The following is a 144,179-nucleotide window of genomic DNA, read 5'->3' on the forward strand; positions in this document are numbered from 1 at the left end:
TTAGATCAAGGAACTAGTTTACAGTAACCAGTTTACATTAGCTGGTTAGCTCATGGAACTAGTTACAGTAACTAGTTTACATTAACTGGTTAGCTCATGGAACTAGTTACAGTAACTAGTTTACATTAACTGGTTAGCTCATGGAACTAGTTACAGTGACTGGTTAGATCAAGGAACTAGTTTACAGTAACCAGTTTACATTAACTGGTTAGCTCATGGAACTAGTTACAGTAACTAGTTTACATTAACTGGTTAGCTCATGGAACTAGTTACAGTGACTGGTTAGATCAAGGAACTAGTTTACAGTAACCAGTTTACATTAACTGGTTAGCTCATGGAACTAGTTACAGTAACTAGTTTACATTAACTGGTTAGCTCATGGAACTAGTTACAGTAACTAGTTTACATTAACTGGTTAGCTCATGGAACTAGTTACAGTGACTGGTTAGATCAAGGAACTAGTTACAGTAACCAGTTTACATTAGCTGGTTAGCTCATGGAACTGCTCCAGAGGTTGTTTGGAGCAGACCAGAAGTTCTCTGAACGCAAATCGAGACAAACCAAGAAGATCAATTTATCAGCTGTTCCCCACCCATTCAGACCCAGTCCACCACTAAACCGATGTGAACACAGCCTTAATGTGAGCAGCGCTGCCTGTGGCTCATAAACATAACGGTTTTGCTGACACGGTGTGAATACATTAATTCATCCAAACTGTGAGCGTTTTTAGTAACACAATCTCAAGTTCTCTCAAATGTTGTTTGGCTTCCTCATTACATCAGGTTGATTGATCCTGTTTTCTTTGCTCATCCTCTCGTCTCCGAAAGAACAAAACAAATGAGGCTTTCTGCAGTTGTTGAACCAGCACAAACAATTTGTTAGAAAGGAATAAAAAAAAAAGAGGAAGCGCTGCTCACGTTGCACAGAGGAAGAGGGATCTGATTACAGAGTGTGTGTGTGTGTGTGTGGGGGGGGGGGGGGGGGTGTCCCCAGTGAAGCAAAGCTGAGCTGTAACAATCCATAAAGAGGCCTGGGCTTTTCCTCTGCTACTAAAGTCACACTTTGCTTCAAAATATGGGAAAAACAAAAGGTGCGAAAGCAGGATGAGTCATGGTGGGTGTTTCCATTCACCTCCATCTCATCAACACTCAGAGTGAGAACATGTCACAGCACTAATCCTGATAGGAGGCGATGGCTTACTGTCGCACTGGAAAACTAAAGGATTGTTTGGACTTTGGAAAAAAGTACTTTCCCAGATTGCAGCTTTCCAGAATCCCTCTCTCTGTGTGTGTGTGTGTGTGTGTGTGTGTGTGTGTGTGTGTGTGTGTGTGTGTGTGTGTGTGTGTGTGTGTGTGTGTGTGTGTGTGTGTGTGTGTGTGTGTGTGTGTGTGTGTGTGTGTGTGTGTGTGTGTGTACTGCAGACACAGTAAGACGGAGGCTGATTCTTTTTTTCCTCAGAGCAGGACGATGAGGGTTTGAATCCCGCTCACAGAGCAGCTCAGTGTGGCCTTAAGGACCAACATTTTCACTCCCTCCATTTTCATTCCTCAGTAACATGAAGTGGCTTCTTAAATGTTGTGTTTGGGTGCAGACATGTCGTGAACCAAGTCAATGTTTTTACCTCTTTGTAAATGCAAAGATAGACTGATAAAAAAAATATAAAAAATATTGCTTTTTGTCCAGAGAAGTAGCTTTGAAGATATAAAAAAATCAAATAAAGAAGACATATTTTTTATCCAAATGATGTTGATGAGCTTTTGACAGTTGGAATAAGTGTTTTGTATTTGCTTTGATCATTTGTTTTCCTCAATAAATTCATCTATTTGCAGCAGTGGCTTTGCTGAGTCGTGATTGTGTGAAATGAGTCTTATATAACAGCAAACGAGCATGTTCATGGCAGATCCAGTGAAATACTGGCAGAATATGTATTTCATGTTTGGAGAACAAGCACGGCTATGGTAACGTCTGGAGAGGTCAGTTTAATGAAATGATAGAAAGATTATTACAATCCAGTACCAGGATACAGAAGATACAGGAGAAAAGATCCCAGGGGTGCCAGGTGGAAGCTAACTATGGCATTTGTACAATAATTTGACCCTCTGTATGATGTGCGATCAATAATCCCAAAAAAAGGCTAAATATACAATAAACTGATAGTTTCGCAGTGTTGCCCAAGTCTGCCAGACAGTTTTTCCCAGTGAAACCTGAAGGCAACTTTCACCACGTTTCCAGCCAATCAGAGGCTGAGATACGAGGGCATTAGTTCAGAAAAACTAGCATGCGGAATCTGTGTATCATTTGTTTATTCTTTTTCATTATGTAACAAAAACTTTACAAATTAAAAAAAACGCTCATTATTTGATATTTGTTTCCAAAACCAAAATGAAAAAACAGAAAACGCCTTGTTTTTCAAATTCAAGCTCTTTTGCTTCCGTACAGAAAACGAAAAATGGAAAAATAACACCTTTATTCGTTTTCTCCATTACCGATTTGCCAAAGTACGTGAGCCAGAAGTGAAGCGTTACACATTCTGAGATACTGTATGTTTATCTCTGCAACACTTAAGAGTCTCTGATTCCTCCTAAATGTCCATGAGAAGGTTCTGTGTTCAACACCAGATAAAGAGAAAAGGACACGTTTCTGATGCACAGTTGGAAGCAGCGATCTTGTCATGCCGAACTGCCGTTAGCATAGCCGTTAGCGTCAGATTCACATTTCCGGGTCACAAAATACAAACAAATATCAAATAATGACTTTTCATATTTTTGTTACATAATGAAAAACAAATGAAGGAATGATGCACGGATTATGCAGGTCTAAAAATGGATGAATGGAAGTCAGATTCATCTTTATTTCAGTTGTTATTATGAATACTGTTTAAAAAAAAAAAATAGGTGACCCCATGGTTTGATGATTTGGCTCAACAAACTAATACTCTAGCTGAGTTTGTAGTGCGTTCACATTAGATAGTATGAAAAGATTGAGTACGTGAGAAATACCTGAACGTATACTATATTGGGACATTTTTTAAGTATACATGGTTGGCACACTCGTCATCATCAACTGTCCCATGATGCATTGCAAGCAAAATATGAAATGGTCCTGGGACCGACCTTAAGCTAAAAATCAGACATCCCCTTTTCAAAATAAAAGCATCTCTTCTCATCTTCCATTAGTTTTTTTTTAACTCTTGGTAACAGGAAGTTTTGCCAGTAGCACAATAAAGAGTCCGAAATGTGTGAACAGGAATGTTAGAAAAGGGTGGCATCGAAAAAAGTGTCGTCCAGGACCAGAGATGACAATAATACCCAACTATCTGATTAAGATCGGTTGGTCACACATGTAATGTACAGTATGTGGAAAATAATATTCCCATGAGGGATTTGTAGCAGTTCCTTTTTTGACCCCCCCCCCATTGGTCAAAAGTTATGATAGTTTTCCCAAAGTTAATTTGAAATATTTAAATCTTAATATAATGTACATAATATATGAATATTTTAAGTGCCATAAAACACAGTGACTGTAAAATATGTATGAGTTAATTTGTTGTTCTTTTAAAAATATTAGTATAGACCCTGATTGTTTGTAAACATTGTGACGTATTTTGTTGGGCGTTTCTGTATCAATAGACACTTCCTTTCTTTAGTCACTATCATGTGCAAGTTTTACGTAATATTGATTTTTTTTTTTGTTTTTTTTTTTTTTTTTTTTTTTTTTTTTTTTTTTTTTTTTTTTTTTGTTTTGGTTTCATTAATGTATTAATAATGTTTCAGTTCATCAGTAATGTGACATAATGCTCCTGTGTGGTGAGATTAAAACGTGAAGCTGTTGTCATAGTTTCCCGTAAATATCCAAATATCTCACAAACAGAACAAAGTGTAATTTTAAAACAGAAAAACGCTTCTTGTCTGTTTATTTTGTTTGTTTTGTTTTTTAGGTTTTAAGACAGTAAAAATAAATAACCACACTGTTTATTTGTTTTTTTGATTTGGTTTTAAAACGGAAAAACCAAAGAACAAAGGGGACACGGATTGAATTGCATTGTTTTGTCTTTTTTTTTTTTTTTTTTTTTTTTTTAAATAAAGTGTTTATTTGCGAAGAGGGCATATATACTCTATAGGGACAGTATATATTTAATTCTATTTTTTCTTTTGCCCCCCCCCCGACAAGAATCTCAAACTCCGCCTGTGCTGCTGTCCATCAAAATTACATAACAACCGTCACCCATTCCACAAAAGCTGTAGTTATTAGATGTGTTGAATTGATCTCAGCATCAATCTAAAGGCCTCGTCGTCACTTCATTACAGCCTCAGAATAAACCACTGAGGCCAATATGTATGGAAATTACCAGAGCGGGAAAATATGACATTAGTTGGCGTCTTATTAGGGAAATACAATGGATTCACTTTGCTTTCAAATAAAGCAATCAGACATCTCCTAAATTACATATCACAACATGAAGGAAGAGGAGGCTGACCTCACGTCTGCTTTACTCTGAGGCATTATGGGTAACGGACAACACGTCGGCCACTTTATCAAAGACAGGTCCCCAATAACCAGCTGTAAAAAACCAGACTAAATGAGATGAGAGGAGTTGTGTGTGTGTGTGTCTCCACATTAGTCAGAATGAGACAAAGCAGCCAATAATTAGCACACGACTTTTAATTAGTCAAAGGAAAAAATGATGAGGGCGCTGTGAGTTACTGTATTGATGTTTTCTAATGCGTCTTCAGCTGTTCTTTCAGTCACAGCCTGAATTTGAAATGCATGTGTTGGCCTCTCGTCTTCCTTCCTTTCTCACATTGTTTCAGATAGCGACAGCGAATCAACGCCGTTGTCAGACCGCCGCAATTTCCTCACCACTTTACATTATTCATGTGTGAGTGTGTGTGAGTGTGTGTGAGAGCAATGGGTGTGCAAAGGTTGGGACTCACTGCTGATGAGAACCATAAAACCGACAAAGAAAAACATGACAGCAATTACAACAACAACACTGTCACAGATATGAGTCTAACACTGACTAAACTCTAATTCTGCTTCACAATGAAAGAAAAACGTGTTCTCAATTCCTCCATCAAGAAGAGACAAGGACAGAAACATCCAGGTTCTTCTTTTTAATGGTAATAAACACAGTTTTCAGAGTGAAAAGAAAAAAAATCCACAATTGTTCCATTTTTATGGCAAACTATAGCGTTATATGAAAAGAAAATCTAATGCGTTCCTATTTTCAATTTAGTATCTCAGAAAACAAAAATAGCCTTATCTCCATTTCAAGGGGTTTGAAAATATTTGATGCCAGTTTTTATGTCTTACTTTTGCCTTAAATACGTTTCGAGGATTTTGAAATTTTCACGGACGTTTTTATGCGTAACTAAAGCCATACCTCCGTTTCGAGACGTTTGAACATTTTTGCCCGTTTTTATGCCTTAGTATAGCCTTACCTCTGTTTAGAGGCGTTTGATATTTTCTCGGCCATTTTTATGCCTTAATTACGTTTCGAGGCTTTTTGAAATTTTCTGTCATGTGCAGGTGTAGGTGCAGACCCAACGGACGGAGGCGGAGCTCAGGTGCATAATTCCAATACTTATTGTTTTCTGAGGCATGGTCAGTCCAGGTAATGAAAAACACAAAAGGCAAAGCAAGAACACAGAGCGAGGGTCAGAACGTCCAAATGCAGGGGAAACACTCGTTGTCGATCCAGGAGTTACTGGCATGAAAACTGAGCCTCGTTCACAAGTGGAATGAAACAAAAGTAAACGTCCCAGCACTGACATTTATACCCAGCAGTTCATCAGTTACAGCTGGAGACCAGTCAGCAGGAGAAGGCTGCTGGGAGAGAGGCCAAGATCTCCTGCCTGCCTGTCTTACTTTATGCTTAAATACATTTCGAGGCTTTTGAAATTTTCACGCATGTTTTTATACGTAACAATAGCCATACCTCCGTTTAGAGGCGTTTGAAATTTTCTCACCATTTTTATGCTTTACTTTAGCCTTAAATATGTTTTTATGCATCTCCTTAGCCCTACCTTATTTTGACACCCGTTTTTATACCTTACTTTAACTGTACCTCCATTTCGAGGCATTTGGAAATATTTGACGCCCATTTTCATGCCTAACTATAGCCATACCTCCGTTTCGAGGCGTTAGAAATTTTTTTGCTGTTATCTCTTATCTCTTATCTTATCTCTTATCTCTGTTTTGAGGCGTTTGAAAATATTTGATGGTCATTTTTATGCCTTACTTTACCCTTATTTCCCTTTCGAGGCATTTTAAATTTTTACACCTGTTTTTATGTCTTACTTTAGCATTAAATACTTTTCAAAGCCTTTGAAATTTTCACGCAAGTTTTTATGCGTAACTAAATCCTTTCTCCTCTGTTTTGAGGCGTTTGAAAATTTGATGCCCGTTTTTAAGCCTTACTGTAGCCTTAAATATGTTTCGAGGCCTTTGAAATTTTCACGCAAGTTTTTATGCGTAACTATTGCCTTACATTCTTTTCGAGGTGTTTGAAAATTTTACGGCCGTTTTTATGCCTTACTATAGCCTTACCTCTGGTTCAAGGTGTATGAAAATATTTGTAGCCAGTTTTTATGTCTTACAATAGCCTTACATCTGTTTCTAGGGCTTTGAAAATTGTGATGCCCGTTTTTTAGCCTTACCATAGCCTAACTTCCCTTTATGAGGCGTTTATGAGGCGTTTTAAATTTTTACACCTGTTACTTGTCTTAGCCTTATCTTTGTTTAGAGGCATTTGAAATTTTCTTGCTCATTTTTATGCCTTAATTTAGGCTTAAATACATTTCGAGGCGTTTAAAAATAATTGATGCTCATTTTTTTGTATTACTTTAGCCTTAATTACATTTCAAGGCCTTTGAAATTTTGTCGCCCGTTTTTATGCCTTCAGATAGCCTTACCTTCATTTTGAGGCGTTTGAAATTTTCGCCGGTTTTCTCGTCTTACTTTAGCCTTAAATACGTTTCAAGGCTTTTGAAATTTTCACGCACATTTTTATGCGTAACTATTGCCTTACTTTCTTTTCGAGGAGTTTGAAATTTTACGGCCATTTTTGTGCCTTACTATAGCCTTACTTCAGTTTTGAGAAGTTTGAAATTTTGGTGCCCGTTTTTATGCCTTATTATAGCCTTACCTCTGGTTCAAGGCGTATGAAAATTTTTGTAACCAGTTTTTATGTCTTACAATAGCCTTACATCCGTTTCGAGGGGTTTGAAAATATTTGACGCCCATTTTTATGTCTTACTTTAGCATTAAATCCATTTCAAAGCCTTTGAAATTTTGTCGCCCATTTTTTATGCCTTCCGATAGTCTTAAATACGTTTGAAAATTTGATGCCCGTTTTTATGCCTTACTATAGCCTTAAATACATTTCGAGTCATTTGAAATTTTCACGCAAGGTTTTATGCGTAACTATATCCTTACCTTCGTTTTGAGGTGTTTGAAAATTTGATGCCCCTTTTTATCCCTTATTATAGCCTTACCTCTCGTTCAAGGCGTATGAAAATTTTTTGTAGCCAGTTTTTATGTCTTACAATAGCCTTACATCTGTTTCTAGGGGTTTGAAAATATTTGACGCCCATTTTTATGATTTTATGCCTTTAGCCACACTTTAGTTTTGAGAAGTTTGAAATTTTTATGCCTTACTATAGCCTTACCTCCGTTTTGAGTTGTTTGAAATTTTTTCGGCAGTTTTTATGTCTTACAATAGCCGTACCTCTGTTTCGAGGGGCTTGAAAATATTTGACGCCCATTTTTTTGTCTTACTTTAGCCTTAAATACGTTTCAAGGCCTTTGAAATTTTCACGCACATTTTTATGCGTAATGATAGCCTTACCTTTGGTTCAAGGCGTTTGAAAATTTGACGCCCGTTTTTTATGCCTTATTATAGCCATACCTCTGTTTTTTCACCAGTTTTTATGTCTTACAATAGCCTTACCTCTGTTTTGAAGCGTTTGAAAATATTTGATGGCCATTTTTATGCCTTACTTTTAGCCTTAAATGTGTTTGGAGGTTTTTGAAATTTTCACGCATATTTTTATGCCTAACTATAGCCATACCTCCGTTTCGAGGCATTTTCAATTTTCCCGTCCATTTTCATCACCTCACTTTAGCCATACTTCAGTTTTGAGAAGTTTGAAATTTTGATGCCCAATTTTATGTTTTACTTTCGCCTTAAATACTTTGAGGCCTTTACCTCTGGTTCAAGGCGTTTGAAAATTTGACGCATATTTTTATGCCTTATTATAGCCATACCTCCGTTTCGAGTCGTTTGGAAATTTTTTCACCGGTTTTTATGTCTTACAATAACCTTAACTCTGTTTCAAGGCCTTTGAAAATTTTTGCAACCCATTTTCATGTCTTACTATAGCTTTACTTCCCTTTTGAGGCGTTTGAAATTTCTACCTGTTTTTATGCCTTACTATAGCCTTAAATACGTTTGGAGGCGTTTGAAATTTTCTCGCCCATTTTTACGCCTTACCATAGCCATACTTCCCTTTTGAGGCGTTTGAAGTTTTCTCGCCCGTTTTCTCGTCTTACTTTAGCCTTAAATACGTTTCAAGGCTTTTAAAATTTTCCATCACGTTTTTATGCCTTACTATAGCCTTACCTCTGGTTCAAGGCGTATGAAAATATTTGTAGCCAGTTTTTATGTCTTACAATAGCCTTATCTCTGTTTCAAGTGCTTTGAAAATTGTGATGCCCGTTTTTTAGCCTTACCATAGCCTAACTTCCCTTTATGAGGCATTTATGAGGCGTTTTAAATTTTTACACCTGTTTTTTGTCTTAGCCTTATCTTTGTTTAGAGGCATTTGAAATTTTCTTGCCCATTTTTATGCCTTACTTTTGCCTTAAATACATTTCGAGGCATTTGAAATTTCTTCTCCCGTTTTTATGCCTTCAGATAGCCTTACCTTCGTTTCAAGGCATTTGAAATTTTCTCGCCCGTTTTCTCGTCTTACTTTAGCCTTAAATACGTTTCAAGGCTTTTAAAATTTTCCATCACGTTTTTATGCCTTACTATTGCCTTACTTTCTTTTCGAGGTGTTTGAATATTTTACGGCCATTTTTGTGCCTTACTATAGCCTTACTTCAGTTTTGAGAAGTTTGAAATTTTGGTGCCCGTTTTTATGCCTTATTATAGCCTTACCTCTGGTTCAAGGCGTATGAAAATTTTTGTAGCCAGTTTTTATGTCTTACAATAGCCTTACATCTGTTTCGAGGCGTTTGAAATTTTTACCTGTTTTCATGCCTTACTGTAGCCTTAAATACGTTTCGAGGCTTTTGAAATTTTTACGCATGTTTTTATGCGTAACTATAACCTTACTTCCGTTTCGAGGCATTTGGAAATATTTGACACCTATTTTTATGCCTTACTATAGCCATACCTCCGTTTCGAGGCTTTTCAAATTTTCTCGTCCATATTTATGCTATACTTTAGCCTTAAATATGTTTTTATGCATCTTTATAGCCTTCCCTTCATTTCGTGGTGTTTGAAAATTTGACGCCCGTTTTTATGCCTTATTTTAGCCTGATTTGGGATTTGGCCCCCGAGCCACGAGTTTGACACATGCACTGTAACTTACAATATTCAGATACGACACAATGATTGACGTGTTTATTTATTTTTTACCTTTAGAACCTCGTATACAAAAACAATCACACATTCAACATGTTTTCAGACCATGGGATCACACACACACACACATGAAAACGTGCACACTGTGTTGTTGGTTCCCACAGAAAAAAACAAATGATGTGAAACACTTTACGATGGTTCTCCATGAACATTTGCAGGGAATTCATTTGTTAGCATTAAACACTGAGCAGCCGTTAGCTGTTAATGGGTTTAAAGCCTGTTTGTTCATAAACATACATTATAAACAGTTTTTACATGGATGTGAGTGTGCACGTACTCGTGCACGTACTCACCAACCAGCAGAGGCAGAACACTAAAGTGCTGATAGCACGCTAAGTCGCTAACATTGAAAAAATAACAAAACCACTGACAAAATGGAGAATTTGTTCAAACTTTAAAAAATAATGTAAGGTAGAAATTTCCCTCTTAATTAAATCTACATCAATTTGCTTTTTTAAAAAAAATCCATGGTTTCTGCTCTGGAAATGTATTTATTTATGGCACTTATTAAATTTCAGATATTCCTAATGTCACAAATATAATAAACTGATATCAAATGGACTAAGTACGGGATTAGGGCCAATTTTGATGGAGAAAATAATTTTGGACAAATCAAGAATAAAGTCGAAATGAAAGAGAATAAAGTCAACATTTTTAAAATAAAGTTGCAATTTCAAGAATAAAGTCGAGATGTTAGGAATAAAGTTTAAATTTTTAAAATAAAGTTGCGATTTCAAGAATAAAGTCGAAATGTTGAAACTAAAGTCGAAATATTGAGAATAAAGTTGAAATATTGAGAATAAAGTTGTTGAAATGTGGAGAATAAAGTCAAATTGTTCAGAATAAAATTTTAATTTCAAAAATAAAGTTGTGATTTCGAGATGAAAGTTGAAATGTCAAGAATAAAGTTGTATATAAATGTATTTTCTAAATTTCTAGTTTAATCTCGACATTATTCTTGATTTGCCCAAAATTATTTTCATCTTCTGCAGTTCACTGATAATAAAAAAAAAACCCCAAAAACATTTTACAGAACATTACAAAGAACTTTCTCAAACATAAAAGTTTACAACTTAGCGAAGAAGAACAATAGAAAAGTTCAGGGAAAAAGTTTTCTCATCACGTTTCCAAACATGGTTCAGTTTGTGATATAAAATGTTTATTTTGACAGAATACGCTAAGCCCGTTCAACCTTTGGGAAAAACCTGAAACTTTAGTGTAAGAATGAAATGTGAGAATTATTTACATTTACGTGTGAGTTTTAGTTTAATTTGCAACGATTTGAGCAAAAAACTCCAACTTCAAAAATCAATAAATTAAAACAACCTTAAACTTCTGCTCAGTTTTATCTACAAAGTTTATATCCAGTTGTATTTCAGGAACGTAAATTATGCTCTTCAGTCTTTTTAAGAAATAATGGAAATGTCGACGTTGAAACAACTTATTTTTTGGACGTTTTCTGGTCAGATTTATTCAACAAACGCACACGCAACAACAAAAATGTCAAAATTACATATAAATATTACAATGCTGACAAAAATAATGGTATTGTTTGCTCTCACACAGTGCAAAACAGTTATTAAAATGTATTTTTAATGCTATATTTTGCCATCGTTCAATTAATTTGGTAAACGTAAAGTCAAAATGTGGAGAATAAAGTTAAAATTTTGACAATTAATTTGGTTAATGTTTCAAATAATCTACAATGTAGCTTTGAAAAAATGCACGAGTAAAAAGATTCACACGTCATCAAACTTAGATCATACCAGGGTTGGGGTGAATTACATTCTTCAATTACCATTACATTTTTAATTATCCATGTTAAATTACAATTACCAACATTTTTTTTTCAACTACAAATATTATTGTTTCCCTGAACGTCAATTAAAACTTACATTCTCAATTACTAAAGTTCAATTCAAATTTTACTAACTTTTATTCATATAGCGTTGATGATTGTGTGTGTGTGTGTGTGTGTGTGTGTGTGTGTGTGTGTGTGTGTGTGTGTGTGTGTGTGTGTGTGTGTGTGTGTGTGTACAATGCCATTCTAGCATCTTTACATTTTAGTGCATTTATTATAATATTTTATGTAAAATCCCGACTCGGGACAAGAGTTGGAATTTATTAATAACTATAAAATCTTTGTATAAAACATCAGTTACATTCACAGTATTGTTAATCTGTAAAATTGTATGGTCCCTATCAAAATAAAATGCTACTACATCTACTACTCTAACTTACTATTCACTAACCCTTCACATTCAGTGGCAGGTTGTGGGAAAACTCAAGTTTAATTCAATTGTAATTGACAATCTTTAAATCATTTCCATGGCTAATTACAATTACAAAGTAAATTATCTGAACTCAATTACAGTTTAATTATGATTTTTAAAAATACAATGACACTACGCTATAATTGTAATAAGTAACTGTGTTAAGGAAACACGCTTCAAAGCACAGGGTCAGGGGTTCAAATCCCACCTGGGTCACATTTAATGTGACAGGTTTTTGGGACGTCCAGAAGTCAGTGTCTGATCCTTTCAACGCATGCGCAAAACACGTCCGGTCGGCTTATTTTACAGCTGATTGTGTACTATTTAAAAAGTTTTTATTAAAAAATAATTACTTTGTGCTTTTTAAATCTACTGCCAAAATTTCCCAAATTATTTTGAGTGAATTATGATTATTTTGGTTTTTATTTTATTTTCTATTTGGTTTTTGATTGTAAATGTTGTGTTTTGATGTGTTTTTGTATATATTGACGAGTGTTTTTTCCTATTGGTCTTTTATCATATTTAACAAACGTCATATGGTCGGTTTACATTCAAATATCACGTCCCAGAAGCTCTGACGTAAAGATTACGTTGAAAGAATCTGAAAGGATCAGGCACTAACAGTTCAGGTGACGTCTGAAATAGTCGTCTCACTATGCGCCCCCCAGAGACGTCTTCTCAACGTCGTAAAAACATTGTTTCAACGTCGGTTTGCTCAGCGTGAAATCTGCTGAGATGTTTAATCTGTTAAAAATAAAAATCAGACATAAAACAGTTTGGATCATACTGTTAAAACACACACACACACACACAAAGTTTTAGTCGTAAATATTGAACAAATATAATATTTACGATTGTCGGCCCCGCCCCTTTTTCAGAGCAGATTATCAGGAGGAATTAATTCTGAACAAACCTCAGACGAGAGGATCATCTTAGAGATAATCTGATAAGACGAAAGATAATCTTTTGCCGTACTTTATCGGAAAGGAGGAAAATCAGGGAAGAACCCGCCAAAATAAAAGTCTGAGTTTACACAAAGTATGACAGGATACTGAGTGAAGCTTCAGATTTCTCCTTCCTGTCTCTGTCTCTGTGGTTCCTGTGGGTCGACCTGTTACGGGGGTACGCTGGCCTCCGGGCGGCTCTTTGTGCTTTTCTTGCGTTTCTTCCTGAGGCGATACACGTGGAAGGTTTTATTGTGAAATGTTCTGGTGAAAAAGGCGGCGTACATGTCCAGGTCGCTCTTGATGGCGTCGCAGAAACGAGGATGTGAGGACGGGACGAGGTCGGGGTCGTTCTCCCCGGGTCCGTCCATAATCTGATCAGAGAACGTCACAGACAAACACATAATCTGATATCAGCGCCAAATTACAGCAGAACAGTGAAAACTAGGAGTGGTGAAAACAATTGATTATCGATTATTCAGTTTTTTTTTTTTTAATTATTGACAATTATGAATCAATTCTTACATTTTTCCCGAGATCGATTATTTACAATCTTAAATTTGTAATAAAAAACTATCAAGTCCTTATATTGAAGTTTCAATGACACTTTACAAAAGTGAGTGTCAATAATTCATCTGCTGACTGTTGTCAAATGAATGATCAATAATCAGCAATAATCACAAATCATTTGATTTTAATCAAGACTTTAAAAAAATAATTAAATTAAAAAACGTATGTCAAAAATAAAGTAAGATACAATTAAAAAGTATATATAAGTTGTAGTGTTTATTCTGACCGCTCCTTTTTAATTATTTATGTCATATAAAAATGTATGAGAACATTAATCAATAATTTACTGAATCTGATCAGGTTTATTGATTAAGTTTTGATCAACTTAGTTTAAATTAATCTAATATAAATGATCTTATCTTCTGTAGCTCTGATGAGATGTTCTAATGTAACATTCTAATAACGTTGCTCCTACGGACTTTTATTTTGTAAACCAGAAGTTCCCACTAGAACGGTTGTACTTGAGGTAGCTAGCTGACTGTGAATGTGTAGCTACGAGGTACGAACAAAAGGCTGGAATAAAAAGAACTGAAGGACAACATGTACTGAGTTATTCTTAGTTAACCAGACATAACAGATCAAACACTGAGCAGGTGAAGATGATTAAAGCTGATCACGTTCTCACAGAGCATCGCTGTGCTACACGAAAATAGGGCGGAGCTTCACAGGCACAGCAAAGTTAAACAGGCACTGTAGGCTCTGTATTTAGGAGTCAGTGATGATTTGTGTTGTTTTAGATGTTTGTGGAGGTTTAAGATGAGTTTAATGCAGCCATTACAGGAGGGTGGGGGGGGGGGGTGGTACGTCTAATGAACGGTCCCTGGAAACATTTACCCATAAAAACAATGTTCCTTGCCCCACAGTGACGGCGTTTCATGCTGATTCTGTTCATTTCCAAGTTTAACCTTTTTTCACTGGTCGATTCTGTGATTCCGTCCGTGATTCCATTAACACAGATTCTATAGAGCCCTATCATTCCCATAAAAAGTTTCTATTTCAGAATATTCACAAGAGAAAGTGGCGCAGAGAGGGCGAACACACACACACACACACACACACACACACACACACACACACACACACACACACACACACACACACACACGTGCCACCCACATGTCCGTTGGCCAGGTCCAGCAGGTCCCTCAGTCTACATCCCCTCCTGTGTCTCCTCTCATAACAGATGCTGTTCTCTAGAACCACGTAATCGGCCCCCGCCGCCAACAGGATGTCATGGACGTCCTCCGGGGCCTGGCGTGCGTACACCTGGTACACCTGCACACACACACACACACACACACAGAGAAACATAAACACACACACACCAAACACCACATGGGTCAGATAGAAAAATGCAGATTTACTGTAAGCCATTCAAAAATCCCATTAGTGATACAATTAAAAGTTTTAGAACAAAGAATAAAGACGATAATTGAGTTTTTTCTTTTATTAAATTAGTCAACCTAACGACATCTGTTAAGTTACATCATTTTTTCTTTTCCAATCACGACTGCTTTGAAGCTGAGGAAATGAAGCTTAGAAATATGAAATGGATCTGATAATTGCTTTCTTGTGCTTTAATGTTTTTTGTGGTAAACGTTGTGTGACAAATCTGGAGGAGGATGACCACCGCCTCGTGGGACGTCCATAAACCACATCAGGGATGAAGCTTCTCCGTCTTTACTCTCGCACATGTTCCTGTTTCTGATACTACATCCCTATGGCTACAGAAACCAACCTGAGAGATATTTTATCTCTCGTTTTTGTGTTCACTGTTTATGCTTTTTTCTGTCATTTTGTGTGTTTATTGAGCCATTTTGTATATATTTGATGTTGTTTTGAATTTTGGATTCATTCTGTGTATTTCTGTTATTTTGGTTTTAAGAGCCATTAATGTTGTCATTTAAAGCCTTTTCCTGTCATTAAGTCTGTTCTTGTTTATTTTATGAGTTCATATTTTGGTTGTCCATAGGGAGCACAGTTCTCTCTCCTCTTACCTCGTGTTTTTCCACGTCTCATCTAAGATACGGGGCGCTGCCTTAGCAGAAACCCACAATTCTCTCTGTTCCTGTCTCCCCATGTTATATGATTGTCTTTTTCATTTTTCTTGGACGGGGATGTAAGTGAAATGCAAATTTCCCCTTGTGTTACAAATGAAGGATATCTCATCTCATTTTGTGTGTTTTTTTAGTTATTTTGTGTAGATCTGTTGTTGTTTTTGGTATTTGAAGTCATTTTCTGTATTTTTGTTTTCCTTCTCTGTGTATTTATTGTCTATGAGTTTCTTGGGTTATGTTGTGTAGTTTTTTTTTTATCATTTTGGATTTTGGAGTTATTTGTGTGTATTTTTGTTGTCATTGTGTGTCTTTTTCTGTGATTTTGTTTTTTGGGTCAGTCTGTGTATTTCTGTTGTTATTTAATGTATTTTTCTGTCATTTAGACTGTTTGTTGTCATTCAATACATTTTTTGAGGTTTTTTTGTGTAGTTTTTCTTGTTTTTGATATTTTGTGTATTTTTGTTGTCCTTTTATGTTTTTTACTGTCATTTTCTGTGTTTTTGTTGTCATTCTATGGTTTTTTTTGTTAGGGTATTTGGGGCCTATGCTACAAATCTAGATTAGATTAATCTCCGTGAGCTGGAGTGAACTAACCAAACCTTCTTTTCCAGATATGAGCTGGACTATCAATCAAAACACGCTAAGTTCAGCCAAGTGGTTTCACCCTCGTACGTGCGCGCTCACGTGAAAGGGGTGGAGCTTGCAGCGCCTGACCAATCACTGGAGAGAACTGGCAGAGCGTCTTCACAGGAGGAACAGTTTATGATCTTAAATATAATAAATATAAATCTATGATGACAGGGAAGAGCAACAGTCTATGGTCAGCGTCACATCAGATCTACGCAGTGACGTGATCACATCACCTTTCATTGGACAGCTCGTTTTCTAAGAGATCTGATTGGTCAGGAGGCGGGACTTTATCACGAGCTAACATTTAAGCTGGAGAAAAACTTGGTCAGGACCAGGATTGCTGTGTATGACTAGTTGCCATAGTGATTCAGCGTCAGCGAGCTTTTGGTGTGCATGTTTTTGTTGTCAATTTGTGACTTTTTCTGTCATTTTGGTTTGTTTTTAAAGTGACTGCATATTTCCATTTTAACTTTTGTTTTTTTAAGTTATTTAATGTCTTTTCATTTCGTCTATTTTTGTTGTCATTTCATTTGTTTTTTTTGTTATTTTGTGTAGATTTGACGCTGTTTTCAGTCAGCCCTTTTGTGCATTTTGGTTGCCATTTCGTGACTATTCTGTCATGTTGTGTCTTTTTGGAGTCATTGTGTGTATTTCCGTTGTTAATTTTGGTTTTTAGAGTCATTTTGCATATTTGTGTGGTTGTTGGGTTTTTGGAGTAATGTTTGTTGTCTTTTCATGTCATTTTGTGTGTTTTTAGACGGAGGGCTTTATGTGTCTAACTTAAAGAATGATCTTAAACAAATGATAGTGTTTAGACATTAAAGGTCACATTTATTTATCTCTAATCAACTAAGTGTTAAATCTAATGACGTTAAATTGGAGATGATGGTGCAATGCAGCAGCAGGTTCATTTTGTTCCCCAACAAAATACATATGAATATATGTGCTGTTACTTATAAGGACATAAAGATGTTTGTATTTCTCTGTTATAACATCAAAGTCGTAGTCGGAGAAAAGTGACCTTTTCCACTGATTAAAACAATATTTTTAAGCTGAATAAAAGCATCATTCTTACTGATTAATATCATCTTATGATTAGTTGTGTTTGATTAAAGTACAAAATAATAAAAAGCAGAAGGAACTCAACATTTCTAAGATACTATTAGCTCTCTTTGTGATTCCACTTTCCTTCGTGGCTACGCTAAAGGCTAAGCTCTTTCATGGCTCTTTGAGTCCACTAATGCCTTTTTGAGGTTCTATAACCTATGATTAAAAAAAAAAGGTGCTTTCTGCCCTCCATAATTCCATCTCTCCTCCTGCTGCTGCTACTGGGCTTCTCATCTGTGATTCATGACATCACCGTTTCTAGATGCTCTTCTTTTATTACCTCAACTCTCTGATCCAATGGCCACTCTGGGTCAGCTTTTATCCATCTTTTCCTGCTTTAAAAGGCAGTTTTTGGTCTCCTACTTTGGCCTCTATGTGAACAAAAAAGGCTCAACAAAAAGGAAGGACAAACTGTGGCAGCCATGCTTGAAAAGTCACGGTCCATGTTAGCAACGACAAGCTAAAGTCAAGAGCAAAGATCTAGCTACGTGTAGATACAGTAGGAGGAGAAATAGAGTTGTTATTGCTGTGAAGGAACAGTTTGTGAACAGTGTTTTTAAAAGTGTGAGAAAAGGAGATTCTGTGTCTCTAAAGCAGAGGTGCTGACACCACTTACAGTGTATGTTTAATCTGATTGGTCGGCTATGATGTGATGCATTTGACTGTTGTCTGGTCATTTAATTTTTCGTAGTTTCACAATGTCTGCATATATATACACATAATTTATAAAAGCACTATGTCACTATTATCAGACAAATATGTTCTCTGTTCAAGTAATTCATTGTTTATATCAGTAGAATAAACTTGCTGTGGTATATTATTGATTTATGACTTTGAAATTAAAGTGGAAGACTTTAGTGACATAACTTCAGACTTATTTGAGACTTGAGAAGCAGTCACTGGTTCCCACCTCTGCCATAAAGCTGTATGTAGGTATAGAGTGTCTAACACGCACAGCAAGAGTATATCTAGTATAGAAAATGTAACATGGAGGAAAAAGAAAAGGAAAAATAGGTTCCCTCTAATCTTCAGAAACAGCATTAAAAAACCTCCTAAATATGATCACTTAAGTTTTTTTACTCTGAATTATCAAAGGTTAATGCTGATACGTCATTGGTCCTCTTCTGTGGAAAATGCGACGCAGAAAGTCTCACTGTGTTTGAAATCTAACTGTAAATGAAGTGCATTAATTGAGAGAGATGATTATATCTGGAGTAGCACTTTACAAAGCTGTATTAGTTTTAATCAGATGGGAATAACATTTGCTGATTGTACAAATATGAGTCATACTTTAACTTCCTGAGGACGTTACAAATGATGTTTTTAAACCATTGTTGATCAGAAAAAAAACAGGAACTCACTGAGGTTTTTCAGAATTGTTAGATTTTGAAATGTTCTTTTAAGTGCGTCTATTTGCAACAGAAATAATATGAGTTTATGTTATGTTTGATATTGTTGTCATCAGAATGAACTGATAATGGTTGAAACATCTTTGTTTAGTAGCATGCTTTCCTGGGGGGTTTTGCTGGAGGCCACGGTACCTGTCTGGTTCTCTCCCGCAGGTCCTTGTCTTCATAATGGGGGTGGTTGGTGAGGACTCGGCCTGTGCACAGCTTGATACCAGCCAGAAGCTGCATACTTCCTGCAAACACCGCCTGCTTGGGGGTCTTTGTGCTGAGGATCAAAGAGGAAGAGACATGAATAATCATCTGATTCAAATGTTTTCTACATGAAGAAAGTCCAAAAGCAGTGTTAGTTTAAATGGCGAATTTTGATTGAGTTTCAGTTGAGAAAAAAGTTGAAATTTCAAGATTAAAATTGAAATTTTGAGAATTAAGTTGAAATATAATGTCAAGAATAAAGTCGAAAAGATCAGATTATGTCGAAATTTCTAAAATGGACTCAAAATACAATATTGTGATAAAAGTCAAAGGTTTGCTAATAAAGTCAAATCTAAGGAAACTGACGAGGGCCAATTGATACATAATATTATCAAACCTCCGACTTTAACCTCAACATTAAATTTTCAATTTCTGTTTTCAAAATTTCAACTATAATCTCATAATTTCAACTTTAAGCTTGATTTGTCCAAAATTGGCCCTAATGCTCTTCCATAGTGGAGAAGTTTGAGACAAAAAAGAAAAAAAAAGTACAGTAATAACGAGTCGACTAAATCTGATACAGTATAGTCGACTAAAATTAACCTGATATTAGATGGTATTATTGTTTGTAAATACACACGAACAGATTTTATGCGATCAATGTGTGAGATCACATGATCACATGAGTTCTGATTGGATTTCGTCCCATGTGATGAAATTTGTTTCTTTTTTATTAATCAATGAAAATATAAATATATTTAGACAATATTTTTAAGTTGTTTTTTGTCAAAGTCTAGATGTCAATTAAAAAATGTAGTCGACAAAATGAACACTGATGAAAATAGGCAGATGAAGAGGTTTCTATGTGAAAGGTAATTATGTAAAATAAAGTTAAGTCCTATTATGAGCCAAACTTACCATGACTAATCAAACATATCAATGAGTCGGATGTTTGCAAATGTAAAGCAGAAGCTAAAACTAAACAGAACAGACATACATACATATCTGAAGAGAAGCAAAGTTGTATCAATAACTATTATACAACAGTTCGTTCCAACCACGTGATTTGATTGGACGACAGACATTCTAAGAGTGCTGATATAGAACAACAACAGCACTCATATCACTCCACTGTACAGCTGATCTAAATACCGTTAATTATCGTTACATCTTGGGCTACACACCTCAGTACACTGTCACCTCAGTACACTGTCACCACAGTACACTGTCACCACAGTACACTGTCACTACAGTACACTGTCACTACAGTACACTGTCACCACAGTACACTGTCACCTCAGTACACTGTCACCACAGTACACTGTTACCACAGTACACTGTTACTACAGTACACTGTCACTCCAGTACACTGTCACTACAGTACACTGTTACTACAGTACACTGGCACCACAGTACACTGTCACCACAGTACACTGTTACTACAGTACACTGTCACTACAGTACACTGTCACTACAGTACACTGTTACTACAGTACACTGGCACCACAGTACACTGTCACCACAGTACACTGTTACTACAGTACACTGTCACTACAGTACACTGTTACTACAGTACACTGGCACCACAGTACACTGTCACCACAGTACACTGTTACTACAGTACACTGTCACTCCAGTACACTGTCACTACAGTACACTGTTACTACAGTACACTGTTACTACAGTACACTGTTACTACAGTACAATGTCACCTCAGTACACAGTTACTACAGTACACTGTCACCTCAGTACACTGTCATTTCAGTACACTGTTTTTGGGGGGGTGTGGTCGTTCATAGTACATATTAAATAATAATATTACATATTAAATGCATATTCAATCAGTTTGGATTATGAATGGAATACAACGCTGAAGTGACACACATACGCAGAAGAGGATTTCAGGTGACCCATGACCCCACACAGCACAGTGTTTACGTTAGTAAATATGGAGACGTCTGGTGTAGGAGTGTGTGTTGCACTGAGAATCTTTCTTTCCAACCGAAGTCAGCACTTCAGAACTTTAAGAAGAGTGAAAAAGAAGAGAGCCAGGTTTATCGCTCTATCCGTTTGCTGTGATGCTGCTACATCCCTATTATATATATATATATATATACTGTATATAAAATAGGGATGTCAGCGGCTTCAATGATGCAGAGTAGTATTACAATCTGAATTGTTTTGTTCAGACTGTCTTTAACAGATCGTTATACAGGCAAAAAGATCAGAGTTAGGTCACATTTGTCTGCAGTGTGAACCTAGCGTGCGTGTGTGTGTGTGTGTGTGTGTGTGTGTGTGTGTGTGTGTGTGTGTGTGTGCTCTCCACTTGTGGAACTATTTTTGTTGGTGGAGCTAAATGATTAAACAAACAAACAAACAAATCATAATCTATTGTGACTTATTACTGTTAACTAATAAAATGCGCTTGTAGAACTGTTGTTTAAAAGCAATATCACTGTTGTGTGAAATATCAACACTGGTGTGATTATCTGCGGAATATCACACCAGTGCTAGTATTTCAGCACGACAGCACTACCTCTCATGTGATAGTGCTTAAATAATCTACATTGACCTGAGCAGTAGTTATAAACTCAGTTAAAGCAGCATTTCTTAACCTCAGACTCTAAGTTAAGGTCCACCTTCTTTCCAAAGACTGTGAAAATCATTAGTATTATTATTGTTCATGTGCAAAACGCTCTGACAAAAAGTCAATTGTTTTGTTTTGTCCCAGGAGAAAATATTCTGCTTCACGGCATGGAAAATAGCTTCACTATAAGAGACCTGTTCCAACGCTCCAGCTTTAGCAAACAAACCATATGGATACAGAGTAACATTCCACAATCTATGGAGATCCGTCATGCTCAGAATGTCTCATTCTGACAGCTATGGATGTAGGTTTCTAGAATTAAAAATGCAATTTAGCAACATCTGAGAGAGAAAGAGAAATAATTAGCTCCAGTATGCAGAGTGAGGAAACACATCATAGCCTTTGTTGGTCGTCCGTAGGCACATCTGAAATCTAGCCTTTATTTAGAGTCAAAAATTGTGCGATGGGAGGGTGACTTTTTGTCCTTTTGTGCACAAAAGTCTCGAATTACAAAACAAAACACAGGATTGGCAGCTGCTTTTATGCAGTCAGGATGTTCTAACAGGATGGAAGTATTGAGCTCCGACTCCTCAGTATGGAAGAGACATATCCTGTCGACTTATATGATGGATTTCTAGTGTGGGTCACATCACTATTTGGTCTGCCCTGCCAATAATAAAGGAAATATTGTTTGTTTTATATTCTTAAATGGCAAAAAATACTGAGCAATTGTAGGGCGTTGTTCAATCGAATTCTGGAGCGATTCAGGAAAATTAATTTTAGAGTCTGTTTTGGCCGGACTCTAAGGGTGCTTTCACACCGACGGACCCTAGAGCGTTTTCACCGCTTAACTGTTTGGTTTCTCTGATTGTCCTCCTCGTTTGATCAGTGTGAATTCTATTTTTTTTTTTTTTTTTACCTTGTCTGCACATGCTGTCGAAGGTTAACACTACAAGAAGTGCAATCTTTTGACAGCAATGCATATTTTATTATTGCAATTAAATAAATTTATTTATTTCATTGCATAATTGTGACCGTCACCAGCCCTCCCTAGGGAAGGGTAAGAAATACTTTATTAAAGGGAGGATGTAAAAAAGAGAGGGCAGTGTTACACCAAGGTGAGGGGGTGGAGGGGGGTGGGGAAGTTAACAGGGAAGAGGGATACAAGATAGGATATGGAATGGGTGGGGAATAGTTTTAAGTGATGCGATGTGAAATTGTGGTTGTGTATATTGTGTTTATTGTTGTGTTGTCAAGCCAGTTTGGTGACCAGTGTGTGGTTTAGGAATAATGGTGGTGGCTGTGAACAGAGGAAGAGGTGAGTGGAAATTCCACAAAACAGGTATTTGGGAACAACGTGTCTAAGGTTGAGCCCAGTATGAGTGTTATCCCACAGCCCAAGGCCATTGCATCCATGACAAATGTATTTCCAAGTACCGCCACTGCAAAACCCAAGAGCCGCCCCCGGGCCCGAAGAAGCAGTCAGGCCAGCAGCAAGAGCAGGCAGCCTAAGGGCCCCCGGTGACCACCCCACGGCCAAGCAGTCCCCCGAACGCCCCCAAGATCCCAAGCCGAGAGGCAGCCATCGCCCCCCCATACACACCCGAGAAAGCCCCAAGGAGCCAAGGACCCAGCGCACCACGCCACCGATCCCACCCCCAACCCCCAGACCCCCCACCCCATCGACCCCCCCACCCCCCCACCCCACCCCCGCGCCCAACCCCCCGAGGGGAGGGCCCAGAGAACTCCCTGCCCGAGGCCCCAGCGGAGGAGCCGAAGCCCACGCCCAGCAGGCGACCAGAACCGCGCCGAACAGGCAGCCAGTGGGCACCCGCCGGCGAGCCCAGAGCCAGCAGGGGCCCGACCCCAGGCCAGAAGGACCCGGAACGGATGCAGCACCAGGAGCAGCCCGCCCAGGGCGGACGACCACACCCCAAGATCAGTGTGAATTCTAGAGCAATTGTTTCTGCCATTATCAGAGCGTTTCCAATCAAAGTCTAGAGTGATTAGGTTCACTGTGAACTTGACGATATAGACCAAAACTCATATCTCAACATTTTTTCTCAAAATGACGATATGAGATATAAATCTCAATATTCTTAACTCATCAGAATGACAATTCTGGGTTAAATTTACTGATTCAAAATGCCACACAGGCACATTTAATATCAAACAGCTGCAAAATGTGCCACTTTTGGCATTTTCTCTTCTAAAAGACAGCACGTGTGAGTGAGTTCTGTAGTGTGGAAGGTCTGGGTTAGGATGCACTCAGTAATTCATTTAACTGTGCTTTTCATGCTGTTCTGAGAACTAGTGAACGAGGCAAACTCCTGAAACAAGTAGTTTCATACAAAATAAGCTATAAAATCATCACTTATCATTTTTATACTGATGATATCCAGGTGTACTGCTCCTTTAATTACTCAGAGTTTCTCTTTTTATCTTATTGTATATTCCATATCAAAAACTGGTTGTCATCAAATTATCTCCAGATAAATTCAAATAAAACAGAAACTCTGATCATCTCTCCTGATACAAACATCCTCTGATTAACTTGGTGATCTGTTAAAACCAGCCTCAGAAACCTTGTGTTTGATCAGTTAATGTCTTTGGAGGGTCACTGTCATCTACTAACTAAAAACTGTTTGTACCATCTGAGAAATATCTTTAAAATCAGGCATCTATGAACTGGTCATACACATTTATATCATCATGTATTGACTGTAATTCTGTTTTTACATGTTTTAATAAGTCGACCCTAAACAGACTCCAGATCGTACAGAACACTGCTGCCAGACTTTTAACTGGTGCTTCTAGAACATCCCACATTATTCTTTCTACTCTGCACTGGCTTCCAGTTAAGTTTAGAATAGAGTACACAATATTAGTTCTTAGGTTCCGAGCGTTACATGGTCAGGCCCCTCAATATATCTCAGACTTATTGTGCCCCTACTCATCAGGGCGATGCCTTCGGTCTTCAGACCAGGGTCTCCTAAAGACCCCAAAAACTACATTTAAAACCAGAGGAGACCTGGTGTTCCAGACTCTGGAATAACCTGCACCAGTCTCTCAGGGATCTCAACTGTGTGGTCACTTTTAAAAAACTGTTGAAGACTTCACTTTTCAGAAAAGCTTTTAGTTACTGGAGTTTACATTTTTATTTATCCTTTAATGTTGCTGTTCTTATGATGTTTATGCACTCATGTTTTATTATTCTATTATGATGCTTGACCACAACTCTGTACAGCACTTTGTGATTTTATCTGCAAAAAGCGCTTTATACATAAATTACTTATTTAGTTACTTAAAATAAAAATATATCCTTACAATATGAGTATCATTTGTTGACCACATGCATTATCTACGGAGAGCAGACATGAAGGACATGTTGATGTCTGATATGAATCTATTCTCAGGTAGACGTGGACCCTGGGTTCAATGACTGGGTCCATGGAGTCCATTAGCTGGAACATGAACGTGTGTGTGTGTGTTTATGCCTGAGGCTGCTGACCTGCAGTAGAAACAGGTCATTTTCATTCCAGTCCATCTTCTCTGTGGGTGTTCCAATTAAATTACAGAGCACAGACACAATTGCCTCTACTGGTGATTTATATTTCATTTTAACTTCATATGCTCATATGGAAATGCCAGGAGGTGCTGACGTGAACCCTGTTGACATCATAAAAATGAAATGACGACATTAATTCTCGGACATGTCGTTGGCCTGATGAGGCAGCACTGGCTCAGTGGAGATACTGGTTTCTTCTTCTGTTTGGCCAGGACATGTACTGGCATTTATAGATACATTTTAGTCAATGTTCTTTATCTAAAAACCTCATTTAAATGAATATTGTGTAAACTACAGACCTATGAACAGACAGAACTAACACATGCTAACAATAATTTAAATGTTAATATTTCAAAAGTAAATTTGTAGCGTTTTCTTGGTGAGCTAAATTATGAACAAGAACAACTTTAGAAAGAAAACATCTTTTTAGTCCAGCATTTTATCAGCACACGACCCTAAAAGACCTAAACTTTACTTTAACAATACTCCAGGAGCAGAATTTTTCATTTCAATGTCACATCAAAATACTTACCACGCCTTTAAAGGTTTCTAATTTCAAATTTGTGACTTGAGTCCACGTCAAGTACAAGTCATATGACTTATTTCTCTTATGAACAGCTTGAGTGTGTGCATGCGTCATTATAGACTTATTTGGTCATTTCAAAATGTTTATTTTCATGTTTGACCGTTCGCTGTTTAGACCGGACGGACGGGACCCAGAGGTTATGACGGGACCCGGAAGTTATTGGCGGGCAATGGCCGTGGCTGTGCCGAAAGCGAACAGCGAAAAAAACTATTCAACATAAAAGTGCTATACAACCAAATGCACACCTTGGATTTCATGCTGAACACATAGAGCCGTTTAGAAAGAAAGTTGCGACAACGGAAGTTTCAAATATTTCCTGCGGATCTGTTTATTTTTCTCTACACACGATTTCAACAACCTGTGACGGAGTATGTGCATGCGTGCGGCTGATGCATGCACATTCTCCACACATAAGGTATTTATAATAAAAATATACTAAATGAGTAAAATAAAACAAAAAACTAAACAATATTTATACAAAAAGTACACAAAACAACAACAGAAATGCAAAAAATGATACAAAAAGGCTCCAAAAAACACAAAAAATGACTCCAAAAAATATATATTACAGAAAAATACACCAAATGACAACAGAAATATGAAAATGACTCAAAATACACAAAACTAAATAGTTATACAAAAAATGACAACAAAAATGCACATAACTACACCAACAAAGATACAAAAATACACAAAATGACTCCAGAATCACTACAATGGCCACAAAAAAACTAAATTATACAAAAAATGCACAAAAAGACAACAGAAAGATACAAAAATACACATAATGACTCAAAAAAACATACAGAAAAATACATACATTGTTCATCACAGTAACACATTCTTATTTAGCTAGAAACACAGAACTAATGCTTAATGTGTTCACATTTTAATGACAAAAAACCCCAAAAAAACAACACTCAGCACTGTTTGAACAGGGAATTCAGTTCCCTAAAAAGAATCGACTCATCTCCCAAGTGGATTTTCAATTTTTTTTTGTATTGTACATTACACAATTATTATTAAATTAAAAACAAACATAAATAAAACATTTAAAATGAATAAATGGTTAATAACTGGTTATATATTTACACACGTGTGGTCTCTTGTGTACATTCAGGGCTAGAAATGAAGGAAACTTGTGGAATTATCAAGCTTAACATGTTGCCTAAATTATTAATAAACAGAACAGGGTTTGGTTTTTTGGCACTTTTATATTTTCTTCTTCTCCTGCTCTGTCCTCTTGGAGGATTAGTGGGAACCTTTTCAGTGAAGTTTAGCCTGTTCTATAGGTTTGATGAGATGTTGATGCACCACCTTCTTTTATTCTGTTTTGTGTGTTTTATGCATCGTCTCCATGAGTCAACTACACCTAACACTGACTGATGGCCCACTGAGACGTGAGGACTGATTTTAAAATGCTGACTCCTTCACTAATAAACCTGGATCTCCATGCCAAGTAGTGAGAGAAACCTCCTCAAATTGCTGCAGAACTGCTGTCAGGGAACTCGTTATAAATGGTGACTCCTAAAAACAAGCTGTATATGTTGACCATGAGGGTTAATGGAAATAGGTTCATGAGGGTTGCTTATAATAATATGTATGAGATAAACGAGATGCAGAGTGAGTCCCAGGAGGTCAGTTTTATATTGACCTGTGCTGTTTTTCACTCATTATACTGTACAATGAGTAAAAAATACAGGATACACATATATAACTGATAAATCTCTCTCAGGCCCAAATAAGGCCAAATAAATAAATCAATAATGACTCATCTGCATACGTGTGAATTTTTAGTTGAGTTCTCTATGGTTTCTGTGGTCTTTGTCTTTTTTTTGTTTTACACTGAAAATACTAAAAAACTCACAACATATATTGAAAATAAATAACAGTATTTTTATCATTACAGCTTTAATGGGTGGGGGCAGCAAGTGAACGTTTTGTCTATAATGTTGAAGCAGACATGATTTAAATGATAAAAGCAGAAACATAAAAAAGTATAAAAATGTATGAATGAATAAATAAATAAATAAATAAAAGGAATATATATTATATCATATTCTAATAAAGAGTAACCTTTATACTGTAAATTAAATCTGATTTTTCTTACATTCCCACATACAGTTATGGGTCAATGAATCATTAGTGATGTGAACAGTCTATGTTCATAGCTCTAAGCTGATCACATTACAGGGAGCTGAGACATATGCTAAGTAGTTTACTGAAGACCCAAACATGTTCCAGACCCAAACACACACTGACTATTTAGAGGAGCTGACATGTCCACCAGAGAGGATGTATAGCAGATCTGTTTCTGAGAGAGTAGGTGGAGCTTATTACTATACCATATTTACCTTTCTATGTGATGGAGTTCCTGATATATTAGAAGATGAAAATGGAAGAAAAATAAGGACACAAAAATCCACACACAACCCACTCACTAAATTGGCCATATTTAAAAAAAAAAGTATTCCTCAGATCAAACTAAAAATTTCAGTGTGAATATTGAATAATCACAGAACAATTTTATACTTTTTTGAGACTGAAGTGCATGTTATGTCCTGTAAATTTGTTGAAATGACCCCTCTGTGTTCCTGTGTCCTGGTCAGTTTGACAGAGTGTATCTTATTCTGAAAGCTCAGTCCCCAGGTCTGCTATCTTGTTAGTAGCTCCTGTGTTATCCATTCTTACACCAGGTCTTTATCTCTGTGTACATTCCATATTTATGTTTTGTGGACACTTTGTAAAATCCAATGTGTATAAAGTCCAGAGGAGAGATTACCTCCTCAGGCATTTAATCAGATTGTAACTGACTGTGAGAATACTCCCTTATCTTTCTTTTTTATTCTAAATGTCCTGACAACAGGCAGAGACAGAACTTTTCCTTTACGTTCTTGGACCCCTGGCTCCATCCTGCCGGTCCTAGAAGCACCAGTGGTCCAACACTTAAACACTACACATGGAATGATGGCCATGTGCACACGCTACAATTAGGAACGTCTTCCTAAAAGGTAAAGTTAAAAAGGCCTGGAAACCGACAACCTCAGCGTGCCCAGTGTGTTGTGGCAGAGTCTAGCTTTAGGGTTGCTGATCAGATGTGGAAACGAGGTTTATTATGTCAAAGGGTTTTTGTGTGTGTGCCTCAGTGAGTGTGTTTGCTTCCTCATAGTGGTAGTTAAAACAGAGCAGATCCTGCTCAGGCTGAGGCCTTGGTGAGTGCTACAATGCTATGTGGCCTGCTTAGGGCAGTCTGACCAGAACTGATCAAGAGAGAGTTCTGTAATTACATATCACCGTGAACTCCCACAGACACGTAAATTACATAAGTGAAGTACCTACCTCTTACTGAGCCAAGAATGTGTCCGTAAATCCATTCTGTCCGTTTACCCAAAGACTGAAAGACTCAAATACATTTGACCTTTCAACAATTTTTTAAATAAGTTTAAATTTTCCTATCCTTGAATTTTGATTTTCTCAGCATCTCACAAAATCTTTGAATCTCAAAGTGACGGCCCAGATCAGCGGTACAGTCCTCCTGTCTTCTGATAGGACGTTAAGAGGTGAACCTATTTTTGATTAGTCTCAGAGGGTCATTCACCATCTCTGCTTTCCAGGGCGATAAATCATGAAATTCTATTTCTGACACCAAGTTGTGGCTGAAAAAATGTGCTTAGCACTTGGGTCAAAATGGGTTTGTGTTTACTTCCATTTCTTTGTGAAAGAGAAGGGAACATTCTCAGTTACTGTAGTTACAATCTGATGAAATGCCTGATGGACGCCACATGGACATGTAATCAAGGCCAAAAAAGAAAAAAAGGGTGTGGCCACATTCTGTGAAAGTCGGTCGCACCAGTGCCACCACTGGAATAGTTTGTATAGAGCCCTGGTAATGTAAACAGATAAACGCCTGGTGTATGAATGGATAACACAGGAGAAGATAGCAGACATGGGAACTGAGATATCAGAAAATGACCTGGACACACAGGAACACAGAAGTATTTAAGTCTCTTTTCATCCTTAAGAGCCATAAAAATGTAGATCTTGACAGATTATCATGGGTACTGTGATCTTTATGATTAAATCCTAGTGTGACTAAATACGGATTCAAAATATTGACATTTACTGTATATCAATAGTGTGAGTAAAACACTAGCAGTGAATTAGCTACACCTGACTCAGCTTGTCTTTATTTTGAAGCGTGTAACCGTATAAGCCACAGTTCCAGCTCTCTCCTGCAGCTTTGACATTGTTGCATCGTTCTGACTAAAAAACATGAGTCGTGAATCCAAAAAACATAGAAACCATGTCGCACAATGACAACGTGCGTACTTTGACCAGGATTGAAATAGCAGGGTTGAGCTGAGCAACCATCCATCGTTCCTGGTATTGATTCATTGACTTTCCATTTAGAAAGTGTATCAGCTGATCTACTTAAAATATGCACATTGAAGTGCATTCTTCATTCTTAATAAACATGAAGTCTCTCACACCTGGCAACAAGCCAAATATAATCTGGCAATATAAAAATATAATCTGTTTGGGCCAAGTTGTGAAAGATGGAGAGTTAATACCATTTCGGGATTTACAAGCAAATTTAAATTTAGACCATTTGTGTATATTCCAATATTTGCAATTCAAATAAATTTTATGTAATCATTCTTTCAATGATATGGATGAACCTCTTGATTCTCAATTGAAAAGAATAACTAATAGTAAGAAGATGGTGTTGAAAGTCTACAAAATATTACGTCCATCTATATTTGATTGTAATCCATCAATTCTAGATCAATTTCAAAGAGACAGGAGTGTAACACTAACAATGGATCAATGGGGTGCCATTATCAAAAAATCTAATTATGTTTTAAAATGTGTAAGGTATAAAATAAACATTTTACATTGACTTTATTTTACACCACATAAACTTAAAAAAAATAATTCTGAGTTGTTTTCAGACCTTTGTTGGCATGGATGTGGGGAATCTGGCACCCTAATACATCTATTGTGTAGGGATGTAACGATTAATCGTACGGCAGTTAAAAATCAATTCATAGGTATCACGGTTCATATTGATACCCTGAAAATTTAATCACAGTACATTTTTAAACAGCAGAGAGTGCTATCTATTTGTCCTTCTCTTGTCCACAAGCTTAGGCGGCGGGCGGAATCGCCTTCTACTCTTAAACATGTTCATAAATGATTCCTTACCCCTTTAGCACCGAAAGAATATCTGTAATACGTGAATATCTGTAAAAGTCAGGTTTTTCTATTAGCTCTGTCTGCTAGCATAGCATCTCTTCTTCACTGCTAGAATAGCTGCATGCCAACTGACCACTGGGTTACCAGCGCCCTCTGCTGGTCCAAACAAATATCTGCGGTAAATACAGTACAATTGTTAAGGCACAAAATACATTTTCAGTTGCACTTTTAAAAAGAAAAAGAACTATTATGCAGTTTTGCATTGTTTACTATAGAACCAGATTTTAAATGAATAGGCTTCTTCTTCATTTGTATTTTTCCTTTAAGTTCATTCAGGATTTATTTTTAGTTAAATTGCATTGTTTTGAATAGTTTATCCAGCGATTCTTTTGACAATTATAAACAGGAAAATAGTTCAGTATTTTCATCATTTGTCTAGAGTCCCATTTTGTAAAATAAATCGTGAGAGAATCGTATCGTGAATCGTTACATCCCTACTGTTGTGGTTTTGCTCCAAGGTTAGAGAATTTTGGATGCTTGTTGAGGAATTTATTTGTAAATTATTTAATGTGAAGTTTCATTTATCACCTTTGATATGTCTGCTAGGGTACAAAGCAGAGGAAGTGAAATCTAACGAGTTGCAATATCTGTTTAAAGCTAGGGTAGGTAATTTTTAGGGTAGGTAAAGTTTTTGGTTGAAAATGACTTTATGTCCTGACAGAAATTAAGATCTTATGTGCTCTGAGAGAGAGAGAGAGAGAGAGAGAGAGAGAGAGAGAGAGAGAGAGAGAGAGAGAGAGAGAGAGAGAGAGAGAGAGAGAGAGAGAGATATAAAAACTATGGAAATAAATCTATCAAGGTGCCACTAAATCAGTGTTTTTCAACCGTGGGGAAAAAAATTCTTGATATCAAAATGGGGTCCAATCCTAAAAAGGTTGGGAACCACTGTGCTAAATACTGTTTTTTTCTACTTATTTCTAAAATTAGATCATTTAAATCTATAGTTGTTTTTAAATGGTTTTCTAAGGATAATGTTGTAGTCAGTGCTTGGATTCAGAAACAAGAGAAATGGGGCAGTTGAACCCAATTAAATTAAAGTCCAACTTTGACTCTAAATGTGGAATTAAAAGTGAGTAAAAGTTGAAGAAAGATCTGTGATCTCTTCTCGTCATTAGAGGTAGTTTCGCTCAGTAACAGCAGACATAAAAGCAGGATGTGTGGTGTTGATCTGATTTCATTTAAGAAGCACATTAAAGCCCCCTGCAGCTACAATTACCACAAGGATTCTCTGACAGCTTTACATAAACACACCAGCTGGTCATAGATTCATCATCCTGGTTCTGCCACAGGCTGAAAACCTGCTGTCATGGCTTCACACAGACCTGAGCACCTCGGCCTCGCTCACCAGGAAAACACGGAAGAACATGAACACCCCCCACCCCCTGAGTCTCCATCTTAACACTTTCATCTGAAATGTAATTAGCGCAGAAGCAAGAAGCTTAGCGCTCCACCCCGCTCTCAGCACAACGGTAGGCAGCCCCTAATCCTCACAGCCTAATGGGATTAGCTCTGAAGGGACGCGAGCACACACACAATATGCTCAGAATCCAACTCGTACCATTCATCCGTCTCTTTGCTGCTCCACTATCTGCCTAATAGGATTAGAGCACGACTGTCCATTTCCTAAAAACCATATACGCTCCACTCAGTGTCGTCTCAGCGTGGTCATGATGGATGAAAAGAAGATGCTTGAGTTCTGGAGAGATTCACTCAGCATCCATCACCGGTTCCTACTTGATTGTAGCGCGTTTCTAATCATCTTTAATTAGCAATATGTATGTTTTAAAAGGATGTTTTGGTCTAAAAGCAGCAGCTGGTGTGTCAAAGCTCTCAACACTGATTAAATAAATAAAGTTAGAAACCAAAGCAGATGACTTGACTCATTACAAAGGCATTTTTCAATCTGATTCAGTTTATGATTATGGAAGAATAATAGAGAAAAACAAATGATATAGAAATAATGAACAGAAACCATTAAATTGACTGTGAGAATCCACATAAATGAGTATAGGGCAGGATGTATAAATCAGACTCCATAGTGACATCACAGTAGTTAGTGTAACTGCAGCCATCAACCAAGCCGGGGCAGAAGCATCAGCTGTTTATCACCAGAGCACAGCTGATCAGTTACTGTAACTATAGGACGATAACTGAACAATGAACAATGGGACCGACGGCACCGGACGGGTCAGGTTCAGACACATATTTAGAACTCGTGGTGGTGTTGGGTCACATGGTGTGGTTCTTCCTTTCCTGCTGCAGCTGCTGTAGCTGAATAATGCAGCTTTAACTGTAACAGTGAGAACAGGATCCAGTGGAGGAGGATGGAGCAGAGGACCATAATTAGAAACATTCCTTTTTCTGCACAATAACGTGGATTATCCTAATCTTTGATACGAGGATTATGTAAACAGATCCGATGGGTCTCTTGCGTGCACGGCGTCCCTTTTTTGTTTGTGTTTCACTTTCTCTTGTTACCCGTGTGCTGAACAGTTGTGTGTTAATTAAATTGGTGCTTACCATTAAAACGAACGTACATATGTCATTTCTTTTAAGAAAAAAAAATGAGGTTTTCACTGTTGAGTCAGACTGGGATGAGAAAATACAGCCCAATCCACATTTATTTACTCGCCGTTTATGTGACCGTTTACTGCAGGGCGTGTGCACATGCCTCTGTGTACATCTGTGGAACCAAACAGTAGTTTAGTCCAGCGATTCTCAACTGGTGGGTCGGGACCCAAAAGTGGGTCGCGGACCTTTACAGGGTGGGTCACAGACAGCTGGTCAAAATATAAATAAATACTTATATCTCTCGTATTGGACTTGTCTTTTATTTTGAAAAACACTTTTTTTTTTACAGGCATGCTGTGAACTGTATGTTGCACAGGAAAATATATAGATTTGTGTTAAAAAATATATACATATATGTGTGTGTTTTCAACAGTTATTTATTTTTTTTAAAAATACATTTGGTTGGTTGAATTTTAAAAAAAAAAAGAAAAAAAAAGTGCATCGCGATTTAATGACTATGGCAAAATGTGGGTCCCAGTGTCAGACCAGTTGAGAACCGCTGGTTTAGTCCACTGTGCTTGTCTTCTTTCAGTCTCTAAGCCGTCTTCTTCTCATTCTGTTTTATTTCTGTATTGGGACACCTGTCCAAGCCGTCGAGAACACGCACCAGCATCATTTGACTTCACGTCTGCAGAACTGTGCAGGAAATTTGTGCCCAGAACAGCAGAAGAAAATGTATCACACAATCTGTTCAAGGCAATAGGTAGAAATGTGTGTGGACTCATTCTCATTGGTTTTAAACGCATCGTCACCCTTTAGCATTAAAAGACAAAATTAATGGTTATTTTTTCATAAATACTGCCTTATGCTCCTTTAGGTCTATATTTAAGAAAACTTTGAAGACCCTTGACAAGAAGCTTTTACAGTATCATTATTGTAATATTCAAAGGCACAAAATAATGAAAAACCCTTCCAGAAAACACCAGAAACAATTACCAATTACCCAACCTTCTAAGCATTGACCCATCGATAATATTGTACTTTATACTTGGGCTCTTTCAACTCCTGACTGTTGTTCATTATTGTTAATATTATATGTGGTATGTATCATGTTTTCTGTCATCATTCAGTTTAATGTTTGTCTCATTGTGTTAAATGTTGCTTAACTGTATGTTTACTTATATCACGTTTACCTGCGTTAAGACAACAGGTTAAATGTAGCTATTGTGCTAACTCCAGCATATTTATGTTGACACTGTTTGCTGAAACATTTATTGGTATGTAATGTTCTAATTCAAATAAATAAATACATGAAATGCAATGAATAATACATGTGAAAACATCCATTTTAACCCTGTGGCATTAAAAACACTGTACATGAGTCTTTTCCTATTAGGTCACATTATTAGAATGATTGAGTCATCTTCATTAGACGGACTGTAGATCAGACGAGGTTCCTTAAAATAAATGTTAATATAAATGTTTGTGATGTTTACAGAAATAAACATTTAACAACGTCAGTTTGAATTTCTGATTTACTTTTCATTTCAATTTTGCTGTAGGCATCATACCGGTTCATATGAATGACTTTCACAATAAATATCAAATTATGAGATATCATTAGGTTACATCTACTTAGAGGGGAACGTATGAATAGAATATATTTACAAAGCAAATTATTCTGATGGAAAACAAATTTAGATTTTAAATTATTCTGAAAAAGTTTATTCTGTTGAATAAATCGCTCCATAAAAACCAGTTACTGTAGTAGAGACTTCTCTAGGCAGAGAAACAGAAACCTGAAGAAAAGTTTCTCATCTATGGGTCAAAAAAACAATGGAGCAGAAACAAGTTGCCAACCTGCTTTTAGTGGTTTTAAAGCTCTGGTTCATGCCGTCACTGGTTCCTCTGGCCACCCACAGTGGACTGAATTACTCTAGACTTGGATTACAAACGCTCTGAGACCGACAGAAACAATCGCTTTAGAATTCTCTAGACTTTGCTTGCGTGTTCACACCGACCAAACGAAGACTATCAGAGCAAACTAATCTGTAACTAAAGAGCGTTTTAAACACTCTAGGGTCCGTCGGTGTGATCAGCTGCCAGACCGAGCGCAAGACATAAAGCTGCAGTATGTAGAATGGTTAGACAACCACTCTCCACCCTCCCCTCCCTGTTTCTAAACCTATGGCCCCTTACCGGTATGTTCGTGAATGTGCACAACTGTGGAGCTTTTAGCAATTTTTTTCTCAATAGAGGCTAGTGACAAATGTAGGGACTTTTTCTTGTGTTTTTGGAGTTATTGTAGCACGTATCACTCACTGCTGTGAGGAAAATAACTAGAGGCTCACAGCCGCTCCTCTCACACAAGCAGCAGCTCTGCAGTGATCCCTGCTGATGGTCAGAGCAGACAGACACTCCACATCCACACTGCAAAGTAATTGTACATATTCTCTCAACATTGGATATGCATCTCTTAGGTTTACAAGCAATTTATCCCGTCTGTTATCGCTCTCCCTCTGACTCCGTATGTGGGGCAGACTGATATTCGGACCTATGCGGAGTCCGTTCCGCCCCAGTATGTTTGTGCCCGCATTAAATGTAATAGTGACTTGTATTTCACCGCCTGGTGAAACAGAGGAGGAGAGATGGACACCTTTAAAACACACACAAGGACTACAAAGAAGTGCTAAGGTGAAGTGAAAAATAGCCTTTTAGCTAAATCTAGTACATTTTCTGAATGGATATGAATGTACTGTACACTGTCCTTGTTAAATAAACCAATAAATAAAAACAATATAATAAATGATTGTGTAAAATGTAGGATTTTAATGGAACCTACTATGCGGTGGTGCACCGATATCTAAGCTCTGAGGAGGGCGGACAGTCCACTGTGCGTGGAGTCCACTCGAGTATGTTTGAGCCTTTAGTTTCCATTCGGAACAATTTGGATTGCAATCAGATCAAAGATTATTGTAGATTTTTGAGCAAATAACCCCAAAAAAAAATAAAAAATACAAACTGCAGCTTTAACCAGTGTGAAAGCATCCTTACTTATTTATGCTATCAACTATTCCAGCAGCTGTAACTGAAAAGCATTAAATGAGAAGTAGCAACAACAGAACAACAGTTTTCTACCCATTATTACTCATGCACAGAAAAGCTGGAGACATTTTAGTAATAATAATAATAATAGGCATTGTCTATTGATAGCATTTAGCAGATAAACATATGCTGAGTTAAGAGTTAGATGCACTGATACAATGGTTTTATTAGTGGAAATATTGACTAAATATTTGGTGTTTTGTTGTATTTCATGTGCGTTTACATCACATTGTGTTATCCTTCCTGACGATAACGCAGTGGCTACATTTTCTACAAACTAAACATAGGTTAAAAACAGGGTGAGTTCATTCATCTCCATGAAGGCTACAGCATCGTGCAATAAAACAACCCGAACATCAACTGAGACTGCAGGCTAACTTCATAGCTCTCCTCTAGTCTCTGTGGTGCTGATTCAGCTCAAACACCAGCGCTTCATTCTGACTTCCCGATTAGCAGTGAAAAAAAAACAACCACCAACAACCCACTCCTGCTTCACCGCTCAGATTTTTAAAGAGATGGAAAAGAAAAGTGAGAAAAATGAGTCCTAGGTGAATAAAGCACTCACAGGCACCGATCTCCGACTCGTAATGGAAAAAAAGAAAGGCTGCCTCACATCAGAGTGGAAAAACTGGGCTTCTAGAGTAGATGAACATGATAAATATAGACTTTATATGGCGTAACATGTAGCGTTATCTCTGCAGAAGCCTCATAATAACCATCATGTTAAAAGGAAAAGTATCAGGTTCACCACTGCTCATTTAACCTGAACACGTCCTTTTGTATATTAATATTGGATTAGTTTGACGTATAAAAGGCCAAGCAGGAGAGTCAGGTAAACCTAATATGTATTTTTATTGAAAACTTATTGAAGTATTAAAAATGAGAGCAGAAAAGTTAACATATACATTTACATATACATTTGCCATTAAATATTATTTACTTGTTAGTTCATGTTAATAATTAAATTATAGACGACATGGTTCTCACCAGGAATATTTCACAGCGTAAGAGGATCACAAGGCGTACGAGTAACCCCATTTTTTTTAAATTGTATAATTCTCTGAGAGCCAAATGGACACAATTAACATTATCATTTTGGATAAAAAGTTACTGAATCGATTTCAAATCACTGAATCATTTTGGATCAAATTGTTCTAAATTAACCAATATCATCCATGAATCAAATCATTGTTAAATTGAATTGTTACGCCGCTATAAATAACACATACAGTAACTAGAAAAGCGCTCAGAGAGCACAGACCTCCACCAAGTGATTTATTAAACACTATTTTATTTAAATGGTGCCACAATTATTCTTTTTAACATTTGTCACAAAGACGTAAAAAGTACAGCACGAGTAGTGGGCGGGACAAACACACAATGCACTTCCCTACCACTACTACATTACCCATAAGCCACCGCGCTTAAAGGAGCAGGCTCAGGCACAGCTCACATCCACACATATTGTGATTTCCACAAATGTTATTTTCTCATTTTTAGTCATCCAGAACATCACCAAAAGCTGACTCAGCATAACGCATTGCCTGACGTTTTTATTCTCTTTGTACGATTGGTTTTCAGCATGTTAACATCCACAGTGATGATGTCAGAATTTTACAGCAGTTCTCGTGTGGATGGGAAAATGAATGGGATATAGATGTATATCTATATATTTTCTTTTGGTAGCCAGAACATCACCAAAATGTAATAATCTGTTCCTTGTCCCATTTATTAATTTTCCTGAAAATTTCATCCAAATCCATTAATAACTTTTCACGTTATCTTGTTAACGGAGGGTAAAACATAACCTTCCACAGTGAAGCACAGAGCTAATAATGACTCTGTGTTACAGTTAGAACTCAACACGCCTCCTTTGCTCACTGTGGTTGTGTTTCTGTGTCTGACCAGCACTGCCCTCACTTCACTGTACTGGTGTTAATGGTTCATACTGGGAAAAGTAAAAGGACCTTTAGAAGAAAACAAGGCTGTATTTCATCTGCCATTGGCTTCAAGTCCATTATCTAAAGGAACACATTCAACATAATGCCAAAAAAAAAACACACACACGCACGCACGCATGCACACACTCTACAGCTCCGTCTCTGATCCCATCAGGCTAATGCCCCCCTCCCAACCTCTACAGTGAGGTCCGAGCTCTGCTAACAGCTGGGATCTTTCCAGGAGCGCCATGTCTTATTTAGGACGCTCAACAGGAAGCTCTAACACACACACACACACACTCAGGACATTAGGCATGAAGAGAGAAACTTGATTCATACACACACACACCCACACACAAAGCACAGCATTAGCTCAGATGTGTACTTGTTTGGCGTGGTGTGTGTGTGTGTGTGTGTGTAGATACCTAATCCACGTCATTAGCTCCACCGTGTCCGGGTCGTAGAACTCCCGCAGCTCAGACAATTCCTCGATCATCTTCGGCCAGAACTATAAAAACATGCAGAGGGTTTAACGTGTTAACAGTGACGAGATGAAATGTGGATGTGTGTGTAATGTTCTGTCCATTGCTGCAACACAAACCACTACTGCAAACTGAATTACCCCTCAGAGATAAATTAAGTTTTCTTATTCTGAATCACACAGTCAATTATATAACCTATCCTCCTAATAAAAGTGATGGATTACAAGTAATCACATTATACTGTAATTGAGTTGCTTCAAGGGTACTTGTACTTTTTTGTGTATATTTCTAAATCAGTAATTTTACTTGTACTTAAGTACGTTTTAAAAGAAGTAAAGTAATTCATTACATTTCTACACCAAACTGTGACTGAGTAAATTATTATTTGTTTATTTTAAAATGATCAACATACATTGTGAAACTACAAAAATGAAATAACCAGACAACAATCAAATGTATCACATCATAGCCGACCAATCAGATTAAACGTAATGCATCACATCATAGCAAACCAATCAGATTAAACGTAATGCATCACATCATAGCAAACAATCAGATTAAACGTAATGCATCACATCATAGCAAACAATCAGATTAAACGTAATGCATCACATCATAGCAAACCAATCAGATTAAACGTAATGCATCACATCATAGCCGACCAATCAGATTAAACGTAATGCATCACATCATAGCAAACCAATCAGATTAAACGTAATGCATCAAATCATAGCCGACCAATCAGATTAAACGTAATGCATCACATCATAGCAAACCAATCAGATTAAACGTAATGCATCACATCATAGCAAACCAATCAGATTAAACGTAATGCATCACATCATAGCCGACCAATCAGATTAAACATAATGCATCACATCATAGCAAACAATCAGATTAAACGTAATGCATCACATCATAGCAAACAATCAGATTAAACATAATGCATCACACCATAGCAAACCAATCAGATTAAACGTAATGCATGAAATCATAGCCGACCAATCAGATTAAACGTAATGCATCACATCATAGCAAACAATCAGATTAAACGTAATGCATCACATCATAGCAAACAATCAGATTAAACGTAATGCATCACATCATAGCAAACCAATCGGATTAAACGTAATGCATCAAATCGTAACCGACAAATCAGATTAAACGTAATGCATCACATCATAGCCGACCAATCAGATTAAACATAATGCATCACATCATAGCAAACCAATCAGATTAAACATAGTGCATCACATCATAGCAAACAATCAGATTAAACGTAATGCATCAAATCAAAACCGACCAATCAGATTAAACGTAATTTATCACGTCATAGTCGACCAATCAGATTAAACGTAATTTATCATGTCATAGCCGACCATTCAGATTAAATGTAATTTATCACGTCATAGCCGACCAATTAGATTAAACGTAATTTATCACGTCATAGCTGACCAATCAGATTAAACGTAATGCATCAAATCATAGCCGACCAATCAGATTAAACGTAATGCATCACATCATAGCAAACCAATCAGATTAAACGTAATGCATCAAATCATAGCCGACCAATCAGATTAAACATAATGCATCACATCATAGCAAACCAATCAGATTAAACGTAATGCATCAAATCATAGCCGACCAATCAGATTAAACGTAATGCATCACATCATAGCAAACCAATCAGATTAAACGTAATGCATCAAATCATAGCCGACCAATCAGATTAAACGTAATGCATCAAATCATAGCCGACCAATCAGATTAAACGTAATGCATCACATCATAGCAAACCAATCAGATTAAACGTAATGCATCACATCATAGCCGACCAATCAGATTAAATGTAATGCATCACATCATAGCAAACCAATCAGATTAAACGTAATGCATCAAATCATAGCCGACCAATCAGATTAAACGTAATGCATCACATCATATCAAACCAATCAGATTAAACGTAATGCATCACATCATATCAAACCAATCAGATTAAACGTAATGCATCACATCATATCAAACCAATCAGATTAAAAGTAACGCACAGCACCAAAACAGCATTGAATGGAGATTATTTTCTCAGTTTTTAACTTTATAAATGTATCTACAGTATAGACAGTATAGAATGTTATTTATTTTGCATTGAATTCAATAGTGTTATTTTACATTATATAGATGTCTTTGTGGTGTTGACAAACAACATTTCCTTTGTTTTGCTCTTATTTTTGTTCAGCATTTTCAGACGCAGTTCAGCGCAAAATATAAAAACAAATATTACATAGAATTGTAGACACGTAAAGTAAATTATAGGTTGTACACCTTCATGTACATCTTGCTACTATTTCAACAAGATAATAGGTTTAATTTTAAAACTAAGATTTTAGAAAAAGATTTTGACCAAATGAAAAATAAACATAATCCATATGTTCTTAGTGGTGCCTCTGGTTTCTACCTATTATGTTGTTACTCACATGGAACATTTAGCATGTTTTAGAGTTCATAAATGTATGTAAAATAGAATTTTATACAGACGCCTTTGTGGAAAATAAATTAAGTTCCAATTGGGGTAGATTTATTCTCTTCCTTTTTAAGTTTCTACATGAGATGTTTACTGTATGTAAAGGACCCGTACCAAGATTTATTACCAACAATAAACGTGGGGGGATGAAAGTAACTAGTAACATTTACTGTTAGTACTATTTAATTGAGCTACTTTTCACTTGTACTTGAGTACAATTTAAATAAGTAGGAGAACTTCTACTAGTATAGGATATATCAGTACTCTTTACACATCTAACTATTAGGATTAAAAACAATTTTTAAAATTCCCTATGAAGCGAGGGTCCAGGTTTAAAATGATATTCTCCTTTTCTCAACTCTCAAACAAAAGCAACGTACCTTATAATACAGGCACGCCATTATCAGCAGTGGCACGCCGTATCTGGTAGACCTTAACTGCAAATTAAATTAAAAAAAAAAACATCATTAATTAATACAGTTGTCTAATAGAAGAAAAAAGTATCAGTTATGCAGAGATAAAGCAGGAAAAAATAGATTCTCACTGAGGGAAATAACACGTGAGCATCCCTGCTGATGCATGTTGTGACCACACTGACACCTAGTGGTCACATTAGTAATGTCATCTTAAAACCACATTATGGAGCTCTTCATTTTCAAATAAAAGCTAAACATCTGTCAACTACTGGAATAATAATAAGTAACCATTCTAAACATTGTTTGTACCACATTAAAAGGATCCTCCACTGTTTTTACAAATGTGACCTAAAACCTTTGAAATGTACTTATTAGTAGATCTAATAAAACACATTATTATGTATCATATTCATTTAATTATCTTAAATAGGACTACTTTACAGTTTTAGAGCCTGTTTTCCTCCATGTTTAAATCGTGTGATTGATGATGTCACACCTGTAAACATCTCATTGTTTTCTATTGGAGTGAAGCATTCAGCCTCCTTTTTAGATCATTTAGTAGCTTTTTAGATCATTTAGTAGCTTTTTCAGTCAAAATGACAACTTGTGCTGCTTTTGGTTGCTGTAAAAAAAAACGACGAAAAGTTAAAGATGTTGATGTAGCAGATGTGGAGAACCTGGAGATGAGTAGTTGGTTCTCTGCAGTCCCCACATTACTCAATAATGCTCGACTGATGTAGAACTTTGAGACTCTCCATTCAAATACATCCATTTTTATATTTAATAATTTTTGTATTTATTTTATTGTTTTCATGTATTTTGTATCTGTAATTTGTTTTATCTACATATGTGTATAACATGAGTATGGACACAAGAAGTGTGTGTTATGTCTTATTTTATTTTATTTACAAGCTTGTCTGTCTTTGATATTATTGGTTGTACACAGTGATAAATAATTCTGCGTGTACAATGTGTATGTGTAAGGATTACATCAGCATCTTTAACTTCTCCTGGTTTTTTTTAGAGCAAACAAAAGCAGCACAAGTCGTCTTTTTGACAGAAAAATCTGTTAAATGATCTAAAAATCTGTTAAATGATCTAAAAATCAGGCTGAATGTTTCACTCCAATAGAAAACCATGGGATGTTTACAGACAGTGGGTTTGACATGATTTCAAGATGGAGGAACACAGGCTCTAAAACTGTAAAGTAGTCCCATTTTTAAATTACTATTAAATTAATATGCACCGTGGAAAACAACACGTTTTGTCAGACACAGATCCAGTACATTTTAAAGATTTTAAGCTAAAACAGTGGAGGATGCCTCTAAGCAGGGCACACAAACACTAAAAATGATATTCTAATGAGGAATAAGTCAAGAAATAATGTTTGCAAAGCTAAGATGACCTTTTACCAACAATTACTTTGAAAATAAAACTTCTCATCCATCTTTAGAATTAAATTTGTATTTGTACCGTTTATCTTGTTGTGTTATTACTGAGATTATCATTCAGCTGAAGGCTCTTTATCTCATCACTGTGCACGTCAGTGATCTGAGTGAACTGGACTTTCTGTTCTTACAGCCTTTATTCCAGGGGTCACCAACCTTTCTGCTACTTCAAAAGTTACTGAATAATCTAGAGGGTTACTACCAGTTTGATATACACTGACATTTCACAATTTCACTTTAATTAGAGGGAAAAATAATGAAGGATTAACTTAAAAAAGTAGGAAATACTTAAGTTTTAAAATTCAACACTTTATTCCTCTTTAGTTTCACTTTGAAATGACCACCTCTGAAACATTCCATAGGATATCACCATGTTGCTATTTTACTAGCCACGACTTTTAACTAATCAAAACATTTTTTTTTTTTTTTTTTGCAATAATTATGTATAAGTTATTTTTAAAAATCCTTTTCTTTTCAGAAAAACATCACAATCCAAAAATTTAAACTATAGCAACTTTATCAAAATCTGTGATCAGTAAAAAACTGTTAAAATATGGTTAATTTACGGTAATACATTTTTGTATTACCGGTAAGTCCAGTAGTATTTAACTTTACTAACTCTATCCTTTGTATGTATCGTTAAGTAAATCAGATTTTAGTGCTGCTGTTAGAACAGGCCTGAGGGCCCCTCAAACGGTCCATATGGGCTTCCTGGGGCCCACAAGCACCGTGTTGGTGACCGCTGCTTTTGTGCAAATACGCTATAAAGAGGCTTGATTAATAAGCTTCATGGACTAGATTTAATTCAGCTGATATTCTCATTTACATTGTTAAAAATAATAAAATAATTAATAATAATAACAATAATAAACTGGATATTTGCTGACATATAATGTTCCATCCAACTGCATTTCTTTTAATAAAAAAAAGTTTAAATGCATAAAAATATTCCAAATATGTAGTAACTTATTATATATGTGCTCACTTTGATTATTATACATTTTTTAATTTATATGTGACTAATTTACTTCTGTAATTTAATCTGTTATTCAAAAGGTGTAAATATCGCTGCTATTTGGAAAAAAACATCTTTAAAATTACTCTAAATCTATTCAAATGTATTTTCTGCCCTATTTTATTTAAATCATAGCCCTGTATAAGATTTATGAGTATTTAGATTTTTATTTCTATCATAATGTTGATGCAAATCTTTCCCATTGATGATTATTTTATGAAATGTAACGCATTGAAAATCCTTAAACGTCATTGACCCTATTATACAGCAGGTTATGTTTGAGAGCGTATACACTGTGCATGGTACTCACTAGTAGTTTGGTGTTGCAGCGGACGGCGCTGAGCAACAAAGTCCACAGCTCCATCCCACACACACCGTAGGCTGCCAGCGCACACATGTGGCCTGTCCATATATACTTCATCCTGCAGAGAAAAGAAGAAGAAGAAGACAGACAAGCAACATCAAGGAGGGAAACATTTTTCACCAGAAGCTAAACATTCAAATATCAACCAGACTTTGTTTTGGAAAGAAAAAAACTTCTGCCCTCATGTTTCGGAAGAAAAGACATAAAGCACTGTTTATTTAGAGCAATGAAAACCATCACAAGTTGGTATTTTGACCTAAAAAGCTACTAAATGATCTAATAAGCTACTAGATGATCTAAAAAGGTGCTAAATGATCTAAAAAGGTGCTAAATAATCTAAAAAGCTGCTAAATGACTTAAAAATCGACTAAATTATCTAAAAAGCTGCTAAATGATCTAAAAAGCTGCTAAATGATCTAAAAATCTACTAAATAATCTAAAAAGCTACTAAATGACTTAAAAATCTACTAAATGATCTAAAAAAGCTACTAAATGACCTAAAAATCTACTAAATGATCTAAAAAGCTGTTAAATGATCTAAAAATCAGGCTGAAAGTTTCACTCCAATAGAAAACAATGGGATGTTTACAGGCAGTGGGGCCGTGTGACATCATCAATCACATGGTTCCAAGATGGAGGAACACAGGCTCTAAAACTATAAAGTAGTCCCATCTTTAAAATGAAATTAAATGAATAGGGTGCATAATAATGTGTTTTGTTAAACATAGATCTACTAATTAGCACATTTGAAATATTTTAGACCAAACTTGTAAAAACAGTGGAGGATCTCTTTAACATAAAGGAGTCGTCTGACTGAAACAAATGACTTCCTGCACGTTTGACCTTTTCGTCTTCATTTTAGAGAAACCAAATGTGTGTTACGTTCTTCACTGCCTGACTCGACGTGTGTTAAAAGGTGTTACAAAGTTGTTCCTCAACCAGGGGCCTCATTTTATAAAGGCTGCATACGTACAAAAGAAAGCGTACGTCACATATAAGCAAAGTTTGGGATTTATAATAAATATATTATAAAAATATATATTTATAAAAAAAACCTGGCTAGATAATGTTTTCACCTCCACAGCAGCTCAGACCCTGCCGTACGCACACAATCGTGAGAAACGGGAAACTCCGACGCCAACAGGAAAAAGATGAAATTAAAGACAGCTCTGTGAAATTAATAGAAATTCTGTGAAATAAATCAAACACATTGAACATTTCACAACACATTCTTTGAAGGATGCATTTGCAAAAAGGAGGAGGAAAAAATTATACTGACGCCCACAGGGAGTGAGTGACATGTGTGTGCCTACAAATACAGTTTTATATTAATAATAATAATTGTAATCAAAATCACATGATCATTGTGCAAAACTGCTGATCATCTGGCTGCAACACCTGTAGCTGTTATAAAAGGAACACACTCTAATGCATAAAGATGCACAGTGGCTTATCAGGCACTGCTGGAGGACGAGGTGCACAGGAGTCTCTGGAGGGGGAGAATCTACAGAAACCAGTGAAACCTATAGACAAACCAGGACCCCCCGTGAGGACGAGGTGCTGCTAGAGAGAGGACGTGGGAGGAAGACGAGCTGCTGCGGAGTTTAACCCCATGTTTTTGGCACATATATCGTACATCTGTGTGTGATCCCCACTGATCCTCCAGCTTTTTGTGAGGCTGAGCTCCGCCCCTTTCCTCCACCTGTTGAACAAATGTTCTTCCTATGGAGAGTGATCCACATTTTCTCCTCCACTTTTATGTGTAATTGTTTATTTTTCACCTGTCACAGTCTGATGAGGCAACGTGATCTGCCTTTCTATCATTTCTAATGTTCACCGTGTCACCACATTAAGCTCTCCTGTGTGTGTCCACCTCAACTATTAATACCTCCACCTCACATTCAGAGAAATCTGTTTTATTTGGTCATTTTCCCCTTCGGTCCACCGTGAAATTCTTATTAGTGAATATTCTTTTAGGGCCTTCACTGGACCTTTTATGGACACCAAATGGGCGGAGCAAGGTGTTACTTCACAAGCGCTAATGTTCGAGTTGATTGTGATTTATAAACGGAAGCAGGCCTGAGACGTAAGTGCGCCATCGTTTATAAATGGTAAAAAAAAAAAAAGATTTGTACACACTTCCTGGTTTTTAGCGTACGCCAGCTGAAGTGTGCTTAGCTCGGCACACTTTTATAAATGAGGCCCCAGTGTTTGAAATCTCCCACTGAAACTAAAACTCACTCAGTGTGTTGAATGGACCACAGCACAGACAGAGAGAAATCCTTATTGGCCAGCATGAGAGTCCAATCTGATCAACATTTACTAATACACAAAAGTAAGTCCAGAAATCATGTGAAACAGTGTCATGTATGCTTGTTGATGTGTGTAATTAAAAAGTTTAAAACATTTTTATATCCTAGAACATAACGTTCAACATCCATCCCACTCACATACACACACACACACACACACACACACACACACTAAAAAAAGCTTTAATTGTGCACTCTGTCAACTGTCAACTTCTACAACTGTGCGCCGTAAGCAAACCGGCGACAGAAAAAACCTCCACTCTCACTTTTCCGGCAGAATAATTGCATGTTTCGATGAATGTAGAAGAAAAGGTGAGCGCTGCACTAGTAATCATGATGATTTTTTCTGACACCCCTTCATAACGAGCACAAAGTCAAAAGCAATTATAATATCAAACTGAATCAGAGATGTCAAGCCGTGCAGCGCGTGTTTGAATCCAAGACTGGGGAATTTTCTATTGACACTTTGCAATATGAAAACCAGCAAATAATTATAAATAACTGTTTGGAATAGTCAAATCTCAGAGGGATTATAGATTAGGGATGTGAATCTTTGGGTGTCTCACAATTTGATTCAAAATTAATTCTCATTTTAACCGATTCTCGATTCAAACAATTCTCAATTCAAAAACTGATACAATACATAATGTGCTACGGCAAATTATGGCATCAAAACAATACAAAGGCAAACTTAAGACAAAAGGTAACATTTATTCATGCTAAACACACACATTGTGCTGTCTATGTCAATGATTCTCAATTGGTGGGTCGGGACACAAAAGTGGGTTGCGGACATGTACTGGGTGGGATGCGGAAAGCTAGTCAAAAATAAATAAATACTTAATGTCTTTTATTTTTAAAGAAACTTTTCTTTTGACAGCTATGCTGTGAATCGCATGTTGCACAGGAAAATATGTAGATTTATGTTTTAAAAAATATTATATATTTGTGTTTTCAACAGCTGTTTTTGAAAAACTAAATTTGGTTTGTTGAATTCTAAAAAAATATGGTCACGTTTCACTGACCGTGGCATAATGTGGGTGAGACCAGTTGAGAACCCCTGGTCTATGTAATACATTGTAAGTTGGGGTCGCTGTTGCTTCCTGGTGAGATCGTGTCATAGACTATAAAGGTGTGGGTGAGTTTGTGTTTTGACCTAACACTGTTGCCATAGTAGTCAGAAGTCGCCATCTTGAAAGCCCATGGCCTGTTTATGAGTATGTTTAAGTGTACTGTTTGATAACACTCCTAAGACTGTGTTTGCGAAAGTTAAACATAAACGGTATGTTATATAAATCACCGCACGTTAGCATGAGCATTTACATGGGTTTTCCCTTAGACGTTAGCATGAAGCTAGCTGACTTTTTGTATAGTGGTATTTTCTATTTATGAGAACACTAATATGTAGTTGTATGTTCAGTTTACAGTGTTTTCTGAGTAAAGACTCTAATGGATCTACTGAATCAGAGTTTTTCTTAAAAAAAAAATTAAAAAAAATTAAAAAAATCGATTTTTGAAGTTTATGAATCGATTCAGAATTGTGGATGATTAAAATCACAATTGTTATGTGAATCGATTTTTTTCCCCACCCCTATTATAGATTATAGATTTTAAAATGGGAAACTTATAATAGAAGGAGCTGGAGCAGCAGAACATAATCCAGCAGTAAATCATTTCTAAGATCTACAACCCCAGAATACTATCAACAGGTGATTTCCACCAGCAATAGTGATAATGACCCATTATTACCACCTTGTACTGTATGTACTGACTGTATCTAAGAATAAAGCTCCGGTAAGTAAAAGTTGTCCTGAAATGTCCATGTTATCTTTATTTAGTCCTGTAGTTGTAAATAAATATCAATAAGTGGTGACACAAATATTTTAGTCAGGTGATCATTTTTACCCAATCATTCAACTTTCATGCAGTGGTTTGTGTGTCACTGAAATGATGTCTTCACAAATGCTCCAGAAATGTTTAGACCAAAGACCACGTTTACAGTTTCTTCTTTTTATGTATTATGTGCTCTTACATTCCTAATTTTTAGTACTTTTGGTTAATATTTTTAGCGTCCACCCATCGTTTGTTATACGTGGCATAGTTGAAAATAAAAAAACACTGTCATCTATTGTCATATTTTGATAAGTACATTTTATTGGTTATAATATATTGGGTAAAAATCACCCGGTCATAGTGATGGTATTAATAATTTTAGCGATAGTAGCAAACACAAACAGACATTTTTTAAGTAACTGAGATAACTGAGGTATGACAGTGTGCCATGGTTATGGGGTCCCAAATATAAAGTAATAAAATAAACACATTTTTGCAACATTTAGCAACAACACCACATTTAAAAAAACTTATGTGGAATTTTTACATTACTTTTGACCAGACTTACAGCAATATTTGTTAAATTTGTATGCTTTTTTTCTCGCAAAAATATGTCAATGCTAATTATAAATGTTAAATATTAAATATAAATGTGACAATTAAATCTAAATGTGACAAATAAATCTAAATGTTAAATATAAATGTTAAATATGAATGTTAAATATAAATGCTATACCTAAATGTCACAAGTGAAACTAAATATTTAGCTCATATGCAAATTCACTGTTTAGATTTAAAATTTAACATTTAGCTTTAGATTTAACATTTATATTCAAATGTAACATTTAGATTTAGATTTAAAGGTATAGAGGAGGATTTTCCCGAAGTTCAGAAAAGAAATGCACTCTCCATTTTTTGAAAAAAAGCACATGTGCAACACTCTACCTGCTCCCAAGAGGGAACGTATATTAAACGTGTGCAAGAGAGCGTGCACGAGCCCAGTTTTCCTTGTGCACAGCTCTATTTATAAGTTGGTGTCTGCATCGCGCATACAAGCTTACTTTCCAAAAGAAGATTTGCACTTTTCCCACTATGTCAGACTCGCCACCGGTAAATGAAAAGTGTGCAAGCGCAGCGAGTGAAAACTAGCTAAGGACGAGCACGTAAGCTATTGCTCTTCTTATATTAACGTAAACATATCACCAGAATGATTGACAATTGGGAGGACCAATAGTGATGAACCACCCGGAATTTGAAGCCAAAATAACAACCTCCACAATACCTTTAACATTGACTATATTTTTACGAGAAATCTTTTTTTTTTTTACAAATATTGCTGTAAATATGATCAAAAGTAATTTGTTTCTAAATGTTGCAAAAAGTTTCTGTTTATTTTAGCATGCGCAACTTGGCAATCAGCGCCGCAGACACGGTTAGTAGCAAACAATGCAAGTTGTGTCCATCACTTATCTATCATATACCATTATACAGTGACGCAACAGTCATTGAGGCCCATTTTGCATTATTTTTTAAAACAACAAAGCATCAACTATTGAATGTAAAATTAAACAACTACCTAATTGCTATCATGTTTAAAATACATTTATTAAAAGTGATGTACAACTCAATGTGTTAGGGTTAGGGGACTTGCTTAATGTTCCATAGTAATAGCAAAGATTGGATTTTAAACATTAAAGGAGACATATCATGCCTTTAAATCCGTCCTTTTTACATATAAATCATACAGTTGTGGTCTATATAAAGCAGAACTGCAATGCTTGGGTCTGAATTCCTCATTATTATAGCTCCACCCCTTTTCTACCCCTTTTCTGATGTGCTTCTGAGAGCAACTCGTTTTGGTCTCTTTAAATGCAAATGAGACACTTCATACCCCGCCCCCTCTCCAGGTTGCAGAGGTGACACTCGGTTCAACTCCACCCTGCTCGGCCATTTTTGTAGTTTTAGAAGAGATACGATTATGTAACGGCGCAGAAAATGTTTATTCACACGTTATTTACAAAATGTCAAAAACAGAAGACTTGTCCATCCAGCCTTACATGTTTGAGCCAGAGTCTGACCCGGCGGAGCGATATGAAAATGAAGATGATGAACCTAAAACGAGCACACAGCGCTAACATATGAAGACGGTGCAACTGCTAATGCTAACAAAACAATGACAGGGACGTCTTATCATCACACTTTTTAGCGTTATTTACAGCTTACCGAAGTGCTCTGTTCATCGTCTCCAAAGATAGAAGGAATTGAACCCTCAATCAGACAAAGTCTTTCTGTAAATCCTTCTTTATACTGGTGGAGGTTGATGAAGCAGTCATCATTGAAGTGCTTCACACACACTAAAATGACCTTATCCACAGATGTGGTACATTTCTATAAAAAATAAAACTCAACCAGACACTTTGAAAAGGTTCTGATGCTGGGAGACGGTGTAATGAAGCGTGTGGGTTACTACATCCAACAACCCAACATTTTGACTTATCCTCTCGTAACTTCTGCATCCTGGAGCTTGGACTACAAAATAAAAGCGAGAAATGAAAATGGCGGATTGCTCGAAGTGTTGGGCCTGGAGTTGATGAACTAATTTGGCAGTTCTGCTGCAAATACTGTGATGTAATAGTTCAAAAAACGTAATAGAGAATAGAAAAATTGAAACAGATTGAAAAATATGACCAAAACAGAATATAAAGATATCTACGGAGCATCTGAAGAGACTAATTTGAACTTTTCTGTACTTCTAAACACTCTAAATATACAACAAAATGATGTTTTAAGGGCTAAAACAGTGGATTTAGCATGATATGTCCCCTTTAAAATAAAATAGGCTACAATTCCAAATATTTTCCAAAACAGTTAAATTACTTTTCAAGACTGGAATTTTTTTTTTTTTTCAAATTCCATAACTTTTCCAGGAAATTAATGACATTGGGGACCCTGTCTCTCTCTTCTCTCTGCAGCGTCTGACGATTTTGTCAAAACAAAGCGGCATCTTTAAAGATTATGTCACATGTGAGTAAAAATATCATAATGACATGATACAGGCTCTGTGAAGCCACACCTTAGCTTTTAAAAACTGCTGCAATTTCTCAAACAGAGCAAATATTAACGATCTTTTAAACTAACTGTTCCCCAGAAGCATTCAGAGTCAGTGGGAAACCTAAACATTTTCATGAGTTTTTTAAATGTGCGTGAATGCGTGTATACAATCTCAGTACGATGTGAGCTCAGTACATGACACCGGACAAGACATTAAAGAGGACATGTTTGGGTAAAACTAGACATATGGTCATCCTACAGTGAATGCACAGCCTCACCTCATGGTGCTGAAAGCCAGGAGGCCAAAGAAGAGCGTGTGCAGCAGATTATAGGCCACGTCTGGACGGAGAGCCCCCTCCCTGCACTCAGATGAACCCCCAACAGGCATCCTGGGAAAAAGAAAAGAAGACGAGACAAAAGAGCAGCTGATAAATAAAACATAGCAGAGGAAAGCAAAGATGGTGGGTGGGTGGAACTGATTTTATTCAGTTTATTCAGATTTTCAGTGGCTGGTATTCATCAGCTTTGTACTGAAGTGCACGTGTAACCAACCGCACGCCCACGACCACTTGTGTCTGCAGGAGACAGCGTGTAGACACGATCAGAACGACCCAAGGTCAACCATGTTAACGCCACGCTTTGGACGCATGCTTCCGTCCATTTGAATATAAATCCAATTTAACTCATCTGGCTGTGTAAAGCAGCCTAAACTGGACCAAATGAATGTGGGAATTGGCAAACAGCCCTTTTGTTCTATGAGGTTAGTATTCCGCTCCCCCAGCAGCAGTGGGCGAGTTGATATGCTAATGTGATTAGTTCAATGCAGCCCTCACCTCGCACCGCAGGCAGATGCCGGAATATTCTGTTTCCCTGAGCATGAAACAACGATATGAAGTGTTTGTTGAAGCCGTGAATAAATTACTATCCTGACGGTTTAACCGTCCGATTATCCTTGAGGTCACTTTATTTTTTAGTTTTCCTAATTTGATGGGTACTATCGTGATGATATGTTTCCAATGTGCTGAACACATATTGCATGCAATGGTGTTCTTCTGAGGTCAATTTGACCCCAAGCTGTTTTAGCTGATGCCATTCCCACAAGGACATGCAAACTAAGAGAGGAGCAAACGTACAAATGTCCTCTAGGCAATAGGTTTACGTCAATGAGGTTTTGAAACAGCTCTTTCACAGCAAAATTGAGAATGTGGCTGAGACAGAGGATTGTGTTAAGGAGGAGCCTGATTTTGAGGCATTCTCATCTGAAATAGTGAGTAAATAAGTTTATAATAATAATAATAATAATAATAATAATAATAATAATAATGCATTGGATTTTCTATAGCACTTTATCATAGACACTCAAAGTGCTTTACAGAATTAAGGAATTATTCTTTCACTCCACAATTAGTGGTGTTAAGCTACAATTGTAGCCACAGCTACCCTGGGGCAGACTGCCAGAAGCGAGGCTGCCATAGTGCGCCATCGTCCCCTCTGACCACCACCAACACTCACTCACACACTACATTCATACTAGGCAATATGGGTGAAGTGCCTTGCCCAAAGACACAATGACATACCACTGGAGCGACTGTCCCCCACTGTGGCCCCTGGAATTCTTCCGAGATCTAACCAGATTGGGCAATGACACGCTGATGAGAGTGGGTGGGTGGGGCACCAACATCAAACAATATGGTTAATTCTGTGAAAATCATGGATGTTCACCCCCCATTAGAAAAGATTTGGATCATGAAAACTATTTAAGATGAATTCATTCTAATGTCAAATATCCCTGGGGTCAATCTGTATTATTTGAGGAAAAGAGGAAATGCAAATATATATATATATATATATATATATATTAACCTACTCCTTATTCAATGAGTTGCCACAGAAACTTATTTCCAAAGTACAAAAAAGAGTTAGAGGGCAAACACATCTCACTTTTTGTCAACAACAACAACGACGTAGACATTAATATAAGAAGAGCAATACCTTCCTCACTTATTCTGCAGATTTTATCAAAAGCTGTAAAACTTCCTATTGTAGACACTGAGTGTTACATTTCCACACAGCGTACTGTAAATAAGTTTTCTCAATGATGCACAAAGACATTTGGCCTAAAGGAGGAACACACACCGAGACATCCAGACTGTGGAATAATAATAGGTAGTGAAGCGTGGTTTTTAGAAGACGCACAGCATTTCTAAGGGTTTTTGTTTGAGCTTTTTCCTTTTAAAACAGCTCTGCAGAGATTAGAATATAAGTATATATAAATATAAAAAAGAAAAAGAAAACACCTGAGTAAAAACTAAAAGTTAGCTAAAGTTAGCAGACACATTCATAGAATCATAAATCAAGTTTAAAGTTGATAAACCAGTGGTTCTCAAACTGGGGGCTCAGCGAAAAAAAAAAAACAGATCACATTTTGTTCTTTATTGATAAAGAGATTTATTACTGTTCTAAAATCATTAATTATCAATAGTTTTTTTAATGAGATTTGAAGAATATTCCAAAATAAAAAAAAATTTCAATGGTCACTTTTTTAACCTTTTGTAATCAATTTAATAAAAAAAATAATTGTTTTGTTGCGATGCACTTTATTATAATTAGTTATCATTTACTGTTTTTATGACATTTGAAGAAGAATATTCCAATTTTGTTTGTCTTCAAAGAAGGTCACTATTTCTAATAAAAAAAACAATACATATATATATATATATATATATATTCTGGAGGTTTTTTTCTTTACATTTCTTTAATAAAATGCTTTATTACTGTTCTAAAATTATTCGTTATCAATAGTTATTTTATTAGATTTGAAAAATATTCAAAATTATAGAATACAATAACCGGATTCCATTCAAAATAAAATACTCCATGTTCAAGGCAGATCGTATTTCCATCCATTGGCCGAGGCCTTGGCAGAGGAGAACACCGACGTTCCGGGTCCGAAAACCGAGCACATATTCAGAATCAGGGGAATAAAACCTGTCTGCTAAAATCGTATTCCACAAGTAAATATTGCACTTATCCATGGTTGAATCACATATACTGTATATTTGCGCGATTACACGTGAATTAGCGGGATCTTCTGAGTCCTTGCTGCAACAGATATGCAGCAAAACCGGAGGCGGTGTGTACTGAAGGACAGCAGATAGCGCTGCAGTTATGCAGCGGAGCAGATACGCATCCACTGGAAATCCACGGTAAAGCTTTACACACCTCAGGTGTTGCAGAGCTGAGAAGACGAACACTCCACTGAGCAGCAGCAGCGTGAGGACGTAGGGGTAAACCAGTAAGGTACTGGCCAGACGCTCCAGGGTGTCCAGTGGTAGCACGCCAAACGCCTCCTCACACAGATACAGACTGGCATCAAAGTCCCTATAGGAAAATATACAGAATGAAAATCTCCTCAGGGATTCATTAATTAATAATAACACTCAAGTCCATTATTAGTATTGCATTTTTTTAAGGTTATCTTTCCTCAGGAACAGGTCTGTACTTCATCGTTTTGTTTGAGGGACAATGATCCACGAATGGAGAACAGAAAAAAACAATTGCTTTATTTATAAATAGAAATACACAAAATGACTCAAAACATAAAATGACCCCAAAGAGAAACACAACAACCACCTAAACCAGGGGTGTGCAACCTGCGGCTCTGGAACCTCCTGTGGCTCTTTGACTCTTTTACAATGGCTCCCTATAGCTTGAGATAAAATACTAAAATAATGAATTGTTATTTCTTACAGAGGGTATTAACAGATTAATGACATTAACTTCAAATAAAATTATGATAAAACCATTTGTTAACCTAAAAATAACTATAATAAATATAAATATTATAATTCTGCCACCTCCCTAGAAAAAAATGATAATCACGATTATTTTAGTCATAACTGAAATCACGATTATTCAAACGATTATTTGTCAACCAAAAAGTTATTTATCTTTTGTACAAAAAAAAACATAAATTATATTCTTTAAACATAAATACAATCCTTCAAACACGTACACTTTTGCACAAAACAAAACACCTTTTGTAAGTGATGTTTCTTTGCTCTAGGTCTTCATCATCAAACCCAAAGTGTTTTCATATCAGAGACGTTGACTTGTCTTGTTTGTTTACCAGCGTTTTTGCTGCGTTTCTCCTGCCATTGAGTTGGCCTACAGGCTAGCTTTGGCTCCTTTCTTCTCTATTATGTCATGTTTGTAATCGTTGGGTGTAAAAATCAAAATCGTAATCAAATTTCGATTAATTGATTAGTCCTACTCCCTACTTAACCGTATATAGACTTTTCCTGCTCCTGTGGCTTAAGTTTTAAATCCCAGTGCCTGTATTCACAAAGCGTCTTAAGGCTAAAAGTAGTGCTTAGTAATGTGACTTTTGGGAAAATCTTAGAACTCCTTGAATTTAAAATTTTTCTTAGAATTTTACCGAGTTAGGATAAAAGTAATTTACAAAGCATCTTAGGCCCTAATAGAGCAAAGGTGAAAAACTGTTAGTAGTGAAAAGGACTTTAAGAATCCTAAAAGAGAGGACAAAGAGATATTATCTGTATGTTTGATGACAGTGATTTAATAAGACGTTACCGGCTTATGTTAATCATTATTAATATTATTATTATTATGTTAGTGTTTATGGTTTGTTTTAGTTTTTTTCACACCATCCACCAAGTTCTATTGTTTTAAACTCTAACTGGGAATAAAACTATTGTGATTGTGACTTTTCTCAAACAGTAATAGCAGCCTTGTATTGCTGTGTGATTTGTTCGCTCCTTTCTCTGTGTGCTGTAATCTCCGCCCTCGCTTTAATTGCAGCAGGTAACGGCGCTTCACACTCGTATCTTGTGCCACAGGAGAGGGAGAGATGCATTGATTAGCAGGGCTAGCAATCACAGTAATTACTGACAGCTGTGTCTGCTCCACTATTAATATCAAATACATAAAGTGGTGAAAATACCAACGTGGGCAGTTAACTACAATAAGTAAATCAATATAATAATCGGCATGTGAATGAGGTTCAAACATTTTAAGATGTGTACAAATTAATTTGCTGAATGAAATTAATTTCATGATTACACATTTCTTAATGCAGTCCAACTATTATCAGTTGATTTTATTCTGGGTTTTTTTTCCTTCCAATCACAGCTCTTAGCAGACTGCATTGTACCCAGCAACAGGGTCAACCACACCTCCACACTAAGATACACATTTCTGTCCCTTGTTGCTCAGAGTTCCTTGCTAGGAATTTTTTTGGCTAAGTTAGGAACTCTCTGAGAAGCTTTGTGAACACGGGCACTGGTAAGATAACTAAACTAACAAAAAGACTATTCTGGAAGAAAAAATAGTTTTCATTTGTGTGGGGAAAGTCTTATTTAACTGCCAACATGACGGCTTAATATGCATGCTTGAAATGTTGTAAGAAATTAGCAAATTGCTTTTTGTAGCTTTTCAATTACATTAACTCTAAAAAAAAATGTTGTTTACATAACACTATTTTATCTAATTTCAATTGTATAGAATTTTACACACACTATTGTCTTCACTGAGAAGATTTTTTTGGGTTTTCTTTGGCTCTGGAAGGACTTTAATCCAGGTTAGATCAGACAAAATGGCTCCTTTAAGAGTAAAAGTTGCAGACTGCGGCCTTAAACAAACAAAATGAATACAACAACAAATTACAGAATAGCTTCAAAGACACACACTGTTTACAAAATTAAACAAAACAAATACAGAATAGATAGTCACCCAAAAATGACAGAAAAATACACAAATTACAAGAACACAAATATTTAAAAAACACACAAAATGACTACAGACAAAACATCAAAAACATTTTCCCCTTGTATTAATGCTCTGATTTTTTCATTATTCTAAATGCTGAATATTGATTATGTGGCCCTCTGATCAGATACAATCACGTGTTTGTGGCCCCTGCTGTGGTAGTTGTCCATCCCTGGTCTAAAGGCATATTTACTGAATAATATCACTGCTAAAGTTAGAGCAAGCTCTTTTCTCTTTTATTTTACTAAAGCAGGGTTAATGGTTCCTGATCCTGACTTAATATTAACACTTGTTGTTGTTCTGCAGTTTGGTTCTACTCTGTCACTGAGGTGCAGAGGCTTCACTTTCCCTCAAAGGTAAAAGCTGCCAAAGATCAAGCCTTGAAAAAACACCAGGAGAGAAGATACGAGTCTGTAAGTAAAAAAGAAGAAGAGGAGCAACGTATTATCCACAGCCTACTGAATAATTGAGGGGCTGCTGGTGTAGCAGTAGGTTGTTGTGCTGTGTTATCTGTCACCCTGGAGCAGCTATCCACTAGATGAGCTGTACCACACACACACACACACACACACACACACACACACACACACACACACACACACACACACACACACACACACACACACACACACACACACACACACACACACACACACACACACACACACACACACACACACACACACACACACACACAGTGATGGATGGTGTTCGCCCACCATCTATTATTCACACACATTACCACCCCAGATGCTCCAACACTGCTCAGAGTCTCACTCGCTCACTGTCGGACGATGATGCTTGTTCACAAACATTAAAGGTACATTGTTGACGTGTCGGCCATGCGTTCGTACCTCGTGGGCCCCAGGCCAAACTTAGACTTGATGAATTTAAAGATGTGCTCGTCTGATCGCAGCTGCAGGGCTTTCTGTAAACACAGGAAAGGTCAGCGTGTCAGGAGCAAAGATCAGCTCGTTCTCAGAGAATAAATACAGCAGCTTTAGGTCAAAGAGTGTGTGGTTCATGAGACACGTGTGAGTAAGGGGTTAAAGCAGTGGTTGGTGACCCCATTTCTATATCACAAGTTTCTGTTCAACCCACAGCAGAGCTTAATTTAGGCTGGATCTTGCCGGTGCTTGACTGGCACTTATTTGATTGGATCCAGCACCTCATTAAAAAAAAAAAGAGAGAAAAAAATTCCAACCCCTTTTTAACTTTTAGGTGTTTAATTACATTTTGAAGTATTATATTTGTGTCTTTTTTTGTTGAAATCACTGGAAATTTCAATGTAAATAGAAAATTGAATGTAGACACACAGCACGAATGTGAAGCAGAGAGTGAGTCAAGCCACGCCCCCATGCTACGAAGGTGATTTAGCGCAAAAATTGTTTCTCTGTCAGCGCTGAAGACCATAGAAAATGGCTAAAAAAGAGCTTTTTTAAAGCCAATAAATAAAGCTAAGCCTGAGGTAAAGGTTGTTTGTGTGGAAATCGCAGAGGAGAGAAGCAGCAACGCAGTAGCAGTTAACGTAGCGACTAGCAGCAATAGCAGTTAGCTTAGCGGCTAGCAGCAGTAGCAGTTAGCTTAGCGACTAGCAGCAGTAGCACTTAGCTTAGCGACTAGCAGCAGTAGCAGTTAGCTTAGCGGCGAGCAGCACCTGTCCTGTACCTATCCAGTGGACATGAGGAGGATTATCAAAGACAAGACAGGCCTTGGCTGATAAATATGTTAAAAATTCTCTATGGCGGTTTTTTTGGCTGTTTTGAAAAATAAAAGATAAGCACGCTTTTTATTTTTATTTTCTGCTCTGCTGCTGATTCATTAGATGAGTTATGACCTTATGTTATGGGTGTAAAAGTTTATAAATATTTTGTATTTGTAGGTTTTTGTGTCCTGAAAGTTTAATGACCTTTGTGGCTAAATTAGCAGTGATCTTGTGCTGTCCTTGGTCCTGAAACATGGCAGATTTTGACAGCTGTCACTCAGAGAGAGAGACGAATGCTCTGTAACGGAGATCATCTGTGATTCTTTAACGCTGATTAGTTGCATGTGTTCATGTGATATTATTGGTTCATTTAGTGACATTTTTGTCTCTCTCTTCATCCCAGAACAACACCTGACGTTTGCTCCGGGACCTGATGATTTACATGAGGATTTGCACTGACCCCCAGAGACTTATTTCCTCTAAAGTTAGTTTTTTGATCATATTGTTTATACCAGGGGTGTCAAACTAAATTTAGTTCAAGGGCCAAATACAGAGCAGTTTAATCTTAAGTGGGCCACAGATTTTATGCCCTAGTTTGCACTTCTACGTACACATAAAATACAAAATATGTAAGAAACTGACAATATCCAAGCAATAAGTGACAAATATCAGTTCAACCAGCATCTTCACTTTACATTTCCTATAATGTTTGACACATTTCTATTTAATTAAGGGAAATGTGTAAAAAATCTTACGAAAACCTTCAATTTTCCTCAAATTTTGAGTTTAACATTAAAAATGACTGCAATCGTGTGATATAAGCACCAGGGAAACTGTGAGCACCTGCAATTATTACTGTTTTTGTTACTTTACTTTCGCCTTAAGACCAAATTGGATGGTCTAAAGGGCCTGATTTGGCCCCTGAGCCTTGGGTTTGACCCGTGGTTTATACTGTTACAAATACAGAGAAAACTGTGTCACAGACTGAGTTTACCTTGTACTGAGATCAATTATTAGCATATATGCACATGCGCGCTACCGGAAAATGAATTTTTGCTAAAACAATATATATAATTTAGTTCTGTTTATATTTGTTTTCAAAGTGAACGACTATGTGTTTTATTAGTGTATTGGATTAGGTTAGGGTTAGGGTTGCATGCGCGCACATGTGCATATATGCTCATAATCGATCTCACTACGAGATAAACGCAGTCCGTGACACCGGTATTAGTGACAACATGCACCAGCTCAGATGTGTTTACACTGCATTTTATTTGAACTAAATCTATATTTGAGAAAGTTAAAGTATAGTATTATGCGTGGTGTTTTCATTTTTAAAAAAATCATATATATTTAAGCCCTTTGAGCTTTCTCCCTCTTCTTGCGCTGTATCGCTATTTAATTGTGCAATTAAAAAAAAGAGGAAATGATGAGTTGTAACTCCAAAACATGCATCAGCTCAGATATGTTTATACTGCCTTTTGTTTTTAACTAAATTCATATTTGAAAAAGTGAAAATATAGAAATATAGTTTGAGATTGTGTGTGTGTGTGTGTGTGTGTGTGGGGGGGGAGGGGTTCATTTAAAAATATATATATATATTATTATTCAAATGCTTTCTGCCTCTTCCTGCACCATATTTCTATAATAACATAAATATAATTTTTATTTTTTTTTTGTATTACTAGACATTTCAGTTGACCCCATTTCTTTTCCAGGTGACCCCACATGGGGTCCCAACTCCATTGAGACGGTATGAGCACCTTGGTCAGGTAGTTGATGGTGAAGGTGAGCAGGAGAACGAGGGAGCTGTGAAGAACGACTTTACCCAGACGAAGCAGCAGACCTCCAGTCTTCAGACCAGTCTGCATCAACAAATAAACACCAGTTAAAAGTCATGAATTTAGTGAATCATTCCCATCACTGACATTTAAAATCCAGCTGTTGATAATACAGATGCAGGTCATTTTCTAGGTCACTTTTAAAACCGTGACATTCCAATAATTAATGCAATAAAAGTACCTGCTTTTAACAGATGAATTTGAACTAAAAGCAAACACATTGTTGGCCTAAAGTCCAGTGAAGTTAGCTTGTAAATGGAGGCAAATAAAATAACTTAACTTAAAGTTCATATGTTATGTTAATTTCAGGAAATTTACTTTGATCTCCTGACATGTTTTGACTGCCAACTGTCAGTCTTCCTCAGAGGCATCTACTAACAGTTGGCAGTCAAAACATGTCAGGGGATCAAAGTAAATTTCCTGAAAAAATGTGTCTGAATAAATGAAACCATAACATATTATTTATTTAAAAAAGGAGACAAAGTTGCTGGATTCAACTTACAGTAGCTGGAGATGATAATTATTTTTATCATGTTAAATTAAACATTACATTAAAGTTATATAGTAAAGGTAATTTAGTAAAGGTAAAATTAAATTAAATTATATTGGACAAGTTGAGTTTGGGGAAACTTTTTCATACAATAAACTTTATTAAAGGTGCAGTCTGTAACTCTTATAAAAGTGACTTTTTGTCATATTTGCTAAAGCTGTCACTATATAAGGACAGCTTTACATCAGACTAGTAGTTTCTGAAAAAAAAAAAACAGACTCATTAAGGCGTAGAGGATGGAATTGGTGACTTTTCTGCTTGAAAGGTAATTACTGCTGCTTGATTTACATTACATTTGATTTGTAATTGTTACACTAGAACTCTGTAGTGCATGTGTTGTTCATGTACGCGCAGCACACAGTGACACAGTGTCACTGGCTGCCGTAGGTGACACTGTGTTGTTGCTGCTGCTGAGGTGTGTGCACATAGAGAGAGAGAAGCGCTGCAGTAATATGCTTTGAACAGTGCATGTTATATTACTGTGATGTTGCTGTCAGACTAACGTTAGCTTGTTAGCTCCTCTGAGGGAGGCACTTTGGAAAGTTTGGAGGCAGGGCAAGACAGCAGCGGGGAGGGAGGGGGGAGAGAGGGATCTGAGAGTTGCGGACTGCACCTTTAAAAATTAAAATGAAATTGTTAATTATAACTGGATGTTGGGAAGCTATTTCACTTTATGTTTAAGGAAGGTCAATTAAGTAAAGATAGTTAATTTGCTTATCCTATTTAAAATTTTTTGTTGTAAAGCTAAGATTTTGACAAAGTTAAAACATTTAAAAGTAAAAACATAATTTGTGAGAAAAGAATGTTGAATTCAAGTGTTTGTGCTGATATTTGTTTGTTTTTCTGTTACAATTCAAGGTTTTTCACCTGAGAATCCTCACCTGTTCAATGTTAAAATCAACAAACTCATAAATAAAACAACTTTATTGGAAATTAACTGCTTCATTTCGTGAGCGGAATCTAGTTTTGAAACTCCAGTAGACGCTACAAAATCCCTCATAGATCAATAAAACAAAGATTATTTACTGAGATGTAAAAAGTTTACATTAGCACTCAAAAGTTTGTTTTGATCTCCACTGTAAACCCTCGGTTTATTGACATTGTCAGAAAAGTTTGGTGCAAAGCATTGTGGGATTAATTCTTAATCCAAGTCCCCCCGTTTGTCCGACGACAACATTTTGCTCAGAATATTATGAAAAAAACAACTATAGTGATGAATACGTGATAACACAATAGATTTATTTCTTTTGTTTTAATATTTACGCTCATCTCCTGCCACACCACTGTATATTTTCAGTTCATGTTCTAATCAAGATCCTTTCCATCATTTAAAAAACTAGTACAGTGCCCGTCGGAAGTATGTATTCATGTGGGAGCATAAGGGGTATATTTGGGGATGCAAAATGTGGGTGCAATTTTCCTGGTTTAATTCTATGGAACATGTGCAGGACTTCATCACTTTTATATTTCTTTGTATGGTGCACTTTTCTGTAACGTATGTTTTTTGGAGTCATATGTATTTGTGTATCTTTCTGTTGTCTTTTTGTGCATAAATGTTTGCTGTTTTTTTAATTTGTTTTTTTTGTAATGTATTTTTTTTTTTAAGTCGGAAGTATGTATTCATATAGTGGGAGCTTAAGAGGAGTTGTCAATTATGGGCATAATAATAACAACATACTCTGTATGTAATGTACAGTGCCCGTCGAAAGTATGCATTCATGTGGGATTATAAATATTTAGTTTTGTGTATTTTGAGTCATTTTCATATTTTTTGTTGTCGTTTAGTGTGTGTGTGTGCCTGTCTAACTTTCACTAAACGTATCTATTTTCATCTATGTAGCACCGTTTACTGATCTGACTCAACACTACAGTCACTACCACCCAATGGACGGGTGTCGTGACACAGACTGTAACCGGACTAAATGGTGGTCCGTTACACACGCGTAGACGGTGATCGATAGTGAAGCGCACCTGATCGGTGTGTGTGAGACTCTCTACCTTGGACACAAATCTCCTCCGTTGGTTCTCTCACACACACGCGCGCGCTGCTGAGAAATGTGCAGCTTTCAACACAGCAGCCATTGCCCTCAATAACTTCCGGGTGAGGTCTGTCCGGTCTAAATAGCGTACGGTCAAACTAACATGAAAATAAACGTTTTGAAATGTCATCACCAAATAAAGAACAGTAAAAAAGTATTTTTCCTCAAAAGAGAAAAGAGAAGTCCACGGGAGCTCGTGCACGCACCGGAAGTGAGCTGTGCTGTGAAATAGATATAGATGGTGCGCTAGCGCCCCCTCACACCCTGAGGTCAAAAGTTGAATAGGTTTAATTTCTGGGCCGTCCAGAAGTGAAATAAAATTAAAATTAAATTAAAATAAACATTTTGAAATGACCAAATTACTCCAAAATAACAGATACACACACTCTGGGTATTTGGAACCCATTGACCGAGTTTCAGGTCGAACTCGCACCACGTCGGGGAGATATTTGCTCCACGCACGCACACACAGACCTCCCTTGAAATATAGTATAGATGATCATTTTTTAGCAAAAATAAAAAAATGTCAAATCACATATTTTTAATGCTTTCAGTTGTTTGTTTACATTCTCTTTCAATTACGTTGACTGACTTTTTTTCCAATTACAAATAAAATTCATTTTTTTTCCTCCAATTCTATTACAATTACATTCTCAATTACAATTAATCACAATGACTGTGCCTTTAATAAATAACCCTTATAAAACAGAACCTTCCTCCTGTGTTAGCTTTCTGTTAGCATCTCTAATGCTAATTGGTCAGTTTGACCCATGTCTTAAATCAGCTGTAAAATAAACTAAAATATATGAACTATCACTTAATGAGTTTCCTATCTCTCGATTACCTTGTTAGGGTTCCTAATCAATGACAATATTGGTATTAACATTTTTGTTGTGGGCTTTTTTATGTCAGTATAGCCCTAGATTTGTTTATTTTTTTTAATGTTATATTGATCCTTAAGAGAACTGACTATTAAACCTGATATGAAACATATTTTATTAATTATTAACTACATATGTGTAAGACATAGATGTGTGGTTCAGTTCAGTTTTTATACAATTTTCATGTCAATTACAAAGTCAGTTATCTAAACTCAGGTACATTCCAATTATGATTACAAAAGCAACTGATTTTGCCACTTACAATTACAATTATATTTATGTCATAATTGTAATTAGTCATCAATTACAATTGTAATAGACCCCAACCCTGTCTCCAGCAACTTTAAATTAAACACAGCAGCGTAACAACAAACAACATGAGTTCTTTACCTCAATGACAATCACATAAAAACAGGAACATCATGATGATTCGTTTATTTCTCAGACTTTTATGAATTTTGCCTCACACACACACACACACAGACACACAGACAGACACGCAGACACAGACACACAGACACACACACGCTACACAATTATTACACACTGCTGTGATCATGATGTCAGGGCTGAAGTGTGTTGACCAAAAACTAAATTACACAGTAGTTAATTCTAAAGTCCCTCCACATCTCATGTTCTGAATCATCCTCCAGCCCTAACAACACTTTTTCATCCTGTCACATTAAACGTTTCTGTAATTGTTAGTGTGATAACATCCATACTCATCTAAATTAAATTTACAGCTGACGGGAAAATGTGTGTCGTGCATTTAAATTGGACTTATCTACAGCACACACACACACACACACACACACACACACACACACACACACACACACACACACACACACACACACACACACACACACACACACACACACACACACACACACACACACACACACACACACACACACACACACACACACACACACACACCAGCTCCATGTTTTATTTGGGTTTCACTTACGTTACAGTGTCTGATGAAGAGCGCGGACACAATGAAGCTGAGGACCAGGGACCCCAGAATCATGGAGTTACAGAACTGGAGCAGCCACACACTCAACAAACCACTCACCTGAACCAGGTACAGAGTGGTCACCTAGGCAACACACACAGGAAACAAGAAATCAATCTCTGACATACAGTAAAAAATTATATTTATCAAAGAAACCAAGAGACAGTTTAAAATGTGCCATTTATTCATACCTCACGCATGTTACTGACATAGATTAAAGTATAAGTCCACCCTAAAACCACATTTTATTTCTGCTGAATATATATATGATTAGGTATGAAGTAATATAGTTTAGACTTAATTTAATTTCACTTAATTTGCCCCTGATGAGTCACTTGAACATAGCCGTGCTTTTTGGTCACTCCTTCACTTCATCACTTCAGTGACATGATGACCAGGGAAGCCGGTGACAGGGGAGAGAGAGGGTTGATCGCTTCCTCTCAGACTGTACGTAACACTTATCATTACAGCAATGCTTTTACAGTTTAAATGATCAACTTAAGGAGTTACTAAAGGATGAGTTCACCCAGAATGTAGGTTTATTCAAGAAGCGCTTTAATTTTGCCCCGGTAAGTTGAGGAAGTGTAGTACAGCCCTCCACTACTGCCGTCTCACTGTAGTGGGAGGGAGGGGCTGCAGCCTCGGCTCTACAGACCATGAAGGACAAGGCAGTTGTCACTTGAAGGGGCTTGAAAAGTTCAAATTTTTCAATTTTGAGCGACTAGGACGCGCAGGACCTAGTCGCTGGAATAGTGTAAGTCGGGTTACTTGAAGGGAGTCCGCTTCAGATTGGGTCATTTACATTGATTTAGAATGTAATATTGTCGCTTCAGTTACTTCAGTTGGGTTTGGTGTTAAAGGTGCAGTCACACCGAAAGCAACTTCAGCGACTAGAACAGATTCAATATCAATGTAAATGATGCAACGTCAATCAACCTCCCTTCAAGCGACGTGACTCACGCAATTCCAGGGACTTAATCGCGCTCTCTGATTTGCTGGAAGTCACACAAAGTTTCAAATTTTGAACTTTTCAAGCAACTTCGAGTGACGCTGTGTTCTGACATTTCATTGGCAACAAGTTTCTCCCTCCATCACGGGTGGTCGATAAAGAGAGCAAAAAGAGCAACTGTGATAAAGCGACTCATCACAGGTGATTTAAGTAACTATAGTCGCAGAAGTCGAGATTGGTGTGAACCGTAAGTACAGTCATTTCCGGTCTAGAAAGCGAAACGCTGTATTGGCCGCATTTCAATAATTTAGCAATTTTTCAAGAAAAAGTCACACAAAGGCCACATCGTCACATAGGCCGCACTCTATTGGCTGATGAAAGTGCCCTTCAAATGACTCGGCTAATCAGAACGGGTGGGTAGGAGGGCTGCTAGACTCAAGGTAGGTTTAACAGAGATTTCCGTGTTTCAACTGATACGTTTTCTTCTCCATATGAAGTCTCCTCCTCACTGCTCCACGTCTGCATATCAGTCCATTTACAGCTTTTTATTGGATTCAGACTGATACAGCGCTTTGACAAGTCCAGACTCCAGAGTCAGAATACGGACCCTAGGTTCCAAAAGTGGGGTACGAAAATTGTGATAGAGGGTACATGAATAAAAACTAAAAACTGTAAACTAGAATATTAATAGACCAACAGTCTGGAGCCTCTATGCATTGCCACAAATTACACATTAGCCGATGTAAGACTATCCATGGTGACAGAGACACGATCTCATCTAAAAACTGCAAATATGACGAGAGCTATACATGCTTTTTTTAATATACATTATTATTCCTCAACAGGATAGGTAAAATTCAGAGACAAATTTTACTGTAGGGCTACATTGCATCTTTATATGACATTACATGACTGGTTCCCAACCTTTTTTAGATTGTGACCCCATTTTAATATCACAAATTTTTTGACGTCTCCAGAGACTTTTTCATTCTTTCTAGAATTAGCGTTTGATAATGTTTGTTGTTGCCAGGATTAGTGCGCAAAGTGATAAAATGCATTTTATTTAAACTAGATTTATATTTAAGAAAAATTTCAGTTGTTTAAGATTTATTTGTGCGTGTGGTGTTTATCTAATATCTAAAAGACTTTAAAAATACATTTTTTTATTATTATAAATTAATAGAGGGACCTAATTTGAATTCCAGGCAACCCCACATGGGGTCACGACACCAAGGTTGAAAATGACTACATTATATTATTAAGTTGTTTTTTTTTAAAGTGTGCAGCGGTAGGGGGTACATTTATCCTTACATAAGCTTCTCCATCAGCCTCAGAGTCAAGGGTGTATCCATGACACAATGACTGATAACAATAATTCAGTGGGAATGCGCTCAATTTAATGTAAACAGTTTCATCAGTCCGTCTTAACAGTAATTTCACTGGTCTCATGTGACGGAGCTCAATTTTTTGGCGGCATGAAGCTTGTAAAGCTGGAATAAATCCACAAATCAGCCGCGTCATAGTTTAAGCCGCATGGTTCAAAGCGTGGGAAAAAAGTAGCGGCTTAAGAGGAAGGCGGAGTACAGAGGGAATCTTGGCCCTGCTGCGATCATACCTGAGCAGTCGTCAGGAAGTCGACACAATCCAGGGTGTAAATGATGAGAGCCTGAACCAGAAGAATGAACTGGTTGAACTGCCACGTCAGACAGAAGCAGAACGTGGTCACGTACATCAACCATACCATCACCTTCTAAAGAGAGAACACACACAGACAAAATAATAAGATAAAGACACACTTAAAGAAGTATTAAAGGGATCCTCCACCATTTTTTTACCAATGTGGCCTAAAATCTTTGAAATATCCTTATTAGTAGATATATGTCTAACAAAACACATTTTTTAGCCCCATAATCATTAAATTGCCTTTATAAAAATAGGACTACTTTACAGTTTTAGAGCCTGTGTTCTTCCATCTTGAAATCACATGATTGATGATGTCATACGTTCCCACTGCCTGTAAACATCCCATTGTTTTCTATTGGAGTGAAACATTCAGCTTGCTTTTTTAGATAATTTAGCAGCTTTTTAGATAATTTAGCAGCTTTTTTAGATCATTTAGCAGCTTTTTCAGTCAAAATGACTTTTCGTTGCTTAAAAAACCAGGAAAAGTTAAAGATGCCATCAGAGTGTCAGACGTACACTGTTTAATAGAGAGTAAAGGTCCCTTGGGAGAACTCTTCTTCTCTGACTCATCAACAACCAAACCACAGAGTTGGATCACAGATTTTTTTTGGGGGGGTCACAACTGTTTTGATCCTTTCTGTAAACAAAAGAGGTTTACATTGACATCTTTAACTTTTCCTGATTATTTAGAGCAACCAAACCTGCACAAGTTGTAGTTTTGACTGAAAAAGCTGCTAAATGATCTAAAAAGCTGTTAAATGATTTAAAAAGCTGCTAAATTATCTAAAAAGCTGCTAAATGCTTCACTCCGATAGAAAACAAGGGGATGTTTACAGGCAGTGGGGCCGTGTGACATCATTATTCACACGATTTCAAGATGGAGGAACACAGTTTATAAAACAAATGCATTAAAATGAATAGTGCATAATAATGGCTTTGGTTAGACATATCTTCTAATAAGTACCTTTTAAAGGTTTCAGGCCAAACTTGTACAAACAGTGAAGGATCCCTTCAACACTGTGTGTGTGTGTGTGTGTGTACCTGCTGTAAAGTGGTGAGATGAGGTCGCAGGTAGCAGGTGATGGCCGCGACCTGCAGCGCCAGGAAGGGCAACGACCAGTTTTCTCTGAGAGAGATGGTGAACTCGACTCGAGTGGTGTCGACCCTGTGTGGAAAAAAAAAAAAAAAAAAAAAAAACCTCTAACTGATGACCATTACACTTCAGAGGTAGTTCAGACAGGGCATGTGCAGGAAGACTAAAAAAAGCAAATGAATGAGAGCTGATGTAACCAGTCAGTCTGAACCTGAAGAGAATGACTCAACAAACCATACGAGGAACATTCAGTCCTAATTCTTAGCCAAGGACTTATAAACGACTGGTTGAGCTTAAGATTTCTTCTTTTATTATCTGGTCTCTGTCTTACAAAAATAAAACAGTAATACACTTTACATGCAACAAAATAAAATCTGCTTTTGCTTTGCTTATCTGTAAGTTTCCAACAAACTTTGATTTCATATATGTTGCCCAGATAAGAAAAATTTACAAATCTGTGAATTTGAAACTGTTTCCACTTTCTTTAAACTTTCTACAGTAAAGTTTGGCCAAATAATGCTATTAAATATTCACATTTTAGACCAACAGTTTCTTCTGAAATTCTATTGTTGTGCAACATTTCTTTGACAATTTCAAACTGAATTAATAATTTTCATGCCACAGATATTCTAACTGTTTTACACTGTTCAGGTTCCACCTCTCCTGATTGTTCTGTACTAAGTGCTGTTTTTATTTTTTTTAATACAAAAATACATTTGTTTTAGAAAGTTTACAAAAAAATCCTAAAAAACCATTAATATAGCTTAGTTAAATTTAAGTTAGTGCTTTGTGAACAATGCAGTCATAATATTCTTTATTCATATTACACATTATGATTATAATAAACACTGTTTAGTTGTTTAGGCTCATTTATTGTTTCATTGATTCAGTCTTAAACCAAAATGCATTTAAATTGTAAAAACTTTGGTTTTTGTGTCAAATATTGTTAGACCATTAATTTAGATCAATTAATTACAAATTCTCTAATGAATTAGATTAATTGTTTTTATTGAGTCCCACTTTTAATTCATTATAAACAATATCCGAGTCAGCCAAGTTTTTTTTTTTAGACATTTCGATGTGTTGCTTCTGGAATGCTTTGAAGACAAAGATTGGAATTTTCGACTAAAACGATCCAATTTCCGAGTTGTCTGGAACGCAGCATTAGTGTTATTTTCAGAAGTTAATCATTGGTAAAAGAGGACACGAAAAACACTCGTAATTTAACGCAAACATGAATGCAAAAGAGCACCAACTGAACATGTGGAACAATCCAAATATATCCATATCTGTAGTTTTGTTTTAAAATCTATCACCCTTTAGCGTGGCTTTACTTGGATCTGATTTAAAGTCTAAAGTCAGAAATAGATTTCAGTCTTACACTGACATTTACAGAGCCAAGAATTCTAACTCTCCCATTCTATTATTGTTACGTATAAAGCTCTATGACTCACCTGTTGAGAATATACCAGACGCCGGTGAGCGTCCCGGCTAGCCACGACCCCGACAGGAGCCAAGCTGTGAGGTACAGAGCGATCACGTACACGGCTTGGAGGGAGAACACCGTATAGATGTAGAAATAGATCGGCTCCAGGTAGGACTACACACAAACACACACACACACACTGAGTCACAAGTCAAGTGCTAATTCATTAGCTGGAGTCGAGTATAGTGACAGCAACTCACAGGGGGAAGTCAAAAACGACATTTTCAAAAGTTAAGCCGGATATTTGACTTCCTGACATTCACACAGTGTGATAAATGTCCAAGTTTAAAAGCCAGCATGGGAACCTTTTCTCTCAGTTTGACAGCGTTTGACAGTCATAAAGTCCCCAATGTTCTAAACTAGAACCAGTTAAAACGATACCTGTATGGGAAACAATCTGTAGAGAACACTGAGGAAGACCTCCTGGTAGATGTTCATCCGCTGCAAGAGATTAATGGTCCTCTTGGATTCTGTCAGATTATCGTGAATCAGTTCTGAGAGCCCTGCAACACACACACACACACACACTTTATTAATGTGGCCATTTGTTGGCTGTTTATCTCCGTATAGCTGACTGATAATAACAATTATTTGCAATGTGACATCCAGGTAGGATAGGGTAATTTATCACCAAGTGAGCATGGCTCGATTGCAGAGTTAAGGCGCTGCCAAGGAAACAAGAAACAGCAGAGTGGGAAGTTTCTGTAGTATTACCATTGGAAAAATTGTTTGAGTCTTGATTGTGAAAAAGCGGAGGACAATTTAAAGCTATATCTCATCATCAATGTCAGTGGTTCTCCAATGGGGGTACATATACCCCTAGGGGTAAAAGCGTCGTTGTTTATGATAAGTGAAGTGACCAGCCAGTTGACTCCCCTGTTACCCTGCTGCGCAGACACGCACACACACGCACAATTGTTCCCTGGTAATGACGTCACTGGAGCGATGAAGAAACCAAAAAGCACCACTGTGGTCAAGTGACTCATCACGGGCGATGAAAATGACAGCAGTCGCAACAATCGCGAGAACAGAGCTGCGAGACTGGTACCCGTCCAGAGGCAGGAAAAGTTGTAAGCATGGTTTTCTGGCCAGAGACGGCAGGGGGGATGAAAGATCACCCCAAAAACACTTGCATTACCCTCAGAGGGACTATGAGAAAGATTTATTTAGGTGAAAAAGTTACTAAGTTCTGCTTTAATTTTGTTAAATTTGATGGAGAAGTGGGAGTAATGTAGCAAAAATGCATTAAAAGGGGCAAAAATATAGCAAGAAAAAGTGATGAAAATAGGTTAAAATTTGGAAAGTTTGGTGTAGTTGCAGAAAAAGGTACAAAATAAGCAAAAATGGGCTCAAATTGTTCAGAAGATATTCAGAGTTTCTTGAAGGCTTCTGGCAAGCTCCTCCCATTGTCTTGCAACCTCAAATGGGGCCCTGACCACAAGGTTGAGAAGACCCGGTCTATGTAGCCTTACAGCTTCTCTATACCATTCTTTAGTGTAACATTCAGTGATACAACTGTGTGAATTCAAAACCATGTGTGGCTGAACCCAAAGTGAACCCACACTGAGGAAAAACACTGTTTTTCTGCTGCAGGCATTGAATTCTAATCTGTGCCTGACATGGCTTATGTAAGACTAAAAAAAACTGGATGGTTTCCATAAAGCATGCATTGCCCAACATGTTGAAAGCCACTTAGTTTTCATTCTAACAGTTTCTTTCCCAACCTCATGCATTCCTTATTTCTCTGTAATGGGAATCCACAGCATCACTTTGGGAGTTCTTACATTTTTTTCCATCCCTCTCTGGGTCGTCTTACATGTGTCCTCTGATGACTCATTCAGTTCTTTTACAGCACTTCCTTTGACCCATCTTAATTTTTATACCAATCCTGTTTTTTTAAAAAAAAAAAATGTTTTTCCATTTCCTGCTGTCTTTCCAGCACATTTTTTTTTATTTTACTCAGATAAGACCCTTTTTTACTCTCTGCACTTCACTGTGCTGTGACTGTGGAAGTAAGGAAAAGAGAAAGATGTCAGCAAGTCTTTTTATTATAACTGAAGTTCTAATGACTTTGAGCAAGAATTCCTCATTTTCGAACATGAATCTTAAACATAAACAGGAAAAAAATAATTGAACTGTAATTACAGCATTTGTTAGGTCCAGTTAGAACATTTGGAGCCTTTGATCACAAGATCAAATAAATACCACAAACAATGTGATTAACAACTTCTCTACATGTACATATTAAACGTTATGGTATGTTATGAGGGCTGTCATTGAGTGTTGTTCGTTACCCTAATCCTTAATCCTAATCCTAACCCTGGAAACTCCTTGAAACCCCAAACCCTACCATTCCCCAACCCCAACGCCCTCCCCTTCTTTGCACATTTTTGTATAGCACTTCATCTTTTATATCTAAATCTTAATTATTAATTTTAAGATTTTTTTATTTTTTATTTGGTGGGTCGATAATATGGTTTTTAATCTCACAGGAAGCTGCAGACCTCTACCTCGTTTATTGACTCCTGGACCTGTTTTATTGAGACGTTTTCTTACTTTGATCATTTATTTATTTAATTTACTCTTATAGGGAGAGAGAAGGGGTTCCTGTGGCCTGTGGTAGGGACGTGAATCTTTGGATGTCTCACAATTCCATTCAATTCCAATTCTTAGGGTCACGATTCCATTCAAACTTCATTCTCGTTTTAACCGATTTACAGTGGGTACGGAAAGTATTCAGACACCTTTAAATTTTTCACTCTGTTTCATTGCAGCTATTTGCTAAAATCAAAAAAGTTCATTTTATTTCTCATTAATGTACACTCAGCCCCCCATCTTGACAGAGAAAAACAGAAAAAGTGAAATATCACATGGTCATAAGTATTCAGACCCTTTGCTCAGTATTGAGTAGAAGCACCTTCTGAGCTCGTACAGCCATGAGTCTTCTTGGGAATGATGCAACAAGTTTTTCACACCTGGATTTGGGGATCCTCTGCCATTCTTCCTTGTAGATCATCTCCAGTTCTGTCAGGTTGGATGGTGAACGTTGGTGGACAGCCATTTTCAGGTCTCTACAGAAATGCTCAATGGGGTTTAGGTCAGGGCTCTGGCTGAGTTGTTCTGAAGCCACTCCTTTGTTATTTTAGCTGTGTGCTTAGGGTCATTGTCTTGTTGGAAGGTGAACCTTCGGCCCAGTCTGAGGTCCTGACCACTCTGGAAGAGGTTTTCTTCCAGGATATCTCTGTACTTGGCCGCATTCATCTTTCCTTCAATAGCAACCAGTCGTCCTGTCCCTGTAGCTGAAAAACACCCCCATAGCATGATGCTGCCACCACCATGTTTCACTATTAGTATTGTACTGGGCAGGTGATGAGCAGTGTCTGGTTTTCTCCACACATACCGCTTAGAATTAACCCCAAAAAGTTCAATCTTGGTCTGGTCAGACCAGAGAACCTTATTTTGTAAAGTCTGAGAGTCCTTCATGTGTTTTTTGTCAAACTCTATGCAGGCTTTCATATGTCTTGTACTGAGGAGAGGCTTCCGTCGGGCAACTCTGCCATAAAGCCCCAACTGGTGGAGGGCTGCAGTGATAGTTGACTTTGTGGAACTTTCTCTTATCTACCTACTGCATCTGTGGAGCTCAGCCACAGCGATATTTGTGTTCATCTTTACCTCTCTCACCAAGGCTCTTCTCCAACGATTGCTCAGTTTGGTTGGACGGCCAAGTCTAGGAAGAGTTCTGGTGGTCCCGAACTTCTTCCATTTAGGAAGTTGGAAGTCGCCATCTTGAAAGACCATGGCCTACTAGTCTCTAATAAGTTCTTGTATTTTTGGCTTGAAAAAACATCTACTGAGTATGTTTAAGTGTACTGTTTGATAACACTCCTAAGACTGTGTTTGTGAAAGTTAAGCATCAACAGTGTGTTATATAAATCACCGCCGGTCACGGTAAATGTTAGCATGAGCATTTACATGGGTTTTCCCATAGACGTCAGGATGAAGCTAGCTGACTTTTTGTATAGTGGTATTTTCTATTTATGAGAACACTAATATGTATTTGTATGTTCAGTCTACAGTGTTTCCTGAGTAAAGACTCTAAGCAGATCTACTAAATCAGAGTTTTTCTTGAAAAAATAAATAAAAAATTTAAATAGATTTTTGAACTTTATGAATTGATTCAGAGTTGTTGATTAGAATCGAGATTCTTATGTGAATCAATTTTTCCCCTACCCCTACTCCAAAGGTGTAATATGTATGTAATATGTATAAAACTTCAAATAAAGTGTGACCAACATTATTATAGAGCTAAAAGCAACAGTTGACATCTGGACAGATTGCACCAATGATAGACTGAACCAAAGACTTTTTTATAATATTTTCTCTACAGTTACTAGTTACAGTAACTGGTTAGCTCATGGAACTAGTTACAGTAACTAGCTACAGTAACTGGTTAGCTCATGGACTGTTTACAGTAACTGGTTACAGTAACTGGTTAGCTCATGGAACTGGTTACAAAAACTAGTTACAGTAACTGGTTAGCTCATGGAACTGGTTACAGTCACTAGTTACAGCAACTGGTTACAGTAACCGGTTAGCTCGTGGAGCTGGTTACAATAACTGGTTACAGTCACTAGTTACAGTAACTGGTTAGCTCATGGAACTGGTTACAGTCACTAGTTACAGTCACTAGTTAGCTCATGGAACTGGTTACAGTAACTGGTTAGCTCATGGAACTGGTTACAATAACTAGTTACAGTAACTAGTTAGCTCATGGAACTGGTTACAGTAACTAGTTACAGTCACTGGTTAGCTCATGGAACTGGTTACAGTCACTAGTTACAGTAACTGGTTAGCTCATGGAACTGGTTACAGTCACTAGTTACAGTCACTAGTTAGCTCATGGAACTGGTTACAGTAACTGGTTAGCTCATGGAACTGGTTACAATAACTAGTTACAGTAACTAGTTAGCTCATGGAACTGGTTACAGTAACTAGTTACAGTCACTGTTAGCTCATGGAACTGGTTACAGTAACTAGTTACAGTCACTGGTTAGCTCATAGAACTGGTTACAGTAACTAGTTACAGTCACTGGTTAGCTCATGGAACTGGTTACAGTAACTAGTTACAGTCACTGGTTAGCTCATAGAACTGGTTACAGTAACTAGTTACAGTCACTGGTTAGCTCGTGGAACTGGTTACAGTAACTAGTTATAGTAACTGGTTAGCTCGTGGAACTGGTTACAGTAACTAGATACAGTAACTGGTTAGCTCATTGAACTGGTTACAGTAACTAGTTACAGTCACTGGTTAGCACATGGAACTGGTTATTGTAACTAGTTACAGTAACTGGTTATTGTAACAAGTTATAGTAACTGGTTACAGTAACCGGTTAGCTCGCGGAGCTGGTTACAATAACTAGTTACAGTCACTAGTTAGCTCGCGGATCTGGTTACAGTAACTAGTTACAGTCACTAGTTAGCTCATGGAACTGGTTACAGTAACTGGTTAGCTCATGGAACTGGTTACAATAACTAGTTACAGTAACTGGTTAGCTCATGGAACTGGTTACAGTCACTAGTTACAGTCACTAGTTACAGTCACTAGTTACAGTCACTAGTTACAGTCACTAGTTACAGTCACTGGTTACAGTCACTGGTTAGCTCATGGAACTGGTTACAGTAACTAGTTACAGTAACTGGTTAGCTCATGGAACTGGTTACAGTAACTAGTTACAGTAACTGGTTTGCTCATGGAACTGGTTACAGTAACTAGTTACAGTCACTGGTTAGCTCATAGAACTGGTTACAGTAACTAGTTACAGTCACTGGTTAGCTCATAGAACTGGTTACAGCAACTAGTTACAGTCACTGGTTAGCTCATGGAACTGGTTACAGTAACTAGTTACAGTCACTAGTTAGCTCATGGAACCGGTTACAGTAACTGGTTAGCTCATGGAACTGGTTGCAATAACTAGTTACAGTCACTGGATAGCTCATGGAACTGGTTACAGTAACTAGTTACAGTCACTGGTTAGCTCATGGAACTTGTTACAGTAACTAGTTACAGTCACTGGTTAGCTCATAGAACTGGTTACAGCAACTAGTTACAGTCACTAGTTAGCTCATGGAACTGGTTACAGTAACTAGTTACAGTCACTGGTTAGCTCATGGAACTGGTTACAGTAACTAGTTACAGTCACTGGTTAGCTCATAGAACTGGTTACAGTAACTAGTTACAGTCACTGGTTAGCTCATGGAACTGGTTACAGTAACTAGTTACAGTCACTGGTTAGCTCATAGAACTGGTTACAGTAACTAGTTACAGTAACTGGTTAGCAAATGGAACTACACCAGAGGCTGTTTGGAGCGGTTCTGAAGTTGTTCTCTGAAAGCAAACCAAGCCAAACCAAGGAGATGAAATTATCAGCTGGAACTAAACTGGTGTGAAACACATGTAGTATTGTGGTTTTCTCCTCCTTGTCAAGTTTTTCTGCAGTCTGTGCCTTCTCCTCGCCCTTCTCTCTCTCTCCTTCTGTTTCAGGTGTCTTGACACTGGAGCTGGCAGTTCCTAATGTGTGGTGGTCTGGGGCTTAACCAGTCTGTGACTGTCTCTCCATCCTGTTCTGTTCTTCTCTTTCTGTCCACTAACCCCACCCAGTCGAGGCAGATGTTCTCCACCTCTGAGCCTGGTTCTGTAAATCAGATTTCTTCCTGTTAAAAGGGAGTCATTCATCCCCACTGTAGCTGATGCTTGTTCATATGGAATTGTTATTTGTTTCATAATAACTATATTTTGTGATGAGTGCTATGAGATGACGTACTGTAATATTGTTGTATATGTTGCTATATTGATAAAGTTGAATTGAATTTAAAGCATTTGAAGATGAAAAAGCTGCTTTAGCAAATGCTACCATGTTAGCACATCAATCCTCTATGGCTCTCATTGCTCTCAGCATGGATTCATCTAGTTATGCGGCTAAGGCTGTGTGAGAGCAGTGGGTGTCTGGTGCCAGGCAGCCCTTTGACTTTTTCAGTAGGAAGCTGCTGGATAGTGAAAGATAAAATTGCACTTTCGACACAGAGTAACTAGAACTTTTCCTCACAACTCAACACTACTATTTTTGGTAAAAAAAAATTACTGCATTTATTGACCACAAACATCTTACTTTTGCAGTGAATAAAGCCACAGAAATCCAGTATGTTGGTGGTAATTTGAACTCTGTGTCTGACTGCTTTCCCCCAGGGCTGGGGTCTATCAGTTTAGTGCATTCAGGCATCGTCTACGCTGCCATGGTTTCTAACCAGCAGGGAGACAAAAGTATCCAGGCTTTAACAGGGTTGTGTCTGAAGGATGTGACATTTTCTGACAGTAACGTCATGTTTCTCTACTGGTAAGCCTCGCCCACAGAGGGCCAGGTCTGAGAAAGAAAGTGAGAGGATGGGCTGCATCATGTGTGGCATGCCAGTCAGTGAAGGTGCATCAGCTTCTGCCGTCAAAGGGGTTTACTTATTGATTCCGCCGTTCTATTAAGATGTAATGACTACAGTTGCCTTGGGTCGATAAAGCTTGGGTTCCAGTCCAAAAGAGGACATACCTACTTGTTCTTCCAGGGAGCTGATCTGTGGATATCCATCAATAAAATACCTCCCAGATTCTGCAACCTCTTGTTTTGTGACAACTCAAAACCAGATCTTCACCTTGCCCTGCCTCAGTGACTCAATCAGTGGGTGTAGCAGACCCTTCAGGCTCTCACAATGTGGTGCACACATAATAAACCACCTCAAACATATTGATCTTTTTCTCTGCAATTGTATACGTACATGTAATTGTTTTTGGGTTTTTTTCAAGGATGGAAGTCAGAGAACAAGTACCATGCACTCTACACTCCTGTCTCATTCTTTGGATTATCTTTCACAATTTTATGATAGAGCTTGAATTGAAATTCATTACAGGTACCCTTTAAAAACACCATCGCAGACAAAGATCAGTAAGTAAACCGTTTTCATGTAAAACCTGACAAAGTGCAATAGATACATTTTTTCCCCCCAAAATATGTGGTTTCCTTCCAAAAAAGATGTTTCTGTCATTGTTACACTTTTAGGTGCACAAACTATAAATAAAAAAAGCCAATGAGGATAATTTGACATGACACAATTTTAACTGCAAAGATGAATAAAACTGCAATGATTGTTTTAAATCCTAACTCAGAATTTTTAGAACAGTTTGTTTTCTAAACTAAGGGGGAAATAAATATTATGTGGCTAAAAAAGGCTGAACCAGATATTTTCTGTACATCAGTAGTTCACAAACTACCCCTTCAGACATTTAACGTGAAGCCATGTATCCCCTACTCCTGCACACTTAAAAACATAATAATGTAATGTCATATACAATGTAGACCTACAGTAAAAATGTTCCCTGAATTTGACTTATCCTGTTGAAGAGTAATATGTAATAAAAGTGAATAATAATCTGCAAGCACACATTTTAAATATCAAATCAGTAGATGCTGTGATGCTTTCCTGAAGAAAGAACTCATAAGGATACATCAAAGCTATTAACAAATGCCCCTGAGGAAGACTGACAGTTGGCAGTTGAAACACGTCAGGATATTAAAGTAAATTTCAAAGTAAATTTCCTGAAAAAGTTGTCTGAATAAATGACACATTTAACATGATATTACACAATAATACATTGTTTTCAGAATTATCACTCAATTAATTTAATTAATTAGCCTCAGTGAGAAACAATCCGTTTGTTGATTGAAATACATATCAGTAATACAACATATTCATTACCCTGACACTGTGAAATACAATTCGCGTCAAGAATTTGAGAGTCTGAGTCTTTAATCGTTCTGCACACAGTCTTCTTCTGTATTTTCTTTTAATGTTCATCAAAGCTGGAAATCCACTTTCATACAAGTATGTGGTAACATAGGGCATCAAGCATGTGGCTAGTGCAAAGCAACGTAGCTCTCGCCATATTCTTGCTTTTTTGGATGAGGAGAGTTTTACTGTCACCACTAGAGGACAGTCTTACAGAGGCCAATGTGTCATTTGTGGCAATGCATGGAGGCTCCTGACTGCTGTTCTATTTATTTTGTTGTTTCCAATGTGGTCATGTTGTTTTTTATACAATTTGTGCCCCCCTGGGAGTACTCATACCCCACTTTGAGAACCTAGGCTGTACATAGACCATAAATAGTGTACATACCTTCCTGTATGGATGGAGCTTGCAACATCTGCTTGTAGTAGGAGTAGTACAGGCCACATTCGGTCCGGAAAGAAATTTCCCGCTCCACCTCCTGAAAGCAACAGACAGGGTTAAGTTTGTTATACATAAAAACACATATTGCTTCTGCTCAAAGTTGGTCTGAGACATTGTCCAAAGAAATGACAGAAACATGGAGGATAACATCAACGTTCCGGCAGGTACGCACTGTGTAATGTGGGAAGTTTTCCCAAGAGAATTACTGTCTTTCACGCATGATTACCATTCCACTGGGGGGGCAAAGAGGAAGAGCTAATACTGCATGGGCAGCTGCAGAATATTAAGTCGGGAATCACTCTATCACACTTGGTTAGTTTCAAATAGTTTCCACAGCTGTGCTTGACAAAGAGGAAACTCTAACTCCTGCAGTAGATTTCTTTAACAAATTGGTTCCGTGTTATAAGCGAAAGTCTGTTTAATGTGTCTTCATTTTGATTTTCCCTGTGCAGATGAATGCATGCGGGAAAAACAAAATTATATAACTGAGAATTTGTACAATACTGTTTATTACAATTTTCCCAATTGTTTATTGTGAAAATTTCCTTTCGTGGATCACAAAATAGCAACTAATAGCTACTCTGATAAAAATACATCAAGGACATGGGAAAAGAAATCTGTCGGATGTAATCATATGTCGAGTTTATTTCATAATTGTAAAAGTGATGTGGTTTGCATTTAGAATCCAATTATTTCAATGGAAATTTCTGCCTCAAGCTTGTTGTGCTTTCAGCTAGCTACTTTGGTACATCCAAGATGTTTGAATTTGTTTTGAATGAGGTTTTCCTGTGCACATGTCTTGTTTGTCTTTGTTTTAACTACAGTATTTCTTAAGACTGGTTTTGGTTCTCTGGATTCGGGAATAGAACAACCATTATGTAACCCCTTACTTGATTCTACATAGTTCTTTTTAATACATTAGTACAAAGTGGTGATAACCGTGGTTAAGGAATCTTAAATAGACAAATAGTTAACACAGGGAGACAAATGAAGAGGAACACAATCTCTTTCTCAGTCAACTAATTACATACAGTTCTTTGATGTTTCCATTACTGCTACTACTGGTATTGACCATTACAAACTGGACATCTAGCCTCTGGAGGCCCGAACCCGTGCTGTTATGAGAAGGCATGACCAATGAATCCCAGAGCGGTTAAAAAGCTTTGTTTGCTCGCAAGGTTTGGTGCCTTTGGGTCGGTGAGAAAATGCAAACGAATTCTAGAGCGTTTGTTTTGGCCAGTCTTCTGTTGTTCTTTCTGCTTTTTTCTGCTGAAAATCCAATCCACTCCATATGATCTAATTTAGGGGGCATTCACATATACAGGTCGTTAGACTTTGTGCATTTCAAGCAGTGAATCTGAAAAAATGTTGCATTTTAATTTGATCTGGTTTGCTTTCACACTGATCTTCGTCAAGCCTGCCAAACTATCTAAACAACATCACGCATCAAACCCGTTGAGACCTCTACAATAACTTTTCCCACTGGTGCGACTAACTTTCTCAGTTGGTCGCACCGGGGGGGGGGGGGTGTTTGTATGAAGTAAAGATTGACAATGACTCGAGATATATTTGCTAAATGTTTTCAGTTTTTAGTGTCAATATTAAGTTTTTCTGCAACAAGCAGTGGCTGAAATAACAGGTCATTTCTTTAATATAATTTTAAAAGAAGACGTAACATTTAAAAAAAAAAAATAACAGCAAATCATAACAACAGGTTACATGTATTCTGTTTTTTTTTTTATATACAGTATTTTGCAGAAATGCTGTACTTGAATTAACTTAACAGTAACATAACCAACTTAGCATCTGCATTGTTTCACCCCATGAATTAAATTCAGAGGGTCCAGCTCTGATAGTGGGGTCCCCTAACCCTCTTCCCCTGGTCAGGGGTCTGCAACCTTTACTCTACAAGGAACCATTTAACCTCATCTCACCTGGATTAAAGTCCTCCTGGAGCCAAAAATACCTTCTCTATGAAAACAATAAAGTGTATGAAATTACATACAGTTAAAATTATATAGAATAAAGATTGATTTAATTTGACTTGATTTATATGAATCATGTAAATGGCAACTTAAAAACAGCTTAAAATAAAATAAAATAAATTGACATCAAGAAATAAAACAATATCTTGCATCTTCAAATTCTTACACATCACATTTTACATGAACACAATGTTATATAAATAATAAAACATTTTTATTTAATGTATTTGAAAGGCTACAAAAAGTAACTTGAATTTGATAACACATGATCATGTGATCAACACATGCTACCTACTCATTTCTTGCCACATATAAAGCATGTATATTCAACCTGCACATTGGTGGTGAGAACCACAGCTGAACATCTGGCCTGGCATCATAGTCCATTAGTTCTGGTCCCTCCATGCTGATTCTGATGAGCGTGTACGCTCTATCTCTGCGCTCGGCACGTTCTTCCTTTTTACTGCTGCCCTCAATGTGAGCGTGCACTGAAGGACTCGTTATTCCTGGCTCCGTACGCAGAACGCGCGCACTCCAAAAGGAACACATTAATGTTTATAGTCGGCGCATTCACCGTTGCATTACCCGCAGCAAAGTTGCGTGAGCTCGCATCGTCTCCGCACTAGCAGCGCGGAGTGAGAGAGAGACAGAGAGAGAGAGAGAGAAGTGCACTCTGTGGGACGTGACGCCGCACTCAGCCGCTTTGTCCAAATCAAGGTCACCCATACGCACTCGCACAGATGCGACCAGATAAAATTTTTACTCGCATACACTGAAAAAATGGTCGCATATGCGACCATTTGGTCGCAGCTCGAGCCCTGCAGTTGCTGGATAGGGTTAGGGTTAGACAGAATACTCCCACCTGTGAACACTCAGGCAAAGAAGAAGGAAACAACACTTTGGTCATAAAAAATGGAACAGTGCCAAATCCTTGTGCCCTGTTTTTGGTTCCACTTCCTATATTGGGTCCAGGTTTGCTTTCTCATATCACAAAAACCACACCAGGCTTCACTTGAACTGAACAGAGAGCCAGACTTTCCAGCGAACCAAAATTTGCTTCGACTGAGCTGTCACACCACTGCAAACGGACCGGACTATCTGAGGAAACAAAGCCTGGTACGGATCAAAGAGGTATGTGTGAAAGCACGCTTATAGTGCAGCAAAATCCAGCAGCTCTGTCACTGATGGGGGTTTCCCTGTTATTAAGTCAAGTCAAGTTAAAAACAACAGATGTTGACCAAAGTGCTGTACAGAGGTTATAAAAGTTTACACAAGTAAAACAAAATAGGATAAAATAAATAAAAATACAAAATCAATCATGTCAGTTCTCAGACTGTTTTAACAGCCACAGCATATAAATGGGTTTTTAAACGAGTTTTAAAAGTATCAAATGTAGGAGAGGTCCTGATAAGGATGGATAGGGTGTTTAAAACTCTGGGAGAAACAACAGAGAAAGGCCCGATCTCACCTAATTCTCAGTCTAGACTTTGGAACAACCAGGAATTAAGTGTGCTTAGAAACACAAACCAAGCCAAACCAAGAATCATCAGCTGTTCTGCACCCATTCAGCCCGAGTCCAGGATCATACAGGTGTGAAAGCAGCCTGAGGTGCTGCTTAGTTCATTGATGTCAGATTTAAAAAGTCTGAGGCAATGACTCCTACCGTGAGCTGAGAAAACCACAGTAGATTCTCATGTATAGCGTTGACACACCAGGCCTGAGTCAGTGCCAGCAGTGCAGCCATTAACAGACCTGTTGCCATGGAAACACACCAACGCCAAAGCCTGAAGGGTGGAATCTCTGTTCTTGAACAATTATTTGATCCTCCAAAGACAGAACCCCCCCCTGGACCACCGTCCTGTGTGGGTTCAGATCCCGCTGACCCCGGCATTGGTCGACTGTGGCATCTCCTCTGAGCCGGTTCACTTTGGGAAAGTCCCAAATTAAAGTGGAGCCGGCTCACACCGGCTCTCTGACGAAGTTCCATTGCCTGAAAAAACAGATGATCAATAAATCCTTGGTTTTCCAAATGAGCCAAGATAGAGATACGCTGCATGCTCCGTGGCTAAGCAATAAAACAGGTCCAAAGCCATTATAGAAATAAATGTAAATACAGAAGGGTTATTTTCTTGCTTGAAGTTTGTCCAAATAAATTAGCTTTTTAATCCCTTCTAGTGCCCTGCCAAAAGCAATATGCAAAAACTTTCTCAGAGGGATTGAGTATCTACTTTCTTCCAGATTCTGTTCTTTTTTAAGTTTGCCTGAGGAAAAACAAGCATTGGCTTTTAACCAACAACCATGATGAGATGACTAATCCTCTGGTTAAAGTAAGGTCAAAGAGAATAGCTCTAATTAACAAGTCCACGTGTTGCTCATTACCCCCAAGCTGGTTTGCTTCTCAGTTGACATCAATCCAGTACTCATAGTAGTTTCTTTCCATTTCTTTTTCTTCTTCATAGCTTTTTGAAAGACTCCCATCTCTTGAGCAAGGACTGAAGAAGATAGAGTCCATCCACCAGTGACTCACAGCATTGTCCAAAGTCTTTTTAAGGTCTTCCAAAGTGCAAACATTGACAAACGTCTGCCTATCAAAACCTACAGTGCAGGATTTGCCATAAAAAGCAAAGGTTTTGACACAGCGAGTGTCAGAACAAAAGGATGAGCTGTGGATGAGAAAAGAACAACGTTGACGACCAGTGACCTCTCATCTATAAAAACACGCAGACATTCAGTGTAGAATACGATGCGGTGGGGGTCTGGGAGCAGTGAGGGGGGAGCTTGTTGGAACATTTTTTGGAAAAAGTAAGGGGAGCATTTGTCAGAGATTACAGATCATTAACCACTGTGAGCACATGAGCTCAGACATGGACATGACTTCACATCACATGAATTTCTAGGATGACGTTGCCAGCCGTCTCGCTACCTATGAAGGCGGAACAATAAACGAGGGAGAACAATGTCCTCCTGACCCTTCACAAAGAGAGAGGACTCCCTAAGCCACATGTGGGAGAGTTGAAAACCAGCCCACTTTGTGCTCAACCAATGGTTTCTCAGATAGCATCAGTCTCACAGCAGCAGGAATGAAACACGGAGCAGGCAGGCAGAAGTCCCAAACTTACAAATGACTTTCCAGCATGTTTTTCTTCTGTCACTGTTTTTACTTGTCCTCCTGATGACACTTTACACAGCGTCTGCGGGTCAGTAAAAGGCAGCAGACGAAGGAAAAGTGTGAAATAATGGGAAAGTGTGAGGAAATTGAAAACATCTTCCCCTGAGAACGTCAGCTCAGAGTATGCACAGGCACCTTGGCAAAGGAAAGAAGTGCATCTGTTTGTGACTGATTTAGCTGGAGTCAACAGCAAAACAGCTCAAATCTAAAATAGCCTCGACGCCGCTGCTCAGCTCCTCGACAGTAAACAACATAACAATAGGATGTCTGCAAGCTCTATTTTCATCAATCTATTGTCTTTGGACAAAGTTACAAGGTTGTATGATATCTCTTCCTTTTCCTGTGTATTTCTATATTTATTTTAGTTTTTAGAATGGATTACAATCTTGCACTATAGTTAACATGTTTCTTTAAATACTCACAGATAATGTTGAAGTGCAATCTGCTCCCAAAAGTTTTTGAAGGTTTATTTTTTGTTGTGATATCACTTTTCTTAACCCTCCTACTATCCTCAAATATCACCAACACATTTTACCCTTGGGGTTAATCTGACTCCAGGGACATTTGCCTCCAGAAATGGATATTCATACAAGTTTTAGTGTCAGACACTGTTTATTTGTTAAATCCATAAATAAGCCCTTGATAGTGAAACCTTGACCTGTTCTCTAGCGCCACCATCAGGACAAACTTTTACATTACAATTAATTTATCTTGAATCGTTTTCATCCAAATCTCAAATTTACTAACAACATTAATGAGCACTAGAGTATGAACCTTCTTCAACCCTATGTGTTTTTATTATGTTTTTACAAAATCTACAGTCTGTATAATATGATGAAACAATAAAACAACAAACAGGTACAGTGGGGCAAAAAAGTATTTAGTCAGCCACCAATTGTGCAAGTTCTCCCACTTAAAATGATGACAGAGGTCTGTAATTTTCATCATAGGTACACTTCAACTGTGAGAGCAAGAATGTGAAAAAAAAATCCAGGAATTCACATTGTAGGATTTTTAAAGAATTTATTTGTAAATTATGGTGGAAAATAAGTATTTGGTCACTTCAAACAAGAAAGATCTCTGGCTCTCACAGACCTGTAACTTCTTCTTTAAGAAGCTCTTCTGTCCTCCACTCGTTACCTGTATTAATGGCACCTGTTTGAACTGGTTATCTGTACAAAACACACCTGTCCACAACCTCAAACAGTCAGACTCCAAACTCCACTATGGCCAAGACCAAAGAGCTGTCGAAGGACACCAGGAAAAGAATTGTAGACCTGCACCAGACTGGGAAGAGTGAATCTACAATAGGCAAGCAGCTTGGTGTGAAAAAATCAACTGTGGGAGCAATTATCAGAAAATGGAAGACATACAAGACCACTGATAATCTCCCTCGATCTGGGGCTCCACGCAAGATCTCATCCCGTGGGGTCAAAATGATCATGAGAACGGTGAGCAAAAATCCCAGAACCACACGGGGGGACCTGGTGAATGACCTGCAGAGAGCTGGGACCAAAGTAACAAAGGTTACCATCAGTAACACACTACGCCGACAGGGAATCAAATCCTGCAGTGCCAGACGTGTCCCCCTGCTTAAGCCAGTGCATGTCCAGGCCCGTCTGAAGTTTGCCAGAGAGCACATGGATGATACAGCAGAGGAGTGGGAGAATGTCATGTGGTCAGATGAAACCAAAATAGAACTTTTTGGTATAAACTCAACTCGTCATGTTTGGAGGAAGAAGAATACTGAGTTGCATCCCAAGAACACCATACCTACTGTGAAGCATGGGGGTGGAAACATCATGCTTTGGGGCTGTTTTTCTGCTAAGGGGACAGGACGACTGATCCGTGTTAAGGAAAGAATGAATGGGGCCATGTATCGTGAGATTTTGAGCCAAAAACCTCCTTCCATCAGTGAGAGCTTTGATGATGAAACGTGGCTGGGTCTTCCAGCATGACAATGATCCCAAACACACCGCCCGGGCAACGAAGGAGTGGCTCCGTAAGAAGCATTTGAAAGTCCTGGAGTGGCCTAGCCAGTCTCCAGACCCCATAGAAAATCTGTGGAGGGAGTTGAAACTCCGTGTTGCTCGGCGACAGCCCCAAAACATCACTGCTCTCGAGAAGATCTGCATGGAGGAATGGGCCAAAATACCAGCTACTGTGTGTGCAAACCTGGTAAAGACCTATAGTAATCGTTTGACCTCTGTTATTGCCAACAAAGGTTATATTACAAAGTATTGAGTTGAATTTTTTTATTGACCAAATACTTATTTTCCACCATAATTTACAAATGCATTCTTTAAAAATCCTACAATGTGAATTCCTGGATTTTTTTTTCACATTCTTGCTCTCACAGTTGAAGTGTACCTATGATGAAAATTACAGACCTCTGTCATCATTTTAAGTGGGAGAACTTGCACAATTGGTGGCTGACTAAATACTTTTTGCCCCACTGTATACGATCTGTGTCATACAAATAAACACTTGAGTCCCTTCCAGTCAGTCGCCAGTTAACATGGTCACCACTTAAACTATAACACCGGCTCTGCAGACATGTACTCCTCGGACGACGGAGAACAGTAAGTGGAATGGAGGGGGTCTCGCTTTGTTAGTGAATGATAGATGGTGTAATCCTGAGTACCTCTCTATCAAGGTGCAGTTTTGCAGTAAGGATATTGATGTGTGTGTCCCTGTGGAGGAAGAGGAGGTAGTGAACGTTCAGCCGCTGAGAGGACGATGGTCCACCTTCACATCATAAAACAGTGTTTTTCTAACTCAGAATCACAATAGACATTTAAATAGCCGTGTGTTTTAAAGTTTTTTGGCGGAAAACAATAACAAGAGTGTGTGGATAGCAAAAATATAAGCACTAATGATCAGCTGTTGTGTGGAGTCAGAGTCTACAGACACGCCTACTCATGAATATGCATAAGACGCCAGAAAACAGGCGAGTTTGGGAAAATAAACCTCAAATACTATGTTGTTGTTAGGGTTCTTAAAACAAATGTAGATGGGTGGAAAAAAACATCATACTGGACCTTTAATAAAGCTCTAAGCAGCTGCTGTGCGGTATTATTATACCAGAAAGGAAACAGTCCCACAAACACACATGTCTGCAACGTGTGATGATGTCACTACTGTAGCAGACGATCACTGTGGAAACATTTACATTTTTGAAGCTCTTACTCATTAGGCTGCTGATGTGACACTTGTGTTTATGTCAGATCAGATCATGTGTCGAGCCTCCATGAAACATTTAAACTATAGGAACTGCATTCACAGAGAGAACCTAAGTAATGCTGTATGCTGAAATGATCAGGCACTCACAAGAAACTTGATATATAAATGTATCTGTCATTTGAGGAATTCTCAGAATTCCATCATCCAGCTGTTGACCAAACCACGTCAAAACTCTGAGTGTTACCAGTCATCCTTGTGGTGACATTGGTACAGTTGTCTTTTGTAATACCTGTTTTAATCTGTTTAAAACAGATTAAAACAGTTTTTAATAAAAGCACAATATTTACCTTTATTGTGTAAATACTAATTGCGTGAGTGTGTGTTTTTTTTTTTTTTAAATGGACTCCTGAGTCTGAAATAAAGGATGATGGTGATCAAAGGTCACATGGCGTTGTCATGGCAACAGAAATATCAAATAATAAGAGGCTGTGAGCATTTCCTTAGCCTCCCTTCCACAAGCGGGCAGGAAAGCGACCCTTTTATTATAATTAATATTATTTTATTTATCTCAAATAAGCACAACAAGAAAAAGGCACAGAGCAAGTTTCACCATGCTGAAAATATTTGCAAAAAATTAAAATAAATAAATAAGTATAAAAACTTACACAATGGCAGGATGAAGCAAGACAGTGCTCAATTTATCTAAAGGTTGGAGTTTCCTGATTGGTAAAATCAGACTAAAAGTTGTACGTAAAATTGAAAAATAACAAAAAAAAAGCTGCAAAAGACAATAATACACAATGTTTCATGCATCATTTGCTAACTGATGCATGAAGCTACAGAACAAATATCTATAATTTACCCTACCTTGATGTTTGAGAACCAGAGATCGTTTTCATGTAGCGTAGCCATGTTGATGGAGCAAAGCAGACCAAGGCCGACAGAAACAGACCAACCAATGGAAGTCCAGATTATAGCACCCCATGACCAATCACCTGTGAGAACAGCACCCTGTCTGTTAAATGTGTCATGAGCAAAAATTACAAAAAAAAATATTGAAATAAATCTATGCAGGAAGCACTAAGTCAGGGCTTTTCAACCTTGGGGTCAGGACCCCATGTGGGGTCACCTGGAGTTTAAATGAGGTCGCCTGAGGCCAGACTGCAGCGTATCATCCACTCAGCAGAGAAGGTCATCGGCTGCAATCTGCCCTCCCTCCAGGACCTGTACGCCTCCAGGATTCTGAGGCGTGCAGGAAAGATTGTGGCCGACCCCCTCCCACCCCGGTCATAAACTGTTTCAATCCCTCCCTTCTGGAAGGAGGTTTAGGTCCATCAGGACCAGAACCTCCAGACACAAAAACTGCTTCTTTCCCTCTGCCACCATCCACATGAACACACCCCCAGTCACCCACTGATTATATATATCCTATTTATCCTTTATCCTTTATATTTATCGTAATTATTATTATTGTTGCTGGCTTGTTTCTTTGCTCTTTGTTTTCTGTTTCGTGCACCGACTACCAAGTCAAATTCCTTGTACTGTCCTAAAAACTGTACTTGGCCATTAAAACATTTCTGATTCTGATTCTGAAATTTCTGAAAAATTAAAAGATTTTTGATATTATTATTAAAATATTTTAGGTCAAACATGATCAAAAACTAATTCTAGAAAAAATGTCACAAAAAATTCTTGATATCAAAATAGGGTCACAATCCAAAACAGGTTGTGAACCACTGCAGTACATTTATTCTACTTATTTACAAAATGAGATTCTTTAAAACATGTGTCATTACTCAGTCATTACACCATTATGATCAATAGTTGTTTTTAAATAGTTTTCTAAGCAAAATGTTATAGTTAAACAAAGGGGGGCTTGGATTCAGAAATAAGAGAAAAGGGAACTTGAGCCAAAAAAGATTGAGAACCACTGGGTTCTAGGTTCTAAGGTTGGGGTGTGAGTTCTGGATCAGACCTGGGTCACTGCCCTCTTTGTCAGATCTCCAGCACCATGTGTGCTTTTATTTTGTTTTCCAGCCTGGTCAAAGGGCACCTGTTGCAGCCACAGTGGGCGGAGCTTCTTCTTCTTCACTCACCGTGGGTGGTCTTCTCTGTCTGATGATGGTGGTGATGATGGTGGTGGTGGTGGTGGCAGTTTGAAGGCTGGAGCTGAGCCTCTGCACTGGAGGAGGTCTCCTTCCCTCTGCTGCCTTTCCTCTGGCGTAGGGTTGCCATGGTTACACGCACGCGCTGGACAGAGGAAAGTGCGTGAGGTCGCACACAGACACACGTACGCACGCGCGCACACAAACACAGACACGCATTGCTGTGCGTCAGTCACATCTATCGAAGGAAAACACCGGAAACCACCTTCAGTGGAAGGCACGTGAACCGGATTTGATGCTGACGTCTCCATGGTAACTCATCAGAGCGACTGTGTGTGTGTGTACGCTGAGATATAAAACACACACACACTCACACACACACACACACACACACACACATATATATAGACGGGCGTGTGTAGGCGTGTTAATGTTTGTACGTTATCTGCGCGCTCACGTAGCGACCCCCACTTTGACATGAACAACCGACACAAAGACGTGTTTTTCAGCCGCACCCTCGGCTATAAAAGCTCTCCTCCAGCTCTCCTACCTCCCCTATGGACGGCCTCGTCCCACGTCCTCTCTGCACCGCCCTCACTCGTTCATTTCTCGCTGTTTTCCGCCGTTAAACACGACGAAGCTGAAGCTGCTTAGCGCCGCGCTCAGCCATCACCGGAAACGAGCAGGGCCGGCCTTCACAATAAAATGCTGAGCATATCGAAATGTATCATCAGCAAGTCCTTAGCTCAGTGTTTTTCAATCTTGGGGTTGACTAAAATTTAAATGGGGTCACCTGAATGTCGAGTAATTGATTAAAAAAAAGAACAAAGCGGGTCTGAAAATGGATGAATTATTAACACAACTCTATGGAAGCCCGTTTCCGCCACACACACAAAAATCACCCCGGTAAGTCATAATTATAAGAAAGAACTCATAATTATGAGATATAAAGTAATATTAATGAGGAAAAAGTCATATTTATAAGATATCAATTCATAATTATGAGACAGAAAGTCGTAATTATGAGATACTTTAACACATTTACAGCAGCTCGTTCCTGTGGTGGGTAAAACAGTGGTTTCCAACGTTTTTTGTATCATGACCCCATTTTAATATCACAAATTTCTGATGACCCCAAATACATTTATTTTTCAATTCCTTTATTTATTTATACTGCATTTTATTGAACTAAATTTATGTTTGAGATACTTAAAGTATAGGATACTTTTTTTAGATTGTACGTTGTGTTAATTTGGGGGAAAAAAATGATAAAAAAAAAAAAAAAAATTAATAATTATTGACATATTTTTTATCATTGAAAAAATGTCCAACAGAAGATTTTCCCAAATATCATTATTTACACTGCTCAATATTTTCATATTCGCTGTGCGTATGCGACTAAAGCCAGAGGTGTGGTGTCGAGTTACAGAACTTTAGACTCAATAAAATCACAACTTTGACTTGAAAACAAATGACTCGTGACTTAACTCTGACTTGAGTCTTTTGACTTGGGAAGACTTGACTTCTTACCTTTCAATGACAAAATATTTTATAAAATGCAGTTATTATGATCAATAAGTCTGATCAAACCTATGATTGACAGGTTCCACCTTTAAACCAATCAGGAAGCAGCTCAAAACATCATGCTAGGCTGAGACATGCTACAATAGCAGAAAAAATGATTCTAAGAGTAAAATCCTTTGGATTTAAAGAATATACTGTCATTAATAATTGATTTGGAAAAATTATGCCTGTTTTTTTTTTTTTTTTAACTTGACTTTGAATTGATTGTCTTGACTTGGGACTGTAGTGACATGACTTGAGACTTATTTGAGAAGCAGCGACTTGTTCACACCTCTGACCAAAACCCCAAAGTAAATTATCTGTACATACAAACCATAGACTAAGAAGATTAGACAGGACAAGTTCCCCGGTGGAGTGAAGCTTTTATTTTTAGACCTCCCCCTGCTCACTGGCTGCAGTATAGGTCATAAACTCCGCCTACTCAATGATAACAGATGGGATGTTGGTTAAACTGTAAAGTTAAAATACTCGTCACATAATTTTTCCAAACCTAAACTCTGCAGTGATTATTAGTTATTATCACCCTACATTGTGTTTAAGTGCTCATTTTTCTGTGAAGTAATTTTTTGAAGTTATTTGAGGTTGAAAAAATGGATTTTATGTCATATACGTTGATGATTGTGACGTCAAAGTGAGCCAAGTAATAATAAAAACACAGACAGGAAACCAACTTACCACACGGCCTTCTTTAAAAAGCAGAACACCCGATGTTTATTATTGATTATTTATTATTAATGATTATTTCATTATAATTATAATATTTCGATATTATTTGTTGTTATTTTAACAAGAAAGATTAAATTATTTAACAGTTAAGTAATTAAATGATGTAATTTAAATTTTTAGCGATCAACTATTATTAATGTATCAAATAACTATTCAACAGTTAGGTAATTAAATTATTTAACTATAATGCTTAGATATTAAATATTATACATTTATTAAATAAGACTGAATTATTTAACAGTTAGTTATTAAATTATTAACAGTTAAGTAATTGTTATTTAATTATGTTAAGATATTGTTAATCATTGTTAATTGATAAAATAAGATGAACGTTTTTAACAGTTAACTAATTAATTAAATAATGAAAATAAATAGTTAAACTGAATTTTAAACCAAAACAAAACATTAAAATTAAAGAAAAGAAGAATTAAAGTTAATTTGCCAAGTCTATTGGTGCAACATAAAGTCACAGTTTGATCCATTACAGAGTGAAACGAGCCGTCATATGTAGATGAGGATGGAACACAAACTGTTCCCACACATATTTTAATGAGGTTTAGGTCACTTTAAACTATTTATATTTAAAACTGCGTATAATGGAAGTTAATAGTTTCACTGCAAACATCATTAAACTTTCCCTTTCAGTTTTTTTGTCTTTTTCTTGCTGTCAAAATGAGTTGTTCTGCACTAAACTGTTCTAAGAATTTCCAGCGGGAAATAAACTTATGTTCTGGGTTGCGTAAGTAAACAGGGCCGTACGCTAAATGGGCGGGGCATGTTACCAGGGCAAGATGGAAACACCCCTAAGCGCCATATTTTGGTTTTAAGAACGTTGAGTGGGAACTGCTACAGTGCACGCCCACTGATCTATACACAGATGGCAATAAAAACTGATTCTGATTATTCATTATTATCAAGTGAACACATGGTCGTTGTTTGCAGAAGACGAAGCCTCGTAGAAAAGGAAGAATTAACAGTTGAACAGTTAATAAATAAAATGCAAAAAGGGAGGTTTTTGGTTCAGATTCTCAACGAGAAAAACAAAAACACAATTTTTACCAGAAAAACTAAAAATAAAACCTATATTGATATAAAATAAAGGTTAAACAGTATAAGAGTGATGGTGATGTTGAGTGCTGCAGTAAAAACAATGTGTGGTGTGTTACTGAGGTCAGTGATGGATTATAGATGTGTAGCCTATAGGGTTAAAACAGTCGCTCTACAACAAGTTTGAAGTGTTGCAGGCTGAGCTTTGAGAGGCTCCTCCTCCAGGCTGCCCTGGGGGAGGAGCTAGCACTCCCACAGACGCTCAGAAGATGGTGGTCAACTATTGGAATAATCTGAGGAGACAAAGGAAGGGTTGCAGAGCTACGGAAGAGGATGAGGGCCAATTTTGATGGAGAAAAACATTTTGGGCAAATCGAGAATAAAGTCAAAATTTTGAAATTAAAGTTGAAATTTTGAAAATAAACTCAAAACGCAATATGGTGATAAATGTTTCATCCTCAGTGTGGATTTACACTTTGTTTCTTTGAGTTCTTGTGAATACACGGTTTATTTAGTTAAATGTTGTATTTGAAGGTTTTACTTTTCCATGTTGGAACCACTGTCACTGAATTTAGTTTAGATTATTAAATTAAATCCAAGTATTACTCGTTTCTGATGCCATCTCTTTCCAAGCTAGCCAAAATGATAGCCAAAATGCTAACTTTCATCTGCAGTCATTGATTAAAGAACAAAATGTTCTTGAGCAGGTCTTTTTCAAAGAGAACTGATTGGTCAGGAGGCGGTGCTTCTAAACTCGCTGACCAGGTTAGCCGTTTAGCCTAAGTTACCATGGTGATTTACCTTGTAAAAAGTTAACCAGCGTCATAGACATAGACACGGAATAAATCCTGGAGTGATAAGAGGAAATCCGAAAGATTAAAGAGTTTGTGTGTTTCTTTTATTGTGTAGCTATGTTTGAAGTAAGCGTTGTTGTAGTACAGGCCCTTTGTGGATACTTTATTGTTATTGTGTATAAGCTTTTCAGAATCAGAATCAAAAATGTTTTAATGGCCAAGTACAGTTTTTAGGACAGTACAAGGAATTTGGGACTGGGGGTGTGTTCATGTGGATGGTGGCAGAGGGAAAGAAGCTGTTTTTGTGTCTGGAGGTTCTGGTCCTGATGGACCTAAACCTCCTTCCAGAAGGGAGAGATTGAAACAGTTTATGACCGAGGTGGGAGGGGTCGGCCACAATCTTTTCTTCACTCCTCAGAATCCTGGAGGGTTAGAGGTGCAGTCTGGCCTTGTCCTTGGCCGTAGCTGCAGCGTACCAGATGGTGATGGAGGAGCAGACTGAACTTCTTCAGCTGCTACAGGAAGTACATCCTCTGCTGAGCTTTTTTGATGATGGAGCTGATGTTCAGCTCCCACTTGAGGTCCTGAGTGATGATGGTCCCCAGGAAGCAGAAGTACTCCACAGAGCTCACTGTAGAGTCTCCCAGGGTGAGGGGGGTGAGGGGGGCTGGGTTCTTCCTGAAGTCTGCTATCATCTCCACTGTCTTTAAAGCGTTGAGCTCCAGGTTGTTCTGGCTGCACCAGGACACCAGCCGGTCTGTCTCCACCTGTAGTCAGACTCGTCTCCATCAGAGATGAGACGATGATGGTCGTGTCGTCTGCAAACTTCAGGAGTTTGACCGACTGGTGAGAGGAGGTGCAGCTGTTGGTGTACAGGGAGAAGATCAGAGGAGAAAGAACACAGCCCTGAGGAGATCCAGTGCTGATGGTCCGGGGAGCAGAGATGGTTTTTCCCAGCTTCACGTGCTGCTTCCTGTCAGACAGGAAGTCTGTGATCCACCTGCAGGTGGAGTGTGGCACGTTCAGCTGGGAAAGCTTGTCCTGAAGGAGAGCTGGGATTATTGTATTAAAAGCAGGATCCTGGCGTAGGAGCCTGGGGAGTCCAGGTGCTGGAGGATGAAATGGAGAGCCAGGTTTACAGCATCGTCTACAGACCTGTTGGATCTATAGGCGAACTGCAGGGGGTCCAGGTGGGGGTCAGTGATGTCCTTGATGTGGGGGAGCATGAGGCGTTCTAAGGACTTCATGACCACAGATGTCAAAGATGTTTGTTATTTTGTATATGTGGAAAAGTCTTGGGTGTTTTTAATGTAATTTTGTGTATTATTGCTGTAATTTTTGGTACTTTTGTTGTTGTTTTATGCATTTTCCTGTGATTTTGTGTGGTTTTATAATAATTTTGTGTGGTTTTATAGTAATTTTGTGTGGTTATATAATAATTTTGTGTGTATACACAGTGAAAATCAAAGAAAGGTCACTTGTCACTGACTTGAACAAAGCCAAAAAAAGGTTGTGGTGTATCAGGGTGAAATCCTGCTGCTTGTTAGAAAACAACATCAGCTTTTCTTGTTTGGAGACAAAAGGTTGACACGTTTGTGCTGAGCCTGACTTTCACTCATTTACTCGTAGATGGTTTTCTCCATCGAGGAGGGACGTGAAACAAGCAGAGCAGCAGCTTTGCTCAACTTCTAAGGCTGGAAACTAGTGATCTCATGAGACTGCAGCTAATTCCAAATTCACTGCATGTTATCCTTTTTGGAGACTAAGCAAGAAAGACCAAAGTAGATATTAGAGGGTAAAAGTCTTATTTTCCAACATCACTGGTAATAGGTCAGCACTTTGTGACTTTAGCAGCACTTTTATTGAGCTGAATGGGATTTTCTTTTTAAATAGGAGATGCATCTAGTAGTTAGTGAGAGGATCCTAGAATTATGCAGTGGTTTGTTTATTGATGAAGAACATCACATCGTCTTCAGAAAAACTGTGATTAAAAAGTCATGTTTTTGACAACAAATATTCCCAAAAAGGACAGAAAAGTACGGAAAAATTAAAAAAGGCACAAATTACCAAAAATTGCACATAATGCCTCTAATAACGCACACAAAAAAAACATACAAAATGATTCATGATCTACAAAATATCAACAACAATATAAAGAATGACAAAAATATATACAAAGCAACATTAAAAAAGAAAAAAAAAAAAATGCACAGAACACCTCCAGTAACACACAAAGAGAGGGAATAATAGAAAGAGGACAACAAAAATACACAAAGTAATTAAAAAATGCATATAATACCTTCAATAACACAAAACAAACAAAAAACACACAAAATGAGAGGAAAAAAGGTACAAAATGACAACAAAGATACACAAAATGACTCATAACATACAAAACATCAACAGAAATATACAGAATTACAAAAAAAAAACATATGCAAAGCGACAACAAAAGTACAAAAAATGACTAAAAACATAATGACTCCAATAACACACAAAGAGAGGGAAATATACAAAATGACAACAAAAAAAACAAAATAACCAAATAATGTACATAATGCTTCCAGTAACACACACACAAAAACAAAAAACACAAAAAATGAGAGGAAACGACATACATAATGACAACAAAAATATCAAAGAGGACCAGTAACGTACAAAACATTAACAAAAATATACAGTATAACAAATCATGTGCAAAGCAACAACAAAAATACACAAAATGACCAAACAATGTTCATAATACTTCCAGTAACACACAAAGTAATCACAAAACCACACAAAATGAGAACAACTAAGGGTTCAGTGTCTTGCCCAAGGACACTTCAACACATGAGTTTAACCAACAACCTTTCAATTAGAAGTATGAGCTCCAACATACACAAAACATCAACAAAAACAGATTACACTGTTGTTTCTTATAATATGATAATATATATATATTCTATTCATCCTAATACAGACATAAATATGATTTAAACAATGGTTGTTTGAAAGTGTAAAAAACAATACAGATAAAATTATGGATCCATGAATTTAATAGTCCGTGCCAACTTTGTCTCCATGCTGCCAAACCAAGAACACATCAGTGTGTTTATGTTTTGATTTAAACTAGTTTAAACTAGATCTGGATTAAAAAACTCAGCTTGGTTTGATTTCTACCAGCGTCGTACAGATTTCATTAAAAGTTTTCCTTAAAAACAGCCTTTTATAATAAGTTACAGATGATGAGGCTAGAAGAAGGCTTTCTTTACTCACTGCACCCCATCGTTTCTGTGCTTGTGTGGTAGAAATACAAAAGGAGAAAAGATGGTTTTGGAATGTAACCCTTCAATAGAAGCTGGAGGTCAAGTGTCACACTTTACCAGACAGAATATTTCCACTGACAGCAGGAAGTCATCAGAAAAACATGGGCCCAACCATGGGGTACGTTTTATTCTCTGCTTTTCCAACTAAACAATGTGACGATGATGTAAAAAGGAAAGAAGAGAAGTCTTCTGTTCCCTGCACAGACACACACACAAAGCTAGAACTTTCTTTATAAGCTTTTACATTTGAGAAAAGTGGAAATGACCACACAGTGTTTTCAGTTTTACAGAAAGTTGGTTTGTTTAAATAAGAAAACACCAATTACTGTTTTTATTTATTGACTTGGCTGTGGGACATTTTTATCCAATATTTAATAGAAAAAGACTCAAGGGTGGAGGGACTTCTTTTAAAATGTAGCACTTTTATTACCACTTGAATTCAGGGGTTCCAATCATCAGCCACACACACACACACACACACACAGACACACACACACACACACACCTACACACACACACGCATACACACACACGCACTTATTTCTGTGAGCGCTAATATTTCATAAACTGGACCCTGACTTTATTTATTTCCCTGGACATTTAATATCTGATCGAGTTCTGCTGGCGATATCTGTGCTTTTAAGAGTTTTTCAGTGAGTTTTTGTAAATTTGTAAGTTACATATTAGCAAAATATTAGCATTAGCGCTAAGACTGTAACTCCATGGTTTGAACACGTCCCCAAACACAAAAGCATCTAATGGAAAGAGAAGAGTTTGTTTCTCCCTGTTGGGGTTTGTGGGGGGTATGTGTGTGACCCCTACAGTTCTGTTCTAGTATCATTTCTAAAGCTGAGCCGTTTCCTTTTCTCTCCAAAATGTCACAAACAGCAGGATTCATGTGTTGTTTGGAGACAACGATAAACTACAGCATTACGTGGAATGTGTTAAAGCTGATATCCACAGTTTCTGAGAAATCTATGTTTATGTATCAATCTTTTGAAATGTGAAAAAATACCTATAACTAGTCTTTTACTACGGTCTACTGCTGGTGGTCATTCATATACATTAATGCAGCGATTTTCAACTGGTGGGTCGGGACCCAAAAGTGGGTCGCAGACCTGTACTGTTTTATGTTGGACTTGTCTTTTATTTTGAAAGAAGCATTTCTTTTGACATTAATGTTGCACAGGAAAATATATAGATGTATGTTTCAAAAAAAGATTATACGTGTGTTTTTGAAAAACTAAACATTGGTTGGTTTAATTCTAAAAAAAAAAAGTGGGTCGCGATTTAATGAACGTGGCAAAATGTGGGTCCCAAGGTGAGACCAGTTGAGAACCCCTGCATTAATGTATATAAGTCCCTCCTTCGTCCTATAGACCCCTATACACATGGAAACGATCACAGAGTGCGTCCAGCCAATAGGCTTCCACTTCCTGTTTTTGAGTCTGTCAATCAAAATGAATGAACTGTACACAGAAACAAGGCCGTGCGTTACAACAACAAACAGGTAAATATGATTATGGCTTTTACCTGATCCATAGACATATATTAATGTGACCTGATGAGACCTTGTTATGGTCCGTGATGCGCGTGTATTAAAGTAGAGGCGTGGCTTCTGGTAGATTGGGAGTGACAGTGGGAGGAAGTGAAGCTGTTTAGGGCGGGACATAGAGACTTTTCTCATAAACTCCAGATATCAACTTTAAAGCTTTAGTCTGACACAACTTCAATGAATGTGAACGAATGAAAATGTAGAAAGTTTTGTCTGACTTCACCTGAAACTAGAGGAGATTGTTTGTTTGCTGGAAAATGATAATTATAGTGATAATACTTAATTGGTGCTTCCTTAATTAATTCAATAATATCTGAAACATTTTTTTTCTTTAGCTTTACATACAGCCTGTTGTAATCTTGCCACGTAGAAATGTTAAATTGTGATTCATAGATAAGAAAATGCACAAAACACAGAATTTACATCATGAAAAGGAAGTAGTAATATCAGTGTAATATTGAAACATCTCATAAGCATGTTTTGGGAAAATATTACACATTACCGAGCGATTTTTCAAATGTTTAGCAAGTGCAGCAAATGGATAAATATTTAAAATTTTGCTCATAATCACGTTCAGAATCTTGTGCTATGAAATCACACAGATGACTTGAGCTTGAGTCCCTGAGAGGCGGTGCTTCACCGAAAATGTCTTTATGACACAAACCAAACCATGACTCATGTTTTAGGACCACATCACACATTTGTTAGATTTCCAATGATTTTAGCTTCCAAAAAACATCTGAACTTTATAAATATTAAATTAATAACAGGTTGTAATTGGCTGAACTGAGCGTCCATCCAGGAGAATTCACCTGAACAGTTTGGACAAATACTCAGGTCCATAACCCTACAGAGCTCTAAAGGTTAAGAACTGGAATGAGTCCAGCTTTAGGGTTGCTGGTCAGATGCTGACATATGGTTTATTTTGGGGAACAGACCAGTCAGGGTTTCAGAGGTAAACCAGATTTCAGAGCGTGATGATAGCTTTGAAAGTCTAGAACAGGGGTCCCCAATCCTGGTCCTCCAGAGCCACTATCCAGCATGTTTTAGATGTTTCCCTCTTCCAACACACCTGATTAAAATGACCAGGATCATTATCAGGCTTCTGCAGAGCTTGATGATGAGTTCATCATTTGAATCAGGTGTGTTGGAAGAGGGAAACATCTAAAACATGCTGGATAGTGGCTCTGGAGGACCAGGAGTGGGGACCCCTGGACTAGAAGCTAAAAGAATAAATGTGTCTCTCAGGACTTTATTCTGAACTAAACCAACTACTGTCTGCAGTTATCACTATGAGCAGCAGGACATAATAATTAGCATAGCAGGAGTTTAGCATAACATCAACGTGACCTTTCTGGACCTACACATCCAACACTAGTTGGACGGAGCCTGTGAGCCACTCGTTTGTGACTCTGGAGGTCACATAGAGGTCACCTCGAACTCTCCGACTCCATCCAGCAGTGATGAATTCACCCTGAGCGTTTGACTTGTGTCCTGCTAACAGCTGATGGTGTGGCCCAAACAGGTCACAGTGTCAGTCATAAAGAAGTCAGTATGTGTCCAGTGAGCTGATGGAGCGCTCCACCTACACCTACAGTAAGTTCAACAGTCAAACACAACTCATGTATGAATAAATGAGATGAACTCCAGGAGGAAAAGTTCAAGTCAGCGTCAAGTAGAAAAACCTCCAGAAGACAAATGTCATAATCAGACGTTTATATTTGGAATTACACTGGATTTTATAATGAAATGTGTTTATTATGAGAGTTGTCTCTGCAGGTTCAAATGTTCCATATTAATTATTTCACTCACTGGTTATAAAAACTAAAATAAGTATAACTATTGACCCTCAGTGAACGCATGGAATTTAATACTTAGTTTAATTTAACAACTTTTTTATTCCCTCCTATCTCCTTTCCTATCCACTTTTCCTTAACCCTGTGGATGATGTCACGGGGTTAAAGAAAGGTGTTAGTAGAGGAGTTAGGAAAAGGCCATCACGTTTGGTTTGACAATCAGACACACTTCCACTAGGTGACGTAATCATTTAACAGCCGCGATGGTTAGTGACGTCTGTCGTGGTGACAAAACTACACATTTCTTAAAGTGGACTACAAAAAGCATATTTTTAACACTTTCCACTGATATAATCTCAGAAATCACAGGTTTAAATGTAAATCAAAGGAAAAGAGGCCACGAGGAGCTAAAGGTAAACTAAAAGAACGTCACAGAGAATGGTTGATCACACTCACCTTACACTCATTAATAATTACAGTATGTTGAATAAAACAATGTGTATAAAATGTCTCTGATCCTTTTTCATTGAGCCACAGAGTGTCTGTTATTATGATCTGACATATAATAATATATGGGTTTTAGATTATTTCAAGTTGTTTAAGACATGTTATTGCATTGGTACGGTCATCATGAGTTTCCGCACATCCCTAATTCATAATATTGTGTTTTGTTAGACATACATCCACTAATAAGTACAGTTCAAAGGTTTTATGCCACACTTTAACCTGAGGCTGAAAATGAAAAGCGTGGGAACCTGTGGATAAAGAAGCAGTGAAACCAAAAACACATTTATAACTTCATTATTTTACATCATCTGATCTTTATTCCAGAAACCAAATGTTTTGTCCTTTTTTAAAAACAGAGACAAATGCAAATGTTATAAAATTATATTTATATATAGGCACAGGTCAGTTAAATAAGAGCATCTTCTGTGCTTTACGTCCCTTTCTGTCAACATTCTTGTTCTCTGGCAGACTTTTATCTTTTTTTTTTCCTTTTTTTTGTCTAAAGCTAAATTACATTAAAAATATCACTTTTACAAATGACGACGATAAAAAAAAAAAAAAAAAAAAGCAGGACAAACAGGAAGTAAAACGTGCACAAAAATGAAATGAGACTGAAGCCTTGAGGCGTTGGTTCGTCCTTCCTATTGGACGCTAGTGTGGGATTAAATAGGTTCATTAATAATAATAATAATAATAGTAATAGTAACGTAGCGATGGAGGAGCTGCCCTTACAGTGGAAACGGATGAAGTGAAAGAAAAAGCAATAAAAAGCTTCACTCGTCAAACATTCAGTGATTCTTTCATTAGAAAAGTGTCAGACATGTTTGTTCAGCGTTAGCTAATGCTAGCTGTGAAATGTTTCCTATGACCATGTGGGGGCGGGGCTCTCACTCTTTGGCTCTTTGTTGAGGATGATGCTGATGATGTCGCCCTCGTGCTCCTTCATGTGCTCCATCAGTCGATCCTTACTGGTGAACTCCAGGCTGCAGATGCAGCAGCAGAACAGCAGCATGCAGTACTCCAGGCCCGGGCTGGGCTCTTTGTCCTGTGGGCGGGGCTCTGAGGGGGGGGCGGAGCTCTGACCTTCTGTGGTTAGAGACTTCGCTTTAGGAGGAGGCTCCACCGTGTCCTCAGGGTGAGGGGTCAACGCTGGACGATCAACCACAGACTCAGGAAGTGACGATACCTTCTGAGAAGCTCTGAGGACGACAGAGTGAAATGTAGGAGGAGTCAATGTTCAATGTAGGAGGGGACGCTTTGTTTCTGGGTAAGGGGTGTAACTTTACTAGAAGTTTAATACATAAAGACTGACACATGTCAGTAGCATTAATAAGGTGTCATTAAGTGTGGTCTGTACCCTAACTCTACCTAACCCCTCTAGATCCCTCCACCTAACCCAAAAAATGCCAACATAGCTCCAAAGGTGTCATAATTTAGCAAACGACACTTAATAGCAGCCTCTATGACACCTTATTAATGCTAATGACAGCGTAATGTCAGCCTTATGTATAAAACTTCTAGTAAAATGTGACCGTTCTGTGAGTGACGAGGACTTTGTAACGATATCAACTGTTGCCGACTCTGATGAACTCTAAAGTTGCCGACTATAGTTGTTTAAATGACCTGTGATGAGTCACGTGAACATAATCACGCATTTTGCTCACGTCATCACTTGATCTGGGGGAGGGACGTAGGGAGAAACCCGTTGCTGATTGGAAGTCGTGACACAAAGTCGCTTGAAAAGTTCAAGATGTTCAACTTTGAGTGACGTCCAGTGACTCAGATCATGTGACGATGGACGATGAGTAATTGACATTGAATGTGATGTAGTCACTGAACACACTTTTAGACAACAGGAAGTCCAGGGTCAGAGCAGTTTGAACAACATTTTCTCAAAAAGCTTCTCGTTTTCTTATTTATTTATTAGTCTTTGTATAAACACACACTGCTAAAAAACTTTAAGCTAATGGAGACGAAAATTGACCTTTTGCAAAAACCCCGCCCCCTCATTTACTTTTGTGATGTCCGTCATGTTCCTGAGCTGGTAGAAGTCTACCAGTGCGTGTTAGCGAGTCTTTTTGGAGCAATACCTGCGCGATATCTTCCAGATCCAGGCAAAATGTTTTACAATACGCTGTGGAGGGATATATTCAACATATTAAAATAAACAATGAAGTGGACATTACAACTTTTGAAGCTAAAGCGTAGCGGTCAATGGCAAAAGGAGAAAAACCTCCTCTTCTCTACCTCTAATGCACTGATGGGTAAGTTATTTTATATTATATTGTTTGTATCCTCCTTAAGCTAATGGGGTAAACAATGGTTACATTAGCTATAGCTAGCTGAACCTACAGGTGACCCAAAGCTAATAAGATAGCAACTACTAAAGCTGCACTACCTGAATCTCCTCTGGATGTGCGCACGAGCGCTGAACGTGCACACGCATAGGTTGACAGTCTGTAGTTGCATCTAAGCATCTCCTAGTTTGTATTTTGTTGCCGAAAATAAATGTCATCGTCACGGGTACGTGTTAGCACCGTGCACGCGCTTCACTGTACATCACGGGAGCCAATGAGGAGGCTTCTTCATGGGCTCCTTTCTCTAAATCCTGTGATTGGAGCTGGAGGGGGTGTTCTGGGGTTTTATTAAGCCCCCACGCTCTGTCTCATGTTTATAAAGCAGCATGAGCTCGGCTAGAGTGGGCGGGCCGTCCTCTGGCCCCATGTCACCGTGCAGGGAGGAGGAAGTCAGTGTCCCGTCTATAGACACGCCCACTCATGAATATTCATAAGTAGGCCACAAATCAGCCTGTTTCTGTAGAGTTGGTCAGAAAGTGACTTTTCAGAGGCTAAAACTCTGGAAAACAGACAAGTTTGGGAAAATAAACCTCAAATATTATGTTTTTGGGGTTTTCAGAACAAATGGAGATGAGTGAAAAATAACATAATACTGAACTTTTAAAGAACATAATTAAAGTAACCCAGCTATTAATGCTTCAGGAGGATGTCAAATGAAATATTGATAGTAATATGATAGTTGCTAATAACTGTATACCCTTCCCCCATAATCTAAAACAACTGTATTCTATACTTTTAGTATGTCAGATATAAATCTCGTTCAACAAAATACAGTATAAAGTAGAGGTGTCCCAATCCGATATCGATATCAGTCCGATATTAGCCTTGAAACGAATATCAGATATCAGATTCAAATTCTCCAATATTTATTTTTATTTTTTCCCAAATTATTATTTTTATTTATTGTATTCAATTGTATTTTACTGTAGATACTATGCTGAAAGTTAAAACCAATTGGTTAATAATAAATGGGTCAGTTTTTCTCATCCCTACTGTTGTTGACTATTGTTCTCTGTTTGAATGACATCACATGATCAAACCTTTTCTAACATTCCACACTACAAAATAAGTCATTATATTTTTTCTATTATATGCAAGGCTTCAATATCAATATCATATCAGAAATGAAAAAGTTGTATCAGGACATCCCTAGTATAAAGAAATTAAAAATACTATTTTAAATTGTGTTGTGTTAATTAAAAAAAAAATCTAATAATAAATAAAAAAAAAATAAAAAATACATTTCAATCAGTAATCAGACCCCACATGAGGTCACGACCCCAAGGTTGAAAAACAGTGATATATATCATTAATACCATAACAGTAAATGCTGCATCAGATATGTATAGTTTCCTAAGTGATGTAGATCCTCAGATAATAGAAGCTGAAAATAGAAGAAAAATAATTAAAAAAAAGTGTTCATCTGATCAAACTAAAAATGTAAAGTGTTATAACTTAATAATTAAGGAACAATTGGTAAAAAATTCATAGTTTTCTAAAACCGAAGATATCCTGAAAATGTGTTAAAATGACATAAAATAACCCACATCTTAGATATGAATGAATGAAATATTTCAGAAACAAAGTGATTTCTCTCTACTTTAGTGCGCCTGTGGCCAAGGGGGCGGGGCTTACCGGCTGCTCTGAGAGATGGCCTCGTTGATGGCTTTGTTCACTTGCTCGTAGTTGTAGTTCTGGTCCCCGGCGTGTTTCCACATGTGGGACTTTAACGAGGGGGGGTGGCTACATACGTAGCCACACAGCGAGCACCTGAGGGACAAAACCAGGAAGTTAATCTTAATCACCCCTGGGGACGCAGAGCGGAGACGGGAGCGCGGGGGAAATCCACTTTACGCGACACTGATCGAGTCATTTGTTCAAATTAAAAGGAATTATGGATTAGACGTTTAACAAGTGTTCAAAAGCTTTCAGTGAATACGATTAGAGATAGAAGTGGAGCGCTCGCCCCCCAGGGGGGAGAGAGAAACACGCTGTGTGAGAAAATGATTCTGTAATCGGCTCCAATGGAATTAAATGATACAGTTAAACTATCGGTTCTTTTTTAAACCAAGAAAAGTGAGCTGCATATTAAATAACGCTAATTTATTTGATACACCATCTGCATATTTGTAACTTATTTAATTAAATCGATTCATGATACACTCCTGACCAAAGCTTTAAGAACAGTTGAAAGCACTGTATGTTGGTTTTTTTAATATAATTTAAAGTGGTGAAAAGTACATAATGTAATTAAAATGATGCTTTTACTTAGATCTGTACAATTTTGGCCAATGATATTTTTAATTTATTTTTCCACAGTAATGACATTAGAATTGTTTGAGTTTACTGTATTGTTGTCTGTGTTTATTATTTGATTCATTCATCCACTAAAATACATTAAGATTGAGAAAGTCTTGCTTTTTAGGGCAAATATTGTTATGCACTTAAAATGTGATTAATTTCCATGACTTAATTAGTCTCACCCCTATGGAAAACAATTGTTTTTTTAACATTAATGAATCCCTATTGAATCGTCAGGTGTCGAATCGCGATTAATCTAATAATTGATGTATTGTCACAATTCTAGTGTCAGCCTTTATGTATTAAACGTCAAGTACATTGATACCTAACAATTAAACTGAAATAAGATGTTCATCAGCTGATCAAATGTTAAAGACCACAGCCTTTAAAAGCTAAACTCTGTTATTCACACTGTGATGACCTCCATTTGAACGTGGTCGGATTGTAGAGCTGTTTAAGCTAGACCTATCACAACGTGCCATTTCTGCCGAGGTTGGACACAGTAAGAGTCATTTTCTTAAAAGAGGGGGTGCGTGGCCATGAGTAACTCTAAAGTAAGGCTGGAACAAAGATAAAAACACTGTATTAACTAGTGTTTCAGAGGGTTTGACATTCCTACACTTGCTCAGTCACACACCGAGCGCTCCCCCGTCGTCGTGAAACATTCCTGGTGAGAATCCTGCTGGGAATTTTGAACATTTTCAATCAATCTCTTGGTTGCTCTGTTTTAACTCCTGGTTTAGGTGTGTGTGTGTGTGTGTGCGTGCGTCCTCACCTGTACTGCTCCAGCAGCTGCACGGCCTGGTGCTCCTGAGGATGCCTCTTCATGTGACTCTTCAAACTGTTCATGTTGGTTGTGGCAAAGTCACACCCACAGCACCTGAAACATAGAAACCTTAATTAAAGACAGAAGAAGAAGAAAAGGAGACGACAGAAAACAGGAGCTGAGGATGTTTCCTAACAAGTGGAGATGTTTCTGCTTCACTCGTAGCCTGGAGGGCAGATTTGCTGCAAAACAGAGGAAATTGCCACTTTGAGAAACAGAATAAATCACTGTTTTTTTCACTTTGTTGCACTTTAATCACTGCCGTTGGGAGATCAGTTCAGCTTTTTAGTTGCTTCAAGGCAAAAAATAAAGAAATGTTCTAGAAAGTGTGAAAACAGAAAGTAAAGTCTATGCCATCACAGCATCTCTTTACCTTGTGTTTGGAAAATGACTGACTCATGCCATGGGAACACTAAAATAGACTTGGTGCTCGCTGCATGCTGCACACATTCTCTGAGGGTAACTAGACCAATTCACTTTAAAATGACTCTTATCGTAGGAAAGTTCATTCCAACGTACAGGACCGTTAAGGCTGCAAAGCATCAGCAGCTCCGTGTTTTGTTCAGTGCAAACGATTCACTGCTGGATTTCATTATTTTACTCTCTGGGGTCCAAACCCATCACAGCTCTGTGAAACAGGTCAGGAGTTACTCCGTCAGTAGCTGTGAAGCCAGCGTTTACTGCTCAGAGGTGGTTGGAGCCCCTGCCAAGAAAAGTGCTGCCAAGAACAAACTGAACAAACATCTGTAGAACCTCACCAGCCTTTAACACCTCAGATGTAGCACGTGGAACCAAACGTTTAACCTTTTCTATCATTATTCACAAAATTCATATATATATATTTTTTATGTTATCTAACTGAAGCTAGTAACACTAAGGTTTATACATAAGGCTGACATGACACCTGTCAGTAGCATAAATAAGGTGTCATGAAGGCTGTCATTAAGTACCAGTCATTAGTCTAACCTAACCCCTAACCCTACCCCTACCCCACGAGATCCCTCCACCTAACCCAATTAACACAATTACCCCATTTAGCGAAGCACCCTTAATAACAGCCTTCATGAAAACCAGCCTGAGAAACCTTTGGGTTGTGTTTGATCAGTCAATGTCTGGAGGGTCACTGTCATTAACCGACCAAAGACTGTTTTTATCACCTGAGAAATACGTTATCTCTAAAGTGAAGAATCTCATGTCAAAATCAGATCTTGAAATGATCATCCACGTGTTCATCTTGTCTCACATTGATTATTGTAATTCTGTTTTCACTTGTTTCAACAAGTCGACTCTGAACAGACTTCAGATTGTTCAGAATGTTGCTGCCAGACTTTTGACTGGTGCACCTAGATTAGCCCACATTACCCCATTCTATCAAGTCTTCATTGGCTTCCTGTTAAATTTCACATCAAGTTTAAAGTTTTTGTCCCGACTTTCTGTGCGTTGCATGGTCAGGCCCCTCGGTTTATCACTGAGTTGTTGTTGTTGTGCCCCTACACTTCAGGGCACACACTTTGGTCCTCAGCATGTGAAGACTTGAAGGCTTTTGAGAAAAGTTTTTGGTTAATGGATTTTATGCTTTTGTTATCCTTTTATGTTGTTGCTCCTGTTTTAAATTCACCTATGTATTATAGAGCACTTTGTGATTTTTATCTGTGAAAAGCGCTTTATAAATAAAAATGTACTGACTTACTATGACACCTTATTCATGAAAAATGCCAAGTGCTGTGTCATAATAATGACAGCATATTGTCAGCTCTATATATAAAACCTAAAATAAAGTGTTACTCCAAAGTTAGACAGTCATTCACATTACAATAAAGACCAGCAGGTCTAATACTGTATGCTTCCCTGCTCCACACATTACAGGGTTTTCACCAGGAATTTTCTATTTACCATTATCTGATAGGGATGTAACGATTCACTCAACTCCCGATACGATTGGATTCACGATACTGAGTTCACGATACGATTCTCACGATTTATTTTACAAAATGGGACTGTAGACAAAGTAGACAAATGATGACTGAAAAATATTCCTTTATTTTTTACGGGGAAAAAATAGAAAATACTGTACCATTTTCCTTCTATTTTTCATTGTCAAAAAAATCCCTTGATTAACTATTCAAAACAATGCAATTTAACAAAAAATAAATTTTGAATAAAATAAATAAAGGAATAATACAAATGAAAAAGAAGCCTATTAATTTAAATTCTGGTTCTATAGTAAACAATGCAAAACTGCATAATAGTTCTTTTTCTTTTTAAAAGTGCAACTGAAAATGTATTTTCTGCCTTAACAATTGGACTTTAAAAACAAAAACAATCAATGCACTGTGTTTACATCAGATATTTGTTTGGACCAGCAGAGGGTCGGTTGGCATGCAGATATTCTTGCAGTAAAGAAGATATGCTACGCGCTAGCAGACAGAGCTAATAGAAAAACCTGACTTTTACAGATATTCACGTAATATTACAGATATTCTTTCGGTGCTAAAGGGGTAAAGAATCATTTATGAACATGTTTTAGAGTAGTAGGCGGCCAGAATAGAGAGTAGTAGGATATTCCATCCGCCGCCTACGCTTCTGAACAAGAAAAGGATAAATAGATAGCGCCCTCTGCTGTTTGAAAAAAGTACTGCGATTCAATTTTCAGGGAATCGATATGAACCGTGATACCGATTAATCGATTTTTAACTGCCTTGCGATTAATCGTTTCATCCCTATTATCTGCCATTTTTACTTTCCCCTGTGGGCCAATTTGGATGTTTTAAAGGGCCAGATTTGGCCCCTGGGCCTTGAGTTTGACACGTGTGAGTTACAGCATCAATGAGAACCTCAGCGAACACGAGGGGGAGCAGGATTAGTGACGCAAAGTTCAGCTCCCCAACAAATGAAATGAACCAATGAAAACATTAAAAGGTCCTTTATAAGGAAGTGTGTGAGGGTTAGCGATAGCATTTGTAGCTTGAGATTAATTCTTCTTCTTGCTGAGGATACACTTTCATAACTGGCAGATAATTCTGGAGAACGCTTCTGGTCGTTTGTTTCTTATTAGAAAGTGAAAGCTCAGATGTAATCTGAAGGTATCCTGACCCTAGAACTGGTGAACTAGAGGATGGCAGAACGCCAGTTAATGAAATAAACCATCAGCACACGGTCAGCGCTCACATACCCAGTGTTTCAAAGGGTAAACCAATGCCTTGCATTAGCAGGCATGAGGATTGTTGGCAGCACGCCACGAGAAGCTAAAAGTGAAAGTCCTGCTGTTCAGTTCTTTGATACGAGCATGACTTCATAAATCCAGGAAAAACAGAAGCTTTATCAGACGTATGCACTTATAAAATAAGCAGCAGGATGGACTCTCTATTGGTCCACAGGCACAAAGCGTTTGATTTAAAGAATAGAAAACGGTAATTCACCAGCTCTGTCTCACTCACAGACTCTATGGAATAAAGCTCTACTAGTACTCTCACCTCTAGAATGCATGCACTCAATCAATTTAGGTTTATTGCCTTTGGAACGACATACAGTGTCACACGACTATGTTTAGATAAATTCAGAAACTTTCAAAAAGGTCTCCGAGAGGCTCCCAACATCCTCTCTTAGAATATCCGTATCAAATTACACCCCAATTCAACAAGAAATAACTGCATGGGCCCCAAAAAGAAAAATCGGGCTCTGAGCGTACACATCCATAGATTATATCTACCAGAGCCTGATCCATTCATGAATAACAGAGGAGTAGCGATTTTAACTAGTGTACACAACAACAACAACAACAACAACAAAGTGAGTGGCGTTTTGAGTCCTAAAAACAACAACGCTTTACTAGTACTACTAGATATCAAATATCTACTACTCGTAGATGATTAGCTTTAATAGTAAGGTCTACTGGTGCATTGGTGTGCCAAAAACCTTTCATTTTATGTTTACCAGTACTACTAGTACACTTATTATATCTCACTATTAGAACAAGTAGAATGTTTTTATTTTACTAGAAGTATTAACTCATTCAGTGCCAGCCATTTTCAGTATCAGCCGTTTTTGAGCATTTTGACTGATTTTAAAGACCCACAGAATATTTTCTACTATGACTATCTGAAATCTGACACCAGATTCTGAAAGATTGAAGCCTCTACTTTCATCAAAAAAAAAACCCAATTGTTTCTGACTCGTTTCGTTCTTTTGTAATCAGCCGTTGAATAGAGCAAGTTTTACACTAAAAAAAACCCTGTCAGTGACTTTAAAGCTATTTTTTTTGCTTTAGTGACATCTCTAACATCTGAACGTTGTTTCCTTATATAAAACAAAAAACACTGAAACAGGGCTTTTGATGGCAAAATTATTATTATTTTGCGATCTGGGTCAGAGTTGGATTCCTTACTGTATTTTGGCGTTCCTCCAAGTTTCTCTCCCGTCAGTCTGCACACACGCAACTTCCTCTTCCTCACGGACACGCAGAGTGTCACTGCATTCCCCGTTTTTTTAATATCGTTTTATCTCACCATCGCCACACTATCCATGAGTTCCACACATGCTCCGGTCGAATGTGCACTGCTGGGAACGTCAACTCTGTACGTAGCACCATTTTCTGTCTCGTAAACGCCTTTCCTCCTCTCCCTCTGAGCTCTGCTGAGCATGGATGATCTCTCATCCAATGGTGCGCTGCTACCTCCTACATGTCACCTATTATTTTGCTATCTGGCACACAGGCTGGGGGTATTTTGTACCCCCCCCCCACCCGACACGCAGCGATGACCCGTTTGGCCCGGTTAGTTGATGTTTTATCTCACCATCTCACCTTTATCAATAATCTACTCAGGTCCACACATGTTCTGTGTTAGTATGTGGTGCTGTGAGCTGCTGGATACGTCACAATATCACTCTGTAGCGCCATAATCTCACTCGTTCCTGCTTCTCCCCCCAGCTAATGGTAGCATCAGTGGCTAATCTCTCATCTAAAGGTGTACTGCTACCATCATCAGGGCACAGTTGGTCACTACAACACCCCACAGCTTAGATATTGATGAGGGACCTCCGCCAGGGTGTTTTCTAGTAATTCCCGTGAAAAAACGCAAATGACGAGTTATCTCGTCAGTGGTACTGAGTGAGTTAATAAAGCCAAAAACAAAACTACCCCCTTATCAGCGTATAATGCTAACTAATGACATATTTTGCTTCACTAGTGCTACAATTGACACTCTACTTCAGTGTTTCCCAACCAGGGGTACATGAGCACATTGCAGGGGCTACGTGGAAAAATTAAGAATTTATTTCCAAAATAATAAAAAATATTCTCAGTCATTTCATAAGTCTGTCAATAAAATGGTACATGTGCGTTATGACTTGTTTTTAAAATTTAAATGCCTGTTTAAAGGGGACATATTCAAAGAAGCTCCTTTTGTGGTAAATGTCATAAAACTTATATACAACACAGGCAGGTTAATTATTTGTTTTGTATTTATTTATATTACTTATTATTTTTATTGATTCTTATTTTTTTCCAATTTGAACTTCATTATTTTTCTTTAATAACAATAATCATAATATATTAGTATTAATAATACAAACATTTACCATAATAATATTTCTTATATTTATAATTTTTATTGCCTTGAAGCCAACACATTTTTATGTTTAATTTGAGTTAAATAAGAAGATAATACCTGAATATTAATGTTCAATTTAAGAAGATGAAATGAAATGACTTGTTGAATATTTAGTTGTGTTATGTTCTACTTTTGGAGAATCATGAACACGTATGAGTGAGGGGGTACTCATGGTATGACAGAAAGGCTCAAGGGGTACACAAGACAAGAAAGGTTGGGAACCACTGGTCTACTTCACTAATAAAGTCTACTGTACTTTGTGAATGAGTAAACCTAGAGCAGTAGGTGGAGTTTATCTATGGTTGATCAAACAGCTTTCCATACTAGTGCATGAGTAGATCTTACACAAAAAGTCTACTAGTAGACTATTTCCCTTTACTGGTCAAACTACATTTTTGTTTACTTGGACTACTAGAAAAGTAATGGTTTAGGACCTTTGATGGTCATTCTTAAAATGTATTATTTTTTTGCATTTCAATGAGTTATTGTTTAGTCTTTCCATGACATGGAAAAAGGAAAATGGATTTCCTACTAAATATTTTCTGTTCAGATAGTAAAACTTACTGTCAGCAGACGCAAACTGCAACTTATACACTGAACAATAATCTAAATTTAAAGATCTACGTACACAATAAAGCCTATTCATTTCAATTATTCTTAACAAATGTGTGTATTAGTGAGCACTTCTTTGAAAAACAAGTGTATGTTGACATTAAAATTTCTCTTTTGCTTCTATTTCACAAATCCTCACAAAAGAACGTTCCAAAAAATTGCAGTACATGAACGGCTGAATCAAGGCTGAGAAAAGTCACGGTAGATCTGTTCTTCTCAAAGTGTGCGTCGCACCCCTTGGTGGGGAATAAAGACATGACGTGTGGGGTGCGACAAACATGAGGACATTTTCAATTTCCTTCTCCATTTTGTTCTTGTCGTTCCGAGTCTGAAAATGTGGCTCTCGTCGCTATTTTCTATTAAAATGAACTTGTTCTATTTTGCAATTAGGATGTTGAATCTTTTTCTTTAATGACAAAAAAGGTCATTAACACTAAACAAAACAAAAGTAATAATGAGAAGCTAAAAATGATTTATGTCTGCGTGTACTTCACATGGAGCGGAACAATAAACAAAACTTCAATAACTGATAAAAAATGTATTTCCTTTTTTGTTTTCAGAAGTTTTTTGTCCCAGATTGTAAACAATGTTTGATTATTTCCTGTATTTTTCACTACTGCACTTTTACATTTGTTTACTATGCAGGTAAATAGTTTATCAAAATTATTTGATTGATATATTATGAAATATGATGTTAGTTGTTCTCGGTTTGTTCATTAAATTTAAAAATGTGTTATTTGTCAGGATTATTTGGGGGTCAATGGGTGCAGGTTGAAAGTTCACCTTTGTTCAAAGTGGAGAAACACCCGAAAAAAGTTCAAGAACAACTTAGACTTTTATTTTTGTCCTTATTTTCAGTTTGTGGCAAAGCCGCAATAGATGAAATAAATCTTCAAACCATTAACCTGTAAATGTTGATGCTGACTAATTTGAAATGATGGCTGTACGATCAATCACATTTTTATCGTGATCAAGATATTGGTTGTCGCAATTAAATTGACCAAATCGTCTAATATTTACATTTAAAATATGGGCTCTGCATTCTGTAATTAGTGTATTAATTCAGTTAGCATTTGGTACATTTTAAATTCTTGGTTCCATCCATCATTTTCTGACACGCTTGTTCCTGTTTTTCAGGGTCACAGGGGTCTGCTGGTGTCTATTTCCAGCTCTCATCAGGCGTGAGGCGGTGGTACACCCTAGACAGGGCGCCAGTCCATCGTAGTAAATTACTGGGTTAATTTTTTAAATCATAATTCCATTTTAAAGCTTAGCATTATTGCACTGTAAACTGTACACATATTGCTTGTTTAAAAGTAGTGCAATAAAAACAAAGCTTTTTCCCTAATATGATAAATAACTGTGATTATAATCATTATTACAATATTGATCAAAATACTATGACAGTCTTGGTTTTGCTTTATTCTGGGTTTCCACACATTCATGTGTTCATAGCCCACACACACACCCAGTGCTGAATGAATGAATGAATGAATGAATTAACATGGAGAAGACGGTTTGATCAAAGACTAAGATTGCCATCTAGTGGACAGCTCTGGAACAACATGTGGATCTGATTAAAAATATATTTTTAAAAAGGTCAAACTTGTCCATTATTATCAAGACATCACAGGAGTATCCTATAATACAAAAATACACAAAGTACCACTAATGTGTAGTCAACACAAAATAATAATTATACCGGAGCTGGGTGATATCAACCACAAATTATATCACAACCTTATTCTACAAACTGCCAATTCTTGATGTAAATCAATGCTTTTTCCTCCAAACTGTTTTTATTGTTAGAAAGACGCACCACTTATGGCTTTTTTACTTTATAAACGGACAGCACATGTGAGTAAGGCGGTGCAGAAACAGGGAAACGAGCTGAGGTTAAGGCTGTGCAATTAATCAAAATTTGATTACTATTTTGATTATTTCATGCAACCGTTACAAAAATAACAATCGAGAGAAAAAACATTATTTAAAAAAAAAAAAAAAATATATATATATATATATATATTTATATTTAATTTTTTCTAATCTCACATGTTTCACATGTTGTAAATAAAAAAAACTTCCACAATTTCAGACATCTAACTTTGAGTTGTTTAATGCACGCGCATGCAAGCTCCTAAGCCCCTAAAGTGGGAACTTTAGGTGGATCTGGTTGAGGATCTTGAACTGGTTCACTTTGTTGGATGTCTGGTCTTTAACCAAGCACCGGTGGATCCGCGGTGAAACACGAAACTGATAATGAACACCGCTACTTTGGAGTGGTTCAATCCGTTCATCTGCCTACATCCCCCAGAATGCCTTGCGGTTCTCGGTCTTTTTTCTAACTGTGTTCAGTGAAATTATCAAACATTTTATCGCAAAAAAATTCTATTGATGTTGATTACATCTCTATAGCGATATATATTATTATCATTTTATCGCCCAGGTTTAGATTTGAATAATCATGATTATTATTTTTTCTATAATTAATCAGCTCTAGCTGAGGTGGAACATTTGGATTTTCCACTTTTGGTCACGGTTGGTGAGACACAGGGAATCATCATCACATTCTCTTATCATCTCGTGGGTTAACTAGTGCTGACCTCAGAGGTTTATTGTGCATCATAAACATCAGTAAAGTAAACACACTTCACCAATATAACCACAGATTACTGTAAAAAAAAAAGAACAATGTAAAGAACGTATAACGACTGAAATATACCATCTGAGACCTGATTTATCCAACATCTGAATCCCTTTCTCATTCTCTCCTAAAACTACTGCATATGTATGTGTAAAATAAGCTTTAAAATAAAACCATATCATCATAAGTGTTGAAAATGTCAATATAAATGGATAAATGGCCCAGCCTGAGTGCAAACAACAGGATCATTCTCCACAAACGGCCGACACGAAGCTACTGGACAAAGGTCAGGTATTTATGAATGATATCTGCAGGCTGCACCCAGTCACATTCATCACTACATCACTGGTGATAATGAGTCTGTGCAAACAGACGGCAACCACAACAGCAATATGCTTTACTTAATCATTAATAATCACATGAAAACAGGGAAGAAATGATGAAACGTGACATTTACAATCAAACGTATAAAATGTTTGCAACTGATGAATTTAAATAGATTGATGTACTTTAGAAATGAGCAGCTTGTATCACAGCAGGGTCACAAAAATGTCAGATTCAGGGTCACATGATCAACATTCATGCTAGCGTTTAGAATGAAGACCAATGTGAGCATTAACACGGGATACAACAAAAGGGTTTGTGTACTTTCGTTCTCCTTTTGTGTATTTTTGCCATTACACGTGTCATTTGGTGAAGACAGGATAGTTTTACCCTACTGATGATGTGTTGTTGCAATAGTAATCCTGCTAAGAATTGTATTGGTTGTTTTGGTTGCAGGTGGCCCCGGGGCCATTAGGTACCAATGTCTGATGTGATTGATTAAAATATTCTTGATAAATACAGAAGTTTATTCAACAGTTTGTTTGCAGATCTATATTTCCTCTTTCTCTTTGTGTAACAGATTTATCTGCGTTTCTTAACATACACTGCTATCAGGGTTGAAGTCAATTATAATTGTAATTGCATAGTTGATAATTACAATTATGACATAATTATAAATGTAATTGTAATAATCTGTTGCTGTTGTAATCGTGATCAGAAAATCAGACAAACTTATTATTTAATCCAGTGTTTCTCAAATGGGGGTACCTGAACCCCTAGGGGAACGCAATGGCACTATAGGGGGTACGTGAGAGAGAGAGAGGGGAGAAGTTAAGAAATGAAAGCATTAAAAATATGGGGTTTGATCATATTTATTTCTACATAAAAAGTAACTGAACCCCAAACCTGCTGAATACATATGTATTTGGGTATTAAGTACCAATACTAGTATCAGGAGGAGAAAACTGGACACCAACGATTTACAGCATCAAACTCTTCTTCAAACTGCTTTCAATACCCAGTCCGCCGAACACCAACAAAGAAGAATCCACCAAACACCACCGAAGAAGAAGTAACTCGGCGGTCTCCCCCCTTCACACATCTATGGCCACCCTGCATCCTCTGGAGGAGTACAAGTCTCACCCTTTCCGCCCATAGATGGCTATGGCCCCCGCTGCGGATCCGCTCCGCTCCCCTCGGGCACCCGTTTCCCCCGCCAAACGAAGCGCTTAAGGGGGATGTGCCGGCTACCGCAGGCACCGCCTCCTGCCTGGCTATGGCCCAGTTTGCCGTCCGTCGCTCAAAACCGAAACCCCACTCTGTGGCAGCGGACACGGCGGTCTCGCCCTGGATGTTATCGAGGGAAATGTTTAAGGCCTCCCTCCCTCCTCCACCCCAAATTGATTCCCGGAGCACCCGCAATGTTGTCAGGTCTACAGCTACAAATAGGTGAAATGCAGAGGAAACAATTCCACAGTGATTGATCAATAAAGTGTATATATTAGGGATGCACCGAAATGAAAATTTGAGGCCGAGGCCGAAGCCGAATAAAGTATAAACGCTTGGCCGAATACCAAATATGATTGTTAAGTTTTTCACTATTTTTCTTAAATAGTGCAGAAATGGCCTAGAATACATTTTTAGAGATTTTAAAAGAAAGTAAATGTTTATTGAATATTGTGACTTTTTTTTTTTTAAATATTACAGTAATCTTTGCTTTTCATAAAAAGCACAACAAAGTTTTTCATTTATATCAGCCCTTCAAATAAAACAAAACATGCATTCCAAAAAAACCTAAAGTGCATTAAAGGGGAGGTATGGTTTAGCTAACAATGGTTAGCTAAATGGTTTCCTCCATTGTTATTCTACATTTTATAAGAACAAAGTCAGCTTTAAACGGGACAGGTGGATTTTGCCCACGTTGGCAGGTGACGTCACCTAATACGCCTCCTAGAATGTGAGCTCCTCCCTCTCCAACTAGCTAACAACTAAAACAAACACTGCTGTTTAATATAGAATATATATTATACTTTATTGCCATATATGTAAATACAAACTGCACTACTTTTTCTGCTGCTGATCGTGTTGAGAGTCACTGCTTGGAGCCACGGACCCATTGTTTACACACATCAGCTGTTAGCACTCCGCGCTAATGCTACACCAGCCTATGCAGTGAGACCTGGTGTAGTGTAAGGAGGAAACAATGGGGATGTTTACAGATTCATGGCTCACAGCGCTAACAACTGGCTCTGTTGTGGAATTGGACGGTTTCCAACTTTTACACGGTGACAGAGAGCGTTAAGGAGAGAGTCTGGTTGTGTTTGTGTGGAAAGGAGGAGCTGCTGCTGGTTCTGCAGCAACACGCACACACTTTACCGACTCTAAATCACTGCACGTTGTTGGATTGCGTCATTGTGTCAGACGCTACTATTCTGCCTTGTTTTTAACTCACTAAACCGAAGGCCGAATGTTGCTTTTTTGCAATTTTTGGTGGCCGAATATTCGGTGCATCGCTAATATATATATATATATATATATATAATTATTAATAACGATGCTGCTATTCTGTACTGGGTTGTACAAGTTGTTCCTTATTGTTTGTTTGATATTGTGCACCAGGTTAACACAACACTGGGAGCACAGTAACGTAATGTTTAAGTACCTGCAGCATCACACACTCAGGTTGTGAAAAGGAAACGTATAATATCTATATTCAAATTAATATACTAATTGAAAACAGCCCTGTGAGAATTTCCTAGTAAAGTTCATAAAAAGTAAAGACTTCATAGGATTAAAATTCATGAATGGGTTCATGGTTAGCTCAGTTTTTTTGACCATGTCGCTTAAAAGAATCAGAATCGTTCAAATTCAAAAGATGTCCAATCCTCTCACTGCTGCCCTGACTCCTGATCACAGAAACACGTATGGTTGGCATTTGAGAGCCAAAATTCAGGTTTCAGAAAAGTTTATTCATTTGTCACCAATACCAGGTAGACAATAAAAACGTCCCCCTGCATTTACTCTGTGTTGGTGTTTTTTTTCCTGTTTCACAAAGGTTTAACCAGTGCCAGACGAAGCCATAATAGAAGTGATTTGTACATCCAAGTGAGTATGCAGCTCTTAAGAATTAGAAGAAAAACAGGTCATATATATATATATATATATATATATTTTTCTTTTTAACACAGTGGTATCGGCATGTATCGGTATCGGCCGATACTACGTAACTGGATATCGGTGCCAAAAAGGGCATCGGAACAACACTAGTATTAAGTAGTGCTGTTTATTAATCCTAGTCCCACTCTTCACATTTTAGTAAAAGCATTTTTATTTTGCGTATTTAGTTGTAAAATGTCAGTTACTGTCCTTTAAGGGTTGAACACTGAACATTGAATTTTGCCATTGGCTGAAAAAATTCTTTAGATTCCCCTGCATCATTACTTTCACTGTTGGCCCCGCACCTCCTATAAAGGCTGAGGGAGGAAAGGTTCCTCCAATCACAGCCCTCGGTGAGCATTGATTGACAGTTTTAATGAGGAAGTCTAATGTGTTACGTGTGAAACAGCCGCTGCAGCTGTGATGTTTTTTACTCTGTGCTTCTATAAAGAGCAGATTCTGGTCTAATCAGAGGGTTCATCAAGCTGTGTGTGTGTGTACAGACACGGTGTGTGTATCCCCGTCTGTCTCTGTGGGTGCGCAAACGTGCATGTGGTTTATGTGCATGTATGAGGCGGTGTTCTGAGGCTCTCATGGTGAGAGTAGAGCAGGGACAGTTTGTGAGTAATATAATGTCTGTGGGGCCTAACACGCACAGAATAAGAGAAACTGAATAATAAAAAGAACAAACGACAACAATACACACAAAAATTATGATAGAAACTTGATTAGAAAATGAACTTAAAATACAAGAGTCAGCGTTGGTCCCACATCAGGAGGGAGATGATAAAAACTACAGAAATAAATATATTCATTCACTTGTTTACAAAATGAGGTTCTTTAAAATGTGTGTTATCACTCATTCATTCCATCATTATGATCTATAGATGTTTTTAAATAGTTTTCTTAGCAAAATGTTGTAGTCTGACATCCTTAGGTTCAGAAATAATAGAAAGGGGTGCTAGAGCCAAAAAAAGAGAACCACTGATCTAATCTATTATCTTAACTATCTTATTTGCTTTCAATCATGAAAATGTAATCAGTATCAAGTTTTCATCACCAAAACAAAGAACAATGTTTTGAAATGATTGTATTTTCTGGTCAGGTGAACAATCACATATAGTGGGGCAAAAAGGTATTTAGTCAACCACCAATAGTGCAAGTTGTCCCACTTAAAAAGATGAGAGGCCTGTAATTTTCATCATAAGTAAACCTCAACTATGAGAGACAAAATGAGAAAAAAAAATCCAGAAAATCACATTGTAGGATTTTTAATGAATTTATTTGCAAATTATGGTGGAAAACAAGTATTTGGTCAATAACAAAAGTTCATCTCAATACTTTGTAATGTACCCTTTGTTTGTTGACAATGACGTCAAATGTTTTCTGTAAGTCTTCACACGATTTTCACACACTGTTGCTGGTATTTTGGTCCATTCCTCCATACAGATCTCCTCTAGAGCAGTGATGTTTTGGGGCTGTCGCTGGGCAACACGGACTTTCAACTCCTTTCAAAGATTTTCTATGGGGTTGAGATCTGGAGACTGGTTAGGCCACTCCAGGACCTTGAAATGCTTCTTACGAAGACACTCCTTCGTTGCCCGGGCGATGTGTTTGGGATCATTGTCGTGCTGAAAGACCACGTTTCATCTTCAATGCCCTTGCTGATGGAAGGAGGTTTTCACTCAACGATACTTACGATACATGGCTCCATTCATTCTTTCCTTTAAATGGATCAGTTGTCCTGGTCCCTTTGCAGAGAAACAGCCCCAAACCATGATGTTACCACCCCCATGCTTTACAGTAGGTATGGTGTTCTTTCTCCTCCAAATACGACAGTTGAGTTTTTACAAAAAAATTCTACTTTGGTTTCATCTGACCATATGACCTTCACCCAATCCTCTTCTAGATCATCTAAATGTTCTCGAGTAAACTTCAGACGGGCCTGGACATGTAGTGGCTTAAGCAGGGGGACACGTCTGGCACTGCAGGATTTGAGTCCCTGGTGGCGTAGTGTGTTACTGATGGTAGCCTTTGTTACTTTGGTCCCAGCTCTCTGCAGATCATTCACTAGGTCCCCCCGTGTGGTTCTGGGATTTTTGCTCACCGTTCTTGTGATCATTTTGACCCCACGGGGTGAGATCTTGGAGCCCCAGATGGAGGGAGATTATCAGTGTCTTGTATGTCTTCCATTTTCTAATAATTGCTCCCACAGTTGATTTCTTCACACCAAGCTGTTTACCTATTGCAGATTCAGTCTTCGCAGCCTGGTGCAGGTCTACTATTTAGTTTCTGGTGTCCTTTGACAGCTCTTTGGTCTTGGCCATAGTGGAGTTTGGAGTGTGACTGTTTGAGGTTGTGGACAGGTGTGTTTTATACTAATAACCAGTTCAAACAGGTTCCATTAATACAGGTAACGAGTGGAGGAGGAGCCTCTTAAAGAAGAACTTACAGGTCTGTGAGAGACACAAATCTGGCTTGTTTGTAGATGACCAACTACTTATTTTACTGTGGGATTTACCAATTAATTCATTATAAATCCTACAATGTGATTTTCTGGATTTTTTTCTCATTTTGTCTCTCATAGTTGAGGTTTATCTATGATGTAAATTACAGGCATCTCTCATCTTTTTAAGTGGAAGTACTTGCACTATTGGTGGTTGACTAAATACTTCTTTGCCCCACTGTATGTGTTGTGACAAACGCCGCTGGTAGAAAAGCAGCTCTGTGATCGTCACTCACCGATAAGGTTTGTCAGAGTTGTGGATCCGTCGATGGTTCCTCACCCCTACGTACGTGGAGCTGGTGTAGCTGCACACGTCACACTTAAACACCTGCACGTTACCATCTGTGAGGAAGACAAATCAAACTATGTTTTTACACCCACCAACACCTCAGGAAGTGTTAAACACATACACAACACCAACCACAGAGACAGAATAGAGATCTCTACTTCTCTGTAACCTTTACTGGTAGGACTGAAGAGGTTTAGAAGTCCAGATGGAATTCATACAATGCCTGTGGAGGTCGACATGTTTGACAAACTGTGACGTAGTGATTACTCAAAGAAGTTCTTCATTCGGTAAGAATATATTCAAACATGTGTTTGAGGCTAAACGTTGATATGAATGACTCCAAAACAGTGCTAGACGATACAGGAGTTCAAACCAAACACTGAACGTTTAATTGCATTTGCGATATTATAAAACGCAATTTTTTTTTTTAATCACAAAGGCTGTAATTTTTTCTTTTTCTTGTCCTGTCTTGTACTGTCCTGGTAAGTTCAGAGAGTGTTTAAGAAGTGCAGTCCACATGTTTACATGTTTCATGAACTGTGAAGTTAGTTACATATGTTGAAAAGATAAAGCCATAGATTTGTTTGCTTTATTGTTGTAATCTGTGCTTTAAAAAGTATATTTTATATTTATTTAAAGTTTAAATACATCTGAAATTGTTTATTATGAAACAGATTGATTTATTGCTTGTGTTCATTGAAAAATACATGACAAGAGGCCCTTGAAAAAAGAATCGCATATTAAATCGCAATCGCAATATTGAGGAAAAAAAATCGCAATTAGATTATTTTTCAAAATCGTTCAGCCCTACCAAATACCAGTGTTTTTTTTTTTTTGTTTGATAGGAATTTTTTAGATGATAATGGCGATTATGAGTCATGACATCTAAGGCTTTGCAAGTGAAAACACAAAAAGTTTTGTTGCGCTTTGTCTGTTTGGTTTACACGACAATGGCGTTTTGGTGCTTTAAAATGGAACTTTTTAAAATGGGCTCCAGAGTAGGCTTGGGGGGCGGTATCATCCAAATTTTGATATCGTCAAAATTTTACCGCGGTATACGGTATTACCGTGACTAATTAAAAATGATGACGTAAGGCTCAGAAAGCGTCACCAAACTGTTCAGCGGGTCCTTAAAAACTTTTAAATATTTTATTTATTTTTACAAATAAAAGGCCTTAAAAAGTATTAAATTGTCTTAAATTCAGATCAGACAGTTCTTAAATGTGCTTTAGTCACGTCACCACGACAATTTCTGCTGAGCACCAACTCGTTCTCCTCATCCCTTTCCATCTCGTCATATGTCTATGGCTCATACACAGCACATACAAGCAAGTCACGCCATTTACTAGTCAAGCTCATGTTAGTACTATAGACAGACCAAAGACTTAAGGTAAACAGAGCTTAATCACCGCAGAAAAACACGCACTCTCTCGCCTCTGCGCTGTCACCTGATGTTTCAATAATGTCCTGGTATGGATGCCATAGAGCAGTGTAAAAAGTAGAGGTGAGTATTGGCAAGGACGATGCAATACGATATGTATCACGATACGATATATCTATTCTACCCAGTTAATATCAAAATTAAAATGAAGTTGCTGTATCTGTTCATCAGAAGATATTGATCATTCAGAGGACAAATTGAGTCAAACTAATTGCCTCAAAACATCCTATTTATTATTAGTGTTTTGCACATTTTCACTGAAAAAAAGAAAATGCAGTGTTACACACTGCCATCATAAAATTAAGTGCAACAAGTTTTTTTAAATAAAAAAATGGATTTAAACTCGGCACCCTTAGTAAAAAGTGGATAAAAAATGCCAAGTAGGGCCCTATAATTTCCACGTTGGCGGAATCATGAAATCAACCAACAAAAACAAAAATTGACAAATGTAGATGAAACGCGTCACCGTGAGGGAACTACTCATTAGATGCACAGCCCGCCCCCTCCTGTACTGGCCACTTTAAACATGTCTAAACCACCCGAAACACCGTCTGAACTGCCAAAAAACTACACAAATCATCACTGACTACTAAATGCAGAGCCGACCAGTGCCCGCTTAACTTTTATGCATCTGTGACACTCCGTCCAATTCTCATGAAGCGCTGCAAACAGGGACGGAGGGGCGCAACCTTCATCAGCAACATCTCATCAGAGCTACAGAAGATCTGTGGATAAAGTTGTTCTGTTGTTGTGGATCATCAATACCAGAGATTGTAGAGTCTGAAACATCATAATTCAAATATTCTGACCCCTAGTGGTGAAATAACTGATCCATCCTTGTGTACATTTGTTTTTGTTTAATCATTATGGTCTGGAATGATGTCATCAGGATAATTTAAATTAGGTTAATTTCAATTAAGTTGATCAAAACTTAATCAATAAACCTGATCAGATTCATTAAACCATTGAGGGGAAAGTGGGTGATTAATGCTGCTCTGATACATATTTATATGACATAAAAATAATTAAAAAGGAGCAGTTAGAATAATCCATGTCACTACAACTTATATCTACCTTTTATTTTAAATTACATTTTTCTTTTTTACATACATTTATTTAATTTATTTTATTTTGATTTATTTTGAAGAAATTCATTAATTTCAATACAAATTAATGTGGGAAAACGCAGAATTTGGGAAAATTTTTAATGGAATTTGGACAAAAATAAAATGGATTTTATAGGGCCCTACTAATGGATGTTTGAGTGGCTGTGCGTGTACACGTGTGTGGGACTGTGCATTCACGTGGCAGGTTGTGTGACACGCTACCTTCGACTGTCAGTGCGTCCTCTGCTGTGGCGGCGGTCTCGGTGAGTGCCTCCAAGTTGTTGTTCAAACTGTGGTTCTCTCGCTCGTGGCTCTTTAACTGGCTCTGGTAAAACAAACACAACAGCGTACAAAGCAGAGGAATGATTTCAAATCACGTGCATTCAGTGATCTACAGCGGTGTAACGGAGCCTCAGATTCACTATTAGAGGCTCTCACAGTTTAAATCCCACAGCTGCAGCACGTACAGTCTGATTAATTTCATCATGTCTGTGAGCTGGAGTCTCAGTCCTCTGCTGAGGCAGGAATCAATAGTTCCATCTTTAGAGTCTCTGTGGCCATGAACTCGCCTTTCACTTTCATCTCCAACTTGTAAGGATTCAGCCGCAGGTTTGAGCCGCTAGGGCTCCAAACTTCTGAGAGCGTGTGCTGAGAATTAAGAACTGTGAACACTATAAACGAGTGTAGGGGGAGGAGGATAAAAAATAAATAAAATCAGACTGTGAAACTATAAAATAAGTGAAGCCTGCAGCACCCAAAGTTCAAAGTGTGACGTACAAAAATGTTGAGTAAAGTTGAAAAGAAGTTCTCAGCATGCATGAACACAACTTGTTCCTGCTACAGACCAGTGTTTCTCAAATGAAGGTACGTGTACGCCTAGGGGTAGCACTACAGGCCAGTGGAATGAACAAATGAAAGCATTAAAAATATGGGGTTTGATATCAATGAAAATCATAATATTGAGGATGGAAATGATCTTGATTAAAACATGAAATGATAATGCAAAGTCCACAATACGAGGAAGATAATAAATTGATAATTTTGGAAAGCAAACATAAATTAAGAAATCAAATTCAATCACAAAAATGTACGTATGGAATTTAATTTTCTAAAATATATTATTGATTTAATGGAAATTTAATTTCTGCTGTATCTCTGAGCAATCATAGTTTATAATATAATAATCAGGGGCTTTCACTTTTATGATTATAAGACACAGAGAGAAGCTACAATGGCCCCATGTAAATAATTTTTAATATTCACGAGTGGTGAAATAATCCCAAGTTGGGGTCAGAAATAAAAATTAAGTTGCATAAAGAAAAATGGTTTTACATCCCAAGAAAGAATAACATATTTTTTTTAATTATCACAAAACAATTGGTAAAACAATTCTGAATTTTTGAGACGAAAGTATGTAAATGTCCTGAAAATTTGTTGGAATGACCGAGAATTCAATTCCGTATTTTCCGTCCTTTTTCTGCGATCATTGAAATGTGGAGGCCCTCAATGTGCGCATGCAGTAAAAGGCTTTGCAAAAGGATGGAAAACATTTGTTTTTGCATTTTAGGAAACTAAAAAGAATGAGACCATTCAAATATTAATTTTAATTGATGAGTAAAATGTATGGGATAAATGACTAAGAACTAAGAACGTGAGAGATCCTGGACTCACCTTGTAGTGGAAGGTGTCCGGACAGTGTTTGCAGTGGTAGGTGCGGCTCTTGCAGTGGTGGATCATGTGGTTCTCCAGGTCGTTGCTGTCTGAGGACACGTGCTCACAGATGGGACACTGGTAGGGTTGCCTCTGGCGGTGCACACGCAGGTGCTGCTTGATGTAGCCCTTAGTGCCGCTACTGTAGCGACACAGACGACACTGGTACGGCCGCTCGCTGCCGGGGACGTAATCCACCAGGCCGCCGCCGCCCGGACTGCTCACCAGGTCGTCCACGTAGCTACTCGCTGCGCCCCCGCCCACTGCCCCGTTGTGGAACTGAGCATTATCCTGGAGCTCCTTCAGGATGTCTTCGTCCGTGGCGTTCTGGTCCGTGCGCTCTCGGAGTCGCTCGATGACGGTGAGCAGAGACAGGCTGATGCCCGCTTTGGTGGAGGTGTGGCCCCCGTCCTCGCCCTCCTCAAAGCTCAGGGAACTTAAGTCCTTTTCTTTGGCTTGGCCGTGAAGCTCCATCACGGCGGTGGCAGCTTCTTCGTGGGACGACTTCTGCGTCGTGGTCACCTCTACGACCTTGTGTCCAACGTGTGGGCTCTGTTCCAGGGTGGCAGTGGTTCTCACGGTCGTGTTGGAGACGAGTAGCTCCGTGGTTCTCATGGGCATCGTGACCAGGGCCTCGGCGGCCAGGGAGTGTAAGCGGAGTGACTCAGAGTGGGTCCTCTTACGCCCAGCGGGGGGAACGTTCTCGTCTCTTGGGGGATCGTTGCTGCTAGCGCTGGATACTGAAGTCTGAGCGTCTGTGACCATCGCCGTCCCCTCTTTAGAACCTTCTCCCTGGTCTGTCCTTACATCCACTAAGCTTGCGTCCCGTTCTGTGTCCTGGTCTAGAAGCAGAGGATTGGTGGTCAGGACTGAGTCTTCAGCAGAGGGGAGGCGCTCCACGATGACGTTGATGTGTCCCGCGCTGTTGGGGCTGCTGTTGATGATCTTCTGAGCTGAGGATAATAAACTATCGTCCACGTCTGCGTCAGCCTCTGCTTTCACCTGCTCTGAGTTCAGATCTTTGTAGTCCTGGTCTTGATCTTCATCCTCCGCCGCCGCTTTAGGATGGAGGAGAGAAACTGGCAGATCCACAGACTCCTGTTGAACATTCGGTGGAGAGCACAGCTGGAGGCGAAAGGCGGCAGGCAACATAGGAACGCTTTTATCTTCCACCAGTGAGGAAGAGGAGGAGGAGCCAACAACTGCATCCTCTGTGGCTGCAGCGTTGCTAGCCCCCACCACGTGTGCTTCTCGTCGTGTGAAACTCTCCTCCTGCTCCTCAAAGATGGGGTAGGAGCAGTCGACGAGGCCGGCGTGCTTCCAGGCGTGGGTCTTCAGCATCCGCTGCTGGCTGCAGACATAGCTGCAGATCAGACAGCGGTACAGGCCGTAGTCCTCCTGGCTGTACCACTTCTTCTTCTGCTGCTGCTCACAGGCATCTGACAAGGCCCCGCCCTGCTTTGGTAACGCCCCTCCCTCTGGCTCTCTGTGGGCGTCCCCTCGGTCGTCAAAGTGCAGCCTGACGTGAGCCTCCAGCTCGTGCTGGTCCCTGGAGGTGAAGTGGCACTCTGAGCACATGAGGATGAGGTCGCTGTGCTGCTCGTTGTGCTGCTTCAGGTGTTCTCGGAGGAGGGGCAGCGTTTGGGAGAGGTAGGGGCACAGGCTGCACTGGTAGCACGTGACCGTCCGTCTGTGGTCGCCCTCTGCTGGAGCACTGACCATGTTGTTGTTGTTGTTATCACCTGACACGGACAACAAACCGTCCCACCTCGTGTTGTCCCTACAGGTGCGCTTCACTCTCTTTTGGGAGGAGCCATCGTTGCTCCCCTTTGGCTCCTCCCCCTCCTCCTCCTCTCCTCTAGAGACCAACTTAATGGCCCTCTTCTGTCCCCCAACAGAGCAGCAGCGCTGGGGTCGCTTCTCCACGATCTTACTGAGCTTCTCAATGACCTGGATCAGAGAGTCACCAGCGTGTCGTTGGGCCGTGACGTCTACCAGAGCAGCAGCAGCAGGGGGCGGAGCCGAGAGGAGGACCGCCACGTTACTGACGTCCTCCATGACCTGTGAACATAGGGTCAGACAAGGAGACAAAATGTAAAAAGTTTACACTTCCTTTAAAGCTGGCAAATGTTTTATGGGGTATAAACTTAGTGTCGGCTTCATAGCCAGTGTTTTTCAACCTTTTTTGAGGCAAGGTTCATCTTTTCATTGAAAAAAATCCCAAAGCACAGAAACCACCAACTGAAAACGCAAAAAAATGAAACATTGTCGCCTATATTAACAATCAGGGTTGGGGTCAATTACATCATCAATTATCTATGTTCAATTACAACTCAATTATGATTACAGTGACTATGTTTTCCAATTATATTTAAAATTACAATTATTATTTTACCCAGAAAGTCAATTACCAAAGTTTAATTACAATTAATCACAATTACTGAGTCTGAAATAAATAAGCCCAAAAAATGTAACTTTCCTCTTGTGTTAGCTTTCTGTTAGCATCTCTAATGCTAACAGGTCCGTTTGACACATGTCTTAAATCAGCTGTAAAATACACTAAAAAATATTATATACCATCTAATTAGTTTATTATCTCTTGGTTTCCCTGTTAGGCTTTATAATCAATGACAATATTGGTTTTAATATTTTTGGTGTGGGTGTCTGAGCCTTTTTTCTCTCAGTATAGCCCTAGATTTAAACTCAACGACAACAGCAACATCATTCATTTTACAATTACAATTTTAATTATGCCATAATTGTACTTAAAGATCAATTATGCAATGTCAATTAGAATTGACCCCAACCCTGTTGACAATACCCAGTCATTCTTATTAAAGTGTCTTGAATACAAATCAAGCAAAAACGTTCATATTTTGCATATGGATACACATCGTGGGAGGGATCAAAGTAAGTAAAAAAAAAATAAAAACATTAAATATCATTACAACTAAAATTAAATTTTATCCTGTTAAATATTATTTTGTTTTATATAATGCATTATTATATTATATAATGCTATATATTTATATAATACAGTGTTTCCCTATAGTTTGTTTGTCCCCAACAGGATCTCACCCAGAAATTAAATGTATATTATTCCATATTCATTTGATTTAAAAAGGCATATACGCGTTGTTTTATCAGAAATAACAGTTAACACTGGTACAGACACGCCCACTCACAATCTGACAGCGCGCTCCCTACTTTACGATTAAAAAACCCAACACAAACAACAACTAGGGATGTAACGATTAATCGTAAGGCAGTTAAAAATCGATTCATAGGTACCACGGTTCACATCGATGCTCTGAAAAATGAATCGCAGTACTATTTTTAAACAGCAGAGGGCGCTATATATTAATCCTTCCAGAAGAGGACGTGGCGGGCGGAATCTGCTACTACTTTCTTTCTGGCCGCCATTTACTGTTAAACATGCTCATAAATGATTATTTACCCTTTTAGCACCGAAAGAATATCTGTAATATTACGTGAATATCTGTAAAAATCACGTTTTTCTATTAGCTCTGTCTGCTAGCGTAGCATCTCTTCTTCACTGGTGGAATATCTGCATGCCAACCGACCATTGGATTACCAGCGCCCTCTGCGGGTCCAAACAAATATCTGACGTAAATACAGTAAAATTACTGTTTTTTTTCCTAATTGTTAAGGCACAAAATACATTTTCAGTTGCACTTTTAAAAAGAAAAAGAACTATTATGTAGTTTTGAATTGTTTACTATAGAACCAGAATTTAAATTAATAGGCTTCTTCTTCATTTGTGTTATTCCTTTATTTATTTCATTCAAGATTTATTTTTAGTTAAATTGCATTGTTTTGAATAGTTTATCAAGGGATTCTTTTGACAATGAAAAATAAAGGAAAATAGTACAGTATTTTCCCCCAAAAAATAAAAGGAATTTTTTTCAGTCATCATTTGTCTACAGTCCCATTTTGTAAAATAAATCGTGAGAAAATCGTATCGTGAACCCAGTTCGAATCGTATCGGGAGTTGAGTGAATCGTTACATCCCTAACAACAACAGACCAAAGTATGAATGGTTAAAGAAAGGCCCGCCCCCTCAAGTGAAAATCTGGTTTTTTCGTTAATGTTCCATTGGAAAAAATAAATGAAAAGTTCAAACAAATCAGTGTCGACTATGAAGGAAGATATGTTGCAAAATGTGATGTGAGCTTGTGTATGAAAAATCCACACCAATGTGAAATTCATTTCATGTCACAAATGATGGAAAAAAATGTGAATGTGTAAATTAGGAAATTAAACAAAGAAAATATTCACACACACTGATATTTACACAAATAAAATGACAACTGCAAACCTCATTCTCAGAACTGTTCAGGCTATTCTGAGAATGAGTATTTTAATACAAAATAAGCTATAAAATTTAAATATATTGATATAGGTGATATTGTAATGTTAAATATCAGCAAAATAGAAACTTTAATATATGGTGAATCTGGATATATTGACCAGGCCTAAATAGTAAGCTTGTATTTCCAATGATGAAGGTTTTTTTTTTTTTTTTAAAGCGTTAAGGTCAAGTAGAAGTCAGGCTGGTGTGACCTCTGACCTTTCTCTGATACGCTGAGCTGTGATGTTCAATACAAACACGTGGTTCTGTTTACACATTGATACTCAGAGGAAACGAGAGTAGAAATGTAATCAAACGCTTTCCATAATATCCACATGACCATCATTACTTCCTTCTTTCTAACCACTAACACCACAAGTCACTTTCCTTTTATTCCTCACTTCTGCTTTTTCTCAATCATTTTCCTTGAATCATGACAGGCATTTTTAAAAACCTAAAACATGTCTTTTTCTACAGCTCAGACATACAGTATTTAGCCTAGGGGACGGAATCTTTAGGCTACTCACAATTCTATTTTAAATCAAATATTGATACGTACTTTACGTAGTGATTAGTGGGTGGTTAATCAGCCCATTCAGTTTGGATTATTAAAGAGTATTGATGTGATTATTGAATTGTTTGACTTTTCCTTCAGCACCTCAGTAACTTCAATGCTGTCTTTTGTGTTTAAAACTTTCCAATTATTATTGTCTTTAGTTTTAAATGAAGTCTTCCACTGTTTTCTTTTTTTTTTCACTCCTATAAATAAAAGCCCAAATTTGATTTATTAACTGATTTTATTCTTTATTTGACAGATGCTTAACTTAAATAATCAAGCTCACTGTTTCTCACTGCGAAAAAAATGAATAAATACAGAACAAAAAAAAATACACAAAGAAAACGTACAAAAACAAACTGAGAAATATGCAAAAGAACAACAAAAATACACAATGGGACAAAAACAATCCAAGAACAAAAAAATACCAAAAAATACACAAAACGACTCAAAAAGACATCCAAAAAAAAAAAACAACAAAAAAGATATATATACATATGAAGAATGGTGATGTTAAAGTAAAAGTACCTAACATTTGTACAGTTATTGGCTTTGTTAATTACTTAATATTGCTAAGTGCTTTGATATGATTTTGTTGTATTCTGCACTATATAAATAAAGTTGAATTGAAATAACTGGCAAACATTAACAGAACTTACATAGGGCACTAGAAAATACATTTTATTTTTTCCAAACTCCATTTCTTTCCTTATAATTCTGTTTTCCAAATTGTTTTTTATTCAAGTTGTTTTTTTTTTTTAAGAAATTGTATTTATTTTTTTCAAAAAATATTTAAAAAAATGCATAAAAAAACCATAATTAAACACAAATGTATGTCAAAATAAAAGTGTAATTTAAAACTATGTGTAAGCTCCAATTAAAAGGTAGCTATAGATTGTACTGACATGGATTATTCTTACTGCTCCTTCTTCATTATTTATAATCATATGTCATATAAATATGTATGAATGAGAACTGCATTAATGTCACCATATTTCCCTCAGAGATCAATGGTTTACTGAATCTGATCAGGTTTACTATGTTTTGATCAACTTAATTTAAAATGACCTCATTTAAAATATCCTGATGATATTATTCCAGATGATTAGACAAAAATAAATAGACAAGATGTTATTTCACCACTAGGGGCCAGAATATTAGAAACTATCAAGTTATTATGAACGTACAATGTTTCAGACTCTACAATCTATAAAATCAGTCTCTTCCACAAAAACACAACTTGTTCCCACAGATCTTCTGTAGCTCTGATGAGATGTTCATATTAAACACTGAGCAGGTGAAGCTGACGGAGGCTGCTAAGCCCCTCCCTCCCTGTTTGTAGCTTCACTAGAAATGGGTGGAGGTTCACAGACACTAAAGTTAAGCGTGAACTGCTCAGCTCTGTGTTTAGGAGTGTGTAATGAGTTCCGTAAATCAGTGGCTCTTTGTGGTTTGATGACAGTAAGCCGTATTCTTTTTAGTCTATTCCTTTAAGTCGTTAGCGCTTAGCCCAGTCTTATGTTTCTGAGGGTTAGCTTAGCAAGCTTTAGTTGAGCATCTCTGTCAACATGTGTCTCTGAAATATGGGTGGATCTGATGGAGGAACTTGAACTGGTTGACTTTGTTGGATGATTGTCTGGTCTTAACCAAGTAGCGGTTCATGATGTATCGCTGTACGGCAGCTTCAGGCAGGCTGAGACGAGCAGCGCCCGACTGTGTGTTAGCTCGTCGACAGCGCGGAGCTCCCGTTAACGTCACTACAGAGAATAATTGTTGTAAAAAGACTTGGAGGCAATTTTGTCCCATGGAACAAGGTTTTTAGGGACATTTTTGGCTAAATCGAGGCCAAATGGCCCTCATTCATTTCTGACATGGGAATTTATCGTTTCTAGTGAAATGACTTATTCTTACCGGTGGGATGTTTCTGACGATTTATCTCCCGCTAATCACGTCCGTAACGCACGTAGAGCTCTGAGCACAGATATATAGAAGGTGAGATGAGCCACTCCTCATGAAAAAACAATGTTCAGCTCTGTCAACAGATGAAAAAGACGGTGATGACGTAACCGAAAATTGTCGACAATGTCGACTAATCGTTGCACGATTACTGCACATACGCACAGGAAGTGCCGAAAATATAGTCAGATTTGTCTGTGGTCCGGGTCCAGAACTATAGACACTTCGTACAAAATATATATATCGATATAGGCGATACTGTCATTTTGTATATCGCCAAAATAGAAAACTCAACATATGGCCCAGCCCTATTCTATAGTGCTTTTTAGGGATGTTCCGATACAACTTTCCGATACAATACCAATGTTGCAGTCTTGAGTATTGTCCGATACAAATATTGATCCGATACGATATCAGCACGAATCATACATACTTCTATCACTTATTTTGTAGTGTGGAATGTTAGAAAAGGTTTGATCAAGTGATGTTACAGCAACAGTAGGGATGAGAAAAACTGACCCATTTACTATTAAACAATTGTTACATTCATTTTAACCTTACACATAAAATGTACAGTATTCTACAATTGAATAAATAATATAATACATATCGGAATAATAAAATCCGATATTCGTTTTCTGGCCGATATCGGACTGATATCCAATATCGGATCAAAACACCTCTAGTGCTTTTTAAAGTATTCAATAGCATTACTTTGACAAAAGTTTGATTAATCTACTCTTTAAATAATCGATTACTGGAAATCCACTAGAATCGATTAACGTGAGAAAAACGTGTGGTAAAACTACGCTGTGGTTGAACATGTGTCCACTGAGTGAGCACCTGTTAGGGTCTAAAAATATGACCCCCCCCCCTCCCTGTAGGACACACACACACACACACACACACACACACACACACACACACACACACACACACACAGTGAACGTAGCACACTTAGCTTAGCTTCAACACAAACACACACACACACAGTGATAGCTAAAGCTAAAGCTAGCATCATCATCATCATCATCATTCATTTCATTCCGCTGTCTGTTAATCAGTAACATGCTGGGCACGTGCTGGTCAGTAAACGGGGTTAAACTCACCGACAGTCGGTTAAAGTGTGTGTTTATGTGTCGCTCTTTGTCCTCAGCGCACAATAAAAGTGTAGAGTTTTATGTTATCCATTAAAGAAGCTGCCAGCCTCTCTCTCTCCCACATTTTGCAAAATGGCGAGGATGGAGTATCAGTCACGTGACTCAGAAACTGGTCAGGTGACCAAAAACAGAGCGGCACGATGATTGACAGGTGGACCGAGTGATGCGTTCACGGTCTTACGATGCTTTGGGAAAAATTAGACTCTTTGGATTTTATTATTTTAAATAAACTGTGTGTGATCAGAGGTGTAAAGAGTACTGATATATCTACTCAAGTACAAGTAAGTCAAACATAAAATACTGAAGTACAAGTAAAAAGTTGTTTAATTAAATAGTACTCAAAGTAAATGTTACCAGTTACTTTCACCCCCCACGTTTATTGTTGGTAATAAATCTTGGTACGGGTCCCTTGCATACAGTAAACATCTCATGTAGAAACTTGAAAAAGGAAGAGACACAATCTACTACAATTAGATCTCAAAAAGAACCTGTGGAGAATAAATGGAGAAAAAACAGGAAAAAAGGGAAGTTGCAAAATGGCCAAAGGAAAAAGGAAAAAAGGGGTTAAAAGTTTCTCCCTTTTAAGGCTTTATGGATGAATAATAATTAAAATTAAGATGTTATGTTGAGAATCACTTAATAACAGCTTCTACATGGTGACTGATGATGTAGTGGACTGGTCTGGATGAAAAATGTCTGGGTGGAATTGTGATCCCAGTCCATCCCTGGTGAATCAGCCACTGTATTCTTTTTCATATTATAATTTTAGTTTTATTTTGTGAGTTTTCAGAAAAGCGGTGTGACCACTGCTGGTCACTATAGGACAGGGAAGGCCTTAAATCACTGTGATTTAAACTGGGCCTGAACATTAAACTCATGGATTAATAACCTTTGTCTGATAGTGTGATTGATCTCTTTGTAAAACATCCGTCATGTTTTGACTAATGATGAATGTTTGTAGCCTCGTTTCCAACTGATGCCTTTGTCATTGAATGAGAATAGGATTAAACAGCAAGGATGGCGTCAATTACATCTGTAATTGAGTTGGAACTGATCATTAATTACAATTATGGCATAATTATAATTGTAGCTATTAAAAAAAAATCTGTTGTTGTAATTATAACTGAATTGTAATTGAGTTCAGATAATTTACTTTTTAATTGTAATTGGCACAACAATTATATTATAATTACAATTTAATGTTACAGTTTTATGTTTCTAATAATTATTAAACTATATTTCATATCAAGTTTTCCCACTACCTGTCACTTCTCTTCAGGACCATTTTATGCTTTTTTTAAGTTTTTTTTAATTTTTTTTTTTAAATTATCAATTGTAATTGAGGGGTACATTGGGAGAAAAACACCCACACCAAAAATATTCATACTAATATTGTCATTAATTAGGAAACCTAACAAGGAAACCAAATGAGAAACTACTTAGATATTATTTATTAGTGCATTTTACGGCTGATTTAAGACATGAAGATTACGTTTTATGGCATTATTTACTAAAGGCTCAGTAATTGGAATTAACTGAATTTGAACTTTAGTAATTGAGAACATAATTGTATTTCACTTTTAGAGAAAAAAATATTGTAATTGGAAAAGTATGCTGGTCATCGCAACCATAATTGTGTTGTAATTGAACATGGATAACTGAAGACATAATTGTAATTGATCATTGTAATTGACACCAACCCTGTTGTATAGTTCGTTATATTCAGTAATATCCAAACTGCCTTTATATTTGTATTATTGATGTTGTATAAGGTCAGAATGTCCAGCAGAGGGAGCTCCACCACCACCACCAGTGAGTGAGTTCTCCTCCAGATCATCATCAGATGTTGTGAGAACTGAAGAAAAAAAACTCTTCAGAGGAAATTAGGGATTCATGGCTTTGTATTGCAACAACGTTCTACACCAGATAACACAAAAGTATACAAAATTCACAAAAATAATTAACAAAAAACCCACCAAAAAATGACAGAAAATACACAATACAAAGTGACAGAAAAACTACAACAAAATAAGTCCAAAAACCAATAAATACAATAAACAAATGATATATATATATATATAGTGAAGCCCAAAACTATTCATACCCCTGACATATTTTGACTTAAAGTTACTTTTATTCAACCAGCAAGTTTGTTCTTGATTGATTCAAGTCAGGACTCTGGCTGGGCAACACACTGATGTTTGTCTGCTCAGCACTTTTTCTGTATGTTTTGGGTTGTTGTCATGGTCCACTGGTGGCCAAGGCTAAGTTTCTCTGCAGACTGCCTGATGATGTTGGTGAGAATCTTGAGGTATTGCTCTTTTTTCATGATGACGTTTACTGTTATTAGGTTCCCTGGTCCATTGGCTGAAAAACACCCCCAAACCACCACCATATTAGACAGTAAGAATAGTGTTCTTAGGGTTGAAACTTCTCCTTTTCTACGCCAAATGAAGGATACATCATTGTGGCCAAACAATTCCATTTTGGTTTCATCTGACCATAAAACAGAGGACCAGAAGTCATCTTCTATGTCCAGATGAGCCTTTGCAAAGGCCAAACGGGCTTTTGTGCGTCTTATCTCTAGCAGTGGTGTTCTCGTTGGTCTGCGTCCATGGAACTCAGCAGTGGGCAGTGTTCGTTGGACTGTATCCCTTGAGATGTTGCCTCCAGCAGAGCCCAGATTCACCAGAATGGCCTTGGTGGTGATCCTTGGATTGTTTTTCACCTCTCTCACTTTCCTCCTGGCACAGCGCACGTGTCACTTCCGGCTTCCGACCACGTCCGTTGAGATTTTCCACAGTGTGGAACGTCTTGTGTTTTTAATAATAATTGGAACTTGAAAACATTTGGATATGGCCTCATATACCTTTCCTGATTAGTGAGCAACCACAGGTCCTCACTGAGCTCTTTTGACTGTCCACAAACCAACTGCAGAGAGCTGCTGTTTTTACCTGTTGAGTTGATTAAACATCAGTTTCCAATGAATCATAGTCATTAGGATGCTTTAGAACAGCTTGGACTGTTTGGAAAGGTGTAGAACTTTGGATTTTCCCCATACACTGACAATTTGTAGAGGTATGAATCATTTTGGACATGCCACTTTTTGTTCAAATGTAAATAAAAGCCACAATTATGTCTCTTGTACGTTGTCTTATTATCTTCTGGGAAACATCTGTGTCATTTTCAATCAAGAAAAAACTTGCTGGTTGAATAAAAGTAACTTTAAGTCAAAATATGACATAGGTATGAATAATTTTGTAGAATGTTGACTTAAGCACTTATAAAACATTCCCACCACTTTTGCCACCTAATGTCACATATGTTGACCCATTATTGTCACTTTTAACATCTTTTCACCATATTTAATGTTTATTTATTCATTTTTTATTTTATTTTTTTTACCAATTTAATCACATTCATGATTTGTCATGCTAAACTAATTGTTCCAATATTGACACTTTTAACCCTTTTTACCACTTTTTCTCTCTGTTTTTACCAACTCTAATTGCCAACTTTTAACAAATTTCTGTGGTTTTTAAAATCCCATTTCACCACCTTTTCCACTATTTTTGCTCACTTTTAACACATTTCTGATTAAAACAGGGATGTACAGTATATCTTTAAGATGACTATATAAAATAATAACCTTCATGAATAACAATGGATATTATTCAGATGTTGACTTTATGGATGGGCACCAAAAAGCTCTCCGCTTTATTTCAGTTATTTTTTCAGCAATGATGTTGACACTAAACATGTTAAATGAAGCATTAAACATCCATTCTTTTGTTGCCTGTGTCATACTGGTCAAGTTTTGGATTTGAAAATAAGGGAAATTTTCTGGCGCCGTCCCACGTGCCAAACCGAGCTCCAGTTTCCCTTATATTTTAAGACAGGTGTACAGGAAATATAAAATACCTACTTATCAACCACTTACTAAATACAGTTATGTGATTAGAATCTGGTAGGTCGACATTTATTAACAAACAGTTGATCAATATGTGACTCATTAATCATCTAACTGAGCTTTACATGTTGTTCTGAGAAGTAAAAGCAGTGACTCCTAAAACTAGTATTTTGATATTTTGATACATAATAAGCTATTTTATATATATATATCTATATATATATGAAATATTGTAGTTTCCTTTATCGCCAAAATAGAAAACTCGATACATCTTGAATCTCGATATATCTCCCAGCCCTAATTCCTAAATTATAAAACAGCCTAAATAAAAACATAAATGTGTATATGAAGCACATGTGTTTTATACTTACAGTTTATATACAAGTCAACACGTTGTATATTTACTGTTATTTTAACGTTGCTTGTCTTTAAGTGAGACATTAACATTTTATTTTATTATATATTTTATTATAATTTCTCATGCTCTCTCATGTGGTTCTCTGGTATTCACTAATGATTTATTAAACACATTTATTACAGACTTTACATTATTTAACACTTTATAAACAGTGTATATTTGTGGAGCTTGTGATTGGATGATTTTTCATGGTGACTTACGTGTTTCTTCTGCTGTGGTAGACGTTATAATATCAGTTATTAATCTAACAGAACGTGTAACTGTGTCACATCCTGATGGTCTTTATGAAGATAAACTCTATGTTATATTTTAAAACATATTTACACCAGTTCTTTGTTTTTATCACCAGAACGTCTTCATTCATCATCTCTGTTCTGAGTTGTTTCCAGGTTTGTTGCTGATGTCAGCACTAATCTTGTGAGAACTGTCACTCAGACCATTTCAGGTGTTAGTTCTCACGAGGCTAATGACGACGTTCAGCTTAGTGAGGCATCTTTTAATTATTATTACATTAAAATACAGGATATATATGGGAAAATACTAATAGGGGAAGATGGCGGGAAAGGGGGGTAAAATACCTGAGTTTTCAAGCCCAAACGGTATACTTGACAGGTGTGCCTGTGTCTAATAAACTCTGTAAACAGAAGCTCTGACCTCATCAGAGGCTAGAACTACAACTACCTACAGTACATCTATATCACACATATTATATGAACTCTCCTTCTGTGGTGAAGTGCCTTCAGGTAATAGTTGGAACAGAATAAGCGTGTGGTGAGAATGACGTCCTTCATTGCTGTGTGATTTTTGTGAAGTGTAATTCCTTCCACCTCCTATTAGCCTCTGTCTGTCTGTCTGTCATATGTTCTGAGTGTAATCCACAGTGACAGACCATAGACTTCCACTCTCACATTACACCATAGCCTCAGGCCCCTCTCAACACGCTGGATCCAGGTTATTTCTATTGAAGTATTAAAGTCATACTTCAGATCCAGCTATTATTTCAGGAGAAGGTTTCTCTTTTCTTTTTAGTCCCCGACAGAAAAGCTGAGTGAAGATTAATAGAATAATGAACAGAATGGTCAATGTGGGGACATAGAAACATAGAAACAGAATAAATACAAAGCTACACTTTGGACTGTCTGATTAAAAGAATGAAAAACACATGAAAGAAGCTTTAAAATCAGATATAAAATAAACATGAAATACTCAGAATTCACAATGATGTAATAAATGGGCATAAAATGACAAATAGATTAGAAATATTGTTAGATATGAAATATTAGCATCAAATAGGTCTGTTAACAGTTATTCATTCATTCATCTGTTTATTCATTGATTTATTCATTCAGGCAGTAATTATCATTGCCTGCTTATCCTGCACAGTTTAAATCAGCTACAGTTCTATATCTTCTAAATGAAAATGACAAAATACAAATATAAAGTTAAAAAAAGGTAAAAACAGCTTTTTCATGTTTTCATAATTGATTTATTTAACTTTGAAGTATTTTGACACTATGGCCATGTTGTAAATGTAATCCTAACGTACTACTCACACTAACGTACTCATACTAACATACTCATACTAACGTACTCATACTAATGTTCTACTCATGCTAACGTACTAATACTAACATACTACTCATACAAACGTACTACTCATACTAATGTAGCCTACTACTCATCCTAACGTACTACTCATACTAACATACTAATACTAATGTAGCCTACTACTCATACTAACGTACTATTCATACTAATGTAGCCTACTACTCATACTAACGTACTGCTCATCCTAACGTACTACTCATACTAACATACTAGTACTAATGTAGCCTACTACTCATACTAACGTACTACTCATACTAATGTAGCCTACTACTCATACTAACGTACTACTCATACTAACATACTAATACTAATGTAGCCTACTACTCATACTAACGTACTACTCATACTAATGTAGCCTACTACTCATACTAACGTACTACTCATACTAACGTACTACGCATCCTATCGTACTACTCATACTAACATACTAATACTAATGTAGCCTACTGCTCATCCTAACGTACTACTCATACTAATGTAGCCTACTACTCATACTAACGTAGTACTCATACTAACGTACTACTAATACTAATGTAGCCTACTACTCATACTAACGTACTACTCATACTAATGTAGCCTACTACTCATACTAACGTACTGCTCATCCTAACGTACTACTCATACTAACATACTAGTACTAATGTAGCCTACTACTCATACTAACGTACTACTCATACTAATGTAGCCTACTACTCATACTAACGTACTACTCATACTAACGTACTACGCATCCTATCGTACTACTCATACTAACATACTAATACTAATGTAGCCTACTACTCATACTAACGTACTACTCATACTAATGTAGCCTACTACTCATACTAACGTACTGCTCATCCTAACGTACTACTCATACTAATGTAGCCTACTACTCATACTAACGTAGTACTCATACTAACGTACTACTAATACTAATGTAGCCTACTACTCATACTAACGTACTACTCATACTAATGTAGCCTACTACTCATACTAACGTACTGCTCATCCTAACGTACTACTCATACTAACATACTAGTACTAATGTAGCCTACTACTCATACTAACGTACTACTCATACTAATGTAGCCTACTACTCATACTAACGTACTACTCATACTAACGTACTACGCATCCTATCGTACTACTCATACTGACGTACTACTCATGCTAACTTAATACTCATACTGACGTTCTACTCATGCTAACGTACTACTCATCCTAACATACTACTCATACTAACGTACTACTCATACAAACGTTCTACTCATCCTAAAGTACTACTCATACTAACGTACTACTCATACTAACGTACTACTCATGCTAACTTAATACTCATACTGACGTACTACTCATACTGACGTACTACTCATACTAACGTACTACTCATACTAACTTAATACTCATACTGACGTACTACTCATACTAACTTAATACTCATACTGACGTACTACTCATACAAACGTTCTACTCATGCTAACGTACTACTCATCCTAACATACTACTCATACTAACGTACTACTCATACAAACGTTCTACTCATGCTAACGTACTACTCATCCTAACATACTACTCATACTAACGTACTACTCATACTAACTTAATACTCATACTGACGTACTACTCATACTGACGTACTACTCATACTAACTTAATACTCATACTGACGTACTACTCATACTAATGTATTACTCATACTAATGTATTACTCATACTACTGATAAGTTAGTATACGTTAGTATCAGAAGTACGTTAGTATGACATTTAATTTTGATTCATCTCAATCTCAGCCCAATATTTCTCTCCAAGAGGATTTTTCTTTTCTCAGTGCAGTGCTCAGTGTATGAGCAAAGCAAAGGTTAAACAGATCAACATCAACAGAATGAGTGCACGTTAAAATAAGGAGTAGAAAATCTAAACCAAGCTATTCTGTTACCTGCACAGTGCATGTGCAATGTGTCTTTTTCAATCATCCTAAACTGTGTTCTTCATAATCCTTTTAGTTGTTTTAAACACCACCACAGGGTGGCAGTGGCTACCTTTAGGACCCAGCAGACGACAGAAACACTCAGTTGATGATCATTATCTAGAATAATTTATCCACACTTTAGACAGACTTACAGGATGTGAGTAAAACAAAAAATAAAAGAAGTAAAGAGAGATGAGAGGTAAGTAGCTGTTAATGAGACAAAGGAGAGATAAATAATAGACATGAAAGATCAGAAAAAGCTATAGGAGAAATTAATAAAGCACAATTAATAAAGGTCAAATCTGGCCCTTTAGCATCCATTTCGGCATGCAGAATAAAGTAAAAATGACAGAGAAAACATGAATCAATGTGTAAATGAAACTTAACATTAATATGAACTTAATATTTGCAGATGTTTACAGTTTCCCTGGTGCTTATAGCGCATGATTGCAGTCTTTTCTTTATGTTAAACTGTTGGAAAAAACTGAAAATTAAAATTATTACGTAATATTTCCCTTAATTCAATAGAAATTGGTCACAAAATCTAGGAAATGTGAAGATCCTGTTGGGATTGATATCTTTATTGCTTGGATGTTTTCAGTTTCTTACATATTTCGTATTTTATGTACACGTAGAAGTGTAAACTCGGGCACAATCATTTTTCTCCATAAACTTTGTGGCCCTCTGAAGATCAAACTGCTCTGTGTTTGGCCCCTGAACTAAAAAGAGTTTGACACCCCTGTAATAAAGAAATAAGAAGTGCATGAGAATGTGCCTGTTCTCATATTAAATGATGGAGAAAGAGGTTCAACATGAAATGGAAGGAAAATGACTTAGGCGTGTGTGTGCGTGTGCGTGTGTGTGCGTGTGTGTGTGTGTGCGTGTGTGTGCGTGTGTGTGTGTGTGCGTGTGTGTGTGTGTGTGTGTGCGTGTGTGTGTGTGTGTGGGGGGGTATATTGTTTTTGCAGCAAATTGATGTGATCCATCTGAACCATGTGACTCCTGCAGCACACTCCCCGAGTGACCAGCGCCACGCCACACCCAAGGGCAACTGGAATTGCATTGTAGGGTCCCCCCCAACTGTATTTTCTTTTCCTTTTTCTTTTTCTTGTTGTGAGGCAATAAGAGACGATGAATGTTCTCCATTTCTTCTGGACAGTGAGCAAACAAAGCGACAGCCTGTAGTTATATGTATCTCACTCCTTCAACCTAAAATATCTATCCTGCTAATGCGCAGCTAGCTTAGCTTCCCTGGTCATTTCCTGTAAACGTGCTGCTTTATTGTGTCCACTGATCGGATTTCTCTCTCTCTGCCAGCCGTGGGTCACCTGGACCACAACCGCTGCACGCAGGGCAAAAAAAGCAAAAACAAAACATCAGCATGACATCATAATGATCACACTGGCAGGACAAGGGTAATAATGAGCTATCAGGGCCGTATCCAACATATGAACGGTGTTATTACAGAGTGCAGAC

The 144,179-nt window shown here is 37.6% G+C and overlaps 2 protein-coding genes across 6 annotated transcripts; both read right to left on the reverse strand.

The window, feature by feature from the left end:
* Positions 1-12,734: 12,734 nt before the first annotated feature.
* dpy19l3 (dpy-19 like C-mannosyltransferase 3) lies at positions 12,735-91,261 on the reverse strand. Of its 5 annotated transcripts, XM_028439546.1 has the most exons (19): positions 91,125-91,261; positions 90,566-90,719; positions 89,337-89,464; positions 80,079-80,169; positions 71,243-71,364; positions 70,830-70,975; positions 69,324-69,447; positions 68,215-68,349; positions 65,603-65,734; positions 61,085-61,186; positions 58,471-58,544; positions 55,052-55,210; positions 52,108-52,218; positions 44,580-44,691; positions 41,771-41,827; positions 38,813-38,895; positions 18,775-18,907; positions 14,556-14,714; positions 12,735-13,243 (listed from the first exon to the last, which is right to left on the reverse strand). In XM_028439546.1, exons 2-19 carry the CDS (start codon positions 90,702-90,704, stop codon positions 13,040-13,042), a joined length of 2,211 nt encoding a protein of 736 aa, XP_028295347.1. In that variant the 5' UTR covers positions 90,705-90,719; positions 91,125-91,261; the 3' UTR covers positions 12,735-13,039. The 5 variants fall into 5 exon arrangements, with proteins under 5 accessions (XP_028295347.1, XP_028295364.1, XP_028295332.1 ...); XM_028439563.1 differs by lacking the exons at positions 89,337-89,464; positions 90,566-90,719; positions 91,125-91,261 and adding exons at positions 83,870-84,107; positions 84,497-84,813; XM_028439531.1 differs by lacking the exons at positions 89,337-89,464; positions 90,566-90,719; positions 91,125-91,261 and adding exons at positions 83,781-84,107; positions 84,497-84,813.
* An 11,069-nt stretch (positions 91,262-102,330) lies between these two features.
* On the reverse strand, positions 102,331-134,894 carry znf507 (zinc finger protein 507). Its single transcript, XM_028442287.1, has 7 exons — positions 134,766-134,894; positions 126,734-128,833; positions 125,285-125,387; positions 122,463-122,568; positions 107,325-107,429; positions 105,884-106,018; positions 102,331-103,090 (listed from the first exon to the last, which is right to left on the reverse strand). Exons 2-7 carry the CDS (start codon positions 128,828-128,830, stop codon positions 102,754-102,756), a joined length of 2,883 nt encoding a protein of 960 aa, XP_028298088.1. The 5' UTR covers positions 128,831-128,833; positions 134,766-134,894; the 3' UTR covers positions 102,331-102,753.
* Positions 134,895-144,179: the final 9,285 nt, after the last annotated feature.

Source organism: Gouania willdenowi, chromosome 3, assembly GCF_900634775.1.
Source record: "Gouania willdenowi chromosome 3, fGouWil2.1, whole genome shotgun sequence".
NCBI classification, from domain to species: domain Eukaryota; kingdom Metazoa; phylum Chordata; class Actinopteri; order Blenniiformes; family Gobiesocidae; genus Gouania; species Gouania willdenowi.

Coding starts and splice junctions, on each gene's coding strand:
- znf507 (XM_028442287.1), bottom strand. CDS start 128,830: ATGGAGGACGTCAGTAACGTGGCGGTCCTCCTCTCGGCTCCGCCCCCT. Junction 122,569..125,284: donor GGACGCACTGACAGTCGAAG/GTAGCGTGTCAC, acceptor TCTTCCTCACAG/ATGGTAACGTGCAGGTGTTT. Junction 103,091..105,883: donor GCCATCTCTCAGAGCAGCCG/GTAAGCCCCGCC, acceptor TGTCGTCCTCAG/AGCTTCTCAGAAGGTATCGT.
- dpy19l3 (XM_028439531.1), bottom strand. CDS start 84,595: ATGGGAGTCTTTCAAAAAGCTATGAAGAAGAAAAAGAAATGGAAAGAA. Junction 61,187..65,602: donor TCTTCATCAGACACTGTAAC/GTAAGTGAAACC, acceptor TTGTTGATGCAG/ACTGGTCTGAAGACTGGAGG. Junction 38,896..41,770: donor TGGCGTGCCTGTATTATAAG/GTACGTTGCTTT, acceptor ATGTTTTTATAG/TTCTGGCCGAAGATGATCGA.